Below are 143,114 nucleotides of genomic sequence, written 5' to 3'. Positions count from 1 at the left end.
CTGACCGACTTTAGTTTCATCTCCTGCTTCTTTGCTTAGAATAAACGAGAGATCAGCTAAAGTATCATTTTTTGGCCAACCATCATCTGATAGATCACTGTCACTTTCATCAGAATCAAGTAAAATTGCTTTAATTTCTTCTTCAGTGTGTTCACGATTTCTTTTACTCATAATGAAGAAATAATAAGCGTTTCAATAGAAAAATTACTCTGATAATCCAAACACCCGATTCACAGTACATAAAATAAAGAGTAGCAATTCACAACTGAAGAGAAATTTTCAGAATGGCATTCTAAAAAGGAACTCAGTATTTATATAACTTATCTCACTCTTTAAAGAGGGCAATAAAGAATACTCCCAATCTTTTTTTTTTTTTTTGTCTTTTTGTCTTTTAATTCTATTTTAAAAGCGGTAGTTTGTACACGGCCTCAGAATTTCCGACAGTCCTTTGATGAAAGAATAAGATGCTTGGAGTGTAAAACGACTTCCTTCCATAGTAACAACTGTCGCTACCCATTTTGTGAGAAAACTGCGATGTGAATAGGCCGCAGTGTCAATGCAATGGTTTGTCTTTATATCATTACAACAGTCTTACTACTGAAAAGGGCTTCTGATGCTTGTCCGAAAAATAAACAACGTGTCGGTATCCTTATATATCATTCATCGTTACCAGAGAGCTTCAGTGGAAAATTTCTTTTATAAATGGCCATAAAATCTTTCCAATTTTGAGCTAACAACACGTGAAAATAGAAACTAAAACCCTTTCAAAATACAAAATGTACGCCAACAACCTATTTACTGAATCCTTCCTCAACCCCTACCGCCCTAAGGCACAGGGGAAACTATTGTGAAAAAGCCGCGATTGTCGAAGATAACGAGGACCTCCTGGAGTGTTCAGTAGAGGAGCCTCTTTTAATACCCATCTCCCCTAAAACGGCTAACAGCCGCCCCAAACCGACCCACGTGGATATTATAGGGTAAATTCTCAAACCGCCCCGCTGGAATCGAGAGGGTTAATGAAATCCATATTACATCTTTGAAAATGTTAATAACCTAAAAAAATCTTAAGTGCATGAAAAGATTGTATTGGTTGAAATTTTGTTAGTAAAAGAGTAATAATATTATTTAATAGCTGCTGAAATTCTATGATATCCGAAATTTCTCTAGCTAAATCCAAATGCACCAACTGAAAAAGAACATAATATAATTAATTCCAGCAATATCAAAGACCATGGTTATCATTTAAAAACATTTATTTCTACTTTAGCAGCTATTAAATAAATAACACTGTGACTTTCTTATTCCCTTTTGAATTCAATCTTTTCTTACATACAAAGTACTGGATATGCATATTGTTTTTCAGGTTAATAAGATTTTCAAAGATGTTATATGAACTTATAATAATTAGCAATGAGAAATTGAATGAGTACCAAATTGCAATAAAAAGAGAAAGTTGAATGAATCAAACTTCTATATTTTTATGACCAAAGGCACTGAGATACTAAGTCACCAGAGTCAATGGCAAAAGAAAGTTTCCAATCCTCATTAACAACTTTGTATAGATAAATACAACTAGTTTTCCTTTACTTTGAAATAAACACTAAATAAAAATGTTCAATTTGCTATTAGTCTTTCATCATAAATAAATACCACATATTTTTGAACAATATTTTTTTATTAGCACATGTTTTTAATATTTTAATATCACATATTTTTGTATAATGGGAATCTATTAAAAGAACAATATTTGAACTTGCATCTTCTAATAATACATTGAATAGGCGCGACTATTATTAAATTACAAAGATATTAAATAAAAATATAGAAAAATATAATCTAACAGCAATTTCTGAAGATAACTATTTTGTTATACCATAGAAACAATCTCTATGACTTCTTTTAAAATGAGTGCAAATGAAATAATATGTGTTTAATATATAAGATATGAAAGTCCACATTATTAAAAACGGCTGTTCGCCCACTATATTGATAGCATTCATCCAGCAATGCTAACCAACAATTTTGATGAACTACAAAATATATATATATATCATTTTATTTTATTATCTGCTATTGAAATTTTGTTTTGCTTGTCCCAATGCGACTGAAAATGCAAATAAAATAAATGCTTCTACTTACTTATGACCTTTTTTTTTTTTTTTTTAGCAATTTTATCTGGATTTTCTAATGCTGTCTGGATTTTGTTTTTAGTTTTTCTCGCCTGAATCTGAATCTTTCCGATTCAAAGCGGTTGGCTTCGCCTCTTCGATTGTCGATTTCACTCGTTTCTGCACATCGTCTTCCTCTCCCAAACCTATAGTTCCTGCCTCAGCTTGAGGTTTATCCTCTTGTGGCGATTCTTCATTTGCATTATCAGATTCTGTTACATTTAAACTGGATTCGCTTTTTAAAATTGATTCTAGATCCGGGCCTTGACTCTTAGGATCATCCGGTGGCAATGATGCGCGTCTTTTTTTGTATTCCTTCTCTATTTCTTCCATTGCATCTATTTTCCCCTCGTCAACAATAGACTTCAAACGCTCTTCAACAAGTCGTTCCTCCTGCATACTCATGGTGGCTTGATGAACTGATGGCTTTAGCGATGGCTCCCTGGCAGACGTATCATCCAAATCGATCTCACCTAAACTGTCTGAGCCAATATCAGATTCGCTTCTTAAAATTTTTCCTTGGTCTGATTTGGATTCGAATTCTCTTTTCAGCGATGTCTCCAAGTCCTCATGGTGTTCTTCATCTGGTTTGGCAGAACTGCTCGATTTTTCTGGCTTTTCTTTATTCAACAGTTTACTTGATGCGCTCGATTGTGCTTCGTTCAGCATGCGTCTTATACCTTCTTGAGCAGCCTCCTGGCTAATTTTAATTTTAGGAGTTTCGTATTTTTCTTTTCCTTCAGATGAATCACTCTCAAGACTAGAGATGTTTGATTCTTTTCTTAAAAGAGACTCCAAATCACCTTTTGTAGTTGTATCGTGTTCACTTGATTGCTTTTTGGAAGATACCGATATTTTTTCAATCTCTTGTTCTTCAGCAAAAACATCAGATTCTTTTTTAGTCACTTCTCTGTCGGATGATGATGAAGATACTTTATCCGGGGCTGCATAAACTGCTTCATTTTCAGCATCTGACAAAGCATAGCCCTTGCCCTCTTCCACCATCTCTTTAATTTGGCTTTCAATGATTTTTTCGTCATGTTTGCTTATTGAACCTCTTTCAATACTGGATACTTTTTCTTTTAACAACTCTTCGCTAGTGAGCTGATTCATGTCTGGTGGTGATTTTTCACCTTCCTGACTTGATTTCCTTTCTGATTGTTTTAACGGTATACGGTCATAGGATGAAACGCTGATACTCTTGGATTCCTCATCTGCTTCAGAAAACTCCATGTCTTCATCTGATGTTTCCATATCGTCGAATAATTTATCAACAGGCTCCATAGAAGGCTGATCCTCAAAGTCCTCTTTTGGCTCAAAATCTTTTTCTTTGGCTTCTATTAAAGGGATATTTTCTGGAAGCTCTTCGACATCTTTGGATGCTTTTGATATTATTTCTGTGTCTTCAGATACCTGGTCTTCGGCTATATCGGGCTCTATTTTTGCAAGATCTATATCTTTTCGATCTGGTTCCGGAATTTTACTTCCAGCTTTCTCGATATCCTTTTCTCTGGCTTCTTTCACAGGAATTCGCCCTCCTGGTCTTTCAATGTCTTTTTCCCCAGCCTCTTTTATATGCATTCCTTCTTCGTAGGGTGCGAGAATTGGCGGTGGTTCTGAATCATCCCCTGGTCTTTCAGCATCCTTTTCCCTGACTTCTTTCACTGGGATTCTACCACCTGGCATTTCGATGTCTTTTTCCGTAGCTTCTTCCGCTGCTATTTCTTCCCCTCGTATGTAGCCAATATTATCTGGAATATCTGTATCTAAGTATTCTTCATCTTCTCCTTCCTCTATGGTAAACAGTATTTGTGGTTTTGGTGGTCTATGTGGTGTTGCTATACTTGGCCCACCAACAGCATTGTGGCACAGATCGAACCATCTTTCCATCGTCTGGAAGGAAAAAACAGTAGTATTTTTATTTTTAGGACTGAAGTATTCAATCATTCATTGAATAGGGCATTGGCCCATTAACAACATCTTGGCACAAGTCGAGCCATCATTCCATCATCTGTGAGGAAAAAGCAATGGTTATCTTTAGTTTTAGAACTGAAATATTCAACCATTCATTGGATGAGGCATTGGGCCATTAACAGCATTGTGGCACAGGTGGAACCATCTTTCCATCTTCTGGAAGGAGAAAAACAATGGTATCCTTATTTTTAGAACAGAAGTATTCAATCATTCATTGGATGAAGTATTTTGGTTCTGATTTAATTGCAGGTAATCTTTTTTTATTTTTGCGAAATATCTTTAGAATTAAAGTATCATTTACCGTGGAATAAATATCCAACGTAGGAATTAGAATGAAACCTGTGGTATTTTCACTTAATTTATGCTTGAATCAAAATTTAAATGTTAAAATAATGGGTTTCTTAATAATTTTATAGAAGAATAATATTATTAAAATTTAAAGTTGAAAATACTTAAATTATATGATTGTGTCTAAACGTTATTTATGATTCCTATTCTACTGCTATGCAATAAAATTGTGAATGCCTATCTCTGAAGAAATATGCTCACTATAAATATATTATTATTTTTTTTATGAAAGGGATCTTTCCATATTTAGATTTACAAAAACCTCAATTTTTTTTTCAATTAAAAGCCCTTAGTTTCAAATATATATATTTAAATTCTCCAGACTGAATGTGAGTATCCAATATGTAATTTGAATATGCATAAAATTTTATAATTTTGAATAAATGGTTGATGGGTTATAAGCAATCCTTGATGTTCGATAAGAATTTCCTATTTTTAAATATATTCTGAAATAAAATGAATATTTGACAATAATTGTGTTTGTACATTAAGATATTTGATAAAGAAGAGAAAATTGGTGCTATTTTAAAGATATGAAAGTATATTTGAGAATTTTTGATACTTTTTAAACTTGGTAGTTACAGATAGTTGAATAGAAGAACGCGAAAATTATGATGCCAACCGAAAGAGAGAAACTTAAAATATCGCTGCTCCAAATTTTATCAATCTCCATTGTCTAGTTTTTACTTTGTCGTACACAAAGTATATATAGAGAGAAAATACTGAAAATTGCAATACTGAAATCAAGATTTTGACGAATCTCCACTTTTAAGATCTTTTTGGAGTCCGAAAAACACATTTATGGATTTATGTCTGTATGCGAAAAAAAAAAAAAAAAAAAAAACGCTTTGAACAAGACTGATGAAATTAGATATGTGGTATTTAAAGCAAATATGTAACATCATAGTTAACGGTATTCTATGTTTCCATTACTTAATGTTTTCATTTATTCATTAGAACAGAAGTTAATTAGAAATATACTTAATTTTTGCCCTAACTAAAATTTTTTGAAATGTCATATTCTAAGAAAATAAAAATAAAATTATGCATCCAAATAAGGGCACAGTATATCACTACAAAACAACTACATTTCATGAAACCTTCAAGGGATGTATAAGTATTTTTGGAACGACAACTAAGTCATGATTAACACGAGAACAAATCATTTATGAAAAAGTTTTGATTATTTCATTTACATCAACATTGATTTCACTGCTCATCAACGTTGATTAGAGTGATTTCACTTCCTCGATTTTTATGAATGTTATTACAACAGCATTCATTCTCTGAAGCATTTTAAAATAAAATTGTTGACTAAGCATTTATTGGAAGTACTACGCGTGTACTATCCTTTCCAAGCCAACTCGTCTGTAGATGCATGAGGGTTGGAACTTTACTAGTGGTAGCACTACTGCAGAGACGCCAAGCAACGATGCCAAATAATATCGCTTATGCCACAAGTTAGTTATATACCTATATCTTACCTCAGAGTAAAAGGGCTCTCCCTCCCTACATCACGTGCTTGCGGAGTGACGAGAACTGGATCTTGTGTTAGTTTTCGGTCTAATGCAGTGTTCTCACGATGTTTTCAAAACAAGAACAACGGATTTGGATAAAGACTGAATGTGTCAGAGGTAATATAGCACGACATTGTCATCAAGGCCTTCAAGAAGCTTATGGGGAAGCTACATTGCCTCACATAATAGTGGCAATGTGGTCTTTAAAGAAGAATACCAATATGTGGCAGATATGCTTCATCTAGGTGGTCCTACTGTCAATAAAGAATAAATGGATATCATTGCCGAACTGATGGACAATGATCTACGCCATGAGATTCGAGAACTGATCCAAGATACAGGATTGGCGCATACGACTGTGCTTCACATTCTGAAGGAACACCTGGGCGTGTGAAAAATTACTTCACTCTGGGTTCCACATGATTTGACGGAAATGCAGAAATTTCTATGTTACGACGCTGGTCGTACCCACTTGGAGCGATATGAAAGCGAAGGTGAGTCTTTTCTGCGCCGTACTGTTACACTGGATGAGACATGGACCAAATTGTACAAGCTACAACTGAAACGTTAATCGAACGAATGACGTCATTACGGATCACCACAAGATCGAAAGTTCGTCAGAACACCAGTAGTGTGAAAGTTATGGTGATTCTGGTGTATGACGTGATGATGTTATTCTGATGCATACTGCTCCACCACAACAGACCGTCAATACGCAGTATTACCGTTCGTTTTTGTAACATAATCTAAGACTAGCTTCGAGTAAAAAGCGGTGACATTTTCTGCAGAATCCCCCTATCATCTTGCATGACAGACGGATTCTGCACTTGCACGCATGCTGTGGCTGATTTATTCGATCTATGGAGCTGGGAAGTGTTGTACCATCCTCTGTACTTCTCAGACTTAAACCCTTGTGTCTTTGACTTGATTCCTAAGATGAAGATTGTGGCATTTGCTTCAGAGCTGTTCTAGAGATTTTTCAGGCAGTAGACTCCATTTGAACCATCATCAAAACAGGTGCTACTCTAGATATTCTAAAACTTCCTCATCATTAGTAACGGTGTGGAAATGAGCATTGGCTAGAATAGAACCTGGAAGCTTGTGGTTCACAGCCGAGTAACAAGACCACAAGACAAAAGTAATTACTCGTGTCCCGTAGCTGTTACCTGGTTTATAAGCTTTCACCACTCTACTCTCCCTTCAGTAAGTCGGAGGTGAGACAAACGATATGGCTGTTGAGTGGTGATGTATTAGCTGTTGAGTTTAATGCGCCTGTACCCATTTGAACGCCAAGCGTTATAGCGAACGTGTGTGGGTGAGTGGTTGCTGTTACGTCAGTGAATCTGACGACTTTTGTGTTGCTGCGTTAAATGAATCTGACGACTTTGGGTTACTGTGGGTAGATGGCGCCACAACAGCTGTACGAAGGTTGAAGGTTCATCTTCCGAGGTCACCAATGTGGGAGTTGAATTGGCTAGGATAGAACCTGGGACCTTGTGGGTCGCAGCCGAGTAACAAGACCACAAGACAAAAGTAATTACTTGTGTTCCATAGCTGTTAGCTGGCTTATAAACTTTCACCACAACGGGTTGTATACACTGATGGTGATTTCATTGAAGGTCAGTAAATTTTAGTAACACGTATATCTTTTGTACCATCTATAAGTAAATAGTTGCCACTATTAAAATTCTAACCTTCGTATATTGTATCCATGCGCAGAAATCATATTACTTCCTTTCTTTTCTCCATCCCGACTTTCGTCAAGAGTTGACCTGGTGACAAGGTCTTAGTTCGTGAGCCGTAGGGTTTCAGGTTCGATACCCGATTCCACCGAAGAACAGTCGTGTAAGGGGGTCTGTTGCACTTTAAATCCGTCAGGTCCAAGCATCCTCCCGCTGGTGTGGAGAGGGGAGTGCCAGCTCAGGTGTCGTCCTCGTCATCTGACCGCGGTTCAAAATTACAATGTCCGTCCCAAAATAGCCTTAGTGTTGCTTTACAACGGGACGTTAATATAACTAAACTAAAACCATAAGCTTGATGTATTGTGGTGATGTTTGAGATTTTTTTAACCTTGATGATGTAAGTGATTTATAATCACGATGAAGAAAATTAAATATTTCCTTTTTTTAGTGTTCCTATTAATTGCAAATAAAGCATCCTAAACTGAAGAAACATTGCTGAACAATTAATTACATGTTGATGAACGAATCCCTAAGAAAGAACGAATTAAAGATATTTTGATAGGCATACCTCGGCTTTGTCCATTTCTTCAAAAACCGGATTTCTGAATTTCGGTTTCTTTTCATAGACCGAAAAAATCTCCGAAATGGTCTCTTCTTCATTGATGGACGGCTCCTCGCTCGACACTTTGTAATCATCGACCTGTGAAGGAAGTAGAGTAAGGAATTAAAGTTCAGATGAAATCATTATTCAGTGATCAAAAAGTATCAGGAGTGCTTCATTTAAGATACATCTAGAGAAGATATGATCTTCAAAATTTTACAAAACATTTTTATATATTGTGTAAACATCTGATCACAGTGTGGGATTTATTTCGTTTTATCGTCTGAAAATAAATTGTCTTTAATGAGATAAGGGGGGTTGTTACATTGTTGATTTTCCGAAATGGCGAAGGTAATAGAGTGAAAAAAAATGCATTATTACTATTTCTTTGAGCAAAATCATACTTGTGTCAAAAATAACTGTGTTGTGAAAAGCTTCTAAAAATAATTACTGATTTTCAGAAATAAGTGTTTTTTGAGTCGAATAAAACGTTTGAAAGAAGGTTGGAAGTATGCCATAGATGAATTCACATTCTGGAAGATCACCCACTTCTTTTCATCATTAACCTATCCTCAAATCAGAGAAATGGCGTTAGATCGTCATTTAACAATTAGAATATTGAACAAGTTCCAATATGGAAAACGTTGAAAACGTAACAAAAAATTAATAATTTGCAATAATAATTCACTAATAAATTTGGAAAACGGTAATGAATTTTTTCACAGTATAATTATTATTCTTGAATTTTTGGCAATAATAATAATCAGAAACGGAGGAGGTATTCATCTGGCATGGCACCATGTGACTTATTCTTTTTCCACGATTGAAATTACCTCATCGTGTCATCGTTTAATCATATAAAAGAAAATTTGCCACAAACTTTAAAGAAGTTTCAGAGAAATAAATACAAGACATATGTTAATGGTCAGAAGAAACGATAACAGAAGTATATTATAAATGGAAAAGATTACTTTGAAGGCGATGCAATATATTTGAACCAATGCATCAATACTTTTTGTTTCATGCTACCATTCAGAGTAATTTTTGATAATTATATAACTCAACATTGATAAGTTGTCGGGTGTGAAGTAAAACCTGCATGATATCAAACCAATCCATTTTGGTTATATAGGAGACGAGTGCGAGTCAAAGTCAGACAGATCTGACTGCGTTTGTCTCCTTCATTACGTTCAATTGATCACCAGCGAAGAAACTGGAGAAAAAAAAACTGCATTTAACACAGTCGTATTTATTATAATCTTTTAAATTTCCTTTCTCCCTTTCATTATTATATCACTACATCTTTTATCACCGTGACCCAGTTGATTAACCATTTGCTTGGCATAACATAGCCAAACTCTTGAGCCAATAAAATCCAACAAGCTAACAACTCTCCGTTTCAAACGTTTCTCCATCTCATTAATGCACTCTTCCGTAAGAGATAAAAGATCAACTGGCAAAACCTCAGAGTCAAGTTATAAGCCTATTTGCCTAGAGATTGTGACGTCAAATGAGTTCATGTTTCATTTAGGGACGATTAACTGCCGCACCTCATAATAAATAACAAGTGTTCAGGGCATTCGAATGTGTATCATAAAATAAAGCAACACACTTAACATTACATTAACACTATTAGTTTTCCTCTTTCATTATGGGCTACTCATATGATGACCAAAATTTCAATAATGTTTTATTATTGCCAGGGTTCATAGCGTGTCTATCATATTTCCACAAAATACAGCGACCTATATGGATTTTACGTGATCTGTATGACCAACTTATATTAGGAAATAGACCATCCTACCGGGGGGGGGGTGCACTTCCGAAAGGAAGATGAGAAGCTTCCCGTATGGTGGTTGGTTGGTTCTCGCAAACCGGGTAGATACAGAAATGGTGGAGATCGGCTAATTCCAATCGATGAAGGGACATTATTCCCACGGGAAGGGTTGTGCCGTGACCAGTGATAATCCTTAGTACTCAACCATGGTTCCCGTCAATGTCATTCAGATTCTTCCGTGTTCCTACGGGCGCGTCGGAGTAGCCGGTTATGGTTAGGAAATGGACCTCTTCTTGTTATCTTAAGAACTGAATAAAACTCTTACATCAAAACCGGGTAATAGCACTATTCAGTTGTAGTACGAGACGAATTTAGGCAATGCAGATACGACATCCTTTTTTCAATAATCGGTCAAATATAATTTCAAAATTCAAGGTATGCCTAACTTAAACATTTTATTAATAATTTGATTTTTGAGAAATTAACCATATTTATTATTATTACGTATATAAGTATATTATAAATCATTAATGAGATATCAGTTAAGGATTTCCTTACAAATAAAAGCATGTAATTATTATGATAGGTTAGAAGGAAATAAAAAATTTCAAATAAATATAATATTAAAAATTAGTGTTTTTACAAGATCTATCATCTGAAAACAACTAATTAAATGAATAATTAATGTAACAATATACAATAAATAAGCAATCATTTATACTTTATTTACTAATTCAATGCAAACGCATCTTCCAATGTTAATCTGTTATAATTCTAAGATTTGTTTGTCAGTGTAACTTGACAAACAACCTTTTCTAAGTTACTTGACAGCGGCCTTAGGTAACTGCCTAATTTGCCTAGTTACAAATCCGCCAATGACTGGAGAAGATGTTGTTCATTTAAAAACAAAGATCTTCCCTCTTTTACCTTAAATTCAGGCTCTTCGTCTATCTCCAAGATTTCTTCAGCCATTTCTTCCACACCCTGAAATTTGGTAACATATTTCATAGTTATTCAAGCTACATGAAAAGTGACAGATTTACCATTATTTCGGTAAGGTTATTATATTTAATTATTTCAAAGTGTAAAAAGAAGGAATTAAAATTTAACACCAAATACGTAAATTTCTGATAATTGTCTCTTAAATATTTAAAAATTATATTTAAATATTAACTTTTAAAGTAATGTGCATGTATTATTAATTTAAGAAATCATACATTGTAACGAATAAAGTAGTTACTTAAAATTGAATTCCGATGAATTAACATTAAATTTTATCCCTTGACGATGAATCATCTTCAAAAAAGTTTTTTGCAAAGTTTTAAAAGTTTTATGCTGTTGTTATTGTAGGATAATAATAATAATTATCTAGGAAAAAAATGTTGGATAATTATTGTAAAATAACAATTTAAATCTTGTTTTTTTTTGTTTTTTTTTTATTTCAAAATATATTTGAACTCTAAATCTTTCTAAATCCACTCAGCGATCATTCACTTCAAAATATATGCTTTTAAGTCCTTTTGACTTTACCGTAGAAGAAATGCATAGGAAGAAAATACTGTAACCGTAAAAAAAAAAAAAAAAAAAAAAAAAAAATCAAATTCGAGATTTTGACGTATCTGTGCGTTTCAGACCTTCTTGAGTCCGAAAAAAGCGTTATTGGAATTACAGTAGACTCCCGATTATCCGGGCCTGCCACACAAAGTTTTTTTTTTTTTCTTTGACTGATTATTTCAAAAAGGTGCAATTTTACAGTTATGCTTTTGTAATTACATAATACATTACAGTATTAAGACAGTACATATGTATTCATTTTTCTGTGTATCCTTGACGCCTCTCGTAAGTACAAAGCACTTTTCTGTTTTCATTAACAAAATGCATTTTAGGTTCGTTTTGAGTGATATACTAAAATATTAAGCGTTATTTAAACATTTCCTGCTGTTTATTTTACGTTTTATTGTACATAAAACGATTTTTCAAAGTTGGAATGACTGTTTTCTCTTTTGCTATACCCGTTTTTAGCTTTTTTCGGATTATCCGCGATTTTTGTTATCCGCGGCGGCCGCGCCACCCAATTCCGCGGATAATCGGGAGTGTACTGTACGTCTGTCTGTCAGTGCGATATCTCAAAAATGCTTTGAGCTATTTCGATGCATACCTTATGGTATGTGTTCTTTACACCAAATTTGTAGAATTTTATAAAATTTTGAACGAAATCCAGTTACAAGAAATATGGTTAGCTGGCTCTCATACAAATGCACACGATAATTACAAAACGCGAAGAGTTGCATAGACAAAATTACTCAAATCTATTTATCACCTAAAGTGTACAAATTTTATATCAAGTCCAACAAGAAGTCGACAGTCTATCAGTCTTTACTTTCACATGCATGCAAATTCGATAACTCAAAAATGCAACAATTTAGATAAATGTAGATTCTATTTACACAGTTTTAACATATGCAGAGAACATTCTTATCAGATTTTAAATGATAGATTAAAAAAATAGCCTGAGTTATATGATTTTAAAAATTGTAAGTTCAAAAATATTTTGTTGAAGAAGGTATTAAAATCACGTTACATAAAAAACTGAATTGAAAATTTTAGCTATCATTGATCTCGATAATAGCTATTTCCAACTAATCGCCGATAGTCTACTTTCATCCAAGCGATGTAGCTTCGAAACATGTTCCTTTTCATGGGTTTTTTCCTCACTCAAAGCAATATCCTGTCGACATTTAGTTAAAAAATAAATGTCAAAAGAGTTTAATGTTTATCTTCTAAAATTATTCCATCTCACATTGTGGCCAGAAGAATTTTTTTCAAAAGAATACGATCAACATTATTTTTAAATAGTATCTAGTTTGAATATGATATAAAGATTGTGCGAGTTTATTGTACGTTTATTTACTATCTTCGCTTTTTTAATTATAAATACCAGTAAGGGAAATAATCATTTATGCATTTTGAAAGTCATCAAGAATGGGAAGAGACTCACGGATTCTTCACTGTCATCAGAATAGCTTTCAGTCTGGAATAAAAAAAAAATGAAATATGCAGGCAATTAAATGTGGTAAAATTCTTTAAGAATTATATGAACGCACTTACCTTTTGTGAAGCATTAAATATGCTTTCAATCTGGTGAATAAATGTTTCCCTTTTTTAAGTAAAAATAAAGACCCTTATTTATTATAAAAATTAAATATTGATTTATTCAAATTTTCTACTCTGATATTACAATATTTGTCCATCTTTAGAGAATAAACGCATTCCAGAATGACAAAATCTAATCGATTAAATGCATTTCAATTATCGATCTAATTGTTGATATTTGTATGAGAATTGAGTCTATCTCTAAAAAAGGGCCTTCTGCAAGGAATAAAACAAATAGTAGTCCATAGAGTAAGATCTAGCAAATATGATGGGTGGGACAACACACCTTAGCAAAGTGATTCGTAAGTTTGTCACTGGTCCAGCAACATGTGACGAGCATTGTCAAGTTGGAAAATCACTTTGTCATGTCTCTCGCCATATTCTACATGTTTCTCCTGCAATGCTTTGAAATGATGAAACAGAAATTCCGACAAATACTGTTTGTTTGGCAAAAAAATCGCGATGCTTTCTCATGTAAAAATATTATTTACATATTAATCAATAATAATTTTAAAGATTGTTGTAAAACTTTTCATTCCCCAATTCATTTACAAACAAACAGCTTTACTAACGCCATCTATTAAAAATGAGCTCAGTCAAATAATATTATCTGATCAATTAATGCCACCTTAATCCATAATCCAAACTTAATTTGGAGATATGAATATATTCATTATGATTTATTTTAATATATTTAAATACGTGCTAATCGTAGCAAATAAAGTAAACATAATTCCAGTATTGCTTTCATGTAACATGCAGTCCCGATTTGGTGGTTCAAAAATAATTTCAACTTAAAATATTATTACTTTGTTTCCTGCTTTTTGTTTAGATATATCCAAAATATTATATCTCATAAAACTAAGAGGTTCAGCTAAATGTATGAATAAAGGCGTGGCTACCGTAGCATTGCATGTCACAATTTTTATTCAATTGAATGCAATTTACAAGCAATTGTTTCATATATTACATAGGTGGTTGTCAAAATAATGAAAACATTGTGATTATAAGCGACATTTAAAAATGCGTAAGCATTAAAATATAATTCTAGTTACCAATTTTTTTAATAAAAAAAGTGACAGTGTGAAGCAACTTTAGTGAAGTTGTATACGTCTTGGATTTTTGTCAAAAGCATAAACTATCAGACCTCACACAGTTTCAAAGAGGCCATATTGTAGAAACCCGAGTAACTGGAACAACCGTGACCGAAACACCCGAGCTATAAGGTGTTTTTAGAGGTACGCTGTCTAAAGTCAAGACAGCTTACACACAGCGTAGCAAAACAAGCTCGGCAAATCAAAATAGTGGACAAAAGGAGAAGCTATGTGAAAGAGATCGAAGGGTATTAAATTGGATGGTAATGTCTAAAAAGAAAATAACGGCAGCCAAAAGTGGCCATAGCGTTAAATCAGCGTCTAGATTCTCCAGTGTCAATAATTACAGTTAGGAAGCACCTTCATAAGCAGCGTATTTAGGTAGACCAACAATTTCCCAAGCCACTTGTCAGAGATATTAATGCCAAATATCGCCTACATTAGCGCCATAACTACAAAACCTAGTTTATTGATAAGTGGAAGAGAGTTATATGATCAGATGAATCATTTTTCACTCTTTCCCACACAACACGAAGGGTTACGTTTGGCGAATACCTGCACAAGCGTATGATCATGATTGTCTCCTTCCAACTGTCAGACATGAAGTTGGATCTGTCATGATATGGACAGCCATGTCCTGGTTTTCTGTTGGTCCAATCTTAACCATGGAAGGAAAAATCACTGGGGGGAAGTGTTAGTGACTAAGGCCCTCCAAGGGTGCAAACGTTATTTCCAGCAGCAGATGAAATTTTCCAAGATGATGATGCTCCTATTCATGCACCGGGATTTGTCCAATTGTGGTTTGATGAACACGAGTATGAAATGAAACATCTACCTTCACCCGCACAGTTCCCCTAGCTCAATATAATCGAACCCTTATGATGTATTAGAGAGCGTTAAATCCGAAACCGATATCCTTCACCGGTATCTCCCCCTGAACTTTCACAATATATCCATGAAGAATGGTAAAATATTTCTCGAAACACAAATCAACACTTCTATGGGTCGATTCCCAGGCGAATCCAAGCTTTATTATATACTAAAGGTGACCCTAATAAATAAAGATTCCAGAAGCCTTACTAATAAAGATTCTTATATTCGTTTATGTTGCTTCCTTTATTTTTGATAACGAATAACGACTTGTATATTTATTATAATTTTGGATAATCTAAATGTGTGCATAATTTTCGCTCACAACTCTATATATTCTTGGATGATCTAGTTAAAATGTTTGGCACATTGCTTTTTATATTCTTGAGTAATCTAAATTTACATAATATAACTGGTACATAGCGACACCAACTAAGGAATGGAATCATAGATTTACCCAATCTTCAACTCCTTCATCTTTAAATTTGAAAGGTCTGCCAGACTTCAGAGATTTTTCTAGCTGCCCAACCTTACGTTTCTTCTGCCTTTGTGTGCCCAAGATATTGAACATATCCTCCAGTTCTCTCTGCAAAATTAGAAGGGGGAAAAATTGATTTAAACTGTTTTTTTTATCAGATTTTTAAAAGAACAAATCACTTTCCTAAAAGAAGAAAGAATGTGTTCTTTTATGAAAAATAATCAGAACTTGCACTCTCATCATCTTCTAATAAATCATCGAAATTGTAAGGCGACTTTTCAGCTACTTTTCGAGCTTCGCTTCGACTGAGTGCCCATTCCTCTAAGCCTCTTAGTTTGAAGTTTTCGGCCACTCTCTGCAATAGAAAATAGGAAATAGAAATTTATATATGTGTACCATAGTTTTGAAGATACATTAAAGATAGAAAAGAAGACAAATTTAGAGTTAACTTTAATTTATTTTTCCATGGGAGGGCACGATTTGCACACGAGGAAAAGCGATAAAATGCGGCTATTCACAATAAGATACAAAAGAAAAAGAGAGCGAAATATTTTCTTAAGGATTTTACTAACAGTTTTGATAAGGATTTCTTTGACACTTGTCGGTTTAGGAAAGGGAATCTTAGGTATCTTTAAAAAAATGCTATAGACATTATTTTAATCCCTTCGCTTGTAACGTGAGAATTGTAATAGTATCAACTTTTTAAAGCGCGTATTAGAAATAATTAAATAAATGACGTAGGATTCGAATCAGGAAATAAAAGAAATAAATATAAAATAAACCGACTTTATAATAAAGTAATATGGATTAATTTAAGATTAAAAAAAGAAATGAAATTATATATATATAATTTCTAAATCATTTGAGATAAATAAATAGTTTTAATTCAAAAAATGATTTAAATAAAAGAAAGAATTATATTTTATGTTATCTTTGGTAAATATATATCTCGAAACATTACTTCGCAATAAGGATGTTTCATACTAAAAATTTCAAATTTCGTTAAAAATAAATAAATGCTTCAGAGATTTGATTTTGAAATTATTATATATGCAGTTTTTTTTTTAATTTTTAAAAATATTTTATATTTGAGAGAGATATAAATATGCTGAGGACCATTTCATTAAGGTGAAAACTTACTCAATTTATTAAGGAGTAATACAATCTCTTCTGTTTCATACTAAAATGTTAATGTTTGATTCTATGTTACCAAATGAAAAATATGTGATCATTAGTGTTATTAATCATTCATTTTTTAAAGAAATTTTTGTATAGATCTGTGATTTTTACTTTCAAATTTCCCATTAAAATAGGTGTTATTTAACCCATTAATAAGATTTATTCCTCTAAACATTATTAAGATCATGGTGGTCTGGTGACGGAGTGTCGGGTTTTAAACTGGTTTCCGACGACTGGTAAACACAAATAAAACATGTTCATGTAATTTATTCACATTAAATCCGACATCAAAGATCACACGTTCTCACATTGGTACGGCATTGCAATTTAGAGAGGAAATTGTTCACTCAGGTATCGTCCTCATCATCTAACCAAGATTCAAAAAAGTAAGGTACCTTTAAACAAACTCTCATGATGCTTCAAAATCCAATATCAATGTAATTAAAACCAAAAATTCTTTAACATGTATAACTTACTGTAATTTATCACTAAATTACTATTTGTATGCGATCAAGCGGAGCTCTCACCCATTCTATTAAGTCTTTGTCACTGAATTTAGATATCGATTTCTTTTTGGATATCCTCCTCTTCCAAGTGATTCCTGTTGAATTCGGATGCTCAAGGACATAGTAAATTCTGGACAAGGTCATCAAGTCTTTCTGAAACGCATTTTACACATGATTAGTCTAAAATAATACTAATTATTCAAACAAGTAATTTGAGAGTAATACAGTCATTCTTATTTCGAATTAAAATTGTGATGTTTGAATCAATGTTGCCGAAATGTAAAACGTGACATGCTGTATCATCTTCATTTTTTTAAGGAATTTCCTTTACATCTTTGGTTTTCCTTCCCAAATTTCAATTTGTATAGAAAATCTCCCCCCCCCCCTCTCCTCGTATACAGTGTTAAAAACTTTTCTCTGCAAGATGGGAGACAAAGGCAGATTCCTTTTAATCTAAGTTACTATTTTTAAACCTATTTCAATCCTTAGACAAAAACCAACGGAAGGGTCTTTCCGAAACAGTCTCGCATACCTTCCAATTACCTCCCCCCCCTTCCCTGTATGAAATTCTGGACTTTGGATAGGACCACGAATACCTTGAATGGCGTTCACTAACTCTATGCAAAGTACAAAAGTTACAAATTACAGATCTGGTGTTGGTTACAAAATACATTACATATAGATTTTTACTGAATCTATTTTGAGAATATGTCTTTTGGACCACTTTTAGCAGATCGGTCCACACGAATATCTGTCAAGGAACTACAACTGCAGTCCCAAGGCAAAACAACGAACTTTATTAATTTAAATCATTACGTTTAGGAATTGTCGCATTTACATACATGAGAAAGTACGGACCGACAGACTGTCAACCGCTTGCCATATATAATTCAAAATCGAATACGAATCTCTATTTCAGTTTCTAAACCCGTGTACGAAATTTTATTAACATCGCATTTTGTATTTTGTAATTATTAAGTCCATTTGCACTCAAACAGCCGGACCGACAGACTTCCTCTGAATATATTTTGCTTAACGTTTGCTAGAAATCTACAAATTTGGTGAAAAGAACGCAATTACATATGAAATTTCATTTGTCTGTCCCGAAGCGTTTTTGAGATATCTTTCGGCAGACTGACTGAACCAAAATGACAAAAATATGTCCTAAACGAAGAATTTCATCAAAATCATGAGTTTAAATTTTTTGCAGATAACAATACCTTCTCTGTTATTCATTTACGAGAAAATAAAAATGTAATATTACATATTGTAACAGTCAGAAATAATGTTTATATTGCCATCGAATAATTCAGTATTTCTGGTAGAAAAAATAATATTAATATAATAAAAATAATAATCAAATCTAGGCTTGTTACAAAGTTCATACAATATTATTGAAACGTTTTAAAGTTTTTAGCAAGTACCAAAAGTTTTCATTAATAAGCAAGAGCTGAGAATTTATCTCAGTATTTTAAACATATATGAAGAAATCATCGTTTTTTACCAATATTCTTTTTTCAATAAAATGCATAGAATATGTTTTATAATAAGAATTTCGTTTGATTTTTCATTTATATTGGAGAAAAAAAATCGTCTGCCTTTCTCTTTTTAAGATCTTATCTGCTGCGCATTTAAATATTTTAATTATAATTATTAGCTGGAGTAAAAGGAAATTTATCATCAGGTTTTAAAAAAATATTCTTCGGTATAATTATATTTATTATTAACTGCATGCCACTGGCGAAATTTAAGCTTAATCACATGTTATTAGTGAACATATTCAATAGCCCAACATGATATCTTTGCTGATCTTTTTTAGCGATTAATTGCGATTGGTTGGTTAATAAAAGTACCCATACTTTTGCGAAATCCATAATGATTGCCTTTTATTATTACAATATTTTTAATACAGTAATCCAGAAAACATCAAACCAAAAAAAAAAAATTAACAAAAGCTTCGGAATAATAAGGTATATCTATACTTATAATAAAGCTCAATGTGTGTGTGTGTGTGTTGGCGCTCTACAGGCCAGACCGTTTGACATACAGCTACCAAATTTGGTACATGTATACCTTGGAGGTTCGGAATGTGCACCTGGGGTTTCTTTTTTCGAATTTTTAATTAGAATTTTAATTATTAATTAAAAACTAACTTTCCCACCAAAAAAAATCTTCCATTTTCCCCACCGCCAACTTTTCCGCCAAAAAAATCTTCCATTATCCCCAGCGCCAAACGAGAAAGGCTTCCGGTTTTTTTTTTCTCCCAATAGTAATGAGGATAGGGTTAAAATTTTTCGGCGGATTATTTCAATCGGTTCTGTTTATTTTCTTAATGTTTGATGCATTTAAAATTAAACATTGTTAATGAATCAATCTTTCAGATTCATTCTGAAGTACTTTTGAATTAAAATAAAACAGAATAAAGGAAATTAAAAATTTCTAATCCGCATAGCGTTACCCCAACTGGCGTAGAAAAAATCACGTATTTGCGTTACGTAACCGGCGAAGAAAATTCACGCATGCGCATTCTGTTCTGATTGTTGCCATGACAACGTTATCAATGGACGATTTAAATTATTTTTGGGTTAGTTGCATGCTTTTGTAAGTAAATTGTATTTATGTTAGTTATATATTTTTTGTATATGCTTATAGTTTTAAGTACATCGTTTTTTTAAGCAGTGTTTTTAAAACCTGTTTTCAACCGTTTATTTTAAACGATTCGTTTTATTTTCTTAGTGTTTGATGCATTTAAATTTAAACATTGTTAATGAATCGATCTGCTCATAATGAATCTAAGAAAATTTTGTTGACCAACTCTTGAGATATTACATAAATTAAAAAAGATATTCTTTAGTGCCCATAAAGTTTAAACGCTGAGTGACTCTATTTTCAATAATCAGATTATAAAAAAATGCTTTGTTTCAGTAAAAAATATTATTATATTAATTGAAGATAAATTCTTTCCACTTTAATTTAAAGCATAAATTCTACGGGTGCTAACAGAAAATGAGAGAGATACATATTACGTTATGACTGAAGGCCTTTATAATATTATGAATGAATTATATGACTATCAAAATGTGAAGTTTTAAAATATTTTGATGAAGAAGCTATTAAAGTAGAAATTGCATAAAATATTTAATTATTAAAATTTTAACGAACATTAAGATTGGCGAACCGGCTGGTCGCCGAAGGCGGCTAGTATATATATATATTTAAAGAACTAAAAAATACGCAGCTTTTGTAAATTTTTATGCTGATCGTTTTTACGTAATGTTGCCATGAAATATTTCTCTTTTATTTCTATTTAAATAGTTTTATTCGAGCTTTTGATCTGTATTCCATTTAAACAATTTCAAACTATGGATATGATAAAAAAATTAAAAGTTTTGATTCATTATTTTTTCGAAACTTGCAACATAAATTGCTGCTGATAGGAGCATCCTGATTAGAGCTTGAAAATCACTTTTTAGCCCCTTACTTCTAAGATAGTTGAGTTATTTAAAAATTTTAAATGCAAAAGTTATTCTTCTTAATGAGTAGCTAATTTCATTTAGTTTTCTAATTTTAATATTAAGGGAGTTATAACGAAATGAAAATTTCAATCTCCAACATTTCCACCCCTTTTGAGTTATATGGCCCATTTATGAAATCATAACGTATTCCAATTCTGTTAAAATCCAAACAAAATTACTCATTGTATAAATATGATGTAAAGACCGTGTACTAAATTTCATCTATCTAGCCCAAAGAGTTTTTGAGTTATTTTTTGTCACAGACAAATAAATAAATAAGACATTTTCCAAAATTGTGTTTTTCGAACTCAGGAGGTTTGAAACGCGGAGATTCTTCAAAGGGTCGAGTTCAAACTTTTTCACCATCACAATATTTTCTATATACTTCGTATATAAGAAAGTAAAAATGCTGGGAATTAGGTGGATGAAATTTGCTATACAGAATTTATACTAAATTTATACATTTCTATCAAATTTTAAACGAAAACCGTTAACAGAAAATCGGTCCGTTCGATTCTTCGAATAAAGCAAACACGATGACTAAAAATCATTCATAAAATTTAGATTTGATTCTGAAGACTAGATTCCTATCTAATTTTGTGCTAAATCTGGCAAAGGGTTGACCGGCTGTCGGTCTATATCTTCGCATGCATATTAACCCTTTAAAGGGCCATTTTTTCCAGTCATATTATGTTAAAATTTTTTAGGCTTGAAATTCGAATAAGAAAAGGGATTCATTTAGCTTATTAGATAAATTTTATTTGATTCATTAATTAATTTGGTTCATTAACAATTAAGTAACAAATCAAGACACATCACTTTGGGTAAGATAAAGAACTGAAGTTTCTGTCTTCCTAAAAAATTTTGTCATAACTTATGCCAACCTACATAATTTCATACAAATATTGATAAATTTGGTGGGAAGCATACTTCCCACGGCCCTAGAAAAGATTAACATAATTGTTCAGAAAGGCAAAGACTTAAATTAATGGAGTTCGTCTGTCACTTGGTAATGCCTCACTATGTCCTTTATGTTATTGTATGAATAACAATAAATGTACTAAATACGATGTGGGATCTAATTAGAAGGTTAAATAAATTCCCTCGTTAGATAAATTATATATATCATTCGCTCGCTTTTGACAACATTAAAATGCCTTCTTCAGAAATTTTTATTTTTACTTTTAATACATATAATAAATGCAAAATTTTAGTATACACGTTTAGTAATTATCTTTTAAAATTGTTTCGCTTTAATTTTATCTCATATTTTAGTAATTTTAATATTTTTAATGCTTCCAGTTGACATATCATTTGTCTTTTTAAACTTGAATTCACAGAATAAGATTTCATTTTACTTAATAAATCTGTTAATTTTTATTACAGTTTTGTATACCAAATGGTGGAACCATTTGTCGTTTATCCCGAAGTTTTAGAATAGTAATTAATTAACTATCATTATTAATTATGGTTAAGAGACCTAAAAATTCTTAGGGTATTGACTATGAAATTTCAAAAACATTTAAAAGTAAAAGAATACACTTTTTACTTTTTATTTTACAGAACAATAGAACAAATAAAGCCAGGCAGAGCCGCAAGTATTGCGGTTGGTATAGTAATAAAATAACATACCAAATTTTATGAATCAAATTCCTTGCAATTTTAATAAACATAATACCACTCCTTGCGTTAGACTCACAGGCTGACATAATATGATTCATAATTTTTTCTCCAATTCCAGGAAAATCAAAAAAATTCAGATTTATCAAAATCTCAAGATCGAATATTTTATTTTCAATACTTTTGTCTTTGAAACTGTTGTATATACACGAGAAAGTAAAGACGAGGAAAGGGACGCACTATATGACACAATCCTTAAATTCATAATTCTATATCAATAAAAATTAATTACGAATTAAATGAAAAAATTTACAAATTGCTTAATTAGGTATGTGCGCCTTCCTTACCCATTCATCTATGTTTTCTGCCTTGATAGAAACAACATCTTCTGGTTTCTTGAACAACTCTTTCTCTTTGACCTGTTCTTCAACTTCTTCCTCGTCTTCATCATCTTTCTTCTCCTTCTTTTCGCCAAGAAGGAACTTTTCTTCCACCTCAACAGTCTTCCTCTGCTTGCGTTGAGCCGATTCTATGAGGTCATGATAAAACTCCAACTGATGTAATCTGAGGCTATTTTTTACGTCCTCCTGTAACGATACAAAATGAGTTTGATTTGGTTTGGATGATTTTTGTTTTGTTTTGTTTTGACATGATAATATTATTATGAAAAATTCCGTTATAATTGACGGGATCACTGTAGTAAATGTACGGTGATGCAGTCAGCAGACCTCAATAATAAATAACGATGTTTATTAACACGAAGACACGAATTCACAGACGGCAAAACACAGCCGAAACGCACACAAGCAACACAAACAGCAGCCCACATATAGTAATCGGTTGTAAACAACCCCAACAACACACAAAGTGGTCAGATAGAACTCAGCAGGAGGAGGGAATCTACTTAGTTATTCACTAAAGTCTCTCCAAACATCTGTTATTCTCAACTATCTCCTCGCTTTAGCTGTATCTAAGTGCCGATTCACTCCTATTCTACCGGCTCGATACTGCTTCAAAACTTGTCTCCAAGACTCGACGTACGGCTCAATCCACTAATCACTCGAGCTCCACTCAACGCTTGCGTTTCGCTGGATTGATCCAACTAATTCGTCGCTAGACTCAACACATACTAATTATAATAGTGGCTTCGGGTAAGACTGCCGGTCTTTTATAGCTTCCAGAGTAAGGCGTAGAAGATTCTCGGAGAATCGGATGAACATAATTCGCCTCTTATTGGTTCTATCTAGAAAATTTATGAAGATTCTAGTATCATCCATTTTGTCGCCAAATAGCTGCAAAGTTTGTCGTCACGTCATTGATCTGGCATTCTGATAGCATCAACAGAGCTGACAGTAAAACTGTCTTTCCTATATTGAAATTAACGGTGTTGGGAAAAACATTGCAGATTTGTAACCGTATTAATCTTTGGTGTATATTTAGAATTTTTACGGAATCTATAGTGTCATCCTTGAAGAGTTTTTTTTAATTACTCCCTGGCATACATTAATAACACCCAAGAAGGAAATTTATGTTTTAACCACGTTTTCTCAACCGATTAAAACAAAAATTTGACAAAAAATGCATTTGTAGTCAAAAAATCCCATACCAAATTTGATATATTTAAGTCATAGCGTTTTTTCAACTATCGCGTTTACATGTACAGACCGATAGACTATCAAACCGATGTTAGATTTGGCTCAAAATTTGACAAGTGTCTGCATTGTGGATGTTAAATATGTGTACGAATTTCATCTATCTAGCTCCCTTCGTTTTGTTATTAACTTATATTATAACAGCCGGACAAACAGCCTTTCTCTGGACAGATTTTGTTCAAAATCTGATAGAAATCTGCAAATTTGGTGTAAAGACTGTAAACCAGATTTCAACCCTCTATCTCAAAGCGTTATTGAGTTATCTTTGTCAAAGACTAGAGAGACTGTTGGAAGGATATTTTCTAAAAAGTTTTTTTTTTTCGAACTCTCTGAGGTCTAAAATGTGAAGATTCGTCAAAATCTCGAGATTCGATTTTTTTTTTTTTTTTTTACTATTACTATATTTTCTCAATGAGTAAAAAGATGAGATATTGGTGGAACCGTAAACATGTCAAGTAAAGAGTGAGCAATGAAAGAATTTTTGACGATTACTGTATTTTCTTTATGCTATGTATACTAGAAAGTAAAAATGTACGAAATAAAAGCGTAAGCGATAATCCTATTTCGGAAGTAATGTCCAAAGAAGGCAATAGTTTAATCTTAATTCTAACACTGGCAATTGAGTGTTTTAATGGACGAGTTTAAATTTCATTATAATACTAGCTGACCTGGCAAGCAATTGTTCTGCAATATAAATTATTTCTAGTGAATATTTTGGTTGTTAATTTTAAAAAAAAAATAACGAATGTATTATAAGTGTGTGGGGATGGGATCTATGACAGAAAGGGGAATGGAACGCCGTAGACGATGATCGCCGATAGAAACAAATAAACACCAACCCTTCATTTTCTCAACACAAAGTATTTCATGAACGTAACGAACATATAGATTGTTTGATCTCTTAAATGTTAAACGTAAAGTGAGAAAAGTAATAGATTTTTTGTCCTAAAGTATAAAAATGAAATAAAGAAAATCAATATTCATTTCGAAGAGCAATGGAGTGTACGGTATTTTTTCTCAGTCCGTCTTTAGGCAACACAAATAAGCTCGATAGTTTGCCCACGCGAAAACATGCCACGTGTGAAAAACATGGTGTGCCCAAATCTAAGCCGCAAACATTATTTGGCCTTGCGTCTTATTGATTGTCATTGCAAAGGCCAATCTAATAGGAAATTGAACGCGTTTGAATTCAATTGGCACGTCTGGGAGAATCATTGGAATTCGTGGCAGCAATACATTTTTGACTCGGAATTTGCCATTCAAAATGGTGACTTTGATAATGTTTTTTCTCAATTTTTTAATGACCAATCGCGTGCCATTGCACAGCCGTGGTGGGTTCAAATTCCGAAGTAAAATAACGGGGGATCCAACTTTCAGTCGTAGAAGATGTGGTAACATGCCTGGCAAATCCAGTGAGTTCAAAAACTATGATGGATAATTTACAGCTCGCTCCGTTAGCATCGCAAACTGAATTGATCGATTTGTATGATTCCAAGTCACCTGGGAACGATTGCTGTCTCTTGAAGTTTAAATCGTCGACGTCCACATTTTTTGCTCCCAAAATAGCTCTTTCTGCCAGCCACGCATGATTTATGTATTGTGTACGTACATCGGGAAATATGCGGTCAATGAGAGCATTTTGCGAATCAACGGCAGTGCAGAAATGAGTGGGCAATTTTATGCATCCCGTATTTTCATAGACAGCAACTTTTCCATCACCGATATCCAACAATAGTTCCGAGAATGTGTCAGCAAATGGATCTTGTAGCATTTGGACGCATGTTTATTTTTAGCTGCACTTTTTCAATATTACGCCATATTGGCGATGATTTCAAGCAAGCGTTGACCTCATCAGCGTATGTTGAACGTGGATAGGGACACCCTAATTACCTAGCGTTATGAAATATACTTTACGACCTATTCTCATACCTACCAAATACACATAAAAAATTTCATGAAAATCGGTCGAGCCGTTTCGGAGGAGTACGAACACAAGCACCGTGACCCGAGTTTTTTATATATTAGATTGGTTTACTTTGATTTATTTCCTCTTTTATTTTTTGTTTTAATTTGCTTATGTTTCAGTTTGAAACAAAATAAAAATTTTAAAAAATAATCGAAATTAAAAAAACAATTACTGAAAGTGATTGTTTGTTTGTTTGTTTGTTTTGTGTGTTTTACTGGCGCAAGAGCCAAATTTGGCCATACTGCGCCAATCAAATGGTACATGCATAAAATTTGTTAAAGAACATCCAATTATTTAATTAACACAGATAAATAAAGAAAATTTCACCCAAAAAATTATGTGAAAATAGTTTTAACATCTTAAAATTAAAAAAACTATGATTCATGAGATTTTTTTACAATGATGAAACGTACAAATACACAAAAAGGAATGTTCAACGCAAAAAGAATGATTAAAAAGTCTAAATACAAGTTAAAAAGCCAATAGCTCTTAAGAATTTAAAAATATTTGGGTGGTTTCTTTCACCCACTAAGTCCTGCAATGTTGAAGACAAGGTAAAAAAACGAGTACGGTATGAATTAAAGACGGGACATTCAATTAAGACATGCCGAATAGTAAAATTAACTTTGCAGCTATTGCACATAGGCGCATTTTCCCCAAATATGAGATGTTTGTGGGTAAAGCGCGTATGTCCTATACGGAGACGTGTCAATTTAACATCCATCTCACGTATAGGATGGACAGGCCAAGGAATAGTATCCGCTTTTATACAATGTAATTTATTTTCCGTCTGCCGATCCCATGCCTTTTGCCAGATAGAAGAAAAATGATGGGCAATGGATCTTTTAATATCATAAAAGGGGAGGTCTATACTCAAAGAAGCCAATGCAGATTTTGCAGCCCAGTCTGCCTTCTCATTTCCCGAGATGCCGACATGACTCGGAACCCAACAGAAAATGACTTGGAAACCATCTTTCTGAAGCAGTCGCAAAGTGAACAAAATTTTAATGGCAATCGGATGTATCCGATTGTGGTAATGCGCCAGTGTATCCAGTGAGCTCATGCTATCAGTGTAAATAATAAATTTACGCTGAGTAAAGGATGAAATTTTCTCAAGTGCGCAGAAAATTGCCACCAACTCAGCAGTAAAAACTGAGCAACAATTATGCAGACGGTGGCTGAGTGTATCAGATGGAAGTATGATGCCGCAACCAGCATAACCATCCGATTTTGAGCCATCCATGAAAATTGGCACAAAGGAAGAATACCGATAGCGATGATATAAAAAGAGTTGTTGAAAAACCACTGGAGCAGTTAATGATTTATCGAAGCCAGTAAAAGGGTTCAAAAACGAAAACTGCGGTATATCCCAGGGTGAAAAACTAAAAGCATCAACAACTTTAACATGAACTGCGTTAAGGTCCGAGTCATTCAAAAGCAATTTAGTTCTCTCACAAAATGGGAGGATGTGAGAGGGACGTGCATTATAAAGTCGACGAAGACTAACTGGTAATGGCATGTGGCTCAAGGGATGATTCAAAACAGATTTAATTCGAAAATAAAATATGGCAGACAATTTTTTACGCCTTAAACAGAGGGGTAGCTGATGGCAAGTTACATAGAGGCTTTCAACCGGAGAAGTACGAAATGCCCCAGAACAAATACGCAATGCAGAGTGGTGAATAGTATCCAGTCGCCGCAGAACTGATGGGCAGGCGGAACCATACACCATACATCCATAATCGATTCGGGAAAGAATTACAGATTGATAAATACGAAGTAAGGAGGTTCGATCGGCACCCCAGGATGTTCTGGAGAGCACCTTCAAAATATTTAAAGACTTCTCACACTTCTTCCGCAAATAAAAGATGTGTGGAAGGAAGGTGAGCTTCCGATCGAGAATCACTCCCAAAAACCGTATTTCGTTCACCACAGGAATTGGAATATTCCGAATATGTATATTCGGATCGAGGTGAAGCTTCCTTTTTCGACAGAAATGGACACAACGGCTCTTCTCCGGAGAAATAGCGTGCCCATTGTCATCGCACCAAGCCACCAGTTTATTTACGGCGGTTTGCAACTGTTGTTCAATCAGATTAATATCACTTCCTTCGCACGAGATCTGCAGATCGTCTACGTAAAGGCTGGCATGTACAGATGAAGGTAAAATTGTTAAAACCTGACTAAAATGGACGATAAAAAGTGTGACACTGAGGACACTTCCCTGTGGAACTCCCTCTGATTGAATAAAAGTATTTGAATAAAATTTCCCAACACGAACTCTAAAGGTGCGATGTGATAAAAAGTTCCTTAGAAAGATGGGAAGATTTCCCCTAAAGCCAAAGTTAAAAAGAGTTGAAAGTATGCCGTAGCGCCATGTACGGTCATATGCCTTCTCAACATCGAAAAATATGGAGACAAGGTGGTTCCTCCTTACAAATGCGTTGCGAATTTCAGTTTCCAGCAATACGAGGTTGTCAAAAGTAGACCGACCTCGACGGAAACCACTCTGCAACGGAGAGATGCATCCTTGTTTCTCCAATTCGTATATGAGCCGAGCATTGACCATTCGCTCAAAAGTCTTGCAAAGACAACTTGTCAAAGCAATTGGTCGGTAGTTCAGAGGATTAGAAGATTCCTTGGCAGGTTTTAGAATGGGGATCACAATCGCTTCTCGCCATTGTGAAGGGTACTTCTGCTCAGTCCATATTCTGTTGAAAAGCATTAACAGATTGGAAAGGGAAGTGGTATTCAAATGGCGGAGCATATTGTATGTAATCCCATCAGGCCCGGGACTGGAATCATGGGTATTAGATAATGCTGTTTCCAGCTCAAACATTCTAAACTCAGAGTTGTATGGAAAGGTATTTCGTTCGTTAAAACGCAAAGGCAACCCTTCCGCATGATTCTTAATTGTAAGAAAGTCAGGGTTATAAGAATCAGTAGCGGAAACCTGTGCAAATGTTTGACCCAGAATGTTGGCAACGTCTAATGGGGCAGAATATTTCACATTCCCTCTATTTAAAACAGGAATGGAGAATTCATGATATATTCCATTAGCAGCCTTTACCTTTTTCCATAGAACTTTGCTGGAAGTAGAGGATGTGATTGAGGATATGAATTGAATCCACGATTCCCTCTGACTACGACGCCGTATGCGGCGAGCTAGTGCTTTGGCTTTTTTAAAAGCGACGAGGTTCTCTGTTGTAGGGTACCTTCGAAAGATGTTCCATAACTTTTTCTGCTGCTTGTGACTTTCGCTACATGCTTCATTCCACCACGGTCTGCGAAATTTTCTTAAGCGTGGTGAACTCTTTGGAATAGTGGAAGTTGCGGCACATATTATAGTATCAATGACATTTTGAACTGCTTCCGAGATGTCTGATGTATTTACCATTGTCTCTGTGATATCTGCCAGTTGAGAGAAAGTAGTCCAATCTGCCCGCTGGAATAAGAAACGCGGAGGACAATAAGTCGCACCGCCGCCATCAGCATGGGAGACTATAATAGGATAGTGATCGCTATTGTATAAATCGTTGCTAACAGCAAAAGTTAGCAACGGCAGAAGTTCAGGAGAACATATGGCTAAATCAAGACTGTGGAAGGTACGTGTGGGCTCGTGAAAATACGTCTTTTCATCATTGTTGAGCAAACATAAACAGTTATTAGAAATGAACTGTTCTATTTGCTGCCCACGAGAATTTGTACTGTTTGAACCCCACAACGTACTGTGGCCATTGAAATCGCCAAGCAGGATAAAAGGCGAAGGAAGCTGGTCCACTAATTGGTCAAGGTCTTGTTGACGAATGACATCATGAGGCGGTAAGTAAATGCAGCAGACTGTGACCAAAGTTTTTACATGAACTTGTACAGCCACAGCCTGTAGAGAGGTGTGTAGGGTAAGAGAATTGCTCGGATATAAATTGGAAGTAAAGATGCAGACCCCTCCAGAACTATGAGCTCCACTGTCTGCATCTTTCCGAACACAATTGTAACCGCGTAATTTAATTGGGAAATTTGGCTTCAAGAAGGTCTCTTGAAGACCAAAACAAACAGGATGAAATCTGTTTATAATAGACTTGATGTCATGAAGTTTGGGCCGAATGCCGCGACAATTCCAAGAGAGGAAGGTACCCATTAAGAGAGTGATTTGGGAGGAGAAAGAGAGGAGGCAGTTGTTGGAGTTGCATGATCATCGCAACTCATACCAAGCTCATATTCATCCTCAGACGGATGCAGTTTAATATCGGGGTTATTAAGTGTGTCACCAAAAATGGACTGCAAGTCCTTATGGACAACACCTTGCGTCGCTAACCCCAATGCGACGGAATTTTTTGATGCAGAACTTTTTAGTTTCTTTCTTAGATCTTTTTTCGTTAGGCCACGTTTCGCCAAGTTTAATGTCAGCGAAGTCTGCGATTTGGATTTTCTTCTAATAGTTTTTTGATTATCAGTTTTAGTTTTCAGAGAATGTTCAGTATCGGAATCGGAAGTTTTTTCATTATTTGTTGTTTTCCTGGCATATTTTAAACAGTTCTCACAAGAGCAATTCTCACAGAAAGTTTTCTTAACTGCCGAAGCATAACTGACACCAGGAGTTGGGGTTTGTGCCTTAACCCTGCGTCTGGCTTCGGGATAAGATAAGTCTTCCTTGAATTTTATTGTCATAACTTGCTTTTCCAGTGCCCAGCGCGGACAAGATCGAGAATATGAGGGATGATCGCCACCACAGTTTACGCATTTTTCTTCTGCTTTACACTGCTGGCTATCATGCCCTTTTTGTGCACAGCGGGCACAAGTGAGAGACCCGCGGCAATTCATTTTAGAGTGGCCAAAGCGTTGGCACTGAAAGCATCTTAGTGGATTAGGAATATATGGCCTCACCGGTAACTTTATATAGCCTGCATATACGTACTCGGGTAATTTAGGAGTTTGAAAAGTTAACACGTGATGTTTCGTCTCAAGTAGTTGTCCATCACGTCGTATGGAAATTCGACGTACGTGTGTAACACCTTGAGATTTCATTTCGGAAACAATTAACTCTACGGGAAGATTTAGTATTTCGCCGCAGGTAATGACGCCTTTAGAGCTATTAAGTGATTGGTGAGGGGTTACAGAAACTTTTATTGTTGCCAAGGATTTAAGTTTTTGTATCTGTTGAGCTTGCTTTCGAGAAGAAACCTCCACAAGCAAGTCACCAGATCTCATCTTTCGAATCGATGGAACTTCGCCGACTGTAGCATTTATAGCCTTTTGCACAAGAAAAGGCGAGACTGTTTCGAATGTTTCTTTATTTTCGGAAACTCTTTTTAATACAAAATATGCATCAAAATGTTCGTTGTTGTTGAAGGAAATTGGTGCTTTATGACGCCCACTAAAGGGACCCTTCTTGGGAGGAGCCATGCGATATTGAGGAAGATTCGGGCCCGACGGCACCGCCCACCACGGAGCCCAACAAGGGAAGGCAGCCACCGGCTCTGGCCATTCCCAGCCTCGGCACTTACCTTGGTGCTAGCCGGAACCTATACGCTGGGAGTTACCCCCGGGGACAGTGACCACCCTTAACGCCAAGCCCAAGGAGTAACCCCTTTGCTTGATCCCTAGCAGACTAGCCACTCAGGTGACTAGGTACCAGCCGATTGATGCACAGGGGACCACAGTACACCACCCGTCTGTCAAATGGGTTGCCACGCACGGCCAACACGTGGGACTTTGGCTGTCCATGAGAAGCAAGAAGCAAACAGAGCGGCGACAGCTTCTCATGGAGAGCTCCCTCGCTTGCCGTCGAGGGATGGAAGGATCAAGTAAATAGCAGAAGGCGTAGAGGAGAGTAAGCATGAAGGGAGTAAAGATCCCTGGGAACCTCGGGATTGGGACACCCGTACTCACCTATAGTAGGTGAGCCCCTGAGGGGTTACTGAAAGTGAATTGATAATATTAAAAAGGTAATCGTTTCAATTTTAAAATAATGGAAGGACAATTTTTGTAAGATAATAATTTTAAAGGATATGATCATCAATTTCCATAAGTAAATCATTACGATTATCCATCTAGCGATTTGTTTAACCTATTTTCGCTCTCGATTATGTTTATTTCTAACATCTTAACTTCTTTTATATATTTTTCTCTAATTACAATCATGAATTCCTAATAATATTTTGCAGTACATTAATTAATTTAGCAAAGTGTTAATTTTTAAAAATGAAGCAGTAATGATGAAATGAAGCTTTTGTAAGACGCTTTGTTTATATCTGCCAGTTGCATTCAACTGTAAGTAATATGAGCGATTTTTTTAAAGACTACAATACTTTATTCTTCGTATAGGACAGTAAGAAAACTCAAATCGCCTTTCTTCTATATTAAAGAAATGTAAAATCAGTCAGGAGAAAGCAGAAATGTTTTAAGAATTCCGTTGAAATTAAAAGTTTATATTAAAAGGAAGAACTGGAAAATGAAGACAAATAATTTCCAAAAGCTGGAGAGCAGACGACGTTTATTATTCAAAAATTCTGCGATTAACCTGCGAAAAAAAAATATTTTTCAGAATTATTTTTAAAAATAATGCTGAATTATTATTATTTCAAATATTCTTATTTAAAAGAAATTCGATTTACTTTCTACTTTAATTTTTAAATCAATAATAAATCGTCAATTGTTTTAAAATGCATGTAATAGAACAACTCAACAATTAAAAAAACTAGTCAAAGCCTTTTTCATTGATTCTTTGATTACCAAATTGGCGGTAAACTCGAAAGGCACATTAGATTTCAATTATTCTTTTCTTTTTGTTAGAATTAATAACAAAATTTTAATGAAATAATAAATCTTGACGTGATGATTATGTTAAATTTGTGTATAAAATTAACTGTGAAAAGTTTATTGCAATTAGAAAAACAATTTGAACAGAATTAAAACTAAAAAACAAATTTAATGTAGTATATATCAATGAAAATGGTTATACAGTGGCTCCCAAAAGTGTTCGTACACTAAAGAAATTTGCAGAAATTGTGTTCTATACTTCTTAATAAGGCATTTTATTAATTGGTTTTTTTTAATTAGCATCTTTAAATTGTTCTTAATAAAACTGAACAAATATTTTTATAAAAATTCAAGTAGTATTGTTCTAAAAAATAAATAAATAAATAATGTCACAAAATTAGAACACAAAAGTGTTCGTACATCCAAGCATTATTTATTTAAATTCATTATAAAAATATCTTTTGCGGCTTATTTTTATTTTAGTTGAAAAATGCACTAAAATCTTTTGATTTCAATATTTAATATCAGTAATTAATATTTATTCTATTTACTTTATTCTTAGATATGACACCCATTCGTAAAGAAACGAGTTTAGACGTACGAAAATTAATTATATTTCATTTTAAAGCTGGAAAATCAATTAGAGGCATTGCAACTATAACTAATCTACCTCATTCAACGGTGCAAAGCATAATAAAACGTTACAGAGAGGGAAAAAGGATTGCAAACAAGCCTCGTAATGGTCGCCCTCAAATTCTGTCAGCTAGAAGTCAAAGAAATATTGTGAGTAAATTTCTAAAAAATCCACGTCTGAGTGCAATAAAGTTTACTTCACAATATAATGAATCATATGGAACTTCTATTTCCTGTGAAACTATTTGTAGAATTCTTCGGAATGCTGGTATACATGGCTGCTCTGAACGAAGAAAATTCTTTGTAAGTCAGAAGAACAGAATTGCTAGGCTTAAATTTGCCAAATCTATGATAAACCAGCCAGAGAGCTATTGGAATCGTGTCTTATTTGCAGATGAAAGTAAGTTTAAATCTTTGGGTCGGATGGGAGAATCATTTAATAATTTAAAAGTGTCAGCACAAAAATTGGACATTTTAAACAGCTTTGTGTATTACCAAGACAACGATCCTAAGCACACGGCCATGAATGTTCGTCTTTTTTGCTTCTATCATTGCTCTCAAACCCTTAAAACACCAGCCCAATCACCGGATTTAAACCCTATAGAACATATTTGGAAAGAATTAGAGGTGCGAATAAGAAGTCACGACATTAAATCGAAAATTCTACTGAACGCAGTAATGATCGAAGAATGGAACAAGATCGGTGCAGAAGTAACCGACCGTTTAGTTAAATCTATGCCCAAACGTTTAAAAGCTGTTATAAAGAATAAAAGATATCCTACTAAATACTAAAAATTTATAAAAAAATTAGAAAATTTCATATTTAGTGATGTTTTTTTAAAGTGTATGATCACTTTTGTGTCCTATTTTTGTGCAATTTTATTTATTGTCATTTTTAAAAAAATAATTTGCATCGTAATTAAAATTTATTCTTCACTGCTTTATTAAGAACTGTAAAAATATGCTATGAAAAATTTTTCATGTAAAAATAAGAATATATAATGGTAAATAATGAAGTTTTTAATTGATTCTTGTTGGTGTACGAACACTTTGGGGAGCCACTGTATATTTAATATGGTTAAAAATAGTTTTTGTGTGATAATATTTTTGGAAGACAAAGCCGAAAAAGCGAAAATGATATTTATTTATTTTTTGAGTTTTTATTTTTGACATTAGTTTTTCACGTATTTCGAAAAACACATGTGCTGCATTTCTGTGAGAATGAACAAAAATCGTAGGCATATAAATTCTCTCTGTTCAAAGTTCTATATTCTTCTCAATTACATTATTATTAATTACTCCGTAATAGACCCAGATAAAGCTGAATTAATGATAATAATTTTTTAATCTAAATATTGTTACAAACCTGTAATGTTACTTCCCAGCACGACTAGTTTCATCGTAAAAAAAAAAAAAAAAAAAAAAAAAAAAAAAACGTTTTAAGGTGAGCCCTGTTGGGTGCTGATCGGGTGCCGCGTCTGTGATCTCAAAGCTTGGCGACAAGCGGGACGACTATTTGGCAACAAAATAGAGATTACTGAAAACTTCGAGAATTTTATCGATCCATCCAATAGGAACTGAGATACGCCTGATTGGTCCGAGAACCTTCTCCCTCCGCTTCCCGGTAACTATAAATGGCCGGAAGTCTGAAGCTGCAATGAATCGGAATCAACCAGAATCGTAACCAGTATCGTATTCGGAATCGTAGTTGGAGTCGTAGTCAAGTAGCGAAGCAACGGCGGAGTGCCAGCGTTGTGTGGAGCCTAAGCTATTGTTGAACTGAACTGTGTGTCAAGTCCTGTTGTCTATTGTGAAAGCAGCATCAAGTTGTATGTGGAGTAGCCAGTCGTGTGGTAGTGAGTCGGCAGTTGGATACAGCTAAAACGAAGAGGCAATGGAGAATTTCAGCCGTTTCGAAAGACCGTAGAGCGAAGCTCCGAGGATTCTCTCTCCTGCTGAATTCTATCTGGACGCTTTGTGTGCTGAGGTCGATTATTACTTGTGGGCTACTATGTTGTAGTGTGCTGTCCTGTGTTTGTCTCGGCTGTGTATATTTAGTCTCTGTGTATTCGTCGTCTTTGTATGAATGTCTTCGTGGTAAATAAACATCATCGTTGTTTTCTACTAAAGGACTGTTTATTTCTGAATCGACCATCAAACCTTAAAAGAATCTCAATGGAAGTAGTAAATCCGTAACAATATATAATCGTTAGAATTATTTTATAAATAATAAAAAGGATTGCCAAAAGTACTTAAAAGATAAATATTGATAATAAAAGCAGAATAAATTAAATTCAAAAATCTTTAATAAATGCAGACGATTTTCAAATAAATTAATTATTAAATTTTGAAAAATTCAATACAAATGAAACCGAACTCTCACGTATTAATTGAATGCCAATGACTAATCGCCAAAGATCGTATGCTAATTGACTATTTCATGACTAAAATTTAATCACGTTCGCTAATCACATGCATTAATTCGTATTTCCCTGGAACTTATATTATGAAAAGATAAAATTTGATTTTTAAGATTGTTTGAAAATATTTATGTGGGCTAATCTGTTCCGGATTTATTATGAAAAAATGACAAAATTTTGGATAATTACTAATGAATCGAATATTTAATTAACCGTTGCACTTTGGAAAATTGATCGTATTCTTTCTCGGTTGAATCATAGTTTAGTGCTCTCCCGAATTTGTCGCCAATATGTAACCCAAACAAGCAATCTTCTGCAACCTTAATACAAATTTGTTTACTATTTGTTTTACATTTGTTGAGTTGTGCCTGAGCTACAACTATAACTTTATGAGAAGTGTTAAACTTAAAATAATCGACAAATAAATATCGGTTAAATATACCGATGTTTAATTACGTGATATTAATAAATATCAATCGACTTGGCACTGTTTGGGATTCTTGGCGAGATAAGCGGCATATTAAACTAGGATTTTACCTCTTGAAAAGTGAAACATATATACATACATACTTTATTATGTATGATTTATATGCATTAGGATAATTCTTTATTAATTAATTTGAAATTTCAAAACTTACAATTCCAGTCGCATGTCAACAACTCTGCAATAAACCAGTGGGAGTCTCATTTAAACTTTCTCACATGCTATTTAATAAACATTTCATGCCAGAGAACACTTTACAAGCCACTGGCATACAATAGTTAGGTTTGGCATGAATTTAGCATCTTTACTGAATCCATCGTGTCATCCTTGGCGAGTTATTTGGCGATTAATCCCTGGCATGTGTTTATAATATCCAAAAACGAATTGGTGTTTTAGACACGTTTTTCTCAATCGATTGTGAAACAAAATTTGACACAAAACTGCACTTGTAGTCAAAAAATCGCATACGGAATTTCATATATGTTTAAATCATTGCGTTTTTGAACTATCGCATTTACATGTTTCTGAAAGTACAGACGAACAGACAGGCAACCCGTTAATAGATTTGGCTCAAAATTTGACAGGCGTCTAGAATGTAGATGTTAAATCTATGTACCGAATTTTATCTATCTAGGTCTCTTAATTTTGTACTTATCGTGTTAACTTCTATTCGAACAGCCAGAAGGAAGGACTTCCTCTAAACAGATTTTACTGAAAATTTGATACAAATCAAAATATTTGCTTTCAAGTCCGTATACTAAATTTCAACCGTCTAACTCAAGGCGTTTTTGATTTATCTCTGTAAAAGACAGACGGATATTTTTTAGATTTTTTATTTATTTATTTATTTTTTTAATTTAGGGAGGTCTAAAACGTGGAGATTCGTCAAAATCTCGAGTTCGAATTTTTTGATGACTACTACAATTTCTCCATTTTACGTATAGGTGAAAGTAAAAATATTAGCCAAAGTTTGCAAAGAAAATTACTCTATTTGATGTTTGGGTTACCTAAATGGCGATAAGGTCAAAGGTATATTAAAATGGTTTTCAACCTAAATCTATATCTTCTGCTTAGTAAATTTGCATCAACAAAATCCAGAATCTTATTGATTTGTCATGGCATATTTATGCAGAATGAGTGTATAGGAAACTTGATTTTGGTATTGTACATTTACCACAGACAGCGATAAATCATCAAAGGTCGCACTTTGGTAGACTCTTCCATTACTAATATTCGCAAATTATAAGCCGTGAATGCTAAAGTATAATTAATTTTTAATCGTTCTAAAAAATTATTTTAAATACAAAAAGAAAAAAAAAATCTGCAGTTGAAATTTTAAATTCAATGCTTTCATTCTGCCAAGTTATCCGAAAATAAACTCAATAGCTAAGTAGATGTTTGCTAATGTAATGTGTTAGCAATAAAATGACTTGGTATTCATTGACGAAGCGAAAGTACTAGATTCCAAACCTTTTTCCAAATCTTAAAAACCTCAAAAGCCCCGACAGAAAACTACTGACCTTATATTTAGAATCCAATGCCAGAATGAGCTCCTGAGTAAACACCCGCGAAGTGACATCAACCTTTCCGTCAAAACCAATCAAGTTTTCTAGCTTTCGCATCTCTGCCTTCAATTCTTCCACCATTTTTAATCCGAATGTATTTACAGTGACTGGTCAAAAATTCAAATTTTACTGTTTAATATTTTAACGAAAATCACTTTAATGTTTAAACAAAATTCGAGTAAGTTAGCTTAAATAATGAGCTTAATGATGTTTGCTGAAATAAACAGTAAAATCACACCAGTGCGGCTTGTTTGCTATCGGCGAATAAAATAACCTCCACCGCTTTTTTTAATTAAAAAAAATAAATATTAAACACGTGCAATATTCTGTCTAAACACAAAAAAAAAACAGCATTTTTCTTTACAAATATACATTGGGTAAAAAAAGTATTGGCAATTGTTTATATTTAAATACATTACTTAACTCAAAATATGTCTGATAATTTAAGCATAATGAAGTATAAAGACAAAAAACTCAAAATAAAATGAAACTTTCATTTTAATAAGGTTTTTAAAAATGAAATTGAGCAAAAACGGCAATAAGCTTGTTAAAAAAGTATTGGCGAAATGAAATAGCGAAGTGTAGATAAATACAGGCCATATTCAATACTTGGTATGCTTACCTTTCGCCTTTCTGATTGCTTGTAATCTATTCTTCATTGACAAAAACCAACGTTTTCGTGGTATCACTGTGTATATTTTGCCATTCTTGGAGGATTTCTCATTAGATGATATTTTGTGTTTCCTGACAGCTAAATCCAATTGGCGCCATAAATTTTCGATTGGGTTAAGGTCCGGAGACTGAGGTGGGGTTTTTAACTGGCGAGGTGCATTGTAGAGTAGCCATTCCTGTGTTTTACATACGCTGTATGCTTGGGATCGTTGTCTTGCTGAAACGCAAACGACGTTTCCAACCCAAGTTTTTGAGCAATCGCCTTTAAATTACAGCGCAATATTTCGATGTACGTAAGTGCTGTCATTTTACCTTCAATAAAATGCAAATTACCGACTCTATTCGCTGCCTTACAGCCCCACATCAAGACGTTCTCCCCTCCGTGTTTCACAGTAGCTGTTACATTTCGTGTTTCAAATTCAGAATTCGGCTTTCTCCATACATATCGTCCTCCATCACTTCCAAAAATATTGAATTTCGATTCATCCGAAAATATGACTTTATTCCAAAATTCGTCTGGCCAATATTAGTTTTATCTAAATCAAGTCTAAGTTTCCTGTTTTTTTTTTTTTTTTTTTTTTTAAAGAAATGAAAGCTGCTCTTCCATAATAGTCATTTTCATGTAAAACATTTCGAATTGTCTATACTCTGTTTCACCCTAACTTGGCAGTAGTGTATATTCTAGGCATGCCGAATCGCAGTCGCTGTCAGGGGAACTGGGTTACTTTAAAGTACAAAGTTACTAGAAATGCAGATCGCTGGCGAAACTTTATCTCGCAAATTTTTCGCCAAATAGTAAATATTTATTTACTTTATTATATTATCACTTTATCGGAGAGTTAATTGTTTCCTTATTTTCATTATTTTTTCAATATTATCGATACATTATTTTAATAAAACATTAATGTTATTTCATTTCGTTTCATCGTTTCTCAAAAGGAAACCCTACGTCTTTCAATATTCGGTAAAGCTTAGTTCGGCTAATGTTTTTCGAAAAGATATCTATATAATCTTTCACATCTTTTAAGACTTTATCTAATGTTGGGATCTCATTTCTACGAAAATATGCATGGATTTTTCGTCAAATACAGGATAATGTAAAATCATCATATTTTACAAAAGCTGAATGTTTACCTACTGAGCCTGATCATTTTTTTCCAGGGGTACTTAAAGGATGCTTTTATTTCTTTTTTCAAAAAGAAAACTGTTCATTGCGAAACATCTGTCAGGTGCGAAACTTTATCGACGATTTGATTGATAGAATCTTGAGGGTTTTCTCGGAGTCGAGAATAAACGTTTAATATGTTTCTGCATGCTGCACTTTTTGTTGGTTTCACTCGTCTTGGAGGTGTGCACAGCGTAGTCGGTGATAACACTTTCTCTTTTTCAGACATTTTAGAAGTGAATAAAAATAACGAATCGAATAAATATTCAACAATCAAAACTAATAACTACTAATGCGATTAATAGTATCAAAAATATCAGCTGGTAAAAAAGCGAGAATAAAAAAGTACGAAAGATTATAACGGTTGCGAACTGAATGAAGCTGGGTTGGCGAAGACGTAAAAGAAAAGCGCCAAATATTTGACCTTGAAGACCGGTTCTAACCAAAGTGGAATTCATTATGTCAATCTTTTAGCTTTATTCGTTCGCTTTATTTACAAAATGCTTAACAGATAAGCACTTCTAACTTGAGAATAATTTTAAATACATACTGATAAAAAAAGGTTTTTGTAATTATTATTTGATAAATTTCTGCGCATTTTAACTATTTTAAAGTCGGAATTGATGGGGAACTCTTTCCCAATGCAGAGCGTCACATTTTCTACCTTTTACAATACTGCCAAGTTAGGGTGAAACAGAGTATAGATACTAAATATTTTTTGTGAAATATTTGCCACTTGTTGGGTCAACTGAGGCGCACTTGTTTTTGTGTTCTTTTTTACTTCTCTGATAATGTCACGCTTCTCCCTTGTGGAAAATATTCGAAGCCGCCCAGTTTTGATCTCTGTTGATCCCGTTTCTTGAAACTTTTGGACGACACTTCTGACAGTGAATAAACTAATTTGCAGTGGATTTCTAATTTCGCGATATGTTAAACCATCATTTCTTAGATGGAAAATGTTGTTTTTTATACTCACATCCAACTCTTTCAATTTTGTAGACATTTTAATCAGCGTTGAATAAAAATGACCAGATCAGCGTGATTTTAATAAAATATTCTTTCCTAAAATCACGTGCTTTCAATACGACGATTCTTGGCACTTTGCCAATACTTTTTTTTTACTTTCGTTTTGCCTATTTTTATTCTTAGCAGTTAAACTGATAGTACAAATGAATACATTTTAAAGTAAATTCCTAACAAAATACATTCTAATATTTATTTTATACTTTAATTTACGATTAGGAATACATTATTTTAAATATTCCCATTAAGATGCAATTGCCAATGCTTTTTTTCCCACTGTAAAACTTTCACAAAAAGAATTCTTTAGTGAAAAACAATTTTACCAGAATACATTTACTTTTTTTTAAATAATTGTTTGCGTTCTGATAGAAAAAAAAATGCTCCCTTGAGCTGTAATAAAAGGAAAATGATTCGCATATTCGACAAAAAGAATTACATATTTTTGCAATCTGAAATACTAGGAGGTCTTCAGAACTTATTGAATTCGATGATAATTTTCACAATGGAAATTTATCTTACTGATGTGTGGAATCTCATAGGAATTTCAATTAATTAATTTCATGTGTCACTCTTTCTCTGCAACACAACATTATTTTCGTCAAAATCACAGCACTTTTTAAACACAATGAATATTGTACATCATACGAAATAAGACTTTTTTTTATAAAAAAATCTGATTTAATTGAATTTAAATTTTTGTTCAGTAATAGGACGATTTTTAAAATACCAATGTCCATTAATTGTGGAACAAACCATTATTATTATTATTGAAATGTATAAGTTGGCATTTTTAAATGAATGAACAAAAAATACTAATTTTCCTACTAGGAAATAAATTATAAGCAGCTGAAATAAGCTGTCATAAAAGCAGGTGCAGAAAATCCATTTCGCTGATTGGTTCTTGAAAATGATAAAAAGAAAATGACGTATGAAAATGACGTAACAAAAGTGAAAGGTGAATCCAGAAATATGAAAATGAAATTTTATGCAAGCATCATATAGATGACACGTGTTTTATTTTTTCGTTTACGAAATATTTGAAAATATTGTTTAAAAACTCGAGCTTGAGATTTTGATGATTCAACTCATGTTAAACCTCTTCACATTTTTGGAATTCATCTGTCTATGAATATAATTTAAAAATGCTTTGAACTAGACGGGTGAAACTTGGGATATGGTCTTTATACCAAATTTGTAGATTTCCTTGTACTTTTGTACGAAATCTAATCAGGGAAAGTCTGCCTGCCCAAACGCACGTGAACACGATTATTACAAAAGGTAAAGAATTAGACGAATGAAATTTAGTGCACAGGTTTAATATCTAACATGCAAATTCGCGTCAAATTTTGAACCAAATCTGTCCATTATGACCGTCGATTGGTCTGTTTGTCGCATGCATTTAGATGAAAACGCGATAACATAAAAACGAAACTATCTAGATGAATGAAATTTCGTGCGCACTTTTAGAATCTGAAGTTTATATCCTAATCAAATTTTAAATTAAACTCATCAAAGGACATTTTATATTTCAGTGCCATGTGCGTTAGCGTTTTATAAATATAAATATGTTTTTTATTTCAGATTCAGAAAGATGCGAAACATGGAGATTTATTAAAATTTCGAGTTTGAATCTTTTGACGATTACAATAGTTTATCTTCATATACTTCGTAGGGCAGCTGTGACCTGGTGGTAAGGTCTCGGCTATTGAGCCGTAGGGTTTCAAATTCAAGACCCGATTCCCCTGAAGAACCGTTGTGAAGAAGACCGTCCACGTTTAAAAACGAACTGAAGTGAACGGACTGTTCACGAGCCTGCGTGCTCTTGTTCCATCAATGTAAAATATGTTTCGTAACTGATTGCATATAGCCGTGTTTTGTGTGTGAATTGATAAAATATGTTGCGTCTAAATCAAATAAATGTTTTAAAATGCAAGTGACTCTATTTGCTGACGTATTCTATCGTCATTTGAGTAATTCACCAAATTAAAGGAGAAATCGGGTAGATTTAAAGGTCCTGATATATCGAAACACTTCTGAAACGAAAGCAGTTGTAACAACCGTCGTATAAGGGTGTCTATTGCACGTTAAATCCGTCAGGACCACACGTTCTCCCGCTGGTGTGGTATGGTAAGGAGAGGGGTGCTAGCTCATGTGTCGTCCTCGTCATCTGACAGTGGTTCAAAATTACGAAGTCCTTCCCAAAATAACCCTAGTATTGCTTTACAACGGGACGTTAATATAACTAAAGTAAACTAAACTAAATTATATACTTCGTATACGAGAAATTGAGAAAGAGAAGATATTGATAGAATCTTAAACTTGTCTGCTAGGAGGTGAAACTCTGTCCCTGGATGAATGATGATTTGTGAGCATTACAGAAACGATGGTGTTATAATCTAGGTAGGCATATTTTTGAAAAGGCTTATGCAGGTTTGCGTTTTGGAAAGGGAACTATGAATACACGTATTTTTTGCCAAGATATAGCGCCTTGTACAGTGTGGCTGGAATTACTGTAGCTGGTGTTGAAAACTCTTTCGATTTGGTTTGGTTATATTAACGTCCCGTTTGAAGCAACACTAGGGCTATTTTGGGACGGACATCGTAATTTTGAACCGCGAAAACTCTTTCGGATTCATTGACAATAATGTTCACTTTCATTATGTAGAGCGTACTGATGTTCTTCCTGAAGCTGAAGAGTTACATTGAATGGAATGGTTGTATATATAATCCCAAGGAACATGTAAGAGAGGAACAAGAACATAGCAGACCCATGACAGGGTGCAATCCACTAACGCTTTACAAAAAGCCAGGGTGGAAGAATTTACCTCAAATTCTCTTGATTTAGGTCAGTTCAGTTATATCAACGTCCCGTTTTAAAGCAACACTAGGGCTATTTTAGAATGGACCTCGTAATTTTGAACCGTGGTCAGATGATGAGGACGACACCTGAGCTGGCACCCCCCTCTTCAACACCAGCGGAAGGGCGTTTAGCCCCGACGAATTTAACGCGCATTAGACCCATTTACATGACGGTTTTTCGACGGAATCGGGTCTCGAGACCGAAATCTTCCGGTTCCTAAGCCGAGATCTTACCACCGGGCCCTCTAAAATTCTTTTGGATGATCTAGCAATAATAAGTGTATTGGGAAATACAACATACATTTTTGATCACTCACCTTTGATCTATTGGTTCTAAAATATGATACAGATATATTATTTTGATATCAGAACAACATAAAAAATTTCATTAATCTAGATAATTATGGTTTTACGTTAAACTTAGAAGCAATTCACATACAAACAGCGAGAAAGTCGTTCCTCGCTTAAAGAATTTGGTCAAATTTTTTATACAGACTTATAATTCTTGTATTAAAATCACTTATTTTTATTTGCCAAGATCATCATGCTGCTGAATCATCAAATTCATATGGAAAAAGAGGGACAAATTTCTCTATAGCAGATTTCAACTGCAATTTATCAATTTGATATTGAATTAACATATAAAAAATCATCTCAGATTAGTTTCCGCTTTTGAGCTATTATATTTGAGCTATTATATATATATATTTTAAAAGTAACTTTTTTATGGGTAACGGGAGTTGTGGGAATTTCTTTAATATTTTTTGGGGAATCACTATATATATATTTTTTCTATACGGTAAAAATAGTAAAAAGAGAAAAAAATGTACATAATTTCTTACGATTTACAGTTGAATTGAAGTACAAATAGTTCTATAGATAAAAATCACATCACATCGTTTCAATAAATAAAAATCTTTATTCAACAGGAAATATAGATTCAACATAAAATAATATACTACCAACAATCAATTAAATGAATGAATATTATGTTAAAATAGCATTTTTTTAAACAAAAATCAGGGACAATAAATAACGATTTACATCTTACTAGCAATGAAGATTCGTCAATTGAGGAAAGAGGAAATGCAAACGATAAGTAACTTTTAAGACTTAAACATACACATCTAAAAGAGTATTTTTCACTGATAATTAATTAAAATGAACTAATATTAGTATAAATAACTATATTCAATATCCTTCCAATGTAAATCATGGCGAAAGATTTTTATTTCATAAAGAACGCCACTTAGCAAGCATAAAATCTTTAATGTTTCGTTCTTCAGAATGAAACCTTAACTTACGTTTCGAGATATTTCTGTTATTCTGTGAAAGAAAACAGGGCTTAGTGTTGAATTCTACGCTTCAAAACGGGCAACCGAGGAATTAGGAACTTTATGACATATTATGTGCTCTATTTTAATAAGCTGATCGATTTAGATTTCTCTTTCAATTTCAATAAATTATTATTGATTAGTTTTAAGCTTTATTTTCATTTCTGTAACTTTGTGGAATGCATGATTTTATTTATTTCATTTCCTGACTTCTTGGCGTCCACTTTTATACCAACAACATTATAAGCAGATATCTGATGCTTATAAAAGCTGTAATAAATAAATAAAAGAAATTAAATAGATAGTAATGTAATCAATTATATTTGAAAAAGTGTTATTATAATCATAATATACTTAATGCATAGAACTTATATTTTATTTTATTATTAATTATGTTAGAACCATCTTTGCAACAATGTACTACGTTTTTCAGATAATACTGCTAGAATCATAGCTATGGCTTACAAAATATTGCATTTTAATGAGACAGAACAACTAGAATATAAGCTCTTAGATAAAAATCAAAAGATCTAATGTACATAAATACAATACAGTTTCAATATTTTTTTTCTATAATTTCCACAAAAATGTCTATTAATTATTAGATATAATCTGAAAAAAAAAATAACCATTAACATATAAAGTTTTGTTGATTCAAATATATATACAATATTAATAAAACCTTAAAGCATTCAGATTTAGAGAAAATTCAAGTACTATAAAAAAAATGCAGACAAATTCAAATCAACTAATAAATTATATTTATAGCTTTTATTCTCTTAAACATTATGCTCACCAATAGGAAATTAAAATTAACTGGAAAAGAGTGTTATTATTTTATGTTTTCCTAATATATTAGTTTTTATTATTCCATTTCTTTCACATTTTTACTAGATATCTGTTTTGTGACTCTATATGAAATATAAAATGGAAAAAAAACAAAAAAAAAACTAATTTTTACAACTTAATATCAAAAGATATACAAAGGCACAGCATCTATGTTTTTGATTTTCAATTATCAGAATATCATTTAAAATCGTTTCTTATTAAACTCCTTCAGAATTCATAGTGAAATTTTTAAAATCTTATTAATGGAAATAATTTAAACTGCGTCAAAAAAAAAAAAAGTCACACGGTGCCATATCAGATAAATACGAAGCTCGTAAAGCCGAATTTGATGACTTTTTTAAATCAAAAATTCATTAATAATGATGGCATTGTGAAAAGATGCATTACCGTTTTCCTATCCATGCATTATTTCTCTTATAGTTTTTATTGTTTTAGAACATTTTCCAAATAGGAATTACTTCAATAATGCCTCTAATTGTTAAATGAAAATACCTGAGTGCCAATTCTCTGATCTAATCGTCATGTTGATAAGATGAAATTGATGGTCTTCTAGAACTTGATATATTTTATGATATAGTTTTGGTTTTTTTAAAACATTTTATTTCACACAAACACTCCTGTTTTCGATAGACAGTTGTCTTCGAAAGCACTTCGCAACATTTCAAATATTTTCCTGGCAAGAAAAATTTAATATATATTTTTTACTTAATTACATTCGCCATTTTAGGTAACTGACAAAATTAAAATCCCTATCTTATTTAAAATGAAGTTATTTTCAGACGATAAAACGAAATGAATTCCGGCCTGTTGCCAGAAGTTTATAAAAATCGTAAAAACATGTTACAAGACTATATCCACTATAGCTCTATTCTGAATCAAGCATTTCGGATATTTATTGATGGCAATAGCAAAATGATAATGCTGCACACATAGATAGCATTTAATTCATGCATTATATCTGTAAATAATATAAATGCAATTAACAAATAGTATATATTATATAAAAACTGAAATATTATAAACAAAAACTTTCTGTCAAATTAGTGTACAATATTGTATGTTTTATCAATGTCCTTGAAAAGCTTGTATTTACATTTAAAAAATACAATACAAAATTCTATTTCAAATAGGCATTTTGTCAGATGCACCTGGAAAATAACTCAATCCAAAGAATAGTGAATAACCTATTCTTTCTTTCTTTTGAAATAAAAGCAAGTTTTCAAAAGAAAAAAAGGAGAGAATTTCAATAGTATTGAAATGTTAATTTTATATATAACCATAATTTTCACATACAATTTCTATTGTTAAATTAAAAATAACATGCATACAATGATAATAGTTCCCATTTGATATAAAAATACATTTATTTTTTCTTGTTTTAAAAAATAACAAATCTTAACTCATAAAAGAGCATTTAAAATAAGGTAAAAAGAGAGAAATATTAAAATAATGGACGGATTTTTAACAAGAATATATTTAATCTTCTTTTTCTACTATATAGAGCATACAGAAATGAAGGGACGGATTCTGTGCTCAAAGTTAATCAATATTTTTCTATATCTAAAAATATTTAGGCTGTCTACGTTAAAAGTATCCAATTCTATTAAAGAAAATATTTTTGTAGGATCTTTCTAAGTTACTTATGAATACAGATTACTTATGTACTTTTGTAACATCTGTTATTTACATTATAAGCAACATTAGAAGTTTTGTAGATGACAGTAGATCAATTACCATTTGAACAAGTGTTCAGTATCTTTAATGTTAATTAAATCTGCTACAACAGATATGCAGTTACAAATACTCTAAATTACAAGTATCTTGCTGGCACAAAATGTTTTTTTAATGATATCACTACAGATAGGACCATCTTAAAAATAGTACTAATAGAGTTACAGTAATAGGGTGTCCCATTAAAACTATAATCAGGAATTTGAGCATCTGTGGTTCATTTGAAATAACGAATAATAATAATTAAATAATTAATAAATAAAGTTTCATAAGACATGATTAAATCTATGAATACTGAAAGGCCCAAACATCTGTTTAATGAAATTACAGCCAGACAACCAGAGACTCCAAGATATCATTGCTAAATTCCTCCCCAGCCCTTTTGTAAAATGTGATAGATTGAATACCTAAGGAATGTCCTTTATTCATTGAAGACACCCGTTCAAGTGGATTTAGGGGTCAGGGAGATTTTCTGAGAACGCTTAAATGATGTCCGAGTATGCATTTGCTTAGTAGTCTTCAGCTTAATAAGATTCTCTTATGTATATTAACCTCTTAAGGAACCGGGCTATTATTGCAGCTTTTGAGAGAAAAGGGTAGGAAATTTTTCTTATTTTTGAAAGAGAAATTCAGGTCAACAGTATTTTGAGGTCCTGGTCTTAGAGATGGAAAGTTTAATATTATATTATTAAAAAAATTTTTTAAAAAGATGAAGAATTTTTATTCTATTATACGTGTTTTTTCAATAAAAAAAATGCAGTAATTATATTATTCAGCCTAATTAATAAAACATGCATAAACAGCTGCATTTTATTTAACATAGCTGTCTTCATTAACTAGCTCATTCTCCCAGTTTTCAAGACATTAAATATTAACGTGCAATGTATATACTTTTTTTAGATTCACCTTATAAAATGATAAGACAGAAAAATGAAAATCATGAATTTAATTGAATGTTAAAACAATTTAACAGCAGCAACTTAAAAAGTGTATATATTACAAAATAAAAACGGAAGAGAAAATTCCACTTTGGAATTAATGTCAAAAGAAAATATAATTTTAACATTAGCAAAGATGCACAGTTATATATTTTGATAGATAAGTTTAAATATAATAATTTCAAAATATTGTAACAAAGTGTATATTACAGATAAAATATTCACTAAGAGTAAATAAAACATTATACAGAAATAAAATTAATACCATTAAATTTTTTTTCTTAATTTTAAGATTATGCAAAAAACTATTTTTGTGAGATTATAGTTCTGGTACATATGGTCATCAATTTCCATAGATAAATCATATCAATTATCCATCTGGTAATAGTTAAGCCTATTTTTGCATTCGATTTACCTTTGCTTGACACTCCCTTATTTATTTATTTATTTTGCATCTGAATTTCTCCAAGTGAAAAGAGTTTCCAGAGAACTCTATTCAAAACATTTCAACTAACACTTTGCAGTTTCATTAATTAATGAAACATTGAACTAAATGAAGTTATAAAAAATGTTCAATGAAGCAGTCTGAAATGTTCATGTAGTGATTTGTTTACATTTGACAGTTGCCACTGAACAATAATAAAATCGATTTCTGTGCACATATATTAATATTTTATACATAGATTCTTACTTATTTAAAATTATAACTAAATTAGCTTTTTCTGTACAATATTAAAATAAAATGAGTAAGTATTTAGTAACTTTTATTATATAAAGTATAGTAAACTTTTAGTCAGTATTAACAATTTTCTAGTTACAACCTAGTTAGCTCTAGTCAGATAGTCATGTTTATATTGCACTCAACATAAAACAACTGTCGATAGATCAAATGTATAAAATGGAAGGATTTTTTTTTTAATTGCTGCCATTCTTATTAACAGGTTAATACTTTCATAACTAATCACATATGGTTCCTTCCACATAGAGGATTGTTTTTGGCTACCCAAAAATTTTGCTAATAGATGAAAATACATACATAAATGCAGTGATATATCCATTAATATAAAGGCAACACTATACTGGGATGTCATTAAATTAGTTGGAAATAAGGTCTATAAGTATTTGAAATAGTGTTAAATTTGATAAATCTTATTACATACAAATTCGTTGCAGAGCTAAATTTATTTTAATAAACTCATCTTTTAGCTTTAAATGATAAATAAATGTTCATTCTGCAAATTAATTTTATATTACTAAGTAACATTAGAACTTCCATTTTCATGTAACTATTTCCTCAATTATTTTTTCTAGAATTTTATTCTCAGTTCACAGTTCAAATCTTTGAAGACTTTCTAACATTTCTTACAATTGCGTAATTCATATTCCAGATGAAAGTAGTAATGCAACTGGGAACCAACAACCATTATATGAGGATTTGAAATTTAATGTTGAAAATTATATCTAAATACTTAAAACCAACCAATCAACTGCAATCTGTTGCATAACAGACTTCTTAAAATTCTAATGCTTCATTTTGCAAAATTAACTACAGAATCAATTTAAGCAAAAATTGATTATCAAAGCAATTTTGGTAAAATGAAGCATTATAATTTCTTGTTGCTCAAAAGTGACTTTTAAAATTGTTTCCTTATTATATTAATATATGTGTATTTTACAGATGTATATGCATTTTTTATAAATGCAACCAAAATTATCAAAGAATTAAAAAAAAAAAACTATTTTACAATAAAAAAAAATGTAAGTATATAATATTGATAAAATATTACTGCAAGTGGGAGCATGAAATCTTAAACTAATTAACACTAATGCCGCTGCATGTGCGATTACATATATATCCTAATAAAATAAATAATATTGAACAACAAACAAAATGATCATCGTTGCAGTAGAGGTTCCTGCAACATCTCATTCAAGAGGGTCAGGGTTTCTTTAGCAAAACTTTTGCTTTTAGAATAATCTGTTTGTGCTCTTTTAGAAGCTACAAACTCTTGCATGGAGAAATTATTCTGCTCTAAATGTTGCCATCGACGCTCCAGATTGCAGAGTTGTGTGTAAGTTTCGTTATCATTCAATTTGTTCTTCAGTGTTTCATAAGCAACATTTAATTCTCCAACAACCTATAAAATAATTATACATTATTTAAGAATTAGGAAGGAAGAAAATTTTTTAAAAGGAAGTAACTTTACATGATGTTTTACAAAACCGAACTTACAAGACAATGTTGAAAAAAATTTTAGGAAAAAAAAAAAAATGAATATTTTTGTTCACGAAACAAACAGTCTTTTTCTATCTTCAACAGAACAAAACATATACTTTGTGATTCTACTTCAATGATTATAAAAATGTAACATTCATTTTTATACTGTTTATATATAATATTAAAAATATTCCATTTTGTTATCACTTTTTTTTAATTTAATTCAATCATAGAAAGTTAATTATTGGTTTTAGATATTTTTCAGATAAAAAGAAAGCCTACATTTTAGCTTCGTGCAGTATGGCTTTTGCCATTTTTTATAAATAATTAAACCATTAATAATGCTTGGCAACAAAATCACTTTGAACACATTTACAGTTGAAGTTGTGATATATGTGAAATTTCATCATAATTTAAAGCAGATGAACATGATTAATTCACACAGAAACATATTTATGAATCACAATTTTACTAATGAAGATCCTGAAATATTTTTATATATAATCGTAATTTTTGTAGTTGAAGGAAATAAAAAAAAAATGTAACATAAAGAAATAGTAAATGAATAAATATTACAGTAAAATTTTTATCATATTTAAAAATAAAATATTATTGTTAATACTATATTTATGCATTATAAGAAATAACATAAACTATGAAAATCTTTTGAAGATAATAGAATGTAATATATTTTTTTCTGTATCTACTATTTGCATATAATAGAAAAGATTCACTTCTACTTGACCCATAACCATATTTCACCATTTTTAAAAAATTTACTTAACTTAAAATGTATATTACAGCTTATTACAATATATTATAATAGCATTGATAATAGATTTGTAAAATAGAAAAGTTTATTTCATATAAGATAAATCATTCATAAAACCTTGTGTCAACAAATTCTTCATAGGATTAAAATTATGAGAAATTAAATATAATAATCATCATTCACAAGCAGTGCTTTTCGATGTTTTTTTTTCTTTTTCCTTTAAAATATGAATTCATTCTAATGGAAATAGTTGCTATAAATGAAAAAGAAGAATAACTTGTTACTCAATTTTCCTCTGCTATATAGGAATTTTCATAAGCTATGTACTAACCTTATGCTTTGATTTCTCTTCCAACAGAGATGTTGCTTAACAACGGCAAGTTTCTTTGTTTATATTGCAGTGAAATTGCAGTTTTTCAAAACAGAATGCACTTAATCAATAAAAAAATATTGTTTACAGCTAGGAATGTTGGAGTTGCAGATGTAATTACAATCACACTTTAATTTTTTTCTCAAAAACATTTTTGCCTCTTTTGCATAGTAATACTCTTGTTTCAAATAGGTAAATAAAGTTGAAACAAAGAAATGACATAAACAAATTTTTAATATGATTTTTACACAGAAAATTCAGTCTTAGTTCAAAAAATTTTTTTCCTTACATTTCTACAAAAAATGTAATAACATGCAATATTATCATAGTGGCAGCGCTTCGCCCTCCCAATGCACAAGTCCAAGGTTCGATCCTCGGGCTGGGCAAGGTCAACTCAGCCTTTCATCCCTTCAGTGGGTCGATAAACTGAGGGTCAAGTTCTAAACCCTGGGGGTTCCGCATTAGGCTGACACCTAACTGGGACATATGCCTTGCACCCCAGGGCCTTCGGTTAAGAAAGCAGATATGGGCACTGTATGTCTTGGCCACATGGGCTGTCGTGCCACTGAGTTTAATTCTTATGCAATATTATATTTATGCATCAATTAAAAATGGATCTTTTACATTGTATGCAAGTAGTACATATAGAGAAAAATATATTACACTCTGTCATCCTCAAAATATTTTCATAGTTTATGTCACTTACAATGTTTAGGTATAAGATAATATTAATAAGATTTTATTATTAAATATACTAATAAAATTTTTAGTATTATATTTATTCACTCACTCTTTTCTTAATTTTTTAAAAATAATTTTCTTTTAATTCTCTTAATTGTATAAATTAGGGTTACATATTTTTTTAATATTTCAAATCCTTTATAAGTATAATTGCGATTCATAAATATGTTTATCTATATTAAGTAATAATAAAATTTTGAATACAGGTCACAACTTAAACCACAAATAATTTCAAAATGACTGTGCTTTTCAAATATTACTAAGGGCTTAATTATATAAAAAAATAATCTCTGTTATTAAAAAAATAGCAAATGTCATACTACAAGAAGATAAAGTTCTGGCTTTCTTTTTATCTGAAAAAATAATAATAATAATAATAATCTAAAATCTATAATTGACTTTCAATAATTGAATTGAATAAAAACATTTTAAAATGTTTCAATTTAATGAAATACTTACAATTATTTTTCATACAATTATTTTCTAAATGCAGAGGGAAAAATCTAAATACTAAAGGAGGAAAAAATATCTTGTAGAAAAACAAAAAAATAGTTAAAATTCTAACTTCATGTTTAACAAGATGAATTTCAATATGCAGTTAATTGATACATTCATGCAAAAGGAAACCAACAATGAAACACAAGGTGCAAGGTATAAGTGATTTTGCAAAATATGATAGAAAAATTCTAATGCATTTTTTTTTTTTTTTTTTTTTTTTTTTTTAGAATTATATCAGTTATGAATAATTTGTGATGCAATGGACTGCAAAAGCTCGTTTTTTCTTGGTGAGCTAAAAATTATTTCTATGATTATTATGACATATTAAAAATATTTTTGATTGATAAGAGAATTTTTTTCCATAAAAATGTATAGTAACTCAAACAGATAAAGTCCAAGCATTCTGCACATTTTTATAAATTATGAATCTATGGAAACTTTCAATAAATTATAATATAATATAAATTAAAAAATGGCTAGAAATATGATGTTCAATACTTATATTTTGAGTAGTCAAAGAAAAAAAGATTATATCAGTTTGAAAAAAATATATATATTTTTGGATCTACACTGAATTGAATAAGAACTGGTAATAATTTTGATTTAAAATAAAAGTATCCGCACATAAATTAAACACAAGTAAAGCCTATGTTGTAATGTAAGATGATGTGAATGCAACTATGAACTATTAATCAGGAATCTTTACAAATTCTTGCAAGTAGAATGAATGCATTTCTTTCATTTGAAACATGAAGAACAGCAAAGAGGAACAGGGAAAAAAAAAGCTTTTATGAAATACATTTGATAATTTTCTGAAACTACACATACTCAGTTATAATTTTTAATATAAACTTAAAACCAAAACATTTTTTATTGGTTCTTGATTCCAAAATTCTATCTATTTGTTCTCATATCTCATTTTTATCAAAAGAAAATCAAAAATGCACAGATTGAACAGGAAATTCTTTTTGAAGGAAATCAAACTATTCAATGTACTCAATAAATAATTTAGAACTAATTTTACCTGTTTTGTACAATCTTTTTGCCTTCTTAAAATTTTTTCCTCCTCTATTAATTTATTTCTCTTTTCTTCTGCAGCAGTTTTTAAGGAATCGAGATCAGAATAAACCACAATTTCCTTTTCCATTGTTGTAATTTTTTGCTGGAGTGTTTCTAATTCTTGTTGAATTTTTGTCTCTAACTGTTCGATCTACAAATTAAGGTTTCCTTTAGAACTGACAATATATTAGCAAACATTATAAGAGGGAGTACAGCTATTCATAATAAATAATAAATAAATAAAACAATGCAACTAAATATTAACTTTAAGTGTTATCTTTTACTTTTAATTTCCTCTTTTCTTAAAGCAAAATTATACTAAAAGCAACTATAATATCCCCCCCCTCTTAAAAAATACAGGAAATATAATAAAGTTTTATATGAATAAATTTGAATGCAATTTTAATCAAATGCATGACTGAATAAGCCACAATTAGTAAATTGTATGTCAAAAGTTAAGCAAATTACAAAAGAACCATGTTTTCTGATACCATTTATAATATTCTTATGAGAGATATATCTTATATTAAATTTTTTATGGTATTTTCTAAAAATAGAATTGTGATTATTTATTTCTGGCCAAAGCATAAGAATGGGAAAGAGAGATTTTTATTTTCTTTAAGTTTATAATTATCTTACTTTAATCAGTGATAGTAGCATTGTAGCTAATAATCCAGGACTGGTGATATTGTTAAATTATATTTAGTTTCTAATATTATTTAAGGATAGTAATACTTTATTAATTCATTGAACCGTTGTCTTTTTATTACTATTTGTCCTACTTATTTGCTGAGTCAATCTTTATTGAAAATAAGTCATAAACATGTTATTTCAAATTAATAAAGTAAAAATTTAAATTTCAGTAGTAAAAATTCAAGAATACTATTAATGAATACTGAAAAACTTTTCAAGTAAAATATCTTTTAAATGCTTTTCATTGTTGTAAATAATAAACCATTTCAGTAGTATCTTAATATTATCTAAAATACTCTGGGCTTAATTACGTTAATATCTGATGTTATTGATCCCTATTAGCACTAATCATCCCAGCAATATTAAAAAATATATTGAATTAATAGAGTTTATTACCATATGCTAAAAAACTATAGCATAGATAGTAGATCAAAGAACAATAGTCTTTTTAAACTGGAAGAATATGGCAGTGTTTGATAAGCATATAATATGGGAACATTTCAGGCTTGCTTTTGTTTATAACTGCTTATTACTATTTATTAATGCACAGTATTTTCAGACTGAATTGCTGTTATTGGTGTAGATTCTTTAGAATGAAATAAGTTCTATATAGAACTGAAAATAAAATTATTATTTTGATTATTTTTTATAATAGTAGACAATCAAAACTTAAGACAAATTTAAATTTGATATTCACCACTTAACCATTAAACTGATTTACCTATACATAACAAGCATTGAAGTATAGAAACACATAAAATTTTATAATCAGTTTAAATTTTTATGCAAGAAATAAGCCATTTATAAATGCTGTTACCTAATCTAATACTGAGAATTCAGCAGAATCTAAGTTTAATAAAAAAAATATAGTTTGTTCCTAAAATAGAGAATATCATGTAATTGAACAGTAAAAAACAGTTAAATAATTAACCATGAATTTCATTTAAAAAGGAATTTTCAAAATCATTGTATAGATATGTAAAGAATGCTTATCAACTTTATAATCAAATCAAGCACTTACAAAAAGGTACACTGAAATATTAGAAATTTTTTCAATCAAATATATTTCTTACTTTTCATATTGAAATAACTGATAATTTTCCGCAATTCTTCCATTTTGTTTTTAAAAAATAATGTACTATTGTAATATATTTCCAAAAATAATGTTCTATTGTAATGCATTACCGAATAAAATGCTTGTAATAATTTACTAGCAATATTAAATGATTTGGTGTCTAATTAACTCATTTCAGAAAGCATAAACATATCTACAGACAATACAAAGCAAATAAATTTTATTAGGTAAAAATTTCTATAATTGACTTGAGAAAATAATTTTGCAACATTTTACCTTAGTAAGATCCATAGCAAGTTTCTTTTGCTCATTACTTAAAGTCATTACAGTCATTCTGGATTTTTCCATTTCTCCTTCTTTAAATCTGAAAACAGAACATATTATTGAAATTTTCATTATTGATAATTAAAATATATGAATTTGATTCACGGTTATATGTATAATAAAAAAAAACCTTAAGAATATCTAATGCTGTAATTTGGTTTAAACTATCAAGAAAAAACTATCAGTAGCAATATTATTAATAAAATTTTTTTGCAACATTACATTTATTTCTAAAAAAAAAAAAAGAAATTAATGCTTATGGTTAAGTATTAAAACTACTGAATTAATGCAATAAACAAAGAAGGTATTCTATTTATGTTTACTTTAATTTTCATGATTGAATGAGTTTAATAATAACAATAAATAATTAACTTTTCCAGTAATTCTAATTTCATATAACATTTTTAATAAATAAACATGTATATAATATGTCATAAAATAGAAAATTTAAAAAATAATTTAAAGATGAAACTCAAGTGTCCAAATGGAAATATCGCTCATCTTCAAAAAAATCTATTTTATAAAAATTATGTCTTAGACAAAAACTATAAACAATTAAACTTTTAAACATTATGTATACTAAATGTGCTATTATCAGAAATTCAAATTTGTCATACTTTTTAAAATGAAAAAAAATAATATATATATACTGCAAAATTGTGAACACACAATAAACCTTCAAATTATTTTTTGAAATAATCATTTCATTTCACGTAACATAAGAGAGATAAAATGATGATATAAATATATATATTCCTATTAGATAATGGATATAAAAAGTTTTCATATTTAATTAAGTAAGCATAATTTAGTACAGAAAAACAAACTAATGTAGGAATTTTGAATATTTCAATATATACAGTTTAATATTTTAATATAACAGTAAATGCAGTAGAAGTATTGAATATAAAAGTATTGGTACAAGGAATATAGCTGGAATTCAAGAACTGTTATTTTCTTAGATCTAGAAATTTTGTATTTATTAAGCACACACACTGATTACCATCCTAATTCTTTGTTTTAGAGCAAATAAATCTTTTACAGGCTGCCAATAGATACTAAATACAACATATTAAAACAGAATGAAGGACAATGATGATGTAGATGACAAAATTTCTTTGAAATATTATTTATTATAATGAAAGAGAAAAATATATATGGAGTCCTAGGATCAGAAAAATCTCATAAGTTTAGATATTAGATATAATATCAATTAGATTCAATATCTGAATAACAGCTAAGTAGTTTACTAAAATTTCTTATCTTCAACATTTGTTAATATGCATACTAACTTTGTTTTGATACTTGATGTATTAAGTGAAATCCTATTATCTGCAGCAAAATACATTCCTCATCATATTTAATCTCATTTATGAACAGAATATTATAGACACAGCAATGTCTAAAGAGTCAATTTCTTTCACATACTCACAACTTCAAAAAATAACAGATTTCCAATAAAGCAGATGCTGAGGACCTCAGCTAGATACGTTAAACGATGTTACCTTTAAGTTATATTAAAGAATTTTAATTTCTAAATAAATAAAAAATTAGAAAAAATATAAATTTTATAAATGATAAAATATTACGAAATATATGATATTAACACTATTAAATATACTGATCATTCTCCTCAAATTTTTTGTTATATTTACTTATTTATAATAGCATCTACAAACTGTTGAAACATATATAATATATATGTGTTGCATACACATATATATTATATATGTGTATGCAACACATATATGAATCATAGTAAATTAATAAATAAATAAAAACATAAATATTCACAAAATTACTAAAATAAGAAATTAGCCTAAATTATTGTGTGTATTAAGTTAAAGATGTTGAAATGTGCAATGAAATTGAGCAGTTTATTAAAAAAGGGCTCCATAATGTGTTGCATTGCATACTTCTTAAAATACTGAATTGTATCAAACACAAACATCAAAAGTTAAAATAAATATGATTAATTAAACAATAAAGGAATAAACTTATACTAAAAGTACTTGCAATATTAAAATATTGCAGAATTATAGCATAAAGTTCATTGATCTCAAAAATGATAACATTTGATTCCAAAATCACAACATACGTGTTTAAGCAGAAATGTGTCATAACTGCATAATGTTCACAAGTAATTGCAATTATATTGCATCCTATAGTTTTTTTACTAAAGTTTTGGTATGTGATCACTATTACTCTGGATATAAAAAAATTAAACTGAGTATGAGTAAATGTTTTAGATATAATGAAGAGGAATAAAAAGGCTTACTGCAAATCATCTTTAAGAAGAGCTAACTCCTGAGGAGTAGGTATGTGATGAAAATGGCCAATATTCCTGCTCAGTTTTTCTAGTAATGCAACAATGGTACTTTCAAGTAGACTTTTCTTCTCCAAAGCTGTGCTTTGATTTTCATCAAATGTCAACAGGAAAGAATCCATTGTCTCTTCTCTCTTTTTTAATTCTCTGTATTTACTTGCTCTTTCTCCTTGATGATCTTCAATTTCAAGGTCAATCTGCTCTAATTCTGTTTTTATTCGGCTGATCTGCTCTCGAATTTCTGAAGATTGCCTTTCTATGCTGGTAATTTCAGTGTTGTGTTCTTTGACCTAAAAATGAAGATATCATAATTCAATTATAAATAATTGGATACAAAATATACATTTCGTAATAAACATAAATAATAAAAGTACACCAAATACATTCTCAAATGTACAGAAATTATTGTTATTATAATTAACATAACTGAAAATACCCAGCAAATACAAATATGAATTCAAAATTTAAACACAATTAAGTACTAAGCAATAAATCCTACGATTAGGTTTATAAAGACATTCAAAAAGTTTTAATAAGCATTCCAAGGACCAGATTAGCTCAACATACATCTTATGTTAACAAGGTATACATTATTAATAAAATAGTTTGTCCTGTTGGGGTCTGAAATGACTACTTTAAAAGAAGAAGAAATGCTAAGAATTGAAATGCTAAGAAGAATGCTATGCAAAAGTATAAAATGTCCATAGGAAGGATGAAAATATCAATATGGATGTGATGAATATCATTCATACTTTTTTTTATTATTATTTAGTATTCTATTCATTGTCTATTACTTTTCAACTTACATTTTTTTGATCAGCACTAATCATACATATTTATTTGCATATATTTACAATTTACATACATAAAATAATATTTATGGTTTAAAGTTTCATAGATATCTTTTGTATGCTATTTTTCTAACATAATTGATTACACTGAATTTCTTGACTATATTCATTTGCTGTGATGGTTAGTTCTTTAGAAGGTAGAATACTATTTCAGAATGTCTATATTAAATTCAATCAATTACATTGACAATTTTTCTTTATACAAATTTTTGCAAACTTTTTAATAAATATTCTAATAATCTTTTTAAGATGAAATGTCTACAACTTTCCTACTCATAATTGGTTAATGAATTTTCTTATTTGAGGCTTATATTGTTTTGCGAAGTGTAAATATTTATTGGAGCATTTATTTCATGTGTGTGGAGTACATTTTTCCCCCATTTGTGTATATCTTGTGTATAATTATTTTGTCATGCAATACTTAGGGAGCTTTTTCTGTAAGTGTTCACATATAAATTAATAAATAAAATATTTAAAAATAGAACTTTATTAGAGATTTCTTCTTTCTATGACATTATGAGTCCCTATATCAAGCTCATTGTTATTTTGATACTTAAATGGAGCTAAAAATAACTCTGAATAATACAATTACAGACACCTACAAATTTACAGATTGAGTCTTAAATTTTGTTCAAAGAAATTTTTTTACTTATTCTTAGAAAAAATTATAAACATTACAAATTATATAATTATTTATTCAAGTTTTTAGAGTTACTAAAGTTGAAAACTTAAATGATAAAAGAGATCTCTCTAAAAGAAATTTTGTTATTGAATGCAAGCTGACTTAATAAACAGGGAACACAAAAAAACATTAATTTTTGAATAATAGTTTCATGTATTTACAATCTAACAAAACAAGGATAGCAGGGTTTTTTCCATCAAATAAATGAGTAAAAACTTAAAGGGATATTCTTTTTCCATCTATTATTTACAGCAGCTTTAGTTATAATGCATACATCAACATCAGAGGTGTATGAAAATTGCCTTGGTAAATTTGAAAATTAAATAAACTATGAAAAATAAAAAAGATGAGTCATGTATTATATTTTAAAGATACATCCACATTTTTTTGTTTAATTCTTTGCTTATAAATTTAAATAAAATTGATAATTTAAATAACTCTAATAGTAAAACAAATTTATTTTACAATGTCAATGTTTCATTTTGTTCAATAAATAAAAATAGAATAAAAATGAAACAGTAAACAGAAATAAGATCATTTTTGATGAGTAGGAATACAGACATTGTCATGACATAAAAGAAACAAAACTTTGTACTAAACTTTTTTCTCAAATTTTATAGAATATTGCAGTTACAAAGATATTCATGTAATAAATATGATTTTCTTTTATGTTTTTAAAAAAATATACATACATAAAATACACATACTATAATTTATTTGAGATTTTAAGAGCTTTTGAGGAAATATATAAAACAAAATTTTGTGAAAAGAGAGGTTAAAATTTTTTTAAATATAAAATTTGCCAAAACAATTTTTAAAATGTAATTTTTATGCTCCTATGATGGAAAATTATGACACTAAATATAGAATTAAAATAAAATAAAAACTAATTTAAAATAACTTTTAAAAGACCAGAACTAAGATAAAATTTGATTCACTGAAAGAATGAGAAATAAAATTAGATACGAAATAACAATAAATTAACTCTCATAATGCATTGATATGCAAGCAATATATAATATTAATAACTTTCAAAAATATTTTTAGTTATAATGAAAGAGATCAGCAAATTAAAGCTCTCAGAAAGTAAATTTTTAAATTCATTTTAATTTTCGATTTTGTTTAAAGAAAGTTAAAAAATTAAAATAAAGCCAAAATTTGTGTTACTTGACATAGTTTTGAAAAGTATAATAATTCATCAGCTACTAATGTAATACAAGTGCAATACCTTATTAACTACAGCAGTACTCAAACCAATTTTAGCTGTTGCAGTGTTAAAGAACTACTTTGGTAGACAGCAAAAAGAAAAAAGAAAAATTGTAAAATAAAGAGAAATTACTTGTTGCACCAGGCTTTCACGTTCTTGTGCCGGAGTTCCCTTGGTTTTTTCTTCTAATATGAGAGCATCTCGTTTCTCTTCTACTTCTCTTAGTTTATTATACAGATTAGAAGCTTCTTGTTTAATCTTAATGAAATTTAAGAAAGAAAAAAATAATTAAAATAATGAATGTAAAATTCACAAAGTATATGCTTTTCAAATATTAAATGACATGACTAGAAGGAACACGCAATTCATAATACGCAAGATATGAGAAAGCAATCTATATACCTATCATGGAAAACCAACTGAAATATAGTTCCAACATGAAAGTAATTCATTTTAGAGTCAATTAAACATACAGAGTTTTACAGATACTAAGTATGGATCAAATTAAATCTAATTTTATGTAAATCCAAAATAATCAATAACAAAGAAGGTTTATTTAATGCATACATAAGCTATTTCTCTAACATACATGTATCTACATATATTTGTATGTATAATAATTTCTCATTAATTTATTATCAAAAATGATTTCTAATCATTCAAACCTCAGCTTTGCTATAACTTCAAAGTTGTGTGGGCTATTCTTTTTATCATTTAATTAAAAGACCATGTCACCAAATTTTTTTCATAAACTATATAAGCTCAAAATATTTTCTCACAATCATTCTTTTCTGCTTTAGCTTTTGTAATCAGTATCTTGAGCCACAATTCTGGCATGGTTTGGAGAAAGAAATCTTGAGAAAAGCTAAAAGCTGAGTTATTTCCTTGAAATTATAAAGAATAAAAATAATTAAAGAACTCTCTGTTTGTTTCTGCAAATCATGTTTTTACATACATACATATTACATACATCACACACCCATATACAACACCCCCTTAATTAATTTATTTTTTAATTAAAGGACATTGGTGAAGTTTAATACTTTCTTTTTGATGCTTAGCATCTCTTCACTGATACCATTTTTCCTATTTTAAGCAATATTTTGGAGATAAGTAAATTCAAATTTGGAAATTATTCCATATGCCAATTTTGGAGCATCTCCAAATCTTTTTAGCAAACTTTTGTAAGATTCATTCCTAATTTAATAGAATTTTCTTCTTTAAATCCTTCTTGATTAAAAAAATATAGCTAAAATAGTAGCAGAATCTTAATTGAATGGTAAATATTAAATCATTATTGGAGCTAAAATATCCAATGTCACTGATGGGAAAAATGGTACATCCATGCAAAGTGACTAATAATCAGACATTATCAAATGTCATGCTTTGCTATTACTGTGTATATGAAAAATTTAAAACTTTAAAATACAAATCTTTTGTAGAAATTTTGAACACACAAAAATTTTTACTGGCTGGCAGGTTTTACAGTTTTGATGTATATAGTTAAATAATATATTTATGAAAATATTTATCAATACAAATGGAAATGGAAAAATTAAAATTAATTTAAATAATAAATGAAATGCTTCCTATAAGCAGATATTTTTTGAAACTGACATTATTTCATCAGCAATCAGGAAGCAGTTAAATACTGCTACTCCAAAAATTTGCTAAACCTTTAATATGTCATCTCTCGTTAATTTAAAAGGAGGCAAAAGGACAGGATATAAAAAATAATAATTTTCCGGTTAGATCTTGTAATTATATAGTCTCTAATTTCACTAATAATAGCAAGTGAAGAAAACATAAAAATAATTTTTTTTAAAATATCTATTTTATAAAAATTAAAATTTACAGTCAAATTAAAATTATAACTTTACAATTACTCTAATTTTATAATTTGAGCTCCCCATGGTCACAGCATACATTTATCCTGTTTTCTAATTAATGTGTGGTTCTTAAAAAAATTGTAATTATCAAAAATATACAAGAAACATTTATAAAATGCTTCTTTGTTATCAACTTTTTTTATATTTTCTTAAATAAAATACATATTGTAGTGATTTTTTTATATAGACATGCATAGCTTATAGGAGAAAATATCATAAGAATGAAAAAGAAAAAAAAACATATTAAGGAATTTAAAAGATGTAATAACATTTATTTATGACATCAATGTAACATCAAAATTTCAGTTCAAGAAATGTTTTAAAAATTATATGTATTCATGCAAATCATTAATTAATTACAGGAATTTTTGCTTTGCATCCTAATTCAAGAAAAAATAGAAATAATATTCTAAGAACACACACACAAAAAAAGAATCACATGTAAAAACTTCAGCAAATAAAATAGTTAACTTTCCAAAAAAAAAAAAAAAAAAAAACACTTGATTCACAAATTTTATAATTGATTACTCCAGACAAATTATTTTTTTATCAGAAGGAAACATGCTTGTGAACATTTATGTAGCAACTAAAATGAATAATTTTTCTCTTGCTTTATTTTTTCATTAGTTTAATTTATTTCATTGAAATTCACATCCCATTTCTTAGTAACTTTGGACAAGCATTTTGAATTATGGTAAGTGATTTTGGTTTATGGGAGTGTCTACTCACATCTGAATCTATTACCATTCAGTTTTTATAAAGAACAGATGAAATTTTCAAAAAATAAATGCAATGAAACAAAAAAGTTTAATATAATTTTTGCGATTATGTATAAAATTAAATTTAACTACATAAATAAAACTCACAAATTGTTTACAAACACTAGAACTTCAAATAGATGCATAGATTTCACTCAAACAGTGATAACATAAGTTATGAAGCATGAAGAAGGATTTTACTTTTGGAGGCTCCAAAATAATTAATGAAACTGTTAATTTTTTATTAGTTAAAATCTATGTTTCCATACATAGAACCAATTAATTTAACTTTAGTCCAATCCATCTATAATAATCTATTAAAACATATTGTTTATTTGCCCATGAAATAACATTCGCAGTACAAATTAAATTTTGTATCATTCTATAAATATTATCAATAAATTTGGAAAAACTACATTTTAGCAATTTTTAAAAATTGCTTGTTATTGTCTATAATTCTTTTCTAAAATGATATGAGATTTCAAACTGGGTGGTGCAAATAAAAATTTGATTCTTTCTTTTATTCTTGGCTTTCAATAATGGAAGAAAATGATGCATGGACGACAAATAATGACAATTTTTCATAAAAGATATTTTTTTTTTAAAATTTTGAAATGGTATAAGAATTAGCTTTGAGCAATTATAACAAAATTTGATAGAAAACTGAGTTCCTTTGGTATTCCTAGCCTTGCACAGAAGATATTGAGTGTCAGATGAAACTACTTGCTATTTTGTTTATTTGGTTAAAAACAGTGAAGGAAACTTGATAAAGCACAATTCTTTCTTTTTCTCACATACTTTTTTGGGAGACCCACATTGTCTCATGTGTAAGGGGCCTATTTGCTATTGGTCAAGCTGGCAACCTGACTAGTCCACAACTGGACAAAATTGTCATATGAAATGGCATCGTATATCAACACTTCCAAGTTACACCAGCAGGAGGATGTTTGATTCCAATAGATTAACTATGAATAAGGCTTGTGCATATTGCAAATGTTTGGCGACATTAGATCTCAAATTCGTATCTCTTCTGTACCAAAATCATAACTCAGAAATCACATATGTATTTTTGAATCAGACTATGAACAATGACTAAATATGAATAACACAAATAAATTATGAAAATGTTTAATTGGTTCAATTTTTATTATAAAAGAAATTAGTTAAACCTGTGACATCGAAAGTTCTTCTTCCAAAGACATTTTTTGAGTCAGAAGCAAATCCAAATCTTGTTGGAGTTTTTCTAGAGCTCTCTGAAGATTATTGTCTGTTTTTTTCAGTTCATTGTATCTGAAAAACACACAGACTTTTCAATTTAATTATTTTCATTTGGAAATAAAAGTAATTATCACAACTAATTCTAAATAGCAGAATAATGCTTTTTAGAAATAATTTATTATTCAGAAACATGTTACTGAATAATAAAGTGCTATAAACATATTGCACTTCTGAAAATTACATTCAAAACTTGCAATCTACAAAGTCAAAGGAAATAACCATTGATTACAATAATACATTAGATGTTGCAATATTTTGAAAATGTATATCAAATAATTATAAGATGAGAAAAAAACTTTAAATTTTGATTTTTATATCATAAAGCATTTGAATTAATGTTTATTATATATTAATGCTTATAGTTTAATATTAATGTTTCATTATACATTAATATGTAATCCATTTTTGCCAGTTAATAATGTTACAATTAAATACTTCAAAATAAAACATTTTATAACAAAAATATAACAAATTTAAAACCATATATTTAAATCATTATTATTTTTTATTTTTAAAAATGGATATATGAAATTAAATTCAGATGTCTATTTATTAATAAATTCAATTGAATTAAAAGATTAAAAATACAAATATGAAATGGAAAAAATTGATTTTAATAAAGCATAATTAAGTCATTCATGATCTTTGAAATACAAGAAAGTATTCAGCATACTACTGCAAATAAGCAAAAAGTTCCTTAATTACTATTTTGCATATGTATATTTTTATAAAAATAATTTTTCTAAACATACTTTTAAATTAAGTTTCTGTAAGCATACATATTTTTCAAAAGCAAAAAACTACAATACCAATATGTAAGTTTTTACAATAATTTTGGAAGAATAATTAACTTAAAGCTATTCTCAATATTACATTCACACATTTAAAAATTTAAAAACTAAAACTGCATTTCAAATATTGATAAATATTTAGTAAATTTCACTTATTTTAATTAATAAAAATTGAAAGTTTATATATATATATATATATATATATATGTAACAAATTCGAATCCTGTTGGCTTTTTAATATGTAATATTATTTGTTGTGAAGCATGATGCACTTTGAAGACAATGAGGATACTTTTAATTTCGTGACGTCGTTTTATTTCATTTTGAAGAAGCAAGCATATGTACAGCGATGAGCACACAGAGCGACACAGAAACGGAATGAGGGAAGAGCTCTTGGACATTTTATCCCTGGTCTTATATAACCTATGATTTTGATAGGGAAAATACTTCTTTACAGTGCTAATGTATTATGGGACTTCGATAGGGATTTTCATTACAGGCGCGGAGAAGGTAGGGGAAACACAGGGAGATATTAAAAAAGAATTTGCTTGATCAGCGGTATGTTATCTCTTCACGCGTAGTGTGGGAAAGTTAGATTTTAGCTGATTCAACAATTTAACAAAGCTTCTCTTGAATTAATTAAGTAGAGACAGTGGAATTGGATCACGAAATAAGAGAATATTTTAGAATGAAGTTACTATGGGCTAAATTAAGATAAAATCTTGAAAATTAATTAAATTGAAATTAGAGTTAAAATATCATTACATATATATATATATATATATATATATATATATATTTATATATTATAGAATAATGTGTCTATTCTTCTGTGAAAGAAGTAGAATAATCAATTCTATTCCTTTCCACCTGAAACAAAATTATCGAAGTATGTGTGTTTTCTACACAAAATTAATATACAAATAAAAATATATTTTTGTAGTATAGTTGAATAGAAAAAATTTCAGGGCTTGTTAATATTTACAGACCCTTAGTTTTATCATCAAGAAAATGAGAAATATTTCCAAAATGGTTAATGCATATGAAACTTGGTGAAGCAGTCTGAAAATTGCCAAGAAAAACAGGGCTCTACATATCCACAGTTACCAAAATTTCTATTATTATTATTATTATTATGACTATATCCATTCTGGCATTCATTTTTTTAATCTATCTTTCACTTACTAAAAATAAATTGAAATTTATACAATACATAATAAATTATTGAAAAATTCATTTGTAGTTATATTTTTTGCTTGCATATTTATAGAAATACTTATGTAACATTCCTTTTTGGAAAATATAAAGCACTCACTGCTGTCTTAACTCAGGAGACATTGTAGATGTCAGGTTTTCTGCAACATATCGTTCTTGTGTAATCTCTGCTTCAAGCTGAGCTAATTGAGCTTCTCGCTCCTGTCTCTGTTCAAATAAACTGTCAATGACAACAGTTTCATTTTCATTTTGGGCCTAAAAAAAGATGGGGAAAAAAAACAATAACTAAATAACTAGTGAAACAACTTCCAAGAAAATCAAGAATTATAAAAAATAATAACGGAAAATGAACACATATGAAATGGGATAAAATGCTTTATGTTAAAGTTATTGGCTTTATTTACACAGAGTTTGTTGAATATAAAAGTTCTACAAAAGATTTAAATGCTCAATAAAGCAATAAATTATGAATTTCAAAAACAATATATCTCAAAAGATAGTTAATAGTATGAAATATATTCACATGAATGGGACAGAGTAATAACTCTAAACAGTTCATTGATTTTTATCGCACATCTAAAATAGTTATAGAAAATTGGCATTGAAGCTGCTGAAATTTTGGCAATGTTTAATTTCTATTAAATCTCTCATGCTCAATTTTAACAACCACAATTCCCTGAAAAAAATTTTATAAATTCCAAATTATTATATACATTAAAGATGCAATATTTTAATAGCCTTACATTTGTTCTATTTATTGTGTATATGAACTTTCTTAATAGAATCATATTTATATCATCATCATGCTTTTAAAAGTGTAGCTGTTCATTTCAAACCTTTATAGAACTGTAACTTCACTTTTTTACCCTGCATATAAATGCATAGACATTAAGCACAATCTTTATTCCTTTGCTTTTTATAATGTCAAAAAATAATATGATTTTCACCATTTATATTTCATTGCAACATTGAAATAAAATTTGAAATATAATATAAAAAATAATTTTAAAAACTGTCAAAATTCATAAATAAAATCCCTAAATCGAAAACAAGTATAGTTTTAAAAAAACCCAATTTTTTGATAAAATTTTCATAAGTTACAGTGTAAAAATGGAAAGATCTTGCTTAATATTTAAATAAACAAAATTTTTAAAAATTGTTTCAAGGTACACATATTTAACCTAAAATCAGCTTTGGATCAAGCAAACTGGCCTGCACAGTGTTAACACACATCCTCTTTTGTTGTTAGTAGAGATACAAAGAAAATTTATATAGTGGGTTATCTTAAACGTTTCAAAATTACAAATTTACTAATTATTTTAAATATTGTATATTAAAAAGTAAAATATGAAAATAAATTTAAATTTGATATTAGACAGATAATAGTAAAAATGATACCAAAAATCAGAATCTTATGATCAAACAAAATCACTGCTCTTGGCAGATATTTGGTGGTTTCTAAGTTTATATAAAAGTTACATTTTTTACCAAATATATGTTTAATTAGAGGGTCTGTTACTCTAATTTAAAGTTAAATTTGAAATTCTAAAAAATAAATTCTTACTTTCAAATCTCTATATTCTTGTTGTACATCAGACATTTCTGCATCAGTATTTAATTTATCAACAAGCAAATTATAATCTGCCAATTGTCCCTGCAAATTTTTCAGTTCTAATGCTTGTGCTTCAGCTCTTTTCTCATATGTGAGGTATGTAGATTGCTCTTTTGTCAACAAATCTGTTTCCTTAGTTAGGCGTGCAATTTCTGCAGTAAGTTCATTAACTTTACTTCGAAGTAATCCCATGAAATAGGACTTATCTTGTACTTGTCTGCGAGGTGTTCGAACTCCAGTTTTGGGAGTGACAAGACCTTGCTGAGACATTGGGCGGTCTACAACATTTATATGTGACAAAACACCAACACCTTGAGCAAAACCACTTCGAGTTCCAGGTCGATTACTAGATGCAGTTATTAACCGACTTGCTGTTCCAGGAATGCCAGAACGACTAGGTAAAGCCAAATTACTAGGTTGTCGAACAGAAGACATTGGTCTCAGACCCGAACCTGGTCTGTTGCCAGCAGAAGTTGGTGGTCGCCCATCCATGACTATTTTCTGAAAAATTTAAAAATAAATTAAATACTCTTATTACATTAGTCAGATGCCACTAAACATCAAGAATGTAGGAATTCATTAATTATTTCAAAGATGATTTTATGATGAAAATTATTTCTAAGATTTGACACATTTTTGATGAGGATCTTGATAAAGGAAAAGGACCAATAATCTTCATCAATAAGAGAAAAAATTTCCATTAACAAAAGTTCACATTTCTTTAATAATGTACTAGACAATCAGTCTTATAACTTAGACCAAATCAACTTACAAAATGTTACATTTCAACAGTAACAGGCTATATATTAATTTGTAATGCCCAAATGAATCAAAGCTTTTTGCTCTATTTCTTATGCACACACTGTTTTGGTATTTACAGATAAATAATAATTTTATATTATAATTTTTTTAAAATTACCATTGTTAATAATATAATTAAATGAGATTTAATTACATGCTAATATTTCCGGATTTAGCCTACTTACAGTTATTACCTTAGGAACTATTTCCTTTGGCTTCAGTCTTCACTGTCTTAACAGTAGTTTTCATAGAATAACTTTATTATCACATCAAAAAATTAGAAATTAATTACTGGGAACTTATAGTTAATATTTGTGTGAGTTGTATGAGCAAAATTTTCAAGAATATTCAATTTCATTTGGTTCAGATTTCAATTTCTAGTTTAAAACATTATAGTATAATAATGTTTTGAATTTCAATTTATCTATCTTCAATTTATAATTAAAATTTACTCCTTTAATAATATAAAAGTGTGAATACACATACAAAAATATATTTAATGTCTTTACAATGCATGTAGATACAATGCAGTAATTGAAACAATGAAAAGTATTATAAAAAACACCTAAAAATATTTTTAATTATTAAAATAAGAGAAAATTTGAAGATGAAAAATATAATTAATATAAATGAGAAAGTTATTTGTTTGAGCTTAAATAAGGTATAAAAATGATTTTCACAATAACATGCTTCAAAGCATTTAATTAGTAACATTCAAATTATAATTAATTTTTTAAATACAAATTTTGAAAAATTCTTTTGCAATGAATGCCTACTACCAAGAAGTAACAACATATCAAATTTGGTAGCTTTTTTTCCCAACAATATAAAATATATAGTGTTTTGAATCATTTTCCATCAGGCATATTACATGATACAGTTTACAAATATCATGCCAGCTTATAAGTATATAATTATTTAAAATCTCCTAATCAGCTGTAAATATGTGAATAATTACAAAAGTTAGAATAATATGCAATTTAATTAATAGTAATGTTAATATGGGTCAGCGTCCTGGCATAGTGGTAGCGCATCTTCCCCGTGATCTGGGTGTCCCGGGTTCAGGCATGGTTGTTCTTCGTCTGCGTTCTTTCTGTGAGGTGTCTGAATGTGCCCCCTGTAAAAAGGGGTTGTGCAAGCGAATGTGCGAGTTTCATCTTCATATGAGCAAGAAGTCAGACTTCTGCCCCTTGGGTGCTCAGGGGTCTTTACTCTCAGAAGCTACTGCACCCCCTTTCTGTGGTGATGCGGACACAACATCATCCTCAATCATATAATGTAAGGATAAGCCTTGTAATTTACTGAAATTTTAATGTGGATGAGATTGCACATTGGTTCACTCATTGCCCAAACCTGTAGCATTTGCACATCTTGTTCAGTAAAAACTGAATATTTTAAATAATCATACTGATTAAGAAAATATCATTAATCTTTAATTTTTAAAACAAAAAAAATCTCAGATCAAATAACATAACATTCATAAACAATTAGTTTAAAAAATAAACATAATACAACAAGCACAAATTTTACAACATACATCCATGTTTTATCCACCTTTTTTTAAAAAAATATATATACAAGATTTCATTAAATCCTTTACTATCACTGAGGTTTTATTCAATTATACTCTAAAAAAGACCTGGAAATAAATTATTATTATTAAAACAGTCAGCAAGGCATTCTGTGAAAGGTTAAAAGTTTTTCGTAATTCACTAGAATTGCAGTAGGAAATAAAATAGAATTACCTTTTTAATTGTTAATCACGTTACTTCATTCGAAAATCTTTGGTTACCATGGAAACAAATATCAGTTTTTCCTGCCCTATTGCTTTTTCATTTCACTTCTATGAATTTTATAAAATAATCCAATTCCCATGAAAAGAAAAAAAGAGTCCTTTTATATTAAGTTTTAAAAGCATATTGTACGACATTCTTGGTAGTTAATAGAAATATGAGATAATTTGATTGTTTTAAAGGTTATTAATAAATAAAAGGGATGATATTTCAGTAGTATATATTAAGTGAAATTTTCTTTCGAAGTGAAATGAAAACAATTCTTCTCAATTAATTAATTTTGTTTTGTTTATGTGTGCGAATTGGCGTGTTGCGCTGGCGTTTGTTGTGATATGAAATGTTTTAATTCAGCATAGCTTTAGTAAATATTGTGAATCTTTGTGTTGTTGATTTCCTAGTTTTGGAGAAGACACTATGGAAAAATTAATTCCTAATTCTGTTGAGATAGTAAGCATGGAGAAATCGAATAACGATTCCATCCAAGTCATAAACTTAGAAGAATCGGTTCCTGAATGTGCTGAAATGGTAAACATAGAAAAATCAATCAACGATCCTATCCAAGTTATAAACTTAGAAGAATCGATTCCTAATGCTACCCAAAATACAGCCACAGATAAGTCAGGTCTTGATATTAGTATCAAAAATGCTCTATCGGGAGAAGACTCTCCTCTAAAGAAATCACCGGCTGACTGGTCAGAGAAGCGGTTTGTTTGTAATATTTGCAACAAAGGATTTAGGCGGAAATGTAGACTTGATTCACATCTTACTACACATGCTGAAGGTAAATACTATTCTTGTGAAGAATGTGGTAAAATTCTTGCAAGAAAAGACAGTCTAAAATTTCATATGGAGATTCATAATAGATCTAAGATATTCGATTGCGAACATTGCCCCAAAACATTTGCACAAAAGCGCTATTTAATTAGACATCTCCGAGTGCACACTAGAGACAAGATGTTTAGTTGTGATTATTGTGATAAAACCTTTCTGGACAAAAGAAATTTTGTTATGCATTACCGATTACACACTGACGAAAGACCATTTACATGTACTGAATGTGGTCGCTGTTTTCATCATAAAAACAGTCTCACTGCTCATTATATTACTCATATGGAAGAAAAGGCTTATGCCTGTGTTGTTTGTGACAAAAAATATGCATATAAAAGTTCACTGAGGTCACACTATCTTACTCATACACGAGAGCGCCCCCATGTTTGTGATATCTGCCAGAGAAGTTTTAGTGAAAAAAATAATCTCAGACGACATTATCTGATTCATGCTAAAATTAAGCGTTATACTTGCCAAATTTGTGATAAAAGTTTTACTCATTCTAACAGTCTGAAGTCTCATCTACAGACACATCCCATGGAAAATGAAGAGAAACCTGAGGAAATGGAAATTAAACCAGATATTATTGTTGAAACGTAGATGTTGTTTACATTTACATTTTTTAATGCATTTTCCCATTCCTGTTATGGTATTTGACTAAATACTTTTGTTGTCAGATATAAGTTGTTAAATGTAAATGCTACTTTAAAAAAAAAAAAAAATTTTTAACATAAATAGTAATTCACTACCCTTGTAAAAGTTGTCTGCAAAATTTAATTTTATAAACTACTGCAAATAAATTTAGTTGTAATTTCGCAATTTTACGTAAAATTTTCTATGAAAATAAATTTTATAAAATATTTGAAATAAAATTTATTTCTTTGAGTGAACTCATTCAAAATGTTTTAATGTATAATATGAGTAAAATATTTTAGCTTTCAAATTAATAAGTTGTGTCAAAATGTATTCAAACATGAAAAATAATAATGTGTATTTGGTAAATTAACATAAATGTTAGTAAACCCTGAACATTTAAAAAATTAAATTATCTGTCGTATGATATGATTTATAACCATAATTATTATTATTAAATTTTAATATTTTATTCTGAACTTTGGTGCGTACAAATATCTTTGATACTTTATCTAATAGTAAGTAACTCATTCCTTTTCTTGAAGTTTTTCCATTTTATAGGTTTCCTGTTACTGAATCATTCTAATGTTGTATCCTAGTTGTAAGGAAAATTTGTAGGTATATTTCGTATATAATCTATTAAAAATTAGGAAGATTTTTATACATGTGAAACATAAAAAAAAATATCCATCTTGTTTTACAAACTATGCATTTTTAAAAATTGTATGTTATATTATAATAATGTTAAGTTATATATAACTTATGATGTAACTTGTTATCAATAATTATATGTTCCTATAACCTTTGCTGTGATCTAAAGAAATAAAATATTAATCATTTCCTGCCACCTAAAGAATACAAATGAAAATTTAGTTTCAAACTAAATGATTTTAACAAGTAAATTGCTTTATATCATTTTCAGAATTGAACAAAAGAAAGTTTCCTGTGGAGAAATAAACGGGTTTTAATTTTGATCAGTTTTAAAATAATTACATGGAAAAGATAAACCACTTTATTGAATAAAGTAGATTATTTGTTTTAAAAAATCTACAGTTGCCATTGATGTTGTCAAAATGTATTCAAGAAAAAAAAAAAATGAAATATACCAATGAAAATTTTCATTTGACATTTTAAACAAGAAAACTATTTTTTATTATTGTTCTGTATTCTGCTTTGTTATTATTTTAATTTCAAACTAAATGATTTTAATAAGTAAATTACTTTATATCATTTTCAGAATAGAACAAAAGAATATTACCTGTGGAAGAATGAATTTTTTAATTTTTATCAGTTTTAAATAATTGCATGAAAGAGATGAACCACTTTATTGAATAGAGTAGATTATTTGTTTAAAAAAATCTACATTTGCCAGTGATATTGTGAAAAATTTATTCCAGAAAAAAAAAAAAAAAAAGGAAACCTTTGGAAATTTTTATTTAACATTTTAAACAAGAAAACTATTTTTTATCATTATTCTGTGATCTATTATTTATTTTGTTCTGTATTTTTAAATTTGTACTTGTTGTGTTCATTTTGTATGTTTGTTTGTTGGATGAAAAGTATTGTTTATGACTTCTGAAATCAAAAATTTTCTTTTTGTAATAATACTTTAAAATGTAAAGTAAGAGCACTCTTTTTTTTATGCATATATGTTTATTTATATAAAAGCTTCTGTAATTTATTTATCATTTTTCTGTTTAAGTATTAACAAGTAAATTGATTTATTTAGATAGAATTGTCTTTAGGAACTTTAGTTTATAGATTTATTTCTTTAAAAAAAGTTATGAATATATTTAAACTGTTTTTTGATGTCATTTCTAATTTTATTTGGATTTGATAAATAAATTTTTCCATAATAGTAATTTTAACATTACCAAATTGTGTTTGATTATTTTGATACTTTTATTTCTTTTTCTAGTAATCCAATCAATTTTTTATTTCAGGCTACTGAAGCGTTTTACATGGGTAATTTATTTTAATGCTTCATACTGGCATTTTAATCATGAATTAATACTTTTCAGATAATTTTGTACCCTTTTTGGTCATTTATATATTTCAGCAGATGAATATCTTTCATTACTTTGCATTTTATTTTATTTATTTAGCATTTTGTTGTAAAATTGCATTGCAGGCTATTATTCTAATAAAATCCATGCATGTGACCTAATTTATTATTATTTTTCTTTGAATTTTGTAGTTAATGCAGTGTTATAACTGTTTAATAATTTTTTAATTAAAGTCCCCCCCCTGCAAGGTATCATATCTGCAAGTAATGACAGGTAAAATCATGTGCAACTATCAAAAATATCAATCAACTTGGAAAAAAAACAACCCTGTTATTGCTCATTTTAATGGAATTTTTATTTCAACAAAATTTGTGATATAAGAAATTTTATGTTCAGATCTTTGCTCATAACCAGTCACTTGTCTCATAATAGCAATATTAGAGCTGAACTAGGGAAAAATGCAAAAGAATTTCTTAAAAAATTTATAATTATCTGAAGTTTTCTGTATCTGAGAAATATTTGGCATTAACTTTTATGCTTAAACCTAACATCCATACAAAATCCACTATTACCAATCTACTATTTTTCACATTAACAATTTTTCTATTCTTGTTTATACAGCATTATAATTTTGATTTAAATTGCAATGTAAATATTTTATATTTCTCATTTTAGAAGAATCATATGGTTTGATTATGCACATACCACCTCATAAAAAATCATTACCATTCTTTTAATGACAGATTGCTTCTTTTTATGTTGAAAATCTGAGATCAAAAGTATAGATGAAAAAACTATTTTTTGTCCAAAATAAACAAAGTTTATCTTTCTATAAACATTTATACACTAAAAATTCTGACAGAATTCCCCCTTGCCTCCCTGAACTTATCTGCATTGATAGCTCATAAAAAATTCAAATTTTGGTTAAGAAGTTTGGTAAATTTGGAAGCATTTTTCTCCCCAATACTGACTAACTATTTTAGTTTTAACCAATGGATGAAAATTCTTCTACTTGTCATTAATATTATTCAAATTTCCGAAAAGTTAGTTAATGCTGATTTTCAGATGTACACACACAAATTCAAGGTTGGTAACAACATTGTGATTTCCATATGCAACTTTAAAAATAATGGGTTTTCTCTCTCCCCCTTCCCTTTTTAGTTTCAAATGTACATATTTTCTAACACAGTTATCAAGAATCAGTTTTTCACTAATCATTTTGCAGTCAAATGAACATAAACATTACACCTTCATAAATGACAGCCTTTCATCACTCCAAGTTTTAAGGAATCCTAATAATATATTTGACTATAATTGAAATTAACAAAAAAAAAAAAAAAAAAAAAACCCTTTCAACAGAAAAAAAAAAAAAAAAAAAGTTTTTTGGTTTATGCTGGGTGAAAATTCACTTTCGTAATCCAGATTTGAGATACCAAACTACTTTGCCTAAAATATGTCTTTTAAAAAAAAAAATTAAGTAATGGACTGGAAAAAAGAATAAAGATTTGCACGTAACTCTGATCTTTAGTTATTAACTCTTCATAACATATTTATTAACTGAACATGGTTATTCATTTAATATTTAAATCATTTTTTCATCTCTAATAATTCATATATCTTTGCTAGGAAGGAAATGCTATTCAGTATTAAGTATATTCATGCAGAGAACTTTTATTTAACAAAATTTTCTTCACATGAAAGCAACTTAATTTCTAAATGTTGATAAAAGTCTAGAAAATTCTCTTAAATTTAGGAAATATTTTCAAATTTCTAAAGACAAGCAGGATTTGATTGCATATTGTTTGTTCATACAGCCCCCCAAAAATTATTCTTTTTGTTTGTCTCTTGACTGTGTGTTAGTGAGCAAAAAAGGAATTTTATTTTTCTTTACAAAAGTATTTTGTTTCCCTTTTTTCTTTTTTTTCCCCCAAAGTATCATATTAACTGTATTTTTCTGTTTGTCTTAATAAATCATAGTACTGTTTAAAATCAATTTTATTTTTAACTTTCATCATACTAATTTATAGTTCTCCCCCCCCCCTTCTTATCCTTCTCCTATTGACTTTACTGTGTTATTTGTACTATTTGTTGTGTACTGTTTTGTATCTTGTATTGCATTGCTTACTAGTTTTGTCTCTGTAATTGTTATTTACATAGCTCCAGTTATTGTGTTCTTAAGTAATATCTCTATGTTATTCCAAATTTACCTTATGTGCATATTGTGAAGTTACTAAAGCATGGAGCCCAGAGCTTTTATTCTTTTTCAGATTGTTCTTTCTCGCGGGGGGGGGTCATTAAAAGACGGGGGTAAAAAAAGATTTGGCCTTCTTGTGTAATGAGATGGAATAGGAGATACCATATTATTAGCATACATTTGCTTTTAGAAATCTCTTTTTTTTTTAGCTGTTATTTACTGTTTTAAGATACTAAAACAATCATTAATATATATAATTATCCACCGCTATCAGTAATGTTGTGCGAAAAATACACCCCGTCCATTTGATGTGCACCATTATCGAAAGTGCAAATCCAATTTCTGTTTTGGCGACAAGTTAAGCAGCCATGTGTTTTGTAATTCGTAAATTGACTAATTTACCTAAGTGCGAATATAGCTAAGCATGAACTAAAATTAATTACGGGATTGTTAACTTCTCATCCTGTTTACATTTTTATATTAGATTTTAGTAAAGGCCAATAACTTGTGGTGGTAACATCATAAGCCAGATAACAACTTCCGGAGAAGAGTGTACACTTTTGTCTAGTGGCTTTGTTACTCGGCTATGAACCCTAACGTTGCGAGTTCGAACCTCAACCTGCACTTTTACGCTGATTCATTATATTTTCATTTCAAGATTAGTTAAAGGTTATTCATTTACTTTCTTTCGGCATTTTTTAATTCGTATTTGGCTTTGATGGGGTTTTTTTTTTATAGCAGACTACTATGTTTTTCAGTTAGTTTTTAATCAATAGCTTTAATTTAAAAGAATTTAATATATGAATAGAGAAAATCTCACTGCAAGCAAACAAAGGTTAACAATAGCAAATTGTACTACGGAAGGTGAAACAAAGCTAATAGGTATTTAATCAGATCTTAGATACTGTTTACAAAATAACTGCCTGTCTGGACGGGCATATTTTCTAGTCTTAAATATAAAATTTATTATAAATCTAATGTTTGAAGTGGATTTAGAAAGTAACAGAAAACAGAGCTTTAATTTTTTATATTCCCTATCTTTGTTATTTTCATTATTATTATTACACGTTTAATTTCTAAACTATAAATCCGTCAGTCTGTCCTTTCGTATACATGTAAAAGCGCTAATTAAAAAACGCGATGAACTTAAATAATGAAATTTAGTATGTGATCTTTTGACAACAATTGTAATTTTATGCCAAATTTGGCTTGTCCAAAATACAGATTTGATTTTCGGGTATTTATGTATTAATCGCACGCCAAGAAATAATCGCCAAAAAACGTACACTAGATTCGGGAAACAAGAAGGCTCTATATTTCAAAACTATTATTCGCCAATACTATGAAGGCATTCGAGGTCTAATACAATAAATAATAGTTTAAAGCAGGAGAAAGGGGATAACATTTTTATAAAAGAATGTGAGAGAAGGTTTTGGAGAGACCACGCTAGCTGGTTTTTAGAGTCCTGTACAAGATAATTTTGTCCTTTGTTATAGAGTGAAGAAACATGAGAGTGAATTTTGATCGCTTTTATGGCGACTGATACAAGTCAAAATTTAATACAGAAATATAATTGTAATAATAAGATTACATACCAAATTTTATTTATCTAATTTTTTGAGTTATCACATTTGTATGATAGAAATGTACACTCCGTCACAGACACATTTTGCCGCCAAATTTAATTCAAAATGTTTAAAATAAATTACGTATCAGATTCTTCACTTATCGAAATCATTTTTTCAGCAACTTTTGAACAGATTTAGTCAAAAATTTGACAAAAATGAAAGCTTTAGATGCTTAGCTCTATTCCAAATTCATTTATCTAAATGGATGCGATTTTGAGTTAACGCATTTATATGCATTCGAAAGAGTAGATAAACAAATGGCAACTCTTGGACACATATTCATTTATTTAAGTTAATGCCTTTTTGAGTTAACGAGTTTACATGCATTCGAAGGAATAGATTGACAAATGACGACTCTTGGACAGATTTAGTTAAAAAAATCGATACAGATTTATACTTTAAGTGCAAAATTTTATTCGTCTAGTTATTTATGCCTTGAAATTATCTTGTTCCTGAACAACCAGATAGACTTTAATGGGTTTCGTTCAAATTTGATAAAAATCTCCAACTTTGGTATTAATAAACCACATTCTTCCGTTTGCTGAAAACGTTTTTGGGTTCACAGACTGACGTAACTCCAAAAATATGTTTTTTAGACTCGAGGAGATCTAAAGCATGTAAATTCTTTAGAAGTTTGAGATGGCTAAGCTGCGCCAGACAAATGGTTAAAATAATTTTGATAGCAGTTTAAAAACCAGATAAAAAAAATCTGATTTTTCCAATGTTTTTTAAATTTAACGTGTAAAATTGATAAGTAAATTGGAGCAGAGACGATTTAAAAAGGCAAAATTTAAATAATCTAATCCAAGTTTGGCTAATAATCTAATGATTTTCAAGAAGTGAAAAATATTTTTGTGGGGATATTCACCCACTAGGGATTGCAATAGCGGTATACCAGGATACCGAATACCGGTATTTTGAGCCATTTGTACAATTTCGTAATACCGGTATTCACAAGTTTAAATACCGGTTTTTCGGTATTTACTAGAAATTTTTAAAATTGTCTCCACTATATGCTCAGTATCGTGAACATAGCAAAATAGTATACGTTTTTGTTTTTATGTCTCCCTAACGGGCGAAATTAATTAGCCAATTAATGGCTTAAATCTAAATTAGCGAAACATAGATTATCCCTGAAAGAAAATATAGTATCCATAACGACTGATGGGGCAACAATTATGAAAAAAGTTGGAAAGTTGATTGGTGCAAATCAGCAGTTGTGCTATGCACATAGAATTCAATTAGGAGTAATAGATGTATTATACCAAAAAAATAAAGAACAGAAGAATCCAAATACTGTGGATATAGAAATTTCGGATTCCCACTTTGAAAAGAGTAAGAATGAGAGTGATATTGACAATGAAGATAATGACAATGTAATTGTTGAAGAAGATATTGCTAATGAGAATGAAATATTAACCTATCAAGAATTGCTTCCTATAATTTATAAAGTTCGAAAAATCGTTAAGATATTTAAACGTTGCCCTATAAAAAAAATGACATATTACTAAAATATGTACTAACTAAAAATAAAACAGAATATATGTTAATATTAGGTTCTAAAACACGTTGGAATAGTTTACTCCTAATGATGGAACGATTTTTGAAACTGAGAAAACTAGTCCAAAAAGCAATAATCGACTTAAACCTATAAATTAATTTTTCAAATAGTGAATTCGACTTAATATCCAGAACTATATCAGCTCTACTTCCAATAAAACTGACTATTGAAGCATTATGTTGGAGAGATTCTAATTTATTAACAGCTAATGCAACAATAAATTTCATGTTGCAGTCACTGAAAGAACAGTACACATCACTATCTGAAGAATTATATATTACATTGAAAAATCTCACAGAAGATAAGTATACCGAAATAGAAAATGTCTTATGGTATTTACATAATTATAATGATTTTAAAAATGAAAAAGAAGAAAAGAAAATAACCATTCAAATCTGATTAAGTTTAGAGTAAATTTTCTTAAAATTTTTTACTCACAAACCTATCCACATTCAGAAGAATTCTGTTCAATTATCGAAGATTATGATGCCCCTACTGTCGATAGTGAAAAGGAATTGTCTCTTGAACAAAAATTATAATTAGCGGTAAATAAAAAATTTCAACGAACCAAAATACAATACAGAAATCAGCTATATCCAAAACCATCCGACGAGAAATCGATTTGTTTGAAGATGAGGGATTAAGAGGTAAATACTTGGAAAAAGTCTATTGCGCATTGCTAACAGTACCACCAACTAGCGTAGATGCCGAAAGAGCGTTTTCGATAGCTGGACATTTTTACACAAAATTACTTTTCAGGCTTAATGACAGTACAATTGATGATTATGTTTTTTAAGATCACCTTTCAAAAATTTGTAATAGTATCACAGACTGAATAGTGATAATTACACTTTTTTTGTGATTTAAATAAATAAGATATTTCGTTACTTTTTTGTGATTATATACTGTTATAATTTATAAGTTACAAATTATTTTTTGTGATATTTACACTCTCTAACAAAACTGGCAAATAAAACAAAGAAACACCTGTGTTTTCTTTCTTTTTCTAAAATTTCTAATACCGGTATTAAAATCGGTATCCCTGTATTAAGATTTAAAAAATACCGAATACCGGTATTGAAATTTTAGTCCGGTATTGCAATCCCTATCACCCACTAAGTATAGAAGCGGTAATGATGATGGCGAAGAAAACAAATGATTGCGATGATGATTAAAAGACAGACATTGTATTAAAATGTGTAAAACAATAAAATCTACACGGCATATCAGACATATCGGTGCTTCATCTCCAAACAACAAATGTTTATGATTAAAACGGGTGTGCCCTATGCGGAGACAAAATTCCGGGGGGGGGGGAGTTGGAATAGTAGTTATTGTGACGTACACTCCGAGATGAGGATGAAGCATTTTGCCGTGATTCATGTTGTGATTCTGTCCGCTATTTTATAATATATTTACTTCTTAGCTATCTTTTAATTGCAGTAGAGAAGAGAATATATAATTATATAGCAGGTGTGAATCACAGGCGATTCACGTGGCGAACAGCATTTTAAAACAAAAAGATATAAACTAAACATAGGCTTGTTCTACTTGCATCAAATTGTACAACTGAATGAGAATTTTTGCTGTTACTCGAATATGATATCGTGGCAGTCAACATGTCAAATGGAGTATCGCATTATTTCAAAATCAATGCATTATTTTATATCGCATTATTTTCAATCAATTTATAATTAAAATATGTATGTTATAACAATTTTCTTCCCTTAATGAAAAATCTTATATGCAGCAAATGATACATTTTATACCGATATCAGACCGAAAAAATATAATTGGAAATTGGGAACTTAAAAATTTGGCGACTAAAAACAACAAAAAATTATGAATTTCCGATTTATTGCTACAAATTTCATGCAAATGTGCCCAGTTCGCTTTGAAAAACTGAATTTCATTCTATTCGAAAACAGATTCGTTTTGTTACAATAATTATTTTTGAAACAATGCTGTATTTGAATCTCTTATATTTAAATCAACTATTTCTCAAAATAAGCATTTTAGTACTAATTTCCACCTACTTAACCGTATTCATGTAATAGTTTAATTTCTCTTTGATTTAGCTCTTTTATCCTTTTCTTTTAATCGTTGAACTTTTTATTTTAATTTATAATCAAGTTGTGCGCATGCGCATATGTTAAATGATTTTAGATTTCATTTTATTTGTTATGACTTAAAAACGTAAATTTAAGTGAATAAAACTGCTACAAATTGTGGTGGCCCCAAATTAAAGTGTATATATTACGAAATATAAACGGAAGTCAGAATCCTATTTCTGAATTAATGCCAACGAAAAGCAATTCTTAAAATTTTAATTTCAACATCGTCAAAAGCACGCGATTGAATATTTTGATGAATAAGTTTGAATTTCATAACATTAACATCAACATCGCAACATTGTAAATTAATCTTGAAGAATTTATTAAAAAGTAAGGAAAAAACTATATAGAAATGAAATAATTAAAAAAAGCAGTTTTTTTTTTTTTAGTTTTAAGATAGTACAGAACCCATTTTGTGATATTAATAGTTTTGCATGGTCATCTATTTCTACGGTAAGTAATAAAGAATATCCATCTAATGATAGTTAAACCAATTTTCGTTCTCGATTAAACTTTCTGTTTAACGTCTATTTTGACTGAATGAACTGTTTCCACATGGTAAACAGCATTTATATTATAATAATTTCATTTAATTGGAGACGTATTGAATTAAGGGCAGCTGCAAAAACTCCGAATGAAGCAGTCTGAAACGTTCGCATATCGATGCGTTTATATTTGATTGTTGCCATTCCATAGTAAATAACAAGAGCGATTTCTGTGCCACTTACGTAAGCATTTTATATATGAATATATAGAGAGATTTTGATAAAAAAAAATTAAGCTAATTTTTTGAGGTTTCCCGCAATTAGAGATTACACGATACAGTATAAAAATAATTTTTTCATTATTTTAAAATTAAAAAGAAACTTTTTCAATTTTTATTGATTTTTAGTTGTATAAAGTTTTTCTAATTTTAATCAATTTAAGAAATAATTTAAGCATATTGCCTTACTAGAATATGTAAAAATTCTAAATGAATATTAAATGTAGCACCAACAATAATACAAAAACAAGAATTCTGGAAGAACTCCGAAGTTATTGATAAAAGTCATTATTGAATTTGCAGAGATTTTGTTTTTGTTTTTCCATCAGAGTTGTTATTGATATCAATACAAGAAATAATGAAACTTGCAAAATAGAGATATCCAACTTCGGTCCTTAACACAAATCATTATTATCAAAGCAGATTTCAGCAAAGCAAACGATACATTTACTTAATTCGGTGAAAGATTTAAATTAATAACCTAAATTAGAATACTTTAGGTTAGAAAGTAGGCAGCATTGCTAAAAAGCTAGAAATAACAGAGTGTATCCATTTTTTACGGATATTAGGGGAGCTGACAAAAATAAGAAAATGTATGGTAAAATGAACAGAATGTGCAAAATTTCTAAAATAATTTAAATTTAATATTTATCAAAATGTGGAGTTTAAAAGTTTTGCTGAAGAAGCTATTTAGACCAATTGTGATAAAATATTTAATTGAAAATTTTAGCAACCGTTAATATCTTGATGAATAGATGATTGCCAACGGTGATTAGTAAAGTAATACATTTTTTTTCAGCTAAAAGTTTCATGATGTAGAATTGGCAACAAGTTTGAAGTAATTCTTATTTGTCTGAATAGTACAGAAGAAACGTACGATATTTCAACTTACAGCTAGTGAATCAGAAAGATGAGTTACAAGGATACAATTATAATAAGTTATAAAAAAATGTGCTGCAACAAAAAATAATTTATTTCAATTGAATATAGCGATGGTATATTTACAAAACATATATGAAAATTGCAAAAATATACTGATGATTAGAAACAAAAAATAGCTTAGTTTTACAAATAGTCATCCTAAAATTTAGAATTGTTATTACGATAGTATTGGGAGCTCTATAGTTTTATTATAATGTGTTAAATATTTTTTCAAAAAATAATTTTTCCCAATAAAAATAAAAAGTAAACAAAAAAATACTTTAATAAATATACCACTCGTTGAAGTGGCCTCTGTTTTAACTCATTCTGCAGATAGTTTTCATAATAACAAATGGAATCTGTCGTAATGAAGATACACTTATGAAGTTTTTACGTAATTGTGCATCACTGATTAAAGCATCCCAATGTTTAAAGTGCCTCATAGACGAAACATGGCCGCAGATAACCAAGGACTGTCTTGCTCTTGTAATGGCCACATTCATCTTCTTTTCACAAGACAGAAAGTTCTCGCCCTCTGCAAAAAGAGACGGGTTGATACAAGAAATGATGATTATATCTCTTTCTATTCCTTGGTAGTTTTCTACAGTATTAATCTCAATCTCCTTTAATGTTGTATTCCCTAAAGATAACGGAATTTTATATAAAGCAGCCAGATCTTCATGAGCCACAATCACACCAATAGTAGCTGCCGGTACTGCTTGCAGAAGTTGAGCGCAAATATTGGCAATTAAGAATGGTTCATTGTCTTCGATGTTAGCTGGAGGATTTAGCATTTCTTTTTCTAAGACATCATAAACAACGAATGGCTTAAGAGGCGAGTATCGATATTTTTCATCGACATCTGCTGCTGTGAGTAACTGGTCTTTGTAGAAGTATTTTGATGGGAAATGGCAAATCTGCGATTGCATTCTATGTTGCTCGGCCAAAGACAGTGGTGGAGGACAAGAAAATTGTACACTAAACAACTTCAAGATTCTTTCCATCATAGATCGCCTGAAGCCCCATTTGATTGCATACTTGGAGGCAACCGGTGGCTGTAATTGCTGAAGGTCGCCTACTAAAACAAGCCTATTGATTTCTGGATGAAGGCATTGAAGAACTTCTAGCTCTGTGCACTGTGATATTTCGTCTATGATGCAGCAAGCATGTGATTCGCCCTTGAAAGATTTGAAGAATTTTCTCATTAGAGGATGCATACAAGTGTTTAAGGTTGCAAGAATCACATCCGAATCACCGAGGATAGCACTTTCATACGCTGCGTGAATAACAGGATCTAGATTCTTATAAGGATTTTTTTCTTTTAGAGATTGGAGTTGATTCATCAAACATTTTAGAGCCTCGTCATTACTTTTTCTGAATCGATATCTGTTGTTGGTTTTTAATTGCTCTTTAAACAAAACGTCATTTATTTTATCCTCTAAAACTTTTAGCTCTTTTTCTCTTTCTTGGAATTCTTTCTTATTTTGTTCCTTGAACATTTTTAATATCTTCTTTTCGAGAGTGTGTATTTGAAGTTTAGCAGGGATATTTTCAGATTGTCCGAGTCTAATAAATTTGATAGAATTGCGTCTCCAGCTGCATCTTTCATTCAATTCAACCAATCTCAAACCAATTTCATCGATTGTCATATCTGATGAAGCGCACAAAAGGAGCTTCATCTTATATGCGCTATTGAAAAGCAGCTTTTCCACAATACCAATGATTGCACCGGTTTTGCCGGTTCCAGCTGGAGCATTTATCAAAATCAATTTACTATGAGGATTCTCCTTTTTTATTTCATCACTTACAGTCTGGATTAGCAGCGGTCGAGGTATTCTGGAAATGGATTTACAAAACGAGAACATTTCTTTTGTAGGTCTAAGAATGTCGTTTTGGATTGGAGAATCTTTAAACCCAATTAATGCATCTGCCAATTGCAGTTTGTTTCTTATATTTAAAATTCCATATGCGACACTAACTGTTCCAAATTGAAAATCTTTCTTGCTCTTTTTAATAAACATGCTGAAAGTCCAAAGTTTCGCATTCTCTTGCCATTCTTTAGGCACTTTCTGCCATTCTGTCATCTTTTCTTTTTCGAGCGCGCTTTCAACTTTATGCCGATGTATATAACCAAACATACTGTTTTCTAATCCATTCCCTATATCGCTGATACCCAAAAGAATAATATTTCCTTCACTAGGAAGAAATGAAAAATTCTCATTTACAATGGATTCACACTGGAGCTCTATGAGACTATGCTGTACGTTATTTGATCTAACTAAAAAGTAAAATGAATTCCTAACTTCTTTTTTCAACCAAAGTGGTTTTGATTCTCTGAAAAGAGATTCCCAGATCTCTAAAGAAATCATTGGATTAAAAGATTTCATGTAAGAATCATAGGATGAAAATCTTAGTGGCAAAACTGAACCGCCTTTTGATATCACGGGTGGAGGTTTCTTGTTTTTCGCTTGCTCTTCCAACCATTTTGGATTCCAGTAGACAATACTTTTTATCAAATATCGGGAACGAGATTTCGTTTCTGAAGCGGAACCTTTTGCTTCCTCAGCACTTGTGAATTCAGAATTCGACAAAATCGGCTTAGAGTTTGGTTTAACAGGACTTAAAATGTAAGTTGAATGAACTCTATTAGTTATTTTTTCCTTAATAGACGTATGCAAATATGGTGTAGAAACAGTATCGGGTTGGTTTAAGTTGCTTGGCTGCAAATTATCGTGGTTAACTGGAGAAACTACTGCCACTTTCCTATCATTCGACATTTTATCAGTTTTAGAAAATATTTCTTTTGGCAAAAATTGCGTATTTCTTGTTTTCTCAATAATTTTCTCTAACTTCGATCGTATTTCAGATATGTCTGAGACTTCGGATGTCGAAATTTTATTTTCTGTGGTGGCTTCTCGTTCTTTGCAATTCATTTGATTTTTAACTTCAAATGAAAAAGTGGAAGTAGATGCCGGAAGAGATACAATTCTTGGATTTGAACTAATGGAAGCTATAGTATTATTCATACTTATTTGATTTTCCTCTTCAGTCCTCGTTGCTTCAACTGTCGAAAATGTAGAAATGTTTATATTTTTTATTGACCTCGCAATGAGAGTAGAATTGCAATCTTGTTTCTCCGAGCACTGAGGGACGGTTTCTTTTGCTACTAGCCCTTCATTTTTCGACACTTCATCTGCGTTTGTCTGTATTTCAACTAAAAATCGCCTTCTTGGAATTGATAAAGAAGTGCTCTGACTTGAAGCAGTATTATTTTGTATCATTACTGCAGTTGAATTTATCAAGGAAGCATTTTCAGGCTTATGCTGCAATGATTGTTTTCGACTCGCCATGCAAAAGTTTTCTTCTAATGAACCAAATGATTGATTTGAAATCAATTCTACAGTATTTCGTTGAGAAACTATCGAGGAGATTTCATTTGATTCTTCCGATGGTTCACTTGAAAATTCTTCGATAGTATTTCTTCGAGTAATAGTTGAAATATTTCCTCTAGATGCGATAAATCTTTCACTTGGAAACAATTCTGTTGGATTTTTTTGGCTAGCATTTGAAGTATTTCCTTTTGATGAAGATAAAGTTTGGTGTGAAGATAGTTCTGCTGAAATTTTTCGATTAACAATCGAAGGATGTTCTTTTGATGAAGCAAATCCTTGACCTGAGGATGATTTTGAAGAATATGAAGTTCCTTCATTACCCTTCTCTGATATTCTTTCGTTTTGGTCACTGTGCCGATGTGAATATGAACACCGTTCTTTAAACCATTCTTCTCTGCCCCTCATTCTTCTGGGTCGGTATTCCATCGGTTTAGGGTCCGTCAATAATGTTCTTCCAGCAGTTTGTTTAGTTTTGAAAAACACATCTGGTTTCAAACACTCCCGAATTTCACCGGTTTCGAATTCGTTGTATTCTGGTGTCCAATATTTTGAATAATAGGAATTTCTTGGAACATAAAAAGAAGACTCATCTCTTAAATTGCGGGAAATTTTCATATTTCTATAATCTGCTTTCCTACTTGAAGCGTTTGCAGAATTGCGTGAACTTAAGTGTTCAGAATCATTTAAACGAGATGGATTTTCACATTTTTTAGTATGCTTTGCCCTTTTTGTAGAAGGACTTTCAAAGAAGCCTTGCTTTCTTTTTTCAGGAACTTTACGTGCTTCAAAAGTTTCATGCAATGATCTGTTTTTACGACAAGAAGCATCTCGACTTTTATTGACTTCAGTTGGCTTTTTAGATTTCGTTTTCATTCCGTTATCTGACGTGGTATCTTTTGATATCTTAGCATCTTTTTTCTCGGACTCGCTTTCATCACCTGACGTCTCCGAGCTGGAACTCATAATTCTATTCTTGGTGACTTTCAATTTTAATGCAACGTTTATACCGCTTTTGACTTCTCTAATACATTCTTTGAACTTCTTACGACTTTGATGATATTCAGAATTTTGTTCTTGCCTTGTTTCCGTGTTATTCCCTTCAATTTCCTTTGCATCTTGCATTGTTTGGGGGATGCTATGCTCAGAAAAATTTTGATGCTTTTCCACAGATGCAAAAATTTTATTAAAATTTATTTCAGGGGGCCATCGAAAATATTTAGAATCGCATCTTACTAATCTTACACTGCAATTTTTCATCTGACTGTAAAGATATTTGATATCTCTAGTTTTGTGACAACTTAAAATTTTCATATCTTGTAATTTGCCAGAACATTTAAAATTGTTTTCATGGGGAATCAAATCATTTTTGCCATTTTGTTCACCGTCTTCTTTATGCCATTCGTTTATAGGCGTATTTGCCTTCTTTAATTCAGAAGTTACATTTTTGTCTAACATTTGTTTTGTGTCCTCGGCGTTATTTTTCAAGAACAATTTGGCTTCGCAAGTCGGGGTAGTCTCAATATTATCGCATATACTCATATCTTCGACATCCTTTTTAAAATTTATTGGTAAATGTTTGTTAAATGAAGTATCTTTAACACTCGGCAATTCATTATCATCAGTTCCATTTGGCTCAGTTTTAATTATTGGTTTTGATTCTTTTGAAGAAGACTCATACTTATTTTGAGGTGCTATTTTGTTGCTTGGCTCAACAGTATTTCCAGAGTTTATTTTAGTGATGTTTGCAACATTGTTTCCTGTGCTTGCTGATACAGACGATACATCTGTTTGGAAAGTACATTCTGGCTTAGAAATTGTCATTATTTGTTGGCAACCTCCATACTGATTAGATGACAATTCTTGCTTTACGGTGAATAATTTGACGTCTTTCACCTTAGACACATTCTGAACTTTCTCACTATTTTTTGCATCACAGTTAGGAGCCTCTATTTCCTCAAATACCTCTTGTTTTATACGATTTTTAGCTGCAAATACGCACACTAAACCACCATCTTCAATATACGATGGTGTACCAAACCCGACTATGTCACCAATTTCTAAAGGTACCCATTCTGTATTTACTTCTTTGAAGTTCACGTAAAGTTTGTTTAGACTTCCCAAGTCTCGAACAAACCAACGTCCATTTTTATTCATGAAAGAGGCATGTTTCCTAGAGACTTTATTGAAACCAGTTAAAGAAACAACGCTGCTTCTTCCAATTGTAACTTCATTCGTCTCGAGACAAATTATTAAGGGCTTGGAATTCGCAGGATTTATTTGCTTTAAAAAATAATCCATTGCCATGACAGTTCCAAATTCAATAATGTAGGGGACTTGAGTTATTTCCTGCAAAAGTGAAAAACATTAGTGGATGTTTCGGAATTTGCAAACATAAGTTACTAGAAAAAATATATGCATTTGTAATAGGTAAAGGCTTTTAAGTGTTCATGATTTTAAACTCCCTTGGGTATTCCATATTTTTATCTGCGTTTAAATATGTTATTAAAAGCAGGCACTTCAAAATTTTACAAAAAAATTTATTTGAAACTGCATATTTGTTATGAATAAATAAAAAGGGAGGGAAACATTACACTCTGCTGTTTCGTCAATTTTTAAAGTGCAATTCTCGCATGTTTTTGAGGGGGATTTCAAAATTAAGAATATTCATGTTTTGATTATTTTTAATATACTCTCAGGAACTCTTCTTTTTTATATTTCAGCAAAGTATAAGAGTATCCAAAATTTCAGGCATTATATTTGAAATGAAGAAGTGGCTGTTTTAGGCTCCATCCTACGCATATTTAGGCTATCAAAAACACTAAATTTAGTTTACAGTTTACAAAATGATTATACAATATACACAATGTATATAAACATATAAATTTTAAATTTAATTCATACTTTAATGATTTCTCTTAGGTCTTTTTTTATTCCACTTTAAAAGCTTTGCAAAAATGTATATTTTTATATTTACTTAATACGGCTTCACGTCATCCATGTTTGTACACAAACATATCTAAGCATTCGTTCCATGATTTAAATGTTGTAATAACTAAATGAACGTAATGAAGCAGATCTAAACCAGAACAAATGCACTAGGCAAAATATTAATTTTATTCTAATATTTTAACTAATTGAATTAATGTTACTTGAATGTAAAGTGAATTAATGTGGTATACTTAACAAAATATTAGTTTTATTCTTATATTTTCATAACATTCACATAATCAGCTTAGGAGCGCCAGGCTCTTTCCTAGTGAGAAATCAAGTCATTCAATGACTGCATTAAGAGATATTTTATAATAAATATCTCTTACTGCAGCAATTGCGTCAATGAAAGAAATTGGTTTCTAGTTTCCAGCGAAAAAGTTAAAAGGTAAATTTTTGCGTCGCTATGGTTGAAAAATTACAATTTGTGCTTTCTTAAGCGGCAGATGACTCATTATTCAAATCTGATAGCATGTTCTGATTAGGTGTAGAAGTTAAATATTCGAAAAGTAAAGAATCTTATCGTTTATTAGCAATTTTTATTTTATCAGATACGTAATATAGAAAGTATGGTAATCGTCAAAAAATTCGAACTCGAGATTTTTACGAATTTTCGAGTTTTTAACTTCTCTGAGTTCGAAAACACATTTTTAGAAAATATCTTTCCGTCTGACTGTCTGTATATGGATAACTCAAAGATGCTTTGAGCTGGACGGTTAAAATTTGGCATGTGGTCTTTACACCAAATTAATATAGATTAAAATAGATATCTATCAAATTTTGAGTAAAATCTGTTCACAGGAAGACTGGCTGTCCGAATATAAATTAAATCAAAAGAACTTGATAAATAAGATTCGGTACACAGATGAACATGTATAGAATAGACACTTATCAAAGTTTGAGCCAAATCTAATCAGGAGTTGACTATCTGTCGGTTTTTACTTTCAAAAACACGTAAACCCGATAATTCAAAAATACATTGACTTGACACCTTATCAAAGACTTATTTTTCAATTCCTACAATTAGCTCACACTCTCTCTATATATAAAATTATTTTCTATAAATTACTTTACGTCATTGTAGCATAAATGGCCTACTTTATGGCCCAATTTTTAATAATATTGAATTACCTGTTATTGTTATACCTGATGTTAGTATGAAGTAAAATACTTTCTTATCTAATATTTTTAATGTAAAAACTACTTTTGTATAAAAATTTTATAATGAAAAAAAAAAGGTCTTTATCGTTTGAAAATTTTAAATTAAAATGAGAATGTCAATTTAATCGATTTTTTTTAAATCACTGATAGGTAACTTTTCCGATTATTATACATTAATTACCAGACATTTATTTAATCAGCTGTTCTGTTAGAATTCCATTAAGTAGAATTCCTTTAAAACTAATAAAAAAAATTTGGAAAAAACTTTTCAGAAAATGAAATAGAAAAATAATCGTAAGGTAAATCAAAATCTATCCGTTGCCTAGCAACGAAGTATTTATTAATAAATCTTATTTCAAAATCGTTTGCATCTATTAAATTATTTACTGAATTTTAATAAACTAATAAAATTTAATGATAAATGAAATTGGTATTTTTGAAAAGGTAAAATTTTGCATTTTAAGTAGTATGAAAACATAGTATTTTGTGGAATAATTTGTTCAAAAATTACTGAAGAAAAATTGAAAGATTTCGATTAAATTCTTATTAATTGAATATTTAATCTAATTTTTGCGTTTTGCAGAGTTTGCCTTGTCTTAAAAAATAAGAGTTCAAAGTTTAGTTGAATTCCTCTATATAATTTAAGAGGAAATATAGAAATTGCATACACAGCCATAAGAAGTATTTTAATGCACGTAATATTTCATGATTTTTTCGTAATCAATTAATGTAATTATGATTGATGATGATTATCACAGCATTAATGTTTTGAATATTGTTATTTGGTTATGTTATCTAGTTGGTGATCCAAAGATTTATTAAAACATACTTATTCAAATTGCTAGGAAAAATTTGTGTCACATCCTAACACAATGAAAGAGTTTGAAACATTAATTAGATATCGCACTCAATTTTTTTTTATTTAAATTCATCAATACTTAAAAAAACCCTAACTCCCATACAACTATCTTATTGGGAACGCTCGAGATGCCTAGATATCATTGCAAATTTTTCTCTCCCATTTCGTTTCGTTAATTAAGATTAATTAAATACCATATGTTGTACTTTAATCATTGGAGATATTAGCCCAGATGGATTTGACTGGGCGAAAAAATTTTGAGAACTCTTAAAGGATTCCCCAGCGTATATATAATTATGTATGATTAATAGCCATCAAAATATTTCAAATTTTAACCAAATTCAACAACAGGTCTACTCTCAGAAACATAAACGCCATAATTCAAAAACGCAGTGACTTAAATATATAAAATCTCGTATAAGATTTTGTGATTACATGTGCATTTCTGTGTCAAATTTTTGTTTCAATCGGTTGTGAAAAACGCATCTAAAGCATAAATTTGATTTTCCAATACTATTAGCCACATTCCAGGGATAAATCGTCAAAAAAAAAAAAAAAATCGTAACCACTGAACGCCAATTCCAAGCTCTGAGATAGCAACTTTATTACAGAATATTCGAGAGAGTGTTCAGAAGACCACTCCCGCTGCTTCTTTGAGACATTACAACCAAGAAATATTGGGGAAAAAAATATCATTCTTTACAAATATCGATGATTGGAAAATTGATGTTTAACCCCGTTTTGATAATTTTTTTAAAAAAACTTTCTAAAATTTTATTTTTACTTTCAAATAATTTCATTTTCCAAATCAAGGTAGCTATACATTGCATAAAAATTAATAAGCCGCAAGTCACTGTTATTTTTCGAATCCATTTCTTGTTGTTTTCTAATTAGTGTTTTTAGCTTATTAAATTGGTTAAATATAAATTTTAAAGTTGAGGGGTACAACTAAATTAATATTACAATAAAAGCTCCATTGATTGTAAAAATCAAAGACTAGTTAAAGAACAAAATTAAACCATTTTGCATCTATATTTGTTTATTATGAATTTCTTAGAAAATTTTATATATTTCAAATTATTGCAGATATTCGTAATATATTATAAGATTTCTAATAATTAGAAAAAAAAATTCTACATTTTAAAGCTGCAGATTTTTTTAAAAAACTATAACCTTCTGAAAGTTGTATATATTTTCTGGACGGATGATCACTATTGTTTTATCTAAGAAAAGCTTTTTTAAGTTTTATGGATCGCTATTGCTAAATCTCCTTTGAATCTGAATAAAAAACTTTTGCAAGCCGGCAGCATCGGTCTGTGCTGTAGACTCTAGAAATAAAATTAGAGCACATGATTTCTTTCGCATTTTGAAGAAGACAATAATTTTAACTCTAAAAAAATCCTACGTCTTAAAGTAGAATAAAGTACTAGTAGCAGAAGCGGGAACCTGTTAATTTCACTAACAAAAATAACATACGAATGCTGAGGATAATAGAAACAGCTCAGCGGGGGGGGGCATTCGCCCCTAATAGCTTCGGTACTAATGTATTTAAGAAATGTTAAGGAATAAATATACTTACTTGGTTCAACTACTTTTTCATTTCAATCGAAAACGATTTAGAAATTTCTGTAAAAATGACGGAACTTTTCAGTGATGCACACTTTCTTCCATCGGCGCGTTCAATACTCAGCCAATTAGAAATTGAATTCTTTAATACAATACTGATAATATTTGCGATCAATCCAATCGTGAAAAATCGATTCTTGAACAACCATTCTCTAATTATCAGAATAAACTCAAGAAATCGCAAAAAAAAAAAAAAAAAAAAAATTCCGTTAAAATGATATTATTAAAATGCAAAATTGGCAGACGATTTTAAAAAGTTGGAGTAGATGTTTCCGATTGTTTTTATTTTTTGTTCTGACAAAATTCGTGAACAAATAATTTTATTTAGAATAAATCAATAAGAATTGCAAAAGGAAAAATATTATTCATTCGTTATTTGCTTTAAAAATAATATTAGAATGTTTAATTAGCAGTAATAATACTTTCAGTTATCATATGTAGTTTAATTAAATTCTTTAATGGATATTTATTTGCCAATTATTTTTAATTTCTAACAAAACTGCTGTAATAAATGGACTAGCTAAAAAATATTAAGCAAATCAGCATTAAGGTTACAAAGTTCCGCTTACTTGAACTTACCGACAAATTCGGGGGTTCACTAAACAAAGATTCAACTTGAATTTCTATCACATTTTCTTTCTTCAATTCGTATTCGTATCTCATAGAGTTCATGAATAATATTAGATACCTCAAAAATAAAATAGATTTGATTACGATTAAAATATAGTCTTAATTTTCATTTTTTTATTAAAGATGAAGTTAAGATAGATAAATTTATATCTATCGGTGCGACTTATGGTTGTTCGCCAAAGCTGAATCTTTGGAAATCTACTATAATGCACTGTTTTTATTTCGCCAAGGAAACCAACAATGCTAAATCGCCAATGTAGTAAATGTAAAATTCTACAAGGCAAGAAACTAGTACAGAAGTTGACAATAGGATTGCCAGAAAAAAAAAATCAGGCTTAATTGTATGAGTTACCATATAAACGACAAACTCAAGCGACATCTTAAACAAAATTTTTAACTAAAACAGCAAAGTAAATCATGCAACTATGACATTCAATTATCTTAATAATGTTACCAATTTAAAGTTTTATAAAGAAACAAAAAGAAGCTAGTTTTTAAAAAATGCAGTTTGGTTCACTATAACTGAATTAATTTTCTATAATTATCTAACGATAACTATCTTATAAACAATTATCTTTTCTTTGTTGCTAGAATAAAATCAAACAATTCACAAGAAAATTTTTCATTCGAAATGTATCATCAAAAATAAGTTTATCTATATCTTTCCCATTACTAATGACTTTAAAGAAATATTTATAAAACTTACCATTTTTTTTTAAATCTTCACAACTTTTGTATTTTTACAATTTAAATTAAGAGATTTCCTTATTAGATTTTAGATTAGACTTTTTCATTTAACAATTCGTATGCTGAGACAAAACAATTTGAAATTTATCTAAATGTCTCAGCTTTAAAGTTAGTAAATCAAATTCGAATTGGTGGAAATTGCCATTTTTTAAGTAAAAACTTTTCTATCATGAATCACGCGCCAAAAATTGTCATGCTGGATTAATATTTATTTTAGCATTTTTATATCTAAGATTATGGGATATTATCTCGAAAAATATTATCTTGTAAGATAAGGAAAATAAGTCAGATAATTATTTTAATTGCATTTTTATTGCAATAAGAATTTCAATTAGCTACAATCTTCTGTTTTCTCTCAAATATTTTTTTTCGGTTGAAAATAAGTTATCAAAATATCAAAAAGAATGCACACAATATCCTGAAATATTTTGAATAAGGTCCTCTAATTATTTATTACGTAAATTATTTAGCAAAAGATAGAAGTACGGGAACCTTTCAAAATCATGATATTTTAAAGAACTTTTTTTAAAAAAGTTTTCTGTTAGGGTAATTGATTTGATGAAAAATATTACTCTTAATTTTATACAATAAAAGCAATAAAATTTAATCAAGCAATAAAATTTTGAAATATTTTTTGACATTTGTAGGTAATTAAGATTTTTCTTTCAGAAGCTGATGCGAAGAATTTGCTTCATTCTTGACTTTGAGAATTAAAAAAAAAAAAAAAAAATAGGTGTACACGTGAGATTTTAAAAAACATTACAAGTTCTTATCAAATTCCAAAGAAAAAATTCGCTAATTCTAAAAAGTTTTGCGAAATCTTTATTCTCGAATTAAACAATAGTAAATCTTATTAAAACATTTCACTTTCTCATATGCAAAATACACTAATGTCCGGTTTACTCTCAGCCAGTTATAAAACGGCAAGTAGACAGAGCATGCGTAGAAACGCTGAAAATGCTCTTCGGTCGATGGCAAGTAATTATCCCGACGGAGCAACTACAAGCTTTTGTATTGTATTTCTTCTTATTGCGCATGCGTTTGTAGAATTAGGCATTTTTTTTTTTTTTTTTTTTTTTTTGGCGTGAAAAAATTGGCGTGAAACTTAGTATAGATTAATTCCGATGTTTTTTTGTTCCTCGTTCTTTCTGACGCGAGGTTGTATTTTTTTTTTTTTTTTTTCTTATTTTATTTGCCATTTTTTTTCTATAGTTTTCCAAATTTAGGTAGGTTGGCCTTTTTATTTTACCACGTTTCTTCGTGTAAATATCGATCATTTTAATACGATAGGTAGTGAAAAAGAAAAATTCAGGAACGCCAAAACGGCAATTTATAGCCAAGTATAGAATGCTTGAATCTATCTTATAAAATTGTGGCAAATATAAATCAGTCGCTTTCTATGCATGCGCTGCCCGCTGGCCGTATTGTAACTGGCCGAGTGTAAAGCCGGCATAAGAGAAAATATTGTAGTCTCAAAAGACATTTAGTCTCGAGGATTTGATGAATCTTTATGTTTCACATCTTTCCGAATCCGAAAAGCACATTTTTGAATTTTGTCGGTATACGATAATTTAAAAATGTATAAAGCTACAAAGATAAAATTTGCTATGAAATTATTATCTAATTATTATTCCAGGTTTAGATTATTATTTAGTGAACAAAAATTATTTTAAATAAGAATGTTAATTAATGTATAATTAATGAGAAATTTATTTTTTTTCTACGAATAGAAATTATTGGGTTGGCAACTAAGTAATTGCGGATTTCACTCATAGATGGCTTCAGTTGAATTTTTAGGTTTGCAGACGTAGTACAAATGTAAAACACATTTTGTTATTTGATAGTTGGCAATTCAGCTGTCAATCAGTAAAAAAAGTTTTTTGATCGGTTGCGTAGTTTTCGTTTGGCGTTCGTTGAAAAATGGAAAATCAAAAGGAACATTTTCGTCATATTTTGCTTTTTTATTTCCGCAAAGGGAAAAACGCATCGCAAGCTCATAAAAAGTTATGTGCCGTTTATGGTGACGAAGCCTTAAAAGAACGGCAGTGTCAAAATTGGTTTGCCAAATTTCGTTCTGGTGATTTTTCACTCAAAGATGAAAAACGCTCTGGTCGTCCAGTTGAAGTTGATGACGACCTAATCAAAGCAATAATCGATTCGGATCGTCACAGTACAACACGTGAGATTGCAGAGAAGCTTCATGTATCACATACATGCATTGAAAATCACTTAAAACAACTTGGCTATGTTCAAAAACTCGATACATGGGTTCCTCACGAACCGAAAGAAACGCATCTAACGCAACGCATTAACAGCTGCGATTTGCTAAAGAAACGTAATGAAAATGATCCATTTTTAAAACGACTGATAACTGGCGATGAAAAATGGTTTGTTTACAACAATATCAAGCGGAAAAGATCGTGGAGCAGACCAGGTGAACCAACTCAAACAACATCAAAAGAAGGTTTTGTTATCAATTTGGTGGGATTACAAAGGAATTGTCTACTTTGAATTCTTACCACCCAACCGAACGATCAATTCTGATGTCTACATTGAACAACTAACGAAATTAAACAATGCAGTTGAAGAAAAGCGGCCCGAATTGACAAATCGAAAAGGTGTTGTATTCCATCATGACAATGCAAGGTCACACACATCCTTGGTCACTCGGCAAAAATTATTGGAGCTTGGTTGGAATGTTTTGCCACATCCACCATATAGTCCTGATCTTGCAACATCTGATTACTTCTTGCTTCGATCTTTACAAAACTCCTTGAAATTAAAATTTCAATAATGATGATGATGTCAAATCGTATCTGATTCAGTTTTTTGCTAATAAAAACCAGAAGTTTTATGAACGTGGGATTATGATGCTGCCTGAAAGATGGCAAAAGGTCATTGATCAAAATGGGCAATACATTACAGAATAAAGTTATTTAGTTCCATGAAAAAATTGTTTTTGATTTTCTAAAAAAAAAATCCGCAATTACTTAGTTGCCAACCCAATAGTTATTTTTTTTTTTTTTTTTTTTTTTATGAAAATGCGAAGCCAAAGAAAATCTTTTGCTCCAATTAAAAGAGCTTTATTTTATTTTTGCAATTTCTGACCGGATTTCATTAACTTAATAGACTTTTTTTTTTGAGAATGCTTAACAGTTTTATAGCAAAGTTTTTTAACATAAAATTCAAAGCAAAGTTTTAAATTTAAAACAGGATTTTTTTTTAATAGAAGGAATAAATGAGACATATCAAATATTATCCACCTAGGTCTTCCACTTTTGAGTTCTGGTTTTCACTTAAATACTTCTCATTGATTGATTTAATTTGCAATTTGATAGCAATCGATAACTTTGGTGTAAAGATCTTAATCCAAATTTCATTCTTCTAGTGTGTTGCGATTTTAGATACTGTGCTAATAGGTTACTTACCAACTGACAGTCACTAACACTAGATTTGAAAATTAACATATTTTCTCTCAGTTTTTCTAAGCAAACTTTGGATTGTTGGGACCGCAATTACCATATCATTATTTATTCTTGTCCCAACAATCAATGACGACTATAACCGTCACTACGGTTACAGCCAACATTTGCTTTACCTATTCAAGAATTGCTGCAGTAACAAAAGACGGTTGCAGCCATCGGAGGTCAGTTTGATTTAACAAAAGGCAATTTTTTTTTTTTTTTCACAAACTATTCTTATAAAAGTGTGTGTGTGTGTGTGTGTGTGTGTGTGTGTGTGTGTGTGTGTGTGTGTGTGTGTGTGTGTGTGTGTGCTTGGTACAGATATACGGTAATGAAAATAAAGGTAAAGGCAGATAGGTAAGTGAAAATGTGAGCTCAAAATGATTTTTAAAGGTTTTCATTAAAATTTCAAGTAATTAAAATCCAATCCAAATTTCAATTTATTAAAACTTAATTATCATTTTCCTACTGACGAAAATATTACAGCACAAATTTGAACATCTTAAAATTAAACAAATTTTCTTTTGAGTCGATTCTTTATAGGAAGACTGCCTATTGCAATGGTTCTCAAGACGCTACTTCGGGAAAATTGCTGCGGATCACCAATCAACCCGAAACCATCCTCAGGTGAAAAGTTTAAATAAATATATAGTATATACGCATATAAGGCTTTGACTGTTTTATCTAGTTTAGTATCTTGTTGTATTTAAGTTTATATACATGCCTATAACGTTTTGCCTATATTATCGTCTGAGCAAGATAGCTAGACCAAAATTAGAAATAAATATTAAGTTAACAGCCAAAGTATCAAAAAGAAAAATTAAATGAATCCGGCAAGATAGCTAGAGTAATTTTGTTTAGATTTAACTGACATGGGATATGTTGAAGTGAGGGAGATGAGCATAGGATATGAAAAATGAAAAAAACTCCGATGAGTTCGTAAATGGGCCATTTGGCTCAAAGTGGTTGGAAATGGTGGGGAGGGGGGGGGCTGAATTTTGAAATTCGTTATAGCTTTCTTAAGGGGACAGGGAACTTTGAAATTAGCAAATATAGACGAAAACGTACAATTTTATTTTTATCATTTCATCACCAAAATATATGTTTATATATTTTTAAATATTATTTCAATATTTAACTAAATTATATATTTATATTCAACTAAAACAGTGTTATAAAATGCACTGTTCAATAAATTAAATGTTTGAAAGGTTAAGAGAAAACAAATTATATCTTAATGACTTTTCTTCAAAATGATATTGTAATTAGATTTAAATATCTTTGAAAGGCTCCAGGTGTCAATTTTTGAAGAAATTAAATGAAATTGATAATAAAGATTTCGGTCAAACATGAAAAGAAAATAGAGTATGCAATTTATGTTTCGAGTTTTTATTTATTTATTTATTTATTTTTTTGTAGCTAGTTGAAAGTCAATTTTAGTTCAGAAAAATATAAAATTTCTATGAAAATTCAGTAAGTGTGCATAAAAATATTTTTTAAAAAATTAGCATTTAATTGGAATTACAAAGTCATAAAAATTTAAATAGAAAAAATTACATGGGGAATAAGGAAAAAGTAATAAAAAAATTAAAAATTTAGTCGCCTGGGAAATTTTGAAATTTTTAAAAAATACATATATTTTTTAGTTTTTTTTTTAAATAACATTTTATTTTAAAACATTGTTAAGAAATTTGACGTATTTATATTTTAATACATATACAAAAAAATTGCCCTAAAAGAACAATTCCCAAGAATGTCAAATAGTCTACTGTCCCTTTAATATTGAAGATAGAAAATAAATCAAATTAACCAAATTAAAAACGAACAAGTTTTTCGATGGCTGCAAGTGAGTTAGAAGTTACGGGCTAAAAAGTGATTTTCAAGCTCTAATTTTGATAGTTTCTAATATGAACAATTTATGTTGCCAATTTAAAAAAAAACAAAAATGAAATAAAATTTTCACTTTTCTTTCATTTCTATAGTTTGAAATTGTATAATTCACGTGGAGTAAAAATTCAAAGCTTGAAAAATTAAATAAATAAAAATAAAGAAGAAAAATGATTTAAAGGCAACTTTATGTAAATACTATAATTTAAAATTTTTTCAGAAGTTGCGTGTTCAATTTTTTTGAATATATTTATTGTTTTAAAAAAAACTATAACTTAGCGCTATGTGCTGCCATGTATCCGATTCTCTTCCATAGCCCTTTTACCTTTTAAAATAATTCAAATTATTTTCTAAAATTGCACTTTTTTTCATGACAAAAGTGAAAAATGACCGATGTACTCACTGATTACGGGATATTATTAATTATTAAGGATTCATTTAAAATTTGTCAAGTGATTATTTCAAGGGCAGTAGACTTCTTTAAATGTGATTAAATACCGTCAGAAAAATTTAATTTATAATTCGCTGTCCAAAGTAAATATTTATCACAAAATTTACTACTATAGTGATCAAACAATTTACTAACTGAATATTAATTATCTCGAAAATACCTAAAAGAGGTTGACCCTAAAATTTTGAATTACATTGCGCAATATTCATTATTTGAAGAATAATATTTTTTAAAAATTCTTCATTACTTATTTTTATATAACATAATACATAATATAACATAAGCTTAAGTTTTATTATTTAAATGCATTCGTTATTTTGGAGCTTTTGTTAATTTAGGAGACCTTTTATGTCTACCACATATACTGTATTAGAAAAAAAAAGACAATTATTATAGCTTTTACCCAAGTATAGGTAATTGTACTAAATGCATAATAGCGATTAATCATCAAAAATATGCTAGATACAATATTCGTCAACAAATGCCATTAAACTTAAAGATCGTCAATGGCATATGGCATGCAGTTAATACACAAATACGGATTTTTTTTTTTTTTTAACTGATGACTTTGTTAAAAAAACTTTTATTGCAAATAATAATTATAATTGAAATATTGAAAATTTCAACAGATAAGACCTTAGCAACAAAGTTAATTAAGAAAAGCAGACGATTTTTCTCTACAATACAATTGAGAACTCAAACGATAAAATCCTATTTCCCATCATAAAACGGTATTCTCTGCCTTTAATTGACAGAAGAATAATTGTAAATGTTAATTAATTTCTTTAAATATATTTAAAATATAAAGATAATTTTTTTTGTTCTTGCCAACTGAACAAACCTTTGCATTTGCATAAACATTTCAAAGCTTTTGAATATTATAAATTTGTTACAAACCTATATTTGCATTTTATTTTTTATAAGATTTGTTACCTAATCATTATTTACTTATCATTTATTTTGCAATACATATAAAAGCGTGCGATAGCAATAAATTAATCATCTATGGTTGCTTCATAATTTAATATTTCATTGTTTTTTTCTAAAAATTCAAAGCTATTTAAAAAATGGATGAAAAGGAATCTATCTTCCAGGTGCAGAGAGGAATTTTTTAAAATTGTATCAATTTGGATGCCGCGTAGATTTTTCTTGAATATTATTTATTGTCTATATTTATAATAAAGCTCAATGTGAATATGTGTTGTGTGTGTGTTGGCGCTCCACAGCGCAGACTGTTTGACCTACAGCTACCAAAATTTGCACATGTATACCTCGGGGGTCGAAAATGTGCAACTCGCATCGATTTTTTTTCAAATTTTTGATTAGAATTTTAATTTAATAAAAATTGAGCGATATTTTGGTATTTTTCCACTATAACTTCCGAAAATATTACAGCACAAAATTTATTTTTGCATCATACTAAATTTCAAAGTAATCTTTCTAACGATACTATTGTTTTAACCTATAAACTAAATTTCTATTTTTAATGAATTTTTAAAAAATAATTTAATCATATTTTTAAACAATAGATTTCGCACAAAATGAAAATAAAATTTAAGCTGCACCAGCACGTTAAGCGTTGATTGAAAAAATTAATTTTTATAAACGTGTTGCCATTACATTGACAAAAGTCCAAATTTAAAAAAATAAGTTTGCTGTTATTGCAAGATAAACATATTAAATTTATAAAAGTGTAATTTTCAACACGTGTCTGTATGAAATGAAATAAATATAAAATATGACATTTTCTAAAGAGTGAATGCGAGGAAAAGTTTTCTATAATATATTATAATACTTATATTACTAATTCAATAAAATAGCTTTATTTAAAGTAAATATGGTTTAATACATACAAGATATCTACTCTAATCAGGGTCCAAATTGTAAACATTTTTAATCCATCTGCTAACAAAATAGTCTAAATGAAATAAATAATTAGAACTTATGTAATTTGCGAATCATGTTTAACAAAATATTCTGGAAACGTTAATATATTAAATAAAAAGAGTTGTACTCCGAACAACAAAATCAATCACTAAAACTGACCGATTTGTTAAAATAATATTACTACTAACAGACAATTTTAGTTCACTTCATCGACCGTCTCAAAGAAGCCAATGATCTCTCAGTGTTTCTCAAGAGTAATTGGTCTAGATTATGAAAATGTTAATTGTTCTAAAATTATAATATCAAAACTTCATAAATTGGTCAGATTTGATAGCAGAAGATAGATACGTTTATTTATTTAAAAGTTGGATTGTCACGAATATTTTGCAGAATATGATTCCTTAGGACCAAAGAATTGTCTAAAAGTTAAACTTCGTAATTTTTGAAGTACATTTATAAAACTAAAAAATAAAATGTTATTATTAACATTAGTTAAATACTTTTAAAAATAAAACTAAAACCTGAATTTTACGATGAATCCGTGCAATTTTTGTTGAATAGTTCTTTGAAATATTATAAACTAGCCGCCTTTGGCGACCAGCCGGTTCGCCAATCTTAATGTTCGTTAAAATTTTAATAATTAAATATTTTATGCAATTCCAACTTTAATAGATTCTTCAGCAAAATATTTTAAAACTTCAAATTTTGATAGTCATATAATTCACTCATAATATTATAAAGGCCTTCAGTCATAACGTGATATGTATCTCTCTAATTTTCTGTTACCCCTCGTAGAATTTATGCTTTAAATTAAAGTGTAAATGATTCATCTGCAATTAATATAATAATATTTTTTACTGAAACAAAGCATTTTTTTTTAATAATATGGTTACTGATAATAGAGTCACTGAGCGTTTAAACTTTATGGACACTAAAGAATATCTTTCTTAATTTATGTAATATCTCAAGAATTTGTCAACAAAATTTTCGCGGATTCATCATGAACAGATCGATTAATGAACAATGTTTATTTTTAAATGCATCAAACACTAAGAAAATAAAATGAATCGTTTAAAATAATCGGTCTAAAACAGGTTTAAAAAAACTACTTAAAAAACGATGTAATTAAAACTATAAGCATATACAAAAAATATATAACTAACATAAATACAATTTAATTACAAAAGCATGCAACTAACCTAAAAATAATTTAAATCATTGAAAACAGGTTTAAAAAAAACTACTTAAAAACGATGTACTTAAAACTATAAGCATATACAAAAAATATATAACTAACATAAATACAATTTACTTACAAAAGCATGTAACTCACCTAAAAATAATTTAAATCGTCTGTTGAAAGTGGTTGTCATGACAACAATCAGAACAATGCGCATGCGTGAATTTTCTTCGGAAACTTCTTTTCCCTTTCCAGCTGTGTTGCCATAGAAACCGGCGCACAGCTGTTTACACGTTTATGTTTATCTATTCAGATTTTATAATATCTAATCAGAGTAACGGTGAATATCAGTGTATTCGTGTTCGTCAATAAATGCTAATTTTTTTAATAACATGATTAACGAAAACAGAGTCACTGAGCATTTAAACCTTATGGGAACTAAAAAATATCTTTCTTAATTTATGTAATATCTCAAGAATTTGTCGACCAAATATTTTAAAACTTCAAATTTTGATAGTCATATAATTCACTTATAATATTATAAAGGCCTTCAGTCATAACGTAATATGTATCTCTCTAATTTTCTGTTAACACCCGTAGAATTTATGTTTTAAATTAAAGTGGAAAGAATTAATCTGCAATTAATATAATAATATTTTTTACTGAAACAAAGAATTTTTTTATAATCTGATTAATGAAAATAGAGTCACTCAGCGTTTAAACTTTATGGGCACTAAAGAATATCCTTTTCAATTTACGTATTATCTCAAGAATTTGTCAACAAAATTTTCTTAGATTCATCATGAGCAGATCGATTCATTAACAATGTTTACTTTTAAATGCATCAAACACTAAGAAAATGAAACGAATCGTTTAAAATAGACGGTTTAAAACAGGTTTTAAAAAAACTACTTAAAAAACGATGCACTTAAAACTATAAGCATATACAAAAAATATATAACTAACATAAATACATTTTAATTACAAAAACATGCAACGAACCTAAAAAAAATTTAAATCCAGTCCGCATCGGTTGATAATAATTCGTCAACACAATGCGAAATTCAGAACACAAAGCGCATGCGTGAATTTTCAACGCCAGTTACGTAACGCAAATACGTTATTTTTTTTCTACGCCAGTTGGGGTAACGCTATGCGGATTAGAAATTTTTAATTTCCTTTATTCTGTTTTATTTTTATTCAAAAGTTCTTCAGAATGAATCTGAAGGATCGATTAATTAACAATGTTTAATTTTAAATGCATCAAACATTAAGAAAATAAACAGAATCGTTTGAAATAATCCGCCGAAAAATACTAACCCTAGCCTCATTACTGTTGGGAGAAAAAAACCCCGGAAGCCTTACTCATTTGGCGGTGGCGAAAATGGAAGATTTTTTTGGCGGAAAAGTTGGCGGTGGGGAAAATGGAAGATTTTTTTGGCGGGAAAGTTAGTTTTTAATTAATAATTAAAATTCTAATTAAAATTTCAAAAAAAGGGACCCCAGGTGCACATTCCCGACCTCTAAGGTATACATGTACCAAATTTGATAGCTGTATGTCAAATGACCTGGCCTGTAGAGCGCCAACACACACACACACACACACACACACACACACACACACACACACACACACACACACACACACACACACACACACACACACACACACACACACACATTGAGCTTTATTATAAGTATAGATTACGAAAATTATTCTGTAGTGCACATAAGACTTCAATTCCGAACGACTCCGCTTTCATTTCTCACATATTATATATAAGTATGCTTGGTTTGATAAAAAATGTCTTTACATTAATTACAGTTTCATCATTTCCACTTTAATTTAAAATTAAACTTTAAGGGCACTGATAGAAAATTACAGAGAGTTGCCTTGTACAATGAACATAATGGCTTAAGGCCTACATAATAGTATAAGTAAATTATGATAATCAAAATTTGAAGCTTAAAAATATTTTGCTGAGTTACATAAAATATTAATTGAACATTTTAGTGAGCATTAATATTGGCAAGCCGGCTGGTCGCCAAAAGTGGCTAGTTATTGCATATTTTTAGGTAGATTCCTGATAGGAAAACCACCTATTGCACTGATTTTCATGACAACATCGTGAAATTTTCTGCAGATCATCGATAATGGCTCTTTGAACTCAAACTACACTTCGTTCAAAAGTTTTATATAAAAATATAACGCTTTGCTCGTGTTATCTTGTTAACAAGATCTTGTAGCTAAGTTCTCTAACAAGTAGAACAATTTTATTTGGATTTTAATCGTATTGAAATAATTTGTAAGAAATGAAAAAATCTCGGATGAGTTTCTGAATGTCCCATGTAGCTCAAAGGAGGTGGAAAGGATACAGGTGGAAATTTTCATTTCTGTATAACTTTCTTAATATCGGAGACAGAAAAACATATCAAATTATCCAAACTAGCGCCTCATTAAGACGAACAACTTTTGTATTTAAAGTTTTTCTGTAGCTGTAATTGCTTAGAAATTGTGGGAAAAAATGAATATCAAATCTTAATTTTGACTATTTCTAACATCAACCATTAACATTGCCAGTTTTGAAAAAATAAAACTTGCCTATTATTTTATTTCTGTATATTACAATTTTTAAAGCATGTTGACCAAAGATTAAAAGCATAAATAGAATTAGAAAAGTTTTAAAAAAGCGAAATATTTAAAGCCAACATTATGCAAAAATGATCAGCTTAAAAATTTACAAGCGGCTATAGCTTTCAATTCCATATTTGCCATCTTGGACATGATTGGCTGTTCTGGTTACGTGATTCACTGACGTTTGTAAGATGAATTTCCTTTCAGTGAGATTAATCTTACAACACATTTCATTTACTGTTCTTCAATAATCTAAGTTTCTCTTAACATTTCCATTAATTTTAAACAAAATATTAAGGTACTATACATTTTTTTTTTAATTTATGATTTCAATGAAATATATGCACGTTTCTATAATAATTTCCAATACTTTAATTATTTTTTAAAGATGTTTTCGAAAGTGAGTCATTTGATTGTAAATATTATATGGTAATTAGTGGTTAGACTCAAATCATGATATCATCGGCAAACTTGATTTTTTTCTATAATTGGACAAATTTATTATTAGACTTAGCTTTGTAGTTACATTTAAATATTTAAAATAATAACGTAAAGCAGTCAAACAGTTATATAATTCCAATCACTGATCCCATATCAAAAACTTTTATTTTCATATGAAAGCTTATGCAGTGGTTCGCTTGTTCTCATCCACCCTCCATTTTAGAAAGAAATCGAAAAAAACACTGTTTTGTTCGTTTTCTGAGAAGAAAACTCAAGGCTATAGCTACCTAGCCGCAACCGTTATGCATATTTCGAAATTTTTTGATGACATCTAAATATTCATAAATGGGCGGCCATCCTGTTGTTCTCCATTTCAAGATATATGCCAACTTAAAACTTTGGCAGTGCCCTTAACTTCAACGATTGAACCAATTCCTCCAATTTTCGTCGCCAAAAATTTATTTCTCCAATTCGAAGCATTATTAACCAAGCAGAAATTGATTGATATGATTAAACTAATTTTATTACTTTAGCATTTACTATACACAACTGGGTACTTTGGAATTATCCTTTTGGCTATTTTCGCCAACCCGATATTATCGCCAGAAGGTGGATTTGCGCCAGTAACCGCAAATTACTTTTCATTATGATGGCGCCAAAAGTTTGGCGCCTTTCCGCGAGCGTTGACAGATCGACGGGATAATCCTAAAAACAGGCTGCGATATCCTTCGATTCCAGGCTCACTATAGTTGCATTTATAAATAACTGAAAATATTACATTATTAAGGCTTTTGTTACTGGATTTTATGCATTAATGAAATATGAATATGAACACACAATAATAACACATTTTAAATTAACCATATACATTCACATTTCTGTTACGTTTAAACATAATCGAAAGTACATTCAAAATATTTCAAAAAATAAACTATAATCGCATTTCTGATTAACCGCAAATAACGATGCTACCAGATCGTTTTTGATTTAAAATTAATCATTCCGCCATGCTTATAAATAATCGAAAGTACATTCAAAATATTTTCAATCCAAACAGCAATCATCAAAATTAATCGAAAATATACTCAAAGTAATCTTTCCGTTGCAATGAGTAAACGTCAGTGAATCACGAGACCAGAACAGCCAATCACGTTCAAGATGGCAAATATGGAAACGAAAGATATAGCCGCTTGTAAAAATTTAGAAACGGCGTGTTTTTTAGTTCCTTTGAATTTATAATAATCTCTTTCTTGGACGGAGAGAACGATTTTGTTTATTTCTTCAATAGAACAAAAAAATCGTGTTGCAGTAAAAAAAAAAATCGCCAAATATATAAAAATACGTCAAACTAATTAATTTCATATGAAATTAAGAAAAAAAGATAAACACATTTGAAGACTTATCGCTTTAAGCCGAATTACAAGTTTGCACCATATGCTGCCATTTCCCGATTCTCTTGAATAGCTATTTATCATTTTAAAAATAAACTAAATTATTTTCTAAATTTTTTTTCGTGACAATAAACGCAAAAGCGAAAAAACACACGCATTTTGATTACCATGAGCTATTTGGAATTTATTTAAAATTGTTAAATGTTTGTTTCTCGGGTAGTAAACTTATGCGACTAAAAATGTGATTACTACTATTGGAAAGATTTAATTTACACTTTGCTACCAATGAAAATACTTATGAAACTAACATTATAGTGACAAATCAATTTAATAGTCTGACGTCAATTATTTTACCGAATCACAAAATAGGTTGCTACTCAAGTTTTGAATTACATTCTCCTTATTCACTATATGAAAAATAATTTTTTCAATAAAATTGTTCATATTTTGTGCAATAAGCACAAATTTTGCTATTTAAATACATTTTTACTTTCTTGTATACGTAGTATAAAAAAAGTATAATAATCGCCAAAAAATTCGAACTCCAGATTTTGACACATCTCCAAATTTCACACTTCTGAGTTCGAAAAACACATTTTTTTCTTTTGGAAAATATCCTTCTGTCTATCCGTGACAAAGATAACTCAAAAATGCTTTGAGCTAGACGGATGAAATTTGGAATACGATCTTCAGATCAAATTTGAGGACTTTCATCAAACTTGAACACAAGTTAACACGAGAATTACAAAACGAAAGTAGTTTGATAGAGAAGATTTGGTACACAGATTTAACATCTATAGTGCAAACGTCTGTCAAATTTTGAGCCAAAACCAAATACGATTTGATTGTCTATCGGTCTGTACTTTCAGAATCACGTAAACACGATAATTCAAAAATGCAATGACATAAATATATCAAATTTAGTATGTAATTTTGTCACTACAAGATTAGCTTTATGTCAAATTTTTATTTCAGTCGGTTGGGAAAAACATGTCGACAACACAAATTCGGTTCTTGGACACTATTAAACAAATGCCAGGGATTAATCGCCAAATAACTCGCCAAGGATGACACGGTGAATACAATAAAAATGTTAAATTCACACCAAAGATTCATATTCCTTAAATATTGTAACTATAGCGTTCTCTGGGATAGCACTTTTATTGGAGAGTATGCGAGAAAGTTTTGGTGATATCACTTCTACTGTTTTAAATAAATTATTCGTTATTTCAGAACTTTTGTTAATTTGGCGGTCCTTTGGTTTGATGCCTGCCGTTTTACTCTGAGTATATTATATTAAAAAATACAACTATTATAATTTTTATCTAAGCATGGTTGCTTGTGTTTTCATAACAATGATTAGTCGCCAAAAAAAAAAGATATCATGGTAGTCTATTGACTATATTCGCCAGTGACGTAGGTTTAAATCCAAAGTTCCCCAATGATTTGCCATAAATATAAAAGGTACCGAGTGTATTAAAAAATAATAAAAAGAAAACTGATGATATATTCCCCTTTGCTCCAATTAATAGTTAAAATTGAAATATTTAAAAGCGCAACAGACAAGATCTTAGTTCTAAAATTAATTATGAAAAGCAGACGATTTTTTTCCTCCAATATAATGAAGTCAAACGATAAATTCCTAAGTTTTATCATAAAAAGATGACTTTATTTAAAGAAGAATAATTGCAAACGATAGCTAATTTTTCAAAAATGTTTTAATATACAGGTATAAACTTTCAGTTCTTGCCAACTGATACAAATCTTTGGCATTTGCTTAATAACTTCAAAGCTTTTCAATAATATAAACTTTGTAAGAAGACTATATTTGTATATTAGTTTTATATTTTATTTTTCAATAAAAAATTAATTGTGCGATAGTACAAAAAATCCTTATCTTTGGCTGCATGAAAATCTAATAAATATTTTATTGTTTTTATCAAAGTACTGAAAGGAATTTGAAAACAAAAATTTAGATTAAAAGGAATATATTTTGTTTTCCAGCTTGCCGAGATGATTTTTTATAATTCATATCATATTTAAAATGAAATTAAAGAGGTTATTTGATTTCTCATCAAGTATCTGATCGCATGATTTTCTTCTATTGTCCAAGACTCAAGAAGAAATATTGCGATAATTACGAGAGGAGTATATTTGATAAATCAGAAAATAAAATTACATTCTTTCAAAATACAACTTGTATTTTAAAATATATTATCCAGATTCTAAAGATTTAATGGAATTATGATGTAATGGACTTGACTCCACTAAGATTTAAACACACGATAAACAGAACGAGTGTAAAGTTATAAAATAAAGCAGATTTCATGTCTACCACGATACAATCCATAAATATACTGTTACGGAAAAAATCCAAATCCATTTGATATGTGTACGATAAACGAGTTCAGGAAGTTCAATAATAAGTTGCGATACTTTATTTTACAAGAAAACCCGAAACACAGATAACGAAACAGATGAACTATGCACAAAACGGAGAAATCAACACTACAGAAGAAACAAATCGTTGCTAAACAAACAGAATAGCAGGAAGCACTCATAGGAGATCAACATTCCAAACAAAGAATTCAATCGACTACAGACTTCCATCGGTTCGATTGATTTCTCTCTATACTCGACTACCCCCAATTTTATTATTCTTGTACCAAGTATCGAATGTTTAGAACAAACGCTAGAACTCGTGTCTTAATGGGGTTACCACCAAGATTCTCGAATAATCTGGGCCCTTCATTTTCATCGCTAAAATCAGCAGGTTTGCACCAAATCCTGGATCATTAATCCGGCATCCATTAGAATTATATGTAAGACTTTTCCTTACAAGGAAGCAACATCATACATTTGTATATACACTTTTTGTAGAAATCGTGAATATCAAGTTATGAATAAGAAATTTAATTTAAATTGAGCACAACCAATATAACCGGTTAATCAGAGGAGGAGGTCGTGAGAGGCAGCTAGTTTGATTATAAAAATAGACTGATTATTTCAGTACAAAAGATTTTACCCAACATTAATTTACATATTTTCTGGGTGGTGGTAACATTTTTTATTATTATTGAGGAATTACTAAATGGATTAGTAATAATTATTTCCTTCCTTTTTTTATAAATGAAAAATACTGAACATTTATGGCCGCCATTTACCTATATCAACCAAAAAGGCCATTTCTGGCTATAGCCATTGTAAATGGCAATGTGTAAAAGATAATAAAAAATGGTAATTTGTGACTCACCTTATGTTTCGGTCTTATCGAAATGGTCCTTCAGTCATAGCGAGTTTTGCATTTTATCTTAGTAAGTCCTGCAAAAGTATATAGTTTTAAAAGAAATATAAGAAAATGAAGAATATTTTGTTTTTGATCTAAAATTTAAAAAATAACCCCAAAAAAATTAATTAAATATTGTTGCAAAAAATGTCTAGTAGTTTCCGACAGTGAATCTAGTCAAATGACACTTTACTCCATGAATACTGCAGAAATTGTGAAGCACAATAACGAAAACACAACCATGATTATTAAAAGAACCTCGCTCTACAAACAATGTTACAATGTAGGATCAATTAGTCTACTTCTATGGCTCATATAGTTTTTATATTCAGAAAATGCTGTCACGTTGAATTTTTCAGAAGAATACCGGGGTAGAGGTCAGATTTCTTGAATTTTGACAGAAGTTTTATTTTTATCGCCAAAGTCAATAAGGTCGAGAGCCATTGACTTGACGTCCATTAAAATTCTATAAATTTCTCTTTCTGATCCTAATCCTAACATGGTAGAGAAAGGCATTCAAGTTTCCAAAAAATATTTTATATTTTGTGTATTACACTTTTTTTACATTTTTCAAGAGACCAAGGAAATAGTGGTGTAAGTGGCTGAATAGTATCAATCTCAAGAAGCCACTAATATAGGCAAAAATGTCCAGGAAGGTGAAAAACTTTTCAGAAATACACATGCAATCAATCATGCAAATCAATTGCAGAAACAATTTTGATATGATGAAACCCTGGAATCGGAGTTTATTTTCAGGTGTCACATAGAATCGATTTATTATTTATTATGCATTTTCACTGTTTTGCAATATTACGATGTGCTCATATAAAATGTAAATATCGATGGAAATGTTTTTCCTTTAGCATTCTCCTATATTTTCCTAGTATCACATGCTTAAACTTTGGGAGCTAAGAGATTCTAGCATGTATTTCGATCTTTCACCTATGGTTCTAAAATTAGATACAAGTTTAAAATTAGGTCTAACGATACCGAATTTCAAGTTTGTTGCATGTTTATTTGCAGGGTGTGTTAAGTCATTGTCATAAACACACCCAGTAAGATGGCTAATTTTTTAATGACTTTGGTCAAACATTTTGTACATAAGTCTTATTTTAGGAATATCTATATGCCAAATTTCATCTTTTTAACTCGTTACATTTCTTTAGCTAATGTGTTCACATTACACGCAGATAGACGGACAAAAACCTATTAGAAGATTGGATTGACAGACAGAAATCTATCAATCTCCAATCTATCAACCAAATTTCATCCATTTAGATGGTTTATTCAAAAAATTTAACAATCTTATTTGCAATCTAGATGTCTTTGGCTACCAGCTGATTTACTAGAATTAATGATCCCTAATTTTTTTTAATTAAATATTATTTTAACTTGGTCTTGATTACTTCTTCAGCAAGATATTTTTAAATTTCAAATTTTAGTACTTGGACACCTTACGTAGTTTTGTTCATTTTATAATGCAACTCCTACCCTTACCCAATTATTATTTTTTTTTGAAAATTTCTTAAACATTTGTAAAAACTGTAGCCTAATTTTTAACTTAAAACAATGTAAAATAAAATTTTACTGTAATTAAATTTTTAATGTAAAATAAAATTTTACATTTTTTTCTTTACGTAAATAATATGCATTTTAATGTTATTATAAATTTAAACCATTTACAGACTCTTCTCAATTTAAGTAAAAACATTGCTTGCGTTCCTGAAATCGGCTTCGCCAATAATTTGTGTTAAGGACAGAAGTTTAATTGCACTATTTTTCACGTTTCGTTATTTTTTTATATTAATATCGATAATAATTCGGAATATAAAACAAAAGAAAATATATCTACAATTTTAACAGTGACTTTTACCAACAATCTTTATTCTTCCATCAGAATTCTTTGTATTGTTTGTTCGTGATGCATTTAATATTCGTTCAGAATTCTTACGATTCTTGTTGGGAAATATGTTTAAAAAAATTTTTCAAACTAATTGAATATAGAAAAAATATATTTACATAATTAGCAAAAACATTTTAACAGTGAAAATATAATTATTTGAATTCTAATATAAATGTACATATCAATTTTGAACTGTAATATTTTAGGAAGCTGTCGCTGAAAACACCAACATTTTGTTTAATTTTCAATAACATTTTTATTAAAATTTCAAAAAAAAAAAAAAAAAAAAAATCGAGCTCAAAGGTGCACATTCTCGTCTTTTAATGTATATTTGTGATAAGTTTGGTAACTATCTAAGGGTACTTTGGGTACTATCTAAATTAAACGATATACAGTAGACTCCCGATTATCCGGGGGCGGGTTATCCGCGGTGCGGATTATCCGCGCCTGCCGCACAAAGTTTTTTTTTTTTTTGTTGTTGTTTTTTGACTGATTTTTTTTCAAAAAGGTGCAGTTTTACAGTTATGCTTTTGTAATTACATAATACATTACAGTATTAAAACAGTACATATGTATTAATTTTTCTGTGGATCCTTGACGCCTCTCGTAAATACAAAGCACTTTTCTGTTTTCATTAACAAAATGCATTTTAGGTTAGTTTTGAGTGATATACTAAAATATTAAGCGTTAGTTAAACATTTCCTGCTGTTTATTTTACGTTTCATTGTACATAAAACGATTTTTCAAAGTTGGAATGACTGTTTTCTCTTTTGCTATACCCGTTTTTAGCTTTTTTCGGATTATCCGCGATTTTTGTTATCCGCGGCGGCCGCGCCACCCAATTCCGCGGATAATCGGGAGTGTACTGTAGTTCGTAGAGCACCAACACACACATGCACACTCACAAACAACCACATATTCATCTTTATTATAAATGTATTATATATTATGCCAAGAGAAGTTGGTGTAATAAGTCGTTGAAATTGAGAAATACTCTTCTTAAAAATTTCCTCTGTTTTTCCAATAGCGAGTACAGTGCATTATGAATAAATGGTCATAATAAAAGATGCAAATGAAAATTTTGTTCTAAAAACTAAGAAAATTTGTTCTGCTGCATTCTATCTTAAGCAGAAAGAAATCTAAATTCCAATAATTTTACTTGCTTTTATTTAAATTGTTTCTTTTCTTTTTCTTTAAATTTATTGTAATCGATTTTACATTTACGCTCCAATGGTCTTGAATTCTGAATAGTTTTTAATTCCAGAAACTTTGATATTATTCATTAATCGTTCTGAAATTCTCCCAACTGAAAACTAATCGATTATTTAGATATTGGATCATTTGCCCAAAAGCAAATAAGCCGTCCTGACATAAAAAGAATAAAAACATTCACCTGCAACTGATTAGATCATATTTTTCAAGTAATAAATTATGAATATTGCAAAAGTTATAAAATTAAAAAGCAAGAATTAGAATGTTTATTTTTAGAAATTAAGAATATAATTTATAAAACTAAGATATAAGCTAAGAATAATTATTAATGGAATTGTAATATGAAAAATTGGTTACAGGATCTTATAATAAATGCGATTTTCAATTTTAAAATATATTTAAAACTAAAAATTAGGTAATAATGATAAAGCGTTTTTTAGATGTAAAGAGTGGAAGTGGTATCGCCCATAACTTTCTCGCATACTCTTTAATAAAGGTATTAGAGAATTAGAATTCCAACGTTGGAAACGAAACGCTGATTAGACCAAGAGAACGCCTTGCACAATAATGTCATACAATAATTACAAAATATTAACCTTTACGTTAAAACAGCATTTTCAATAAATCCATCGTGTGATCTTGGCGACTGTTTTGGCGATTCATTCCTCGCATGCGGTTAAACATGTCCAAATATCGAATTTGGGTTTTAAACGCGTTGTTTACAACCAATCGAAACAAGAATTTGGCAATGAACTACATTTTTAGTCACAAAATCAATGCTAAATTTCATACATTTAAATCATGGCGTTTTTCAAGTATCGCATATACATGCTTCTGAAAGAGCAGACCGACAGATGGTCAATTGTTTATTCGATTTGGCTCAAAATTTGACAGGTATCTGAACTGTAGATGTTAAATCTGTATCGAATTTTATTCATCTAGCCCTCTTCGTTTTGTAGTTATCGTTTTAACCTATATTCGAATAATCAGACAGACAAACTTTTTCTGAACGGTATTTGCTCAAAATCTGATAGAAATCTGCAGATTTGGTGTAAAGACTGTATATTAAATTTTTTCTATCCAGCTCAAAGCGTTTTTATCTTTGTCACCGAAAGACAGACGGACTTTTTTGATTTGTTTGGACGATTATAATACTTTCTTTATATTTTAAATACAAGAAAGTAAAATATGGTTTTATACAAAAGATTACATGATTTAAAATATGGGGTACCAAGGTAAGATTATGGCATTAAAAAGTTTATTTCTTTTATCAAAAATAAATTTATAGGATTAAAAAAAATAAGTGCAAGAGATGCTGAAAATCACACGAAAATGTACTTGCACCGCAGTAAATATTTAAAGGAAAGTATTCCTTTTACTTCATAAAAAAGTTAAGTGTATTATGGGTATGATTACAATTTAAATCCATTTACAATATTTCTGTACAAGCTTCACGGATTTTTTGTTTTTGTTTCGGTTTTTTGTTATTTGAAATATATTTGTTATCGTCTCATTTTAATTACGCATTTAGCTATCGGCGTATAAAAAAAAGAATCGAATAATAGAACTTCTTTTAAAACCAGCGTGAGTGGCTTACAACTTGTTGATAGTACTGTTTGTCCTTTTGATGCCTATTCGTGATCGTGTTCACCAATGTGCGACCATTTTTGAATCTGTTAAACCTCTCCTTCACTTGTGTTACATCTCCCCTCCCCCCCCCCATAGCCTCATCAAGCACTTGCTGAATCTTACGAATCGTTTAGCTATGAGAATTACCAGGCTTTTGACAAAATTTGATGCAGTATCTTCGCTCAACTTTTTCAATCATCTTGAGAGAAATGAAAAATCTAACAAACGCTTATACAGCATCTTACTCAGCGGCCAGCAGGCAGCGACTGACGCACTCGAATACGGAAAAAAATTTAAGCATGCGCATTCAGTTGCCCTCTTCTACTTTGCACAGTGGCGCCACTCTAGCATCATTACTATATTCAGGAAATTCAAGATACTTTTTAGACAGCTCTCGTATACGGTTGAATAATAAATATTATAACAAAATGTTAAGAGAGAGGCCATTTTGCAGTCATTTTGAAAATCTTAAAAACTATTTCAGTAAAAATTAAGATTTCTCGTAAGAAAAAAATAATGTCTCTCAAATAATGATACATGCCCTACATAAAGTGCATCGATTGTTCTAAATGTTTATTTTTGTCAAATTTTCTGCTCCTCTAGAGTTTGCTGTTGAGTATATTTTAAATCGAAGCAAACGTGAACAACATCAGGAATCGATTTGTGTATTATACAGAAATGAATGGTAGACGCTGGGTTAATTTATTAATTTACATTCAGAGCAATTCCTTTGCTGTGGCTTCAAAATGCGTAATTTCAAGTAATTCTTTAAATAAGAATAAGTAGTACCCCGCGTAGCTTTGTCCATGAGACGATGAATGTTGCTTCATTTCTTCCATCTAATCTTTGGACTTGGTTTTCCTATTGTTGCTTTTTTTCAGGTTGTTTCTTTTCCCTCGGAGGTTGTGACATCTTTAAACACAACATTTTTGTGATATCTACACACTTAGCTTTCAAAAGTACCTTCAATTAGAATCGTTGTAGTAATTATTAATAGCTTCAATTATTTGGAAAAAAAATCAGTAACCAATTTATCAATGAAAATATTTTGATCATTCTTGTTCTAAATTAAAGAGATATTTTAATTATTATAAAAAAAAATTTTAAAAGAAATAAAAATGCTTAATGCAGAAATCTTAATTTTTAATATTTTCCAGGAAAATTGACTAAAAAAATTATAAACTTCCAAGTAATTACAATTACAGTTTTTTTCCCCATCTAAGTTCGTATCTCAATTGAGTTTTCGAAAGAATAAGAAAAAGGACCGTAAAATAAAAAATCTTCACTGCATCTTTTGTTACTACAGTAATAACTTTTTTTCCAATTACAAATTTTTTTAAATATTTGTTAAACTTCTAATTTCAAAACACTAGAATGTGAAGAATTCTAATTCAACTTTATTCTAACACTTCCTTTTATAAATATAGAAAAGAAAAAACAGCCGTTTTTTTTCTCTCGATATAATTGAAAAGAAAATCAAAATTAAAATCTATTTAAAAAGGTTATTCCCTGCATTTAATTAAATAAAAAAACAATTGAAAACGATTATTAATTTCTTAAACACGCTTAAAAAAGTATACGATTTATTTTTAATTCTTGCTGATTGATAAAATCTTTTGGCTTTGCTTAAAAATACAAAAGCTCTCATTCAAATTTGATTTCCTGGAGTTTGATTTGGCCACGTGCCAAATCATTTATGGAAGAATATCTCTTCGCTGACTGGATCAGTGAAAAAAAGTCTATCAACTTACCTAAAAAATAATTAAAAATCAATCAATGAAGATATTTTATTCGTTCTTAATTTAAATTGGATCGAAATGTTAGAATAATCATCTTGAAAAATTTGAAAAAGATTAAGGAAATAGAATGTCGGATGCAGAAGTTTTAGCATCAGCTTTTAAAAAATTTTTTTAGGAGAAAGTAACTAGTTTTTAAGGAATTCCTTATATTAGACCAGAGATCGAAAACAAACTTCTTTTGACAAAGAATACTTTGCTATTTTTGACAACGCGAAGACTTTTTTTTTTTTTTTACGATTATTAAAAACCATGCAGCGGTAAAATACATATGAAAAAATCATCGAAACACAAAACATTAAATTTTGAGAAAATTCAACATTAAATTTTGAAATTCTTTCTTCGTAGTTCATTCATTCATCATAACAACTGCCTGCATGCCAAATCCACAGCTATAAGTGTGACAGACCTGTCTGGACATTACCGACACGCAGATTTACGCATAAATATTTCCTTTTTTAAATATACACCTAGTGGGCAAATTATTGATACCACTTGCCATTTACACGTAAATCGGCCATAACTTCATGTTATTGCCGTTAAACGGTGGTATAGCTATAAAAAAGGGAATGCATGGCAAGTGAAGCATCAATTGCATTGTTTTAATTACGAAGGAATAGGTAAAAAATGTAATTTAATTGAGTTTGAACTCTGGATGATTACAGGTGCTCGAAGCGTCGGAACTAGATCTTCAAAACCGCCAAACTAATGAAGTGTTGAAGAGCAGAAACTGTAATGTTTACAGAGAGTAAACTATTAAGCAGAAAACCGGGTCTCAACGTCAGACTTGTGGTCGCCGCAAACTGCTGAATGGTTGATCGGAAAGGAGCCTTGTCAGGATTCTTCAGTCCAACGGAAGAACAACAGTACGTCAAACTGCAACGAATCTGAATAAAGATCTCTGAACCAATTGTTCATTACACCGTATATGCGAGGGAAGCCGCGCTTATATGGTCGGAAATCTTAACTAATTAGCTCCATTCGCAAAACTGGACACAAGAATTTGGCAGTTGATGATTGGAAAAAGGTTACATGGTCCAATGAATAGCGTTTTCAATTACACCATACAGATTGCAGTGTGCGAGTATGGAGAAGCCCGAAAGCAGCATGCACCCTCAATTGCACTGTCACAACACTTCTAGCTGGTGGAAGCAATATTATGGTTTTAAGAATGCTTCCTTGCATTGTATGGAACCATTGATTATTGTGAAACAACGTCTGACCGTCCAAGTGTATTTAAGTGTACTCACAGATCAAGTATATCCTGTTATATTAATTGTGTACCCTGATAGGATGGATACTTCCAGCTAAACAGTGCTCCTTGTCATAAAGCTGGAGCTGTCGTTATACGATTCGAAGAGCATGACGGGGCATTTATTTGCTTCTTTGGCCGCAGAATTATCAGATTACAAATTGAAAGTTTGTGGGGCGAGGCGAAAGAGACGTCAGGCAGCTGGACCCAGTATCAAATCTTAAGGAATTGGAAAGTGCAGTTTATCGGATTGTCTCAGATTCCGCCTACCACTTACCAACATCTCGTAGAATCCGCGCCAAGAAGCCGTCATGCAATATTAAGGGTAAAAGGTGGTCCAATGTTGTATTGAGGGGGTGGTTAACTAATTTGGCAACTCAGTCTAGATAAATAGTTGAAAAAGTTGTTTGAATTTATGCGCCACTGAATTATGTATGTAGAGCTTGAATAGCGGATGTAATAGAAATTTTTTTAAAAAGTTCCTAAATAAAGACAAAGAACAATGGAATTCAATTGCTGTTGACTTGGAGGAAAAAATTTTTTTAAAGATGCCAATTAAGTGTGTGTGTGTGTGTGTGTGTGTGTGTGTGTGTGTGTGTGTGTGTGTGTGTGTGTGTGTGTGTGTGTGTGTGTGTGTGTGTCAAAGCCGGATTATTAAGTAGGCAAAGTAAGCAACTACCTCGGTCCCTAAAACCTCGATTCTTTTTGCGATATACATTTCCAGAACAGTTTGAATTCTGTATGTGTATTGAATTTACAAAGGCCATGGATACGAATTTATTCAAATTAAAATCAAGAATCTTTTACATTTTGGAATATTCTTCTAACAGCATTCTTAAAAACGTTTGGAACTTTCTTAATTAGCTTTTTTTTTTCTACATTTTATATCGAGCTGCTTTGTAGTTCTTTAAAATGTTCCTTTATGATTTCAAAAATGCTGGAACCTATAATTAAATTTTAGATTGCACTAAAAATTCTCGCTTTTTTTCCTATTTCATATAAAATTGCTTTTAAAACTTTATATTATATTTTTACATATTATTTATATGTTTATGTTTTTATAAATAAACTATACTGAAAGAAAATCTATTGAAAGTGAACAAAAGATTGTAAACTATATTTCCACAATTACTTGCGATATTTAAAAAATAAGATGAATAAAATGAGAAAATAAGTAGAATCTGCAAGCTTTAATTTTCATTATTAAAAAACAATTTTGTTGAGTATTTGTATAACTAAAAAACCCGTTTCGATTTTCAATGAAGTTATAAATGCATCTTTCTAAATTATGAATAATATTTTCTTTTTTTATAAAGGGAAACTAAATAATAGCAATTCAATTCGTCAGTCATTCCAAAGATAATATATTGAATTTTAATTCGGTATAAGAATTATTTTTCTGCAATAATATTTTCAGAAATTATCCCGTAAAAATCAAAAATGTTGTTTAATTTTTTAATATCAAACTCTAATTGAAATTTCAAAAAAAAAAAAAAAATCACACTGACTTATTTTCGTCTTCCAAAGTATATGTACTATTTTATATTAGATAGACATTATCAAATACAGACACAGATTAGTTTTTGTTATTAACAGACATTTTTTGAAGAGAGTAGTAACAAATTCAACTTGCAAACGTAGCGGCATTACAACAGCCTCAACAGGCGCCAAATCGGAATGTCTGATATAGCGGATTTGCATTTTGATTAAAAATATTTCAGCTAAAAAATACGAAAAAAACTCATTATATAAAGTTTATAAAATAGTAATAAATTATGCAAGCACTTAGAACAGCAAATAGAAGAGTAAACATTAATACTAATTTAAAAAAGAGAATTGATTTTTTAGAAACAGAATCCATGTTTTGAAAACAGTAAATAAATGAATCAATTGCTAATCCCGCAACCAGAATTTTTTTTTTTTTTTTTTTTTTTTTACAAAAATAGGAAAGTAGAGAATCAACTAAAAATAAAGAGAATAGGTTTGGAAAAAGTTAACAACTGTGTCGTTTGTCGTGCATGCATCGAATTACCATTAAGATTTATAAACTAAAATTAAATGTCTTCATGGAAACGGCGACACCAAATGGCCAAATAATTAATTGGTCATGCGCTCAAAAAGCCACGACTTGCCATCTGTCAATCAGGCATTATTAGTGTATTCTCCAGAATATCCACTCATTCGACAATTCCTCCTCTCTGTACATGAGCACCACCCCGACCCAGAAAGATTTATATTTTCCGCCAGAGAAACTAATTTGCGAGTATAATGTATAACATTGATTTCATTTATAATCGGCGATTTAAATCATAAATTATCAAAGCGATATTATATATATATGTAATACTTTTCGAATCCTGTCGGCTTTTTAATATGTAACATTATTTGTTGCGAAGCATGATGCAGTTTGAAGACAATGAAGATACTTTTAATTTCGTGACGTCGTTTTATTTCATTTTGAAGAAGCAAGCATATGTACAAGCGACGAGCACACAGAACGACACAGAAAGGAATGAGGGAAGAGCTCTCGGACATTTTATCCCTGGTCTTATATAACCTATGATTTTGATAGGGAAAACATTTCTTCACAGTGCTAATGTATTATGAGATTTCGATAGGGATTTTCATTACAGGCGCCGAGAAGGTAGGGGAAACAAAGGGAGATTTTAAAAAAGAATTTGCTTGATCAGCGGTATGTTATCTCTTCGCGCGTAGTGTGGGAAAGTTAGATTTTAGCTGATTCAACAATTGAACAAAGCTTCTCTTGAATTAATTAAGTAGAGACAGTGGAATTGGATCACGAAATAAGAGAATATTTTAGAATGAAGTTACTATGGGCTAAATTAAGATGAAGTTACTATGAAAATTAATTAAATTGAATTAGAGTTAAAATATCATTACATATATTATATTATATTATATTATATATTATATATATATATACACACACAATCGCTCAAAAAATATTGGGACACCTGGCATGAATAACTAAAAAGCTATTTATCACAAAATGAAAACAAGAGGAATCAAGAAATATTTTAGGATTTAATGTATAGTTTGCAAGGAAAATTTTATTCGTATTTTAGAATAAATTGCAATTTGATCTAGCTTTTCAAATATAATTCAAAGGCAAATGGGAGTTAAAAAAAGTATTGGGGCACTTTTGAAACGAGAAATTCAACAAATATATTGCACATCAATAAAATTGAATTCATTACCACTTTTTTTAGACAATTTTAAACATAAAAATTTCACCAAATAAGAATACTTATCAGGGGAAAAAATGGCGAGAAACAAAGATATATTGGTTGATGAGCGAAATCTTGTAAAGTCATTGGAAAAATTGAAAATCAGTTAGCTGTATAGAACATATCTCGAAATTTAATAAGTCTACTGTTTTTAACATTATTCACAGATTCAAGAAAACAATTGATGTTGAAAACAAGCAAAGATCAGGGAGTCCAAGGTCATTTAATGAGCGTGAAGAAAGGTTGATTGGAAAACAAATTCACTTTAATCCAAAAACTAGTGCAGCAAAATTGATCCCTGAATGTTAAAGTTCGGAATATCTGCAAATCCTGGTGGAAACCAAATACAGCAATACATATCAAAAATTTACGGTCTACTGTCAAATATGGAGGTGACAATTAAATAGTATGGGGTTGTAAATTTTAATCATGCAAAAGTTGTTCGACAGGTTAAAAGACTATTCAATTAAAATTTTTTAAAAAAGGTCATGTTAACAAAAATAAGATCAGGAAACTGCGATTAATATTTTTCTTCTATTTGAATACAAAGGCGCTTAATTTTTTTTTTTCTTGCACAACAATACATTATGTTTTGAAAAATCTTTTAATAAGTAGATGCAATTTATTTACTATTCAATTGTAATTCAAATAGATATCTACATAATTCGAACAGATACTTTCTTTTAACTAATAAAAAAAAAACACTTTTTTTTTTTTTTGCACTCAGAAAATATAGTAATAGTGGAAGTCTATAAGGATATTTTCATTAAGTCTATGTTTTGACATCTAGAATTCGAAAAAAAAAAAGTTTTAGAAGTCTGTTTGTCTGAATATAATAGAAAAAAAAAGAGCTAGACTGATGAAATTTGGCATTTAACGTAAGGATGAAAAATCTAAATTTCTTTTAAATATTATAATAGATTCATTTTAGTTTAGTTATATTAACGTCCCGTTGTAAAGCAACACAAGGGCTATTTTGGGACGGACCTCGTCATTTTGAACCGTGGTCAGATGACGAGGACGACACCTGAGCTGGCACCTCCCTCTCTACGCCACACCACACCAGATTATAATAGATTCATCGAAAGCTAGTAGATCCATCATCTAGTTGCCGTTCGTTTGTACAATACATAACTCAAAAATATAAAGAGTTGGGTGAAGTAGAATATACAAATGATTTAGAACAAGATTTTGTCAGAAAAACTATAGATATATATTTAATTTTGAACTAAAATAGTTATTGAATGAATTGACTGTCAGTTTTTAGGTACGCTAGCGCGTTTGCTAAATGCATTATATATAGCTAAGTATTTTTTTTCCCCTGTATACGAACAGAGAAAAGAAAAAAGTATTGTACTAGAAAATATTGTAATTGTCGAAAAATTCGAATTAGAAATTTTAAGCCATCTTCAGATCTTCTCTTATTCGAAAAACAAACTCTTGGAATTATATCTGCAAATCCATCAGTTTGTGAACATAATGACTATGGCTTGGTTTAGTTTTGACGAATTTTCATGTTTCCGAACTCAACCAGTCCTGAAAACAACTAATTGAAATTATGTCCGTCTTTTTAGCTATACACACGTTCATTCACAAACGCTTTAAACAGTAGAAATCGGGTATGTAATCTTTAAAACAAATTTCTTGATTTCTGTCAAATTGTGAAATATCCATTTGCAGAGAATTGGCCTGGATATTCGTTTCAATATCGGGTTCGAATCTTTTGACAATTCAATAATTTACCTCAGTATTTAATATTACGATATTTAGATTGTTGTCACGAAGCTGCAATTGTAGATATGTACCAAAATTTGAATCCAATTGATCTCGGGAAGAAGTCCAAAGTGTGCATTCGGTTTCCTTATTACAATGCGAAATGAAACACGAGTTAGTTTAGTTTAGTTATATTAACGTCCCGTTTTAAAGCAACACTAGGGCTATTTTGGGACGGACCTCGTCATTTTGAACCACGGTCAAGTGACGAGAACGACACCTGAGCTGGCACCCCCCTCTCCACACCACGCAACACCACCGGAGAAATGAAACACAAAACTCGCATTTTGCGAAATAAAACGGAAGAGAGTGTACGGGGGGGGGGAGATACTCCTTTTAGATTTCTCTACTAATTGCAAGATTATTATTATTATTATTATTTTTTACTTAGAAATTTATTTCGACTTTAATTCCACCAGGCCGTTAACCCCATCCAGAAAAATGACGAGTATAGCTAATAATTGATTTTTCATGCCATGTAGCACAAAGACGAGCTATACCGTCATGCGACTAAAGTTACTACTGAATATAATAATAAATTTGGTTTAAAATTTCTAGTATACAGAATTCGGTGGCATTTTCATTATTCATGTTGATATAGATTACTATCGCATATTATTTACCGTTAGATTGTATTAGTAAAAGTCAGGGCCAAATTGTTGTTAGTCAATGGATTTCATTCTTAAACATTTAGAGTGAACATCGGTCTTACTAAAGGAAAGAATGTTGTGAAATAAACACCATAATGAATAAGATTATTGTAGATTATGAAAATCAAGGTGATTGGAGGGATTCAGAAAAATCAGAAGAAATAAGCATATATTTACCTGATACTGATAAAAAAAAAAAAACACCTAACGATAGTGAAATATTACCAAGAAGACAAAATAGTCTTAGCGACTTATAAATAATTTCAGTGAATGCACTGGAGTCATAGACACATCACAAGAAGAATGGTTTTGAAAGCAAATAGATAATGTGCCTGAACAAAAGTAATAATAATAATATGGGAGTGCTTGGCGTGAACACGAAAATTACATGTTAATCAGAAGTCATAAGAAGTTTTTAAAGAAGCGTTGAATATGAACTTACGAATTACAATTACATAGTAATATAATTTTCATTACCAGTATGTAGGAATTATAAAATAAACCAAGTTTTCTTAAATAAAAAACTAAATGGTTATTTCATGCACAATTTTTCATTATTAATTCTTCCTGGAAGGGGTTTAAATCATGGCAGATAGCAATTCTTATTCTTTCCACTTTTAGAGACTCATTTATATATTAGGAACTCAAGAAAGTATCCTCGTTTTAATGAAAATCATTACATGTAGACATAAAACTAAATAACAAAGAAAGGAGAAGTCTTGATTGAAACCATTATGAATAATTACGTTCCATTCGAAACAAGTAAGTAAAAAACTCTAATCACATATTTATTTATGAACTACAACCAGAAAAATAAAAATTACTGACCTGGAATTAAATGTTAACTTTAAAGAAAGATTCTTCTGACTAGAGTAAGTAATTTTTACTTACATTGACAAACGTTAGAATTATAAAATGACTATCCGACTGTTGAAAACGCATATTTATGAACAAAACCCGCCACATCATTCATCAGAACAGAAAAGAACAAAATTTGAATAAGCATTCGTTTCAGAAGTGTTCTTTCCCCAATTTCTAATAGCATTAAAAGCGTTTTTCAACAGCCAGAAAAAATGCTTCTTATCGGAATTATTCAAAACATTACGAAGTATTGGAACATTGTCATACTAGAGCCAATGAAATGATCTATACGACGATATTCGAGGTTAGGATTCGTGAAGTGTAGTACCAATCCTATTACAGTCACTCAAAAAAATATATGAGCGTCGGTACCTCTTCTATTTTTTTACCAAATCCCAAAACATCGATCCTTTTTGAGTCTAGTCCTCGTGTAATTTGGCAAAAGCCCAGCTGATACAGGAAATATTGCTAGCCGATGTGCTGCGTTGTACTGGTAAAAAACAAAAAACAAACAAACCGTGCCTTAAATTTGTTCCTCACTTTTAAAACAAATTTATTTCGTGGGATGGAGACGAGTATTTTGCTTTTCAAACTCTATAAAAGCCTTTAACGTTTAGAAATGTACAAGATTCCTGAGATACGATTTTTAGAAAAACGATGCTTATTATCACGACAAATTGATAAAGATTTATGAAAAAACATTTCAATATTCGATGGGACTTGGCAAGATCCCCACGATGATACAGATTGATGAAGGGACAAGTTATATATAAGCCATTCTTATGGGACAACTTGTCCATTTATATATAAAATTCAAAGACATCAAATAACGACACCATAGTATTAAAAAATCAAACTCTATTTTTATTTACACATTTTACAAAACAGTATGAAACAATAAAAAAACACAATGAAGCAGTCTATACAAATGAATACAGTTTAATAATAATTCAATCTATACATATACAATTGTTTTTTTTTCTACTGACAGTGAGCACTGCTCGGTGAATTTACATTCTCGTCTGACCGCGTTTTGGCATAGGGGTAGCGCATCTTCCCCGTAATCTGGGCGTCCTGGGTTCGAGTCCGGTTCGTGCATGGTTTTCCTGTGAGTTGTGTGAATGTGCCTTCCTGTAAAAAGAGATTGTGCAAGTGAGTGAGTGATGCGTGAGTGGCAAAGTCGTACTCCTGGTCCTGGTTAGCACTACTAAAACAAGAGATGCACCCCCTATCGGCTTAAATCGCTGTCTTCGTAACAGCGGGCTTGTCTGAGTGCCGTCAGAAACAACAACATGTTCATGTTTCGAGAGGGAGTCTTTGCTCTAAATCTTTGATTTCAAATTCAATTACTGAATCAACATCAAAGTTTCCAAGCTGGTGCCTAGTGAAACAGGGACGCTATTGCCGTATTGTCATTAACCCTCCTGGCGGCGGCTTTCAGATTGCTATCCTTACCGAAAGCGGCAAGCCGGAATAACAGGTTCAACCAAATGTCGCGGTTTGGTCAAAAGGATTGCTTTCCCCTTTTGCGGTCAGTTCAGCGCTGCAGGTGGGAACTGATTAGCAAATTTCATGGCGTGAATGACAGGTGTTGTTTATCGTAGTCTTTCGATTTCTAAGAGCATTTTTCTTTCAGTGCTTAGAAAGAGATTGACAATAACATCGATTGAAAATGCGAAAATGTGATTGTTTTTTTAGAAGTTTTTCGATTATTTTATAAAACAATACATAAAATTTATGTTAGGAATAAGTTATTATCATGTTTATTTTGATACTAGTCTAGTTTTTATAAATTGAAAGTCCTCGTCTAATATTTTTTTCATTGCAATATGTTTTGCAAATTATTTTATTCCGTAGTACTGTGAAATCATTTCTCGAAATTACGTACAAGTGATTAAATTTAAAAAAAAAAACCCTTTCGGCGTATTGTCAATTTATTTAATATTTTAAAATGCGTGTTTAAAACATTAATTGTGATAAGTAACACTACGTTATAACTTTGTTTCTTCAGTATTCAAAAAAATAATTGTGTAATTAGGGAATTTCATGCGATGTTTTACTTTCAAATATATCGATTTTCAGTATTTATCTGCATGATTAAAATTTTAAAATGAAATATGTTTTACAATATTTAATTGGCAAAGCTAATTGGCCGGTTATTTAGTAATGCTGAAATAACTGGTCGATGCGCCTTATGACTGTAACAAATAAAAATAATTGTCAAAATATTTCTTTGTAATATTCATGATACAAATTTGGCCTGGAAAAATGACTCAAATAATGCAGATTATTTAGACTCATAATTAACCATTTGCATCTAGAATTTTTTGAATACCTTCAAATCAAGTTCCTACAGAATATTAAGTACTGTTTTAAAATAAATTACAATTTTTGAAAAATCTCAGTTTTAATTTTTTCGGGTTAGAATCAAAGCTCTTACTATTTTGCAATCGGATAACGACAAACCGTGGGGTAAACGATCATTAAAAAGAAAAATCTGAATTTAGAAGCTTTGCAAATACAGTTGCATTGATCTTTTTTACTTATTACTTTTACATTATTTATTGCTTTTTTTTTATCAACACATGTGTTACGTCGAGGTTACTAGCCAATATAAAATTTTTAATTAAATGTTTTCTTCAGCAAAACATCTTGAAATTTTAAATTTTGATAGTCATATAATTCATACTATTGCAGACTCATTGTACCATTCTGTATTGCAGATTTTTTGAATTTTCTGTCAGTTCCTCAACAGTAATTCCTTAATTTAAAACGGGAGTGAATAAACTTCAATTAATGCAAAACCTGTTTTGTTGAAACCAATCAGGCTTATTAAATTTCTAAATACAGGGAATAGAACCATTCAGCAATAAAGTTTTATGTATATACTGAATATTTCTTTTTAATTTTTGAAATGACCCAGATGATTTCTCATATCTCTTATTCAATAAAAATTTCCAAAAATTCCTTCTTATTCTGTAATAATTTTGAAAGTTATGATGGAATACACTTCAAAATCTCATTTTATTTTTAATTCATAATTTTAAAAAAATTTTCAGAAGTAAAAAAAAAAAAAAAAAAAAAAAAACATTTTACACATTTTCATTTACTAAGATGCATATTCCACTAAGATATATATGGAAGCTCTAATAGACGCCACGCACAAACATTCGTTTAAGTTAATATTAAAGATGGACGAGTGTGAGTGTCATTATTTGCCTGTTTGTATTGGTGCTCCTCAGACCAGACAATTTGAAATAGAATTACCAAAATCTTCACCTACATACTTTGGACCGTGGGAATCATTTCTTTAAAATTTTAATTAACCCTTTCAAGGGACAAGGGAAGTATGCTCATCACCAAACTCAACAATTTTTGAATAAAGTTATATAAGTTGGCATAAATTCTTACGAATTTTTCAATAAGGCAGAAACTTAGAGGTTTCAATTGTTTATCTCAAATAAAATGAAGTGTCTTGATTTATTTCTTAGTTATTAATTGGCAAAATTAATTAATAAATGAGATTAAATTGATCTAATAAGTTAAATGAATTACTTTTCCTAGGCCAATCTTAATTTTAAAAACATTTTACTCCAACATGACTAGGAAAAAAAGGCCCTTTAAAGGGTTAATAAAATTATTAAAATTTTAAAGTTCATTCGAAAATATCACAGTAGAAAAATAATTTGCACATTAATTGTGAATTTGAATTTTTTTTATCAATGATGCGAAATTTTGTGTCATATAATTTTCCTACTTTTAATTAAATTAAAAATATTTTAGCATATTTTAAATAATATATTTTATTTTTGAATTGAAACTAAACGTTTTCATTCTTATCCTTATATTTCATTCCGGCTTTTTACCCATTGATGATGATTTAGTTAAAAAGTTAAAGGTTAAAAGGTTAGATCTAAGCTAAAAGCAAAGGGGTAAAAATTTCTTTACTGAAATAAAAATAAACCATGTGGCTGAAGAGAATGCTCCATAATTAGCATCTCAATAAATAAGACACTAAAAGTTCAAGATCTTAATTTTACCTCAAAGAATGAATTTTCTTGATGATACATTCAAATGTATAAATGACACATTGTATAAATTGTATTGCAATAATTTCGGATTTTATCGCTGATAAATGGTAAAATTTTAAGTAATTTTTAACTATCAGAAGTTCTAATTAAAATTTTGAAAAATTCATCTCTAGGTGAACATTCCCAGTTTTCTAATTATTTAAGGGCGAAGTGTGTTCAGTTCAAACAGTTTGATCTGGAGATCGCCAATACGAGCATTCATATTCGTTATAATTCGAGATATTCGCTACTTTAATAGAAATACTCGCAAGCGACCTTCATGTCTGACACCCTTGTTCAAACTAGTTCTGTTTTTAAAAAATGTAAATGTGAGGCTAAAGGTTATTAAGAATAAAGAATTTCAAATTACTTGGAAGTGGGAGTTTCCGAATTTTTTTTACTCTCGTGATCAAAAATAAAATAAAGCAAAGATCATATCCCGTCTTGTTTGTTAAAATCACATCCAGTGAATTCGAACTGACCAAACAGGAGAAGAAAATAGTCTAAATGAAAGTTGTACGCATTAAAAATTTTTTAAATGCTAACATATGAGATAAAATTAGATCAAGGAGTTAAAATAACGGCATCAACTTTAAAATTATTAATTCTCACATTTAACTCACACATTCACTCACTTTCAAAGGGATTAAAATTTGTGGATTAAATTACTCAGCATTAAAAGTAAAAATGTCAATATAAATTTCACATTAACAGAATCGTGCGATGTACATACAAGATTGTATAGTGAAATAAGATTAATATTTCGATACAAAAAAATAGAACCTATAAAAACTGCGCTTATATTAACTTTGAAAATATTATTAAAAACCAGAGGGAAAATATAAAAACAATGAAACTTATATCTCTACAATGCTTACATTTTTGTTCGAATTCATCAAGAAGTGTGAAATTCTATAAGGTTTAAAGAATGAAACTAATATTCAATTTTCATATATAGTTTATTACGTTATAAAAATAAGGATTTAATGTAACGAATGCTAATCTTTCCGGAAAATCTCACTTTAATATATTGGTTCTATATATCTCCCCGTTTTTAAATACACTTATTAATGAATACTAAAAAAATAATTCATTAAAAGTTAAAAAGTTTCGATCGTTAAGTAAGTTCTGTAAATAAGTATCTTTTTTTCAAAAACAAGTTGCATAAGCAATGTCAATTCTATAATCCTTAAATGAAAGTACGCTATAAAAAAGAAACTTGGCAAATTTTAATTAGGTATTTTTTTATTTATTTTTTAGATTAACTATTTTCTTATGCTAGAAAGCTTTAAAATCTTATGGATCAAATTATTAATAATAATACGTTTATGTATGTATTCATTCCAGGTATATATTTTCATACGTTCAATTTTATTCTCGTTATTTAAAACTCATTTTGGATACGTAATTATTTTCAAAATCTCAAAAGTAACGGCTCAGAACGTAAACGAGATTTTAAAATGCTCAAAAAGGCGCGAGCAGGAAAACATCAATTATATCGTCCATAAAATCTGTTTAAAGGGGCCGGCACTACGTGGCTTTGAGACAACAGATTTCGATGACTTGTAATTATTGATAACTCTTTGGATAAAAGAAAAAGTTCTTCCAACTATCTTGGGTACGACCGGAGATTAACCCCCTGCTTGGCTCAATTTTCAAAAATCGCCAACATGCCAACAACGATCTTGCGCCGTGTTTTGCGAAATGTTCAAAATCGAGGGAACAGATGTCCAATCATAGCGCTTAATAAAGGGGAAAGATAATAGGTTTGCCAGTCTAGAGGTTGCCACTGTTGGCGCGTTATCGCAACTTGGCGAAAAAGGAGGTTAAACTCCGGTTCATCCCTATCTTACCAACTGCTCGAAGAGTTTTTCATTCATTTATTAGCTTTAAGATAATTTTCCTTTCGTCTGGAGTAATCTCTTTTTCTTTTAGAATCCACTTTAAGTCAAATACAATACGCACTATCTTTTAAAAATCTTCAAAATGCAATTTTAAATTTACTTGACAAAACTAAATACTTATTTGCGTGTATCATATCAACAAAACAATAAAGGCCAAAAAATGAAAATTAGTTTCCAAACATACTTTTAATTTGTACCAGTACGCAAACTTTTTGTGTAATTTTAAATTATTATTGTTATTACTTCAAAATTATGTGTGTTTTATTTCTGAAACTGTTACTGGTATTTAATGAATTGTTGGTACAGTTCTAGGGACGGGTACCATTTTGACATTTTCCGCCAAATTTTTCTCGCCAAACCCCGCGGACGCTGTAATCTTCAGAATTTATTTCTCAACTGGCTACTTTATCTTTAAAGTTTGGCACCAAATTTGGCGGTACCCGTCCCTAGGATTTAGCCGAATTGTTCAAGAAGCCTTTTAAATAAAAATTAAATTAATATTGTCACTACAGTGGGCTTTTGTTGTCTCTTGAATGTTTACTGTTCATTTATATGCAGACTTTTTTTGGCAAGTGCATATTATCAATAATTCTAAAATTTCGAGTGAATCGTAGTTTAACCCCCTTCTTCGCCGTTAGCGATACCGCGCCAAAGTTGGCAACTCCCGTTTTCTCTTGTCTTTGACTCCTCCGAAAAACACGGCGTAAGCTCTTGGTTGTCGAGTTGGCGATTTTTGAAAAGTACGCCAAGCAGTGGGTTAAACTACGATCGCGCCAAAAAATATATGACGTTTTTGGTGAAAATTTTCAGGAGGCATCTGTAAAAGGCACCGGGCAAAATTTTTTAACTTTAAAAAGACATCCTACGGCTTTGCTAGCAGCTGGAGCGGAAACCAAACTTGTATACTAATCCAAATCAAATGTATGCTAATACAAACCATACATATTTTAGATTAAAAAAATTCTTAAAAAATATTAATTATTAAATTTATTAATATATTAAATATATTAAATTTAAAATCGATTCATACAGTATAAATATATTTTAGTACAGTAAAAAAAGTATTAAAAAGTGTAAAAAAGTATAGGTAAAAAGTAATTAATAAGTATAAAAAAAGTACAGTAAAAAAAGTAAAGTATACAGTAAAAAAAGAGTATAAAAAAGTGTGTATTAAATAAATCAAGTAAATGCATTAATTATTTAATATTCCTCTGAAATCCGTGCCTATAACGTCCTTCATTCTTTCTTTTCTATTGATTATGTACTGTTCCTGGTATCCGCACAGTCCTTAAGTTCAAAGTGCTAGCGAAGCTACTAGGTTCCCGCTCCAGCTGCTAGCGAAGCCGTAGGATGTCTTTTTAAAGTTAAAACATTTTGCCCGGTGCCTTCTACAGATGCCGAAGGCCTCGAATGCTCTAACGTTTGCTCTGCACGCAATAGACCAGCGCAGCCGGTCTGTAATAAAACAATACTTATGAGTAAAAAATCATTATATTGCGGAAAATGGTAACTGCAATTGTTCCGCAGAAGTGTTTGTTTACTTTGTCCGCCATCTTCATTGGCAATTTGGCATCCTTGGCGCAGCAAGGGGCATACTAAACTTCACTTTTACCATATATTTTTAGTATAGTAAAAAAAAGTATTCATAAAGTTTTAAACCAATATTTTGGTAGTATATTGAGTTAATACTAAATATGAGAAAATTATGCATAAAATTTATTGAAGAGAAATGTATTTTTAGATTAATTTTTAAAAATATAACATTTGTAAGTAAAAAAAGAAAAAAAAATCCAAATAAGTGATACAATAATAATAATATTACCAAAGTTATGTGAATTTATTAAATACTGCAACATACTTTAATTACATATAAAAATTGGAAATATTTTCCTGGGAATAATTTTTAATACATACTTCGTTGAACAAAATTGCAGTTTAAAATATTTTTTAAACGATTCTGTACATTTAAACAAAGTTACCAGTTAAACATATATTTCCAATTATGAAAAGGCATAACTAACTCTTCTTCTAGTTCAAGTAAGCACAAAAGCGTTTGAATTGCAAAAGGTGAATTAAAATTTCAATGAAGTAAAAAAAAAAAAAAAAAATATGTGAATATATAATTGTGGCTTTTGTGTGAGCGCAGTATTTATAACTGTATGTGAACAGTGAATACAACTAATTTAAATATCATCAATGCTTATGATTATTTTACTGCCGTGCTTAAAAAAAAGTTTTTATTCCTTTTCAGCAATTTAACATTTCATAATATTTATGATAATAACTCCTTCATTTATTTTTTTAAACTCCCATTTAACTGTTGCTTTTCCGTAAGCAAAACTTTTTTTAAGTAAGTTAGTGCCGCTGACCTTTATTTTTTCTATGAGCTCTTATATGATGGCTTTACACTCGTTATATATGCATCTGGATATATAACGAAATAACACTAAACAATTGAAAATTTAACACTAAACATACCATAACATGTCAAATAACCAATTATGAACTTTTACATCGAAAATGCGCATATCATCTTATCGCTTTTGCACATTTCACTTCATGACTTTTACTAAGAATTATACACATTTAATATTCTATTTTTTTGTATTTTATTTATTTTGAGTCATACTTGTCGTATACTGTTATCTACAACAACCAGTCATTAGACCGGGAGAACAATTTATTGCTTTGTAAAGTTATCGGATCAGAAATTATGATGTAATGCGTATTCAACGTATTGTATTCAGTGAGTTGCACATTCTTGATTTAATAGGCATAAATGTACAAGCAAACGAAAGACGAAAATATCTTAAGACAAGATTTTTTACTCCAGTTAGCTGTAGAACTTGCCGCCGATTTTCGAGAAGCCCATGAACAACTAAAAGGAAGAACAAATACAAAACGATCGATGCCTAAATCTATTACAGATTCTTATCAACGTAAGACATGTCAAATAGGATATTGTAACGGAAATAAAACAATCAAAATTTGTTCTAAATGTGAAAAATGTGCTTGCGGAAAATGTACAATGAAAACACCCTGTAAAAAATGCGATAAGCAATGAATTAAAAGTTCTTATTCTTGTTTTTGCAATACATAGAAATTGACACTATACAATTTTGTTTAATTATAATGAAGTTAATTTGTTTATTTCCTTTCTAACATTCATATTTCATAGATTCAATCAAGAAACAAAGTCCGGTTATTTGATCGGCTATGGATATGTATTGAGTGTTGGTATGCTTAGTGTTAAATAAATATGATAAGCTAGCATAACTATTTCCGGTCGCGAAAAATCATAAGGTAACAGCAAACCTCTCTTGAATGGGAATACTCTACATGTTTGTACTTTCCCTCGCAATAAATCATCCGATTTTGCCCATCAAAGATACAAAATCAGTAACCGGCATTCGGCAACAATTTTCAAATTTGCCAGAGGGCTCTTGCTTCAAATCTCTCAGCATATCACTAGCGCTATATCTGCAAACAAATATGTCGCAGTTAGATTAAATGCAGCTAGTTTAAGCGATTTATTCATTTAAATTTTATAAATATTTTAATTACATTCAAAATTATGAATACCGTTTTCGACTTTTATTCAATGAAGTCATCCTACGTCTTTTGCGCTTTTCTGTCTTCTTTTACAAGTATTCCTCACTTAATAGCACATAAAACTGCTACAACACAGGCTTTTTCTTGATTACTCTCCGACTCAAGCATGTCATTCATTTTTATTGAAAATTATTTCCAAAAGAAATATCAAAATCCACCGGAGAACGTCTGGCAATGAAATGAGAACGGGAAGTTGTTTTCTTCAGACTATGGGCCAGGGAATAGCAAGAAAGGCGGGGATGGCTCCATGAAGAGTAGGATGACAGTTTTATGACCACATACGTAAAGGCAATAGGTCGTCGGAATAGGGCTTTATCCTTATGCCAAGTCACGTATATCGGACAGAGTCAAGAAGCTAACAATATCACGCGAACGTAGCATAATGCAAAACTTGGCGATCTTAAAATTACAGCAACCTTTTTACGCCAGTTACTGCGTCGTGTCTGTCAGAGATTCATTAGAACGTTAACCCGCATTGGCTCAACAGCCACCGCAGAAGCTGTAAAAGGCTTAAGCCCCCGCAATGTTATACCGCAGCAGCCATGTATTAATAATTTCATGTGAACTCAAATTCATGCACTTATATATGAACTGTCCATCGCAAAAGGATTGTAAATAAAGAAGTTAAGATCAAGTACAGCCCACTGCTCACTTCGAATCACCACTGCGCTTGTGTCACAAATTCTCATTCCAAATTTGATACATTTAAGAAATTGCATTTTTTGAATTATCGAATTTACTTATTTCTGAAAGTAGAGACCGACAGACACTCAACCTGTAACTGGATTTGTCACAAAATTTGACAGTTGTCTACAATATGGGTGCTAAATCTCTGTATCGAATCTTATCTATCTAGCTCTCTTCGCCTTGTAGCTATCTTGTTAATTTATATTCGAAAAGCCGGCCTTCCTCCGAAAAGATTTTGCTTAAATTTTGATAGAAATCTGCTAATTTAGTATAAAACCCTGTACCAAATTTCAACCGTTCTAATTCAAAGCGTTTTCGAGTTACCGTTGTCACAAACATTTTCAAATTTTTATTTATTTATTTTTATTATCTGAGAGTGGTCTAAAACATGGAAATTCGTCAAAATCTCGAATTCGAATTTTTCGACGATTACTATACCTTCATGACGCCACAACAGCTGTATGAAGGTTGAAGGTTCAGCATCCGAGGTCACCAATGAAGAGGTGAGAGACGCGTGAGGATAGAACCTGGGACCTTTTGGTTAGCAGTCCAGTAACGATCCGATTTTGCCAAAACAGCTGTTCGGGTAGAAGCGCTGTTACTGGCTTATATGCAATTCACCACAGTACTCTCCCTCCAGTGAGGCGAAGGGGAGACGAACGATATGGCGTTGAGTGGTGATGTATTGAGTAGTAGCTGTTGTCTTAATGGGCCGTACCCTTATTTGAGTAGCGCCAAGCGTTATGGCGAGAGTTTGTATGTGCCGATGCGCCAAGTGTGTCTGGCGACTTAGGGTTGCTGCGTCACGTGAGTCTGGCGACTTTAGTTGCGGGTAGATGGCGCCACAACAGCTGTATGAAGGTTGAAGGTTCAGCGTCCGAGGTCACCAATGAAGAGGTGAGAGACGCGTGAGGATAGAACCTGGGACCTTTTGGTTAGCAGTCCAGTAACGATCCGATTTTGCCAAAACAGCTGTTCGGGTAGAAGCGCTGTTACTGGCTTATATGCAATTCACCACAGTACTCTCCCTCCAGTGAGGCGAAGGGGAGACGAACGATATGGCGTTGAGTGGTGATGTATTGAGTAGTAGCTGTTGTCTTAATGGGCCGTACCCTTATTTGAGTAGCGCCAAGCGTTATGGCGAGAGTTTGTATGTGCCGATGCGCCAAGTGTGTCTGGCGACTTAGGGTTGCTGCGTCACGTGAGTCTGGCGACTTTAGTTGCGGGTAGATGGCGCCACAACAGCTGTATGAAGGTTGAAGGTTCAGCGTCCGAGGTCACCAATGAAGAGGTGAGAGACGCGTGAGGATAGAACCTGGGACCTTTTGGTTAGCAGTCCAGTAACGATCCGATTTTGCCAAAACAGCTGTTCGGGTAGAAGCGCTGTTACTGGCTTATATGCAATTCACCACAGTACGTATACGAGAAAGTAAAAATGTCGTGTGTTATCTTTAGAAAAATTGTATTGTCTTTAGTGGCGAATCTTTAATTTTAAAACTATCTCAAACCTTCGGAAGAGGACGAGAAAAAAGCATTTGCATAAATATTTGATGTCACTGGTTAAATATTTATATAAAGAAAGAAACATAGCTAAATCAGCTGCTCAGCTGGTGTAATTTAAAATGATTCTCAAATCATAATTAAAAGCCCTAAAGTTATGTTCCGTATACTCCATGTACTCAATAATGAATATAGTAATAGTAAATATAATCATGAAATAATTCTAAAATCTTATTTAGCTTTCTTCTTCATAATATCATGCTACAGTGGATTTTTCTTTTTTAACTGAAAGGTAATTTTTATTGATTAATTTGCATCCCTAGTAAAAATGTAGAAAAAAGTATTTAAGAAAAATTTTGCCACACTCGCTTTGTAACATTGTAATAATTTAGGATATGACGTAGAATATACATTGAAGATTTTTCATTGTTACTCGTGTGTGCAAAATATCATATAGAAAGAGATATTGTTAAGGGTTAAAATTTTACCGGAAATCAAGTATAACCTAGTAGATTTATGAATTGTAACTGTATCTATCTGTAACCGTAACAGTAGGTATTGAATATGAGTGCAATTCAATCATAAAATTAATTGTATTAAGCACATATAAATAATAATAAATGTTAGTAATAAAAAGAATCAATAAAAATGATAAATATAAAACAATGAATAAAGATAAAAAATAAATATAAGATAAAAGCTGCGATTTTGAAATTCAAAAATAAAACTTAGCAAGAGACATTGGTTTTGGTCTACCTCACGACGACCCACCTATCCGAAAGGGTGTAAGACCTTGAAGATCGCCGGGAGAGAGAACGATTTATTTATTAAGGCTTATAGTCACCCCCAGAATATAGGCGGTAAATAAGGGCATACATTATGGTTCATATGATTAATAAAAAAACATATTTAAATTAAATAATTAGCAAACCAATTCTGGGTTCAGGCGATTAAGTTGAAAAGTACTCATAAAAAGCAGTAACACACATAAGCATAAAAAAATATTACAATGTCCAAAGGATGGAAGACATAGTAGATATAGTAATATAGTAGACATAGGCATACAGCAATATCAAACAATGTACCAATATCTGATATCATCTATCTATCCCATTATATAAAGTGAAAAATAGGTGAATGACACAAATACAAGGTGAAAATACAAAGCAGACCTAGAATGACAAATACATAAAAAAAAAGCACCACTAGAAGGTAAATCAAGAATATGAGTAGAGACTACAGTTTTTAATAGCTATAATCCTACGTAAAAAACAAACAACTAGAAGCTGTGCCAGATTAATTACATAAATAAAGAAATCAATTAAAACAAGACTGCAAACAACCCAAGACACAGATACATCATCTAATAACAGACCTTTTAATTGTCTGTTAAAAATAAATATATTGCTCACTAAAGAAAAACTTGAGATTAAACTAGAACTACGATTGGATAAGACTGTAGAATACTGCCGAGCAAAGCAAATTCGGATTATGAGTCATTATGAAACACCTGCCATTCATTCCGTGAATGGAAGAAAGAAAGAAATCGAGCACTTCGCTCACAGAAATAAGCGCGGAGTGAAAAATATCGTAAAGTATGCAAAGGAAAAAAGAACTAAAACTGAAGTAAAAGATGTTCGAAGTAAAATACGTTTCACGCGTTTCGAAACAGATCTGCTTTTGGCAAAATGTTCTATGAGTGTTCTAAATTAATTGACTTCGCGAGTGTGCGTTTAAATAGAAAGATATATTAAACAGATAACGACCATAAACCAACGATAACGAAACCGAAAGTAAAGAAATAAAGTTAAATTCAGTTTTGGTGGAATTAATTCTCAGTGTAAAGAAAATGCATGCATTAATAGAACGAAAATATTGTGCAAAACAGATAAGAGAACAGAAGTCAATATTATTTGTCATTCAAAATTCAATAGCCTCATAAGAAAAGAAATTACAACAAAAGAGAGTAAAAATACGAGGCCATATACAGGACATTCGTTGAATATTTCGGGGACTTTTGAATTTCTTTGAGCATGGAGAACTAAGGCAGGAATCTTAGAATTTTATACTGTGAGATTGGTCTGGTTTAAAATCCAGTGTCCATTTGATAAAATAATGACGGACCAGGGTTGTCTTTTTCTAATTTTTTTATTAACACCACACAAGACAACCCAAAACATTAACCCAAACGACAAGAATTTTAGTTATTGTGAGTTTCTGTTTTTGAATTTGCACTGTGATTTCTCACGTCAGTTGTTGCCGAAATCTCCACGGCGTCTCGGAGATATCTTTGTTTTACATTCGTGATCACTTAACTGGTTGGGCGCACGAATGCTTCAACAGAGACAAAATGCAAGATGAATTATGAACAGGTTTGAATTCTTGTGAAAATCTAGGATTTATTAATCGAAAAAAAGTGATTTCAATTATTGAATTTTTTTTTTTTTTTTTTTTTTGCTTGTATAATGTTTTCACTGGTAATTTTAGCAAATTAGTATGTATTCTCAAGTTAACTTTATATGATATAAAGTTAACTGATAACGTAACCCAAAAATTTCTGCATTCGTTTTATTTTTCCATAATGAGTTGTCTTCTGCTTATACATTTAAAAAGATTTTGAATTTTTTTTATACTTACAAGTAAATTTAATGGTAAAAGTAAGTTAGTCTGAAAAATTTATACAATGAATACATTTTGAAATAGCATCTGCCACAAAGTTTTTTTTGTGTGTGTGTTTTTCTAGCAGAAGCTGTTGATTTGATCATTATCACTTCAATGTCGTATTAAATTTAAATTTTTGGTAAGATGATAGAAAATTAGGGAGATACATAACATAATAAAAAGAATGGTACGAAACATATAACATGTACTGCAAAAATAGTACATGTTATATGTCGGTCGAAATTTGAAGTTTAAAAATAATCTGGCTAGAAAATCATTATGATGAAGCAATATAAAATATTTAATTAATCAATTTAGCTGTCATTAATTTTAGCAGGGTCGTCAAAGGCAGCTATTGTTTGACAACGGATTCTAGAACCCTCCGCACTTTTGCGCATGCGTTAGGATGAGTTTAATTCGCTAAAATAGGGGTGACAGGAAAGATGAAAGGAGGGGATGTTTACATTTAACAATAAAATAAGCTCGAATTTCTCGCTGACCTGATTAAAATAATACGATCAGAAACGACGCGATATGACTAAAAAGCATGACTAAAAACTGAATATATTAAAAAGATACAGTTAAACTATTTAAAAAGTAAATTTATTTGTAGGAATTAAGAAAAAAATAAGGAAAAAAATTGGGCTAAAAAAACTAGTGGAAGAATGAAAAAGAAAATGGCTTATTATAACAAAAGATTTTATATTGTAAAAATTAAAATTAATTTTACTCTCACATGTTAAAATTGCCGATTTGATGTAAAAATGAAATTGATTTCCTTCTTATTACGATATTGCAGAGTATTTTTAAAACTTATGCATAAAAATATTTTTTTAAAAAAAATTTGAAAATTAAAAACAAAACAGAATGGCAACTGGAATTATATCGTTTAAAATATTTATGTTTATTTGAAATTTAAAATTATATAAAAATTATCTTTATTTGATAATGTTTTTGTAAGTTTTCACTTAAAAATTTCAATTCATATTTGATTCTCAGTTAATAAGAATTTCGATGGAAATTTTTTCCGGGGTCTCATCTTTTGTAATATATTTGTTCAAAGTTTGTTTAGTTTAATTATATTAACGTCCAGTTTGAAGCAACACTAGGGCTATTTTGGGACGGACCTCGTAATTTTGAACCGCGGTCAGATGACGAGGACGACACCTGAGCTGGCACCCCCCTCTCCACACCACATCACACCAGCGAGAGGACGTTTGGTCAGGACGGATTTAACGTGCAACAGATCCCCTTACACGACGGTTCTTTGGTGGAATCGGGTCTCGAACCTGAATCCCTCCGGTTCTGAAGCCGAGACTTTACCACCAGGCCACCGCGGCCCCTATTCAAAGTTTGATCTTTTTAGATTGAATAGCCAGTCTTGTAGAACATCAGTAAAAAGAGATTTACATAGAAATTAGCTCTCAATATTGGGGAGAAATTTGCATAGAAAGCATGGTAAAAAGCGAAATATTAAAATATAACTATGATACTTCTTATTAAATTTTATTACATAAAAAAAATCAAATAACTCTATTCAGAGCCAAACTTAAAACTCTTGTTTTCTCCTGTTTTGCTTGTAATTGATTTAGAATAAAATTTGAATGTAGATGAATATAGCAAATTTACCTTAAATATTAAACGAAAGATGCGCTAAAAAATGTAGCATTTCATTTCATATTCAAATTGGTAATTATGGTTAAATTTAAGATTATTTATAGGAGGATTGAGAACTAATTCAGTAAAACCGGGGAAACTATAGAATATAATATCAGAACGCAACCTTGATTTTATCAAAATGATTTACATCTTAGACTGGTATAATATTCAAAAACAATATTGCACAATGCATTTTTTCCAAATTTTACGATATTGTGGAGTACACTTATTTCACATGCTTTCTGCTTTAGATATGAAAGAAAATTTGATGTTTAAAAAAAATTATTCCAAATGATATTTTTAAGATGTAGCCAGAATAATAATTGGAAATTTATTTTCGAATTTTTTTTGATTAAGTATAATAAAATGAATATCATCAAAAGACCGCATATACTATCTTAAAAAAACATGCTACAGAAAGAAAGCCAACAATAAAGAATACCAAATAGTATGAAAATTTTATGCATCTCAATAGTACCAAAACAAAAACAAATGAAGTTATGCGGATTCTTTTCCGAATCGGAACTTTCCCAACTAAA

General features: G+C 30.3%; 4 protein-coding genes across 4 annotated transcripts; 1 reads left to right on the top strand and 3 right to left on the bottom strand.

The window, feature by feature from the left end:
- Positions 1-30,237: 30,237 nt before the first annotated feature.
- LOC129956758 (uncharacterized) lies at positions 30,238-31,308 on the bottom strand. The gene has a single exon (XM_056068699.1). The coding sequence runs from the start codon at positions 31,306-31,308 to the stop codon at positions 30,238-30,240; it is 1,071 nt and encodes a 356-aa protein (XP_055924674.1).
- Positions 31,309-48,809: 17,501 nt separating this feature from the next.
- On the bottom strand, positions 48,810-71,530 carry LOC129957187 (intraflagellar transport protein 74 homolog). The gene is made up of 9 exons (XM_056069383.1): positions 71,438-71,530; positions 68,844-69,392; positions 67,380-67,534; positions 65,165-65,285; positions 61,481-61,606; positions 58,561-58,898; positions 56,235-56,322; positions 54,156-54,341; positions 48,810-50,670 (listed from the first exon to the last, which is right to left on the bottom strand). Exons 2-9 carry the CDS (start codon positions 69,381-69,383, stop codon positions 50,428-50,430), a joined length of 1,797 nt encoding a protein of 598 aa, XP_055925358.1. The 5' UTR covers positions 69,384-69,392; positions 71,438-71,530; the 3' UTR covers positions 48,810-50,427.
- A 408-nt stretch (positions 71,531-71,938) lies between these two features.
- On the top strand, positions 71,939-72,913 carry LOC129956757 (oocyte zinc finger protein XlCOF26-like). Its single transcript, XM_056068698.1, has one exon. It carries the CDS (start codon positions 71,939-71,941, stop codon positions 72,911-72,913), a length of 975 nt encoding a protein of 324 aa, XP_055924673.1.
- Positions 72,914-84,276: 11,363 nt separating this feature from the next.
- LOC129957508 (probable helicase senataxin) lies at positions 84,277-126,583 on the bottom strand. The gene is made up of 3 exons (XM_056069840.1): positions 126,450-126,583; positions 112,126-112,193; positions 84,277-89,871 (listed from the first exon to the last, which is right to left on the bottom strand). The coding sequence occupies exon 3, from the start codon at positions 89,827-89,829 to the stop codon at positions 84,451-84,453; it is 5,379 nt and encodes a 1,792-aa protein (XP_055925815.1). The 5' UTR covers positions 89,830-89,871; positions 112,126-112,193; positions 126,450-126,583; the 3' UTR covers positions 84,277-84,450.
- Between the last annotated feature and the right edge of the window lie 16,531 nt (positions 126,584-143,114).

Source organism: Argiope bruennichi, chromosome 11 (assembly GCF_947563725.1).
Source record: "Argiope bruennichi chromosome 11, qqArgBrue1.1, whole genome shotgun sequence".
Classification (NCBI taxonomy): domain Eukaryota; kingdom Metazoa; phylum Arthropoda; class Arachnida; order Araneae; family Araneidae; genus Argiope; species Argiope bruennichi.
The sequence above is the reverse complement of the archived record's forward strand: the minus strand, read 5'-3'. Positions and strand labels throughout refer to the sequence as shown.

Excerpts from the sequence above, each read along its gene's own strand:
- LOC129957508 (XM_056069840.1), bottom strand. The coding sequence starts at position 89,829 with ATGGCAATGGATTATTTTTTAAAGCAAATAAATCCTGCGAATTCCAAG.
- LOC129956758 (XM_056068699.1), bottom strand. The coding sequence starts at position 31,308 with ATGAGATCTGGTGACTTGCTTGTGGAGGTTTCTTCTCGAAAGCAAGCT.
- LOC129956757 (XM_056068698.1), top strand. The coding sequence starts at position 71,939 with ATGGAGAAATCGAATAACGATTCCATCCAAGTCATAAACTTAGAAGAA.
- LOC129957187 (XM_056069383.1), bottom strand. The coding sequence starts at position 69,383 with ATGGATGGGCGACCACCAACTTCTGCTGGCAACAGACCAGGTTCGGGT. Across the intron at positions 65,286-67,379 it reads TCTCCTGAGTTAAGACAGCA|ATACAATGAACTGAAAAAAA; the intron begins GTGAGTGCTTTA and ends TGTGTTTTTCAG. Across the intron at positions 54,342-56,234 it reads TTGCTATGGATCTTACTAAG|ATCGAACAGTTAGAGACAAA; the intron begins GTAAAATGTTGC and ends CTTAATTTGTAG.